At 41.7% G+C, this 109,290-nt stretch overlaps 5 protein-coding genes across 19 annotated transcripts in view; 1 reads left to right on the top strand and 4 right to left on the bottom strand.

Moving 5' to 3' along the window:
- tom1 (target of myb1 membrane trafficking protein) overlaps positions 1-7,790 on the bottom strand; it is a 10,591-nt gene extending 2,801 nt beyond the window's left edge. Inside the window, exons 1-12 of one of the 4 annotated variants that reach the window (XM_082529464.1) lie at positions 7,588-7,790; positions 3,985-4,069; positions 3,814-3,892; positions 3,581-3,730; positions 3,344-3,478; positions 3,094-3,225; positions 2,753-2,869; positions 2,381-2,514; positions 2,223-2,265; positions 1,994-2,126; positions 1,797-1,860; positions 163-232 (exon numbers count right to left, since the gene is read on the bottom strand). In XM_082529464.1, coding sequence (XP_082385590.1) covers positions 163-232; positions 1,797-1,860; positions 1,994-2,126; positions 2,223-2,265; positions 2,381-2,514; positions 2,753-2,869; positions 3,094-3,225; positions 3,344-3,478; positions 3,581-3,730; positions 3,814-3,892; positions 3,985-4,069; positions 7,588-7,639 — 1,194 coding nt within the window. In that variant the 5' untranslated portion in view covers positions 7,640-7,790. The remainder of the gene's footprint in view (positions 1-162; positions 233-1,796; positions 1,861-1,993; positions 2,127-2,222; positions 2,266-2,380; positions 2,515-2,752; positions 2,870-3,093; positions 3,226-3,343; positions 3,479-3,580; positions 3,731-3,813; positions 3,893-3,984; positions 4,070-7,587) is intronic. The other 3 variants (XM_082529465.1, XM_082529466.1, XM_082529467.1) reach the window with 3 other exon arrangements.
- Positions 7,791-18,738: 10,948 nt separating this feature from the next.
- Positions 18,739-34,718, bottom strand: LOC309704252 (bMERB domain-containing protein 1). Of its 10 annotated transcripts, none has more exons than XM_082529303.1 (7): positions 29,798-31,555; positions 28,196-28,536; positions 24,052-24,172; positions 21,241-21,314; positions 20,358-20,472; positions 19,685-19,755; positions 18,739-19,563 (listed from the first exon to the last, which is right to left on the bottom strand). In XM_082529303.1, the coding sequence occupies exons 2-7, from the start codon at positions 28,272-28,274 to the stop codon at positions 19,439-19,441; spliced, it is 585 nt and encodes a 194-aa protein (XP_082385429.1). In that variant the 5' UTR covers positions 28,275-28,536; positions 29,798-31,555; the 3' UTR covers positions 18,739-19,438. The 10 variants fall into 10 exon arrangements, 8 of the variants coding, with proteins under 8 accessions (XP_082385429.1, XP_082385433.1, XP_082385432.1 ...); XM_082529307.1 differs by having other exon boundaries at positions 18,739-19,557; XM_082529306.1 differs by having other exon boundaries at positions 24,052-24,169.
- Positions 34,719-35,193: 475 nt separating this feature from the next.
- pik3r6b (phosphoinositide-3-kinase, regulatory subunit 6b) lies at positions 35,194-43,723 on the bottom strand. The gene is made up of 19 exons (XM_082530886.1): positions 43,271-43,723; positions 43,018-43,113; positions 41,539-41,651; positions 41,317-41,385; positions 41,053-41,188; positions 40,904-40,973; positions 40,628-40,811; positions 39,728-39,875; positions 39,556-39,648; positions 39,105-39,444; positions 38,923-39,019; positions 38,738-38,842; positions 38,550-38,660; positions 36,924-37,026; positions 36,759-36,832; positions 36,593-36,680; positions 36,427-36,479; positions 36,206-36,306; positions 35,194-36,124 (listed from the first exon to the last, which is right to left on the bottom strand). Exons 1-19 carry the CDS (start codon positions 43,284-43,286, stop codon positions 35,980-35,982), a joined length of 2,142 nt encoding a protein of 713 aa, XP_082387012.1. The 5' UTR covers positions 43,287-43,723; the 3' UTR covers positions 35,194-35,979.
- Positions 43,724-43,864: 141 nt separating this feature from the next.
- Positions 43,865-54,202, bottom strand: LOC309705158 (phosphoinositide 3-kinase regulatory subunit 5-like). Of its 3 annotated transcripts, none has more exons than XM_082530778.1 (18): positions 54,069-54,202; positions 51,851-51,968; positions 51,249-51,349; positions 51,085-51,153; positions 50,836-50,974; positions 50,010-50,079; positions 49,689-49,866; positions 49,187-49,358; positions 49,026-49,094; positions 48,130-48,926; positions 47,049-47,174; positions 46,398-46,529; positions 46,199-46,292; positions 46,004-46,080; positions 45,812-45,905; positions 45,641-45,720; positions 45,433-45,551; positions 43,865-44,419 (listed from the first exon to the last, which is right to left on the bottom strand). In XM_082530778.1, the coding sequence occupies exons 2-18, from the start codon at positions 51,957-51,959 to the stop codon at positions 44,272-44,274; spliced, it is 2,574 nt and encodes an 857-aa protein (XP_082386904.1). In that variant the 5' UTR covers positions 51,960-51,968; positions 54,069-54,202; the 3' UTR covers positions 43,865-44,271. The 3 variants fall into 3 exon arrangements, with proteins under 3 accessions (XP_082386904.1, XP_082386906.1, XP_082386905.1); XM_082530780.1 differs by having other exon boundaries at positions 45,433-45,548; XM_082530779.1 differs by having other exon boundaries at positions 51,851-51,965.
- Positions 54,203-57,158: 2,956 nt separating this feature from the next.
- On the top strand, positions 57,159-105,999 carry ntn1b (netrin 1b). The gene is made up of 7 exons (XM_082531246.1): positions 57,159-57,411; positions 57,581-58,628; positions 85,499-85,687; positions 92,725-92,874; positions 93,969-94,022; positions 96,282-96,356; positions 103,326-105,999. The coding sequence occupies exons 2-7, from the start codon at positions 57,614-57,616 to the stop codon at positions 103,643-103,645; spliced, it is 1,803 nt and encodes a 600-aa protein (XP_082387372.1). The 5' UTR covers positions 57,159-57,411; positions 57,581-57,613; the 3' UTR covers positions 103,646-105,999.
- The last annotated feature ends 3,291 nt before the right edge of the window (positions 106,000-109,290 follow it).

Here is a 109,290-nt window from a genome sequence, read left to right as displayed (position 1 = left end):
CCAGGATTTCACGTATGCTTGCTGTTTAAAATAAATTTAACAATATCATAACTGAATTTACTTTTGGTCCTAAAGGTCATGTCACAGCTAAGTAAAAGAAAAAATCAGTTATAGTAGCCGATAAATCGAAACCTTGCAAGCAGTATAGACATCTTTGCTTACAGGTTCAGTGTTTTGTAGTTTGCTGTCCCGAGCTTGAGCAAGACCGTCCACCACAACTCCGCTCCCGTCTCTGAAAGGCAAAAATTACTAATAGGTTAACTGCAACGTAATCTAGTAACCGATATTACTTTTAACAAAGTTAAATGTTGGCTCATGTGTTCAGGAACAAATGAAAAGAAAGACTGGGAACTGTCACCACAAAACAATTCTATTAAATCACCGTAATTTACTTGAATAGTCACAAAAAATTAATTTTAAAACCTATTTTCACATTTATTTGTTCATATAAGGGCAAGGGTGGTTACTTCAAGTTGTAAAAAGCCAAATTGTTCAACCACCTTTAGCTAGCTATTTTAATGTTTATAACTTTTTGTCACAGTTCTGGATCATTTTGAGTTGCTTGTGTTTTGGTATTATTCTGTATTATGGTTTATGTTCTGATTCACTTGTTGTGCTGTTTTGATTATTATTATTATCCCATGTTTTGGTTTAATTCTTGTTAAGAGTTTAGTTCTTAGGTTTAGATTGGGTGCTCCCTCTGTTCGGTGTCTAGTCTGTGTCTCTGTGCCTGTTGTGTGCTTTGTGTTTTATTTTGACAGTCTCTGTTCTGTGTTCAGTCTCCGTCCCCATGTTTTCTCTTTCCCTGTACTGGTCCCACATCTCCTGTCTAGTAATCCTTGCCTCTGTTACCATGTCAGTTATGTTGTAGTGTTAAGCTCATGTCTTTGACTCCGTGTCGTATTCCTGTTTTACTTTGATAGTCTCGTGTGCTTGGTCAGTGTATCTAGTTTTGCCTTCCCTTCTCTCATGTCTGATTTGTCCCAGCTGTGTTTCCTGCTGTTCCCCATCCTCCCGTGATCCTACCTGTGTATCTTACTCCTCAGTTTCCCCCTGCTTGTTGTCGTTAACCTTCATACACCCTCTCTGTGCTGTGTTTCTCCCTTCGTGTTCCCATAAATATTCTACTTTTCAGTCTGGTTTGTTTTTCTCGCATGTGTTTCCTAGTTTCTAGTTTCCACTGTACGGTTTAGTTCTAGTTTTCATGTTTGAGATTTTGGTTTACTTTTGTGAAGTGTATTTCTTATGTGCAGTTTTTCCCAGGAATAAAGCTGCGCCTTAAGTTTAACTTTCAGTTTCTGAGTCCTGCGTTTGGGTCCTTCATCCCGCCTGCCACACAGCACTTGCCGTGACACTTTTAGTGATTTATTTAAACCTTTTGTTGATAGCTAACTATCTGAAATTGTTAACAGATTATGCATTCTTTTAAGCCAAAGGTTTGCTTTTTAGCTAATTATTGCAACCATTTATATAAATTCTTATTTAACTATTTAGGCCAGACTGCGATTTCAGTGAATTATTAGTTAACTGAAATCTGTTTATTTTGAGTTAATTATCAATTTTCAGCTATTTCAGTTGTGTATTTATCAGTTAAGAGAGTTACTTTAAAGTTTAATAAGTGCTTAATAAATAATCTATATTCCTTTAAGATTCCTTTAGACTAATGACTTAATTTTGCCTTAAACAAGACATTTTTGTGAGTGGTGCAGCTCTACAATTTAAAACATCACCCTGCTGTGCAAACATCTGTTTATGTCATAAAGGTTGCACATTTATGATGCAGGTTTTTTCTGTACCTTGGTCTTTGTTGAGTTGACACATTTATTTTCTGTGATAAAGTGTCATCTGATTCACTTGTACCTGGAAGAAGAAACGCAAAAGGAACAAATAAAGAGCAGAATAAGTCTCCACGTTCTGCATGAAATTAGGGATCGCTGCATAATTCCTTTCCCTATGCTTGCCATGATAAAATATATCTAAGTACAGTACTTACTAAGTTTTGCCATCTGACTGGACAAACTGTCAGATTTTGGAAAACTCATTGAGCTGTCATTGGTAACTGAAGCAGCCTCTGATTGGCTGTCAGTCTTCAAGTCTAGCTCTGTTAAGTTGACATAGGTGTGGCCCTGAAAGACACAGAGGGAAACAGCACAATTTAACCAGTTCACGCCGTTATGACTACTGTGTGGAAAGACTCCAAAAATGGCCGCCACGTTCTTTACCTTCTGCTCTGCGTTCTGACCGTTTGTTATTCGTCGTTCAAACCTGCCGACGACAGAATGAAATCATGGTGTGCAGAGAAACTCCATGCTGAAATATTGCCTTTCTCTTTATTTTGCCAATAAACACGATGACGCGATGGAGAGAATGGCGCAGGTACCTGTGGTAGCGATTGAAGGCGGTGTTCATTTCATCGTTAGTTGCTAATAACTCTTCGATCAGCTTCTCCTCGCTGAGTCTGGGGACTATCTTCACTATCCTGTCTTGCATTTCTTTACATACTGTGTATAACTGCTAATGACACAATCAGACAAAGAATGCGTGGGTGGGGTGGGGGGGGCGTTGAAGGGCCAGATGCAACACAGAACGTATAAAGTAGGAGATCAGTTAAGGGTAAGGCACTGTTACTCAGCATTAATGGAAAGGATCACACTCACAGAGAATATTACACATTCATGCAGTAAAACACACGCAGCTTGTTTTTAAATGTGACTTCATTTGTGTGTGTGTGCTTGTGTGTGTGCGTGTTTACCTCCAGCAGCTCCATGTCTGCTTGTTTTACCGTAACTGGATCTAGTTGACTCATCAAATCTGACATCATAGTCAGGTTGCTGCGCACCACTCCTAGCTCTGCCTTTAGCTTCTTCACCTGGAATATCAACAGCACTTACTGAATAAACACAGGTACGGTGACTCGATGAAAAGAAGAAGGCGGCAAATATTGATTTTATAAGGGTTGGAAGCGAAAAAGAATTAAGAAGCACAGCTACAAAAAGGAGTTCTGTGACTCTATTGTAACCAACATAGAAAAGCCAGTTAGCGAGAAGCACAGTGCAATTATAATAAGAGTAAGTCCCTTTCCAGTCCCATCACCTGGCTGTGAGTCAAGGCATTGTTTCCCTCAAGGGCCAGTTTTAGATCAGAGGTCTGAGGTGGGATGAGCGGTTTGGAAGACAGGAGTACAGCAGGCAGAGTAGTAACAGCAGGCCCATTGCCAGGCAAAGTCTGATAAGCAAAGGCGGAGAAATGACCAGACAGGAAAAAAGACCAAAGATGATGATAGGATGATAGGCAACACCCAACTGTTAGCAATAAAACAAAGGTCACCCAGCCCTGTATCCACCTTTTTCGGGGCTTCGGGTGGTGTGTAACCTTCCAGCTGATTGGCGGGGAACTCGAGTCCTTTCCTTCGCAGGTCTTCGTAGACCGATACTACACCCGTCAGGTCGGGTGAGCTGCGGAATGCATCGGCCCACGCCTTGACAAGAGAAAACCACAAATTAGGACTAGACAGTAAACCAATGTGACACTAAAGAATGACAACAACTTTATTCTTTTATTCCCTTGAGCCACACCTCACCTGTATGATGCCAAGCACTCTGTCATGTAGGATTTGTGGAGGGTTGTTCCTCGGGATAATCGACCGCACCAGAAACCCTTCTATGAAATCGCGCGTTGTAACCAGGATGTGAAATCTGTAGCCGCAGTTCTTCATGCAGGTCTCGAGGACCTGAAATCACAGAGTTTCAGAGAAATGCCTTACCAATTACAAACTACACACATCTGATGAGAACATAAAGAGTCAACACTCACAGTCAGCGTTAGCATAACCTCCTTGAAGTTCTTATTCCCCACAATCCTTTTTTTAATGGCTCTGAGTGCATCTTTGGGCCTGTAATTACAACATTTTCAATAGTCAGCCGCATGCAACCTCAAGAGGACAAGCTTGTTCCTGATGCTAACAGATAACGAATGTGCACACACCCTTCCTCTGAGCTGTTGATTATGTCACAGATTTCCATGTTGAGTTCCCAGTCTTCAGATGGCAGGCTGGAGCTGGTCGCACGCTCTGTGCAAAGTAGGTGAAAACATGAAACATGTCTCATTGTTACATTATAATTAGTAGAAATACATGAATTTGTTATTCCTTTATGAGTAATACATGGTAACAACGTAGAGACAAATTCGCCTTTAGTAAACATTATTTTCATTTCCTATGTCAAGGTTGTGATTGTGTGGCGTTCCACAGGGACTGACCTTAGGACTCCCATATTTTTAATAGGAATATAAATAGGTGCCTTTTAATACATAGGGAGCAGACATTATAGACAGTGTTGGGAAGGTTACTTTTAAAATGTATTCCACGACAGATTACAGAATACATGCCCCAAAATGTATTTTGTAATGTATTCCGTTACGTTACTCAATGACAGTAACGTATTCTGAATACTTTGGATTACCTATTACATTATCATGCTTTTTTACAACTACATGAATGTGTGATTTATTACAATTGCTGAAGGCTACTCGCCATACCAACTAGATGTTTAAATCTTAATATAAAATGAGTAACAGTTGGGTGGACATTAGGTAAGGCTGCACTTTTTGCAGCGATCTCGTATAGAAAACTATTCCACGCGTATATAAAACAGGGACCTCTGGCTAATACGTCGGGTTCATGTCGGGCTCGTAGCCGAAAAATAGCTTTACTTTGTTGTGTGGGTCAACTTTGCTAGCGAGAGACAGAGAGAGGTGTTGAAAGGCTGCTCCAATGGAACTTATTGTTTCGGAGAAAAACACGAACAAAGTGTACAGTCGAGTCTTAATAGCTTACTTACAACTGGGCTCATCAGGCACTCTTTTTGGCTGCAGTGGTTATTATTATATTTACATGCTTCCAGCTCCCGTTTCTGCTCGGTGACAGCTCATTTTTCCACTCTCCTTTTTCTCCCTCCCTCGCTCACAGACACATAACGGGTATTGCAGTCCTTTCTCCCTGAAGCACGGGCTACACTGCCCATGAGGCTACATTCTTTAGGCCTATGCCTGTAACACTCTGCCTATTGCCTTCATATTAAATCATTTTTGTGAATAATTTTTAAAAATATTTCTTCACGTCATTATGCAAGTAGGGGTGACATGGGCCGCGACATTGAGACACAGGCTTTAGAGCCTCTTAATGCGTGTTTTGTTTGGAGCGTGGAAACCAAAAATAGAGAGGGCATAGCCGAACATATGGAAAGTAAAATACCACCGTGTAATCCCTTTATTTCAGCAAAGTAACTGTATTCTGAATACAAACTTTTTAAACAGTAACTGTAACGGAATACAGTTACTCATATTTTGTATTTTAAATACGTAACGGCGGTACATGTATTCCATTACTCCCCAACACTGATTATAGAGCCACAGTCAAACTGTAAATTCTGAAATTTATACCGAAATTGTAAAACCTCCTTTAAAAGTGACAAGACTTAAAAGGATGCCAATAATGGTAAATGTCCTGCATTTGTATAGCGTTTTACTAGTCCCTAAGGACCCCATAGCGCTTTACCCTACATTCAGTCATTCACCCATTCACACACTGGTGATGGCAAGCTACATTGTAGCCACAGCCACCCTGGGGCGCACTGACAGAGGCGAGGCTGCCGGACACTGGTGCCACCGGGCCCTCTGACCACCACAAGTAGGCAAAAATGGGGTTAGTATCTTGCCCAAGGATATTTGGCATGTAGCCATGGGATCGAACTACCGACCTTCTGATTAGTGGCTGACCTGCTCTGCCACCCTGAGCTACAGCCACCCTATAATCAAACATACAGACTTGGAATATTTTAAACAGTATACCACGGGGCTGACCTCAGTCTCTGAAAACATTAAGCTGCTTTTTGTTTGTTTTTTGTCTGCTTGAAGTTGTAGTAATTCCAGGACTGTTGTTTTTTCATATTATGCAAACCCAGTTTTGGAAATATTGGGTTTTACATTTTACTATCTTATGAAAAATTACAGTACATTTTAAATTTGATGACAGAAAAAAGAAAAGAAAACAAAGAATCATCATCAATGACTTTTTTTTGTCACTGTCCCAACATTAACCAATTTCATAACCTCCAACAACGACTTGCAAACAGTCAGGCAACATGCCATTTCTCCATGTTTGCCAGAATGTCACTGACTAGCCTATATGCCTTAGTGACCGAGGTGTCTAATGTCTAATTCACCCTATTTAAAATTTTTGTGTGGAAAAAAAAGATTTCATGTTAGAAACATTAAAATTACATGAAAACAATGAAAATCATTAATTTGCTGGCACTTTTAATTGGCAAAAGATAAAAAAGTGGGCACTTTTAATAAGGTTTGTCAGGAGTTACATTTAAACTATATCAAAATGTGCCATGAGAACACGGCACATTTTCCTCACTCATCAAAGTGAGGAAAAGGAAGAAGAAAAAAAGAGGAAGAGGAGAAAATGATCATAATTAAACATAATGCTGAATAACTAATTGTTGCTACACTAGCCTTAACTGTGGGGGACAGACACTTCCACTATCATCACGTTAGTTCTTTTGTTTGCTTTGCCCTTTAACATAAGTGAACCTAGCCTAGCAGAACAGCCAAGTTAGCACAGCCACAGTCAGTGATGGGACACTGGTAAATGACTTGTTAGCATAGCTAGCTGGCTGATATAATGTAGCAGATAGTAATTACAGTAATATTACACTTCGTAACCGGTCAACCTAGTGTTGGACACTGTTGCTAAAATGAACACGCTGCCGTTTGTTGATCAGTGTTTTACCTGTAACTTTAGAGGATCGTTGGTGGTGGTGGCGTTGGATTATTTATAGAATAATGGTGATGAACTGGTTGAAGGGGCCCCTTTGAGAATTTTTGCCCTGGGCCCCCATAGACTCTAGAACAGCATGTGGCTTGTTTGGATTTTTGATCAGTTTACTGTGTGGAGGTTAAACTTTAGACCAGCTTATCAGATGACTGAATTAACTTGACCAAAAAACTGATGGAAATATTAAATTCACTATATTCAAGACTAGGCTATATTTAAGTTTTCTTTAGATTATAATATTATTTAGATTACAAATCGTGTAAAGACTTTTACTGCAGCTTCAACTAAGATCTCCTCATCTACATATCTTAATGAGCATCTCTGGATCTCCACCATTATCACTGACTACAGCCAAACGATCGTCAGATTTGGGTCAGGGGGATGTCGGCCACTCTTTGCGGCCCGCCCAGCTATTTGCAGGTTAAGGCAGAGCCGGGGACAACCAATCAACTGAAGCACCTCAGCGTCTTCCTCCCGCCTCTGCCAAGTCATTGTCTCACAGGGGCGTCAATCAAACCATAAGCCGTTGTTCTTCTGTCAGTCCTAATGAATTTAACTTGATTTCTATTTCTCTAACATAATCGCATTATAACGCATCACCCCGACAAAAGCCTCGACAATAAGAGTCCACAGAGCAGCTCTGCAGGGACGTGACTGCGGGAGATGTAAGGTGTCGGTATAAGACGCCCGAGCCTGACTGGAGAATTTTCTTTTTATGCAGTGTAAAGACTCATAAAGGCGCTCACCGATGCGCTGTCCCACGGGCGTGCTGAACGGATTCCCCATTAAAAACTCCATGATGAGCGCGGTGAGGGGCCCAGCGAAGCACCGACGTCTCCGGGCCGAGCCGTATGCGACAGCAAGCGGCCCCGCTGTCTCTCTCTCTCTCTCTCTCTCTCCTGCAGACTGCTGCGGCTTCACACAACAAAGTGGGGCACCAGTTGAACTGCGTCATGCGTTTTAAAGGGAAAGCAGCCCGCAGTTATCAGATGGTCAGCGTACCAGTGTTAGTACAGCGTAACTGCGCCACACACAGGCATTATTCTTTGCTGCATGCACTGCTGCCACTCTATTAGCAATACTTACCTGCGTGTAAGAAGCACAGTTTTGTCTGAGCACTGAGTAAGGGTCCTCTATTAGAGTCAGATTTCAGCCATAAGCAGCAGGGCACCCCGAGATCACTTGAAATGTCACCTAAGAAAGGTCGATAAATGTTTGTTTTTGTGTGTCATATATCAATAGTTATCATTTAAAAATGAAATATTTTGATAAATAAGTTAACAGAGAGACAATTAACCATTTTCAATGTAAGAGCTGTGGTGACGTTCATGCTGATGTAATTCTGTCCGTTTTTATATTTGCATTTTACACTAGTAAGCCATGAAAATGCACGTGTTGGATGTATAATGCACAAATGATCAAGCATTGACAATACAGAGCAAATGTCAGCCTTGCTGAGGTGGGCTGTTGGTGATGGGTTTAGTAGCGAGCTCAAATCAAATCATGGTATAGTTATAGTTTCATGCGACTTTAATATCTCAGCTGACCAATTTAATGCTTCACATTCAAATATGTCACATGTGCTGTATATGTAGTTTTGCTGCGCTGGGTTTTAGGAATCATCTCAGCTATGGAGGCTGACTGAAAAACAGCAGAGAACAAAACTATTCTAATATCCTCCTCATTTTACCTCTGGGTCCTACGTGGTTATCAACCTGCTCACTGCATCAGAGGAGAAGGGGACAGGATTTGCAGCTTGTGACTGAGACACAACATTGTGTGTGTTTATGAGTGAGATAATTACATTTCAAGCAATAAAATTTTCTGGTTCTGTGAATGCATAATTGTTATTTTGGAACTTAAACACATTTACCCCAATAATCCCTCTTGTTGATCTACACTTATGGATGGCTCTTAAAAAAGAGAGACTGACAATGCTACAAAGCAGCCAGATAACAAAATGTAACTGAGCACCACTGCTGTATGTTTACAAGTAAATGCGATAACTGAAGTATCTGCTTTGTTATTGTTGTTGTTGTTTTTGTGAGGAGCCATTTCTGTGGCCTGAATATTGGACTGCTAGCTGTTGGAATGAGGGAGTTCATCATTGCTGCTGCTATTTGAATGCAGTTTGAATTAAAACACAGGTTGATTCCTCCATCAGCTGATGCAGAGACCATCCAAATAACTGTAGCTGGGATAACGGTTGTGAATAATTAATGGAGAATCTCCCGAACCACTGACATGCAGCTGAATATCTCTGCTATATCTCTCTATCTATCTATGATAGATAGAGAGATATAGCCTAACCTTTTTACATAAAATGAAATACAATGCACACCATCTCTAACTGTAAAAAGAGTTAATTCTCAGTGCAGACAGTTTTGTATGTAAACATCAATCATGTGCTTCTCTGACACCAAAAGGTATATGGTGAATGCAACTAAAATGCAAACAACTTGGTTGTTCTGGAGCTCTCAACTGAATGTGGTCTTCATCAGGTATTACATACCATAGCTGGAGAAAAAAACACTCATCTTAACCGATCGCACCACAGTATCAGTTCCTTGGGTCCTAAAAGCTGAACAGAAAAGTGCATTTATAAGAGTTTGGATAGCTAAGATACAACAGACCTGGACAGGAGAGGCTCTTCATGCTTGTGTAGCTCTCTGCCACACGGGTGTGCTGTTAGACTTTAACTCAAAGTTTGATCCAGTGCATGATCAGCAAACATCACAAGAGCCTGGTTTTAATTTACACCCTGATCCTTCCTGTCCTTCCCTGAAACTGTTTTTTAAATATTTAACGCCACAGTATCATACTTATATTCACATTTTGCATTTTACTCAATTGCTTGGTAAATCACATCCCTAAGAAAACTTTGGGTCAGGTGATATTCTTGACAGAAAAAACTGGAAAAACGACAAACTACACAACTAGTGGGAATACCAAGAGCTTAACAGGAACCCCAAGCAGGTTTTTCCACCTTTGCTTACGGTAAACAAAAACCCCTGAACACATAATAATTTTTTAATATATAACCAACACAACAGAACTTTGCAAACAGAAGGATTGTAAAACAGCAATTCAATATAAGTGACATCTGAAAACAAGTCTGTTCCACGTTTTTAGTTTCACTATGGACGTAAACACAGTATAGTTCAAAGATGACTCAGCTAGTCAGTATAATGAGTTTCAGCATATTATATACTAGGTATTTTGATATACATTCACCAGTCACTTTATTGGGTACATATGTTCAGCTGCTTGATTAATGCAAGTATCTCGTCAGCCAATCACATGGCAGCAACTCAATACATTTAGGTTTGTAGACGTGATCGAGATGACCTGCTGAAGTCCAAACTGAGCACAGAATGTGTGAGAAAGGAGATTTAAGTGACTTTAAACGTGACATGGTTGTTGGTAACAGACGTGTTGGTCTGAGTATTTCAGAAACTGTCAATCTGCTGGGATTTTCCCCACACAAACATTACTAAGGTTTACAGAGAATGGTCTGAAAAAGAGAAAATATCCAGTGAGTGACAGCACTAATGCCCTGTTGATGCCAGAAGTCAGAGGACAATGGTCAGGCTGCTTTGAGCTGATAGGAAGGCAACAATAACTCAAATAACCGCTTGTTACAACCAAGTAATGAGTGGTGCAGAGATGCAGACAAAGTGAGTCTACATTTCACACAGGCTCACTTAAACTAGGAAATGTTGCCTGGTTTGATGAGGCTCTTTCTGCCACAACATTCAGATGGTAGGGTTAGAATCTGGCCCAAACAATGTAAAAGCAAAGATCCACTCTACCTTGTGTCAACAGCCACAGAACAAACCTGGAGTCAGTTAATATTCCCGCATGCAAAACTGGAAAAACTACAAACTGCACAACTTGTGGGAATATCAAGAGTGTAGCAAGCAGGTTTTTCCTGCTTTGCAAACAGTGGACAAAAACCCCAGAACACACAATGTCACACACAAGATCACAGGAACAGAAGGCAGATCAGCTTGCAGTTTTCCAAGAAATAAATGACCGTTTCCACTGAGAAATGTCCCTCAGAGTGACAGCAGGGTAATACATTTGTTATGTTTGACCGTGACCGTGGTGCATGACTCAGACTCGGTGACTCACAGCCTGGCAGAGGTTATAGTTTTACTCTCTTACACCCGCAGATGCCCATTAAAACAAACCACAGACACTATCCGTAATTATTAACATGCTGCATTTTGATCTGTTCTGTGATCACCCACATACTGCTCTTCAAGGCATGTGTGATCATCGCTGTCTAACAAGACAGACGCTTTTTTTTGGTCCTCTGTCAAACAGGGTGAGCCTGTGATTATTGCACTGCAGTTAAACCCATGTCTTTTAAGCACGAGTCTCACAGAGTGAGCGTATCTGTCTGTGCAGTAATGCTGCAATGTAGTAAGCCACTGTTGCTATGCTACCACTGAAGTATGGAGACAAATGCATGTAATTACTAAATACAGTAACATATAACACTGTAGCTACATAAACAATGTAGATATTTGCATTAATAGCAGTTAAAATGATGTGTTGGCACCAAAGCAAGTGGTGTAGATAGTTCTAGGAGTATTATAATCGGGACCATTCCTTTGTGTGTCCTGATACATCAACAGCAGCTAATGCTTTTCTTGAAATGTATTTTAGATATCAGCACTTAGAAAATGTTCCAGAGATCATGTCAGTCAAAACTGAGATTTTAGTAAAAGGTTCAGAGTGTAAGAAGAAAACGCCCACTCCATTAATCTGAATTCTCCAAGTGACATGATCCTTGCTTTTAAATCAGAACTATACTATAAGGGTTTTCTCAAAATATTTGAGAAAGCATGGTGGTTAGCACTGTTGCCGCACAGCAAGAAGGTCCTGAGTTCAATTCCACCATCAGGCCGGGGTCTTTCTGTGTGGAGTTTGCATTTTCTCCCCGTGTTTGCGTGGGTTCCCTCCGGGTACTCCGGCTTCCTCCCACCATCCAAAGACATGCAGCTTGTGGGGATAGGTTAATTGGATAATCCAAATTGCCACTAGGTGTGAATGTGCGAGTGAATGTGAGTGTGAATGGTTGTCTGTCCTTGTGTGTTGGCCCTGCGACAGACTGGCGACCTGTCCAGGGTGTACCCCGCCTTTCGCCCTATGACAGCTGGGATAGGCTCCAGCGCCCCCCCGCGACCCTGAAAAGGATAAGCGGAAGCGAATGGATGGATGGATGGTTTTTAAAAGACTGAATAATAATCATATCTTTTCTTATTAAGTAGATCTTCAGTAATGTGCAATCATGTGCGAACTATCTTAGTCAAGCTCTTTAAGCAGTCTTAAGGAATACTCCAAGTGCTTTCATGGATGTTTGTCCACGTAACCTGCTGAATATGTACGGAGCTCTGTCATCCCACAAATATTAATGAGAACCTATTACTCAAATTCTCACCAAAACACTCTTATTCTATGATTTGTAAAGTGTGTTAGCTTGATTCAGAGTTCAAAGTAATCCTTAGTTATGTTATGCTAGGCCCTGATGTGGCCTATCAGTTCATTCACTGTGTAAAATGTGCTGTTATAGCTGTTTTTTCCTTTAAGGACCTGACTTTAAACTCATTTTCCTTTGACTGTCTTTCCCCTGAAAACAGAGAGTTAGAGCGACAGATACATGGGGCTTTGGTGCCTACAGCTGAAGCTATTTTATTTAATTCAATTTAGTTTGATTTAGCTCCAAATTACAACAACAGTCCTGTCAGGGCACTTTATATTATAAACAATAATAATAATGGATTGGATTTATATAGCGCTTTTCAAGGCACCCAAAGCGCTTTACAATGCCACTATTCATTCACTCTCACATTCACACACTGGTGGAGGCAGCTACAGTTGTAGCCACAGCTGCCCTGGGGCAGACTGACAGAGGCAACTGATATCGCGCCATTGGCCCGTCTGGCCAACACCAGTAGGCGGTAGGGTAAAGTGTCTTGCCCAAGGACACAACGACCAGGACAGAGAGCCCGGGGATTGAACCGGCAACCTTCTGGTTACAGATGCGCTTCCCAACCCCCAGCACCAAGCCAGCACTTGGCCATGGTGGGAAGGATAAACTTCCTTTTGACAAGACTAAACCTCAGAGAGAACCAGGCTCAGGGAGGGGCAGCCCTGTGCTGTGATTGGTTGGGGGTGAGGGGGGGGGGGGGGGGAGGGGAGACATGATTGAGCTAGAGATTAACAATAACTAATGATTAAATGCAGAGTAGTGTGGTGGTGTTTCATCATCAAAGTCAATCAAAGAATCAGCTGAGAACATAAAAAGATTTTAAAAAGTGATCACAGACAATTATATTTCTTCTCCTGTAGAGATCAGGACAGTCCTGCTACGAGACAGAAACAGTGATGGCAGTCACCAGCCCTCAGAGTCACTGTGTGACTGTTTCACCCAAGAAAATTTTTATTTCTTAGAGCTAATTTGGTTCAAAATGTTATATAAAAGTGCCTTTTCCCCTCTGTGTAATCACAGATACGACACAAGGAGCAATTAAAACTCCTTGTTGTAAAAAGTGTGTCTGTGACCAATGTTTTTATAACTTTTCTCTGTTTTCCCTCCCACCACCAGCTCCTTCTCTTGCAGCCAACAGTGTCTGCATCCCACTATAACGCTCTGTTTGGTTCCCTCTCCCAGCGCCTGACATGCCGGCACATAAAGATCTTTCATTTACTTTCCCTGGAGTAAATGTCAGAGATGATTTCCAGAGGGAAAGAATATAAACTGCCTCAGAGCGATGCAGGCCTCTCCAAACGCGTGGGCAGCACCATGAATTGGTGTGCTTCCTCTCCACCGCTGGGGATTATTCAGGGCATTTAGAAGAACATACTGTCAAAGCAGTTAAAAGAAAGGGAAGAAAGAAATAAGAAAGCATAAAGTCTTTAATTGGCAAAGCATGATATTGCCTTTCTTGGGACTCTTTAATGTCTCATCTAGCGCTATGTGTGAGAACAAGCGCTTCCACAAGCATCTAATTAGAGTGGCTTGGCAGTAACTTGTCTACGTTCACACACTATGGAGCCCTGATTAGTCTTCTCAGCCTGCAAATGAAATGCAGTGGAGAGTGTTGCTCATCCGTACATAGGTCTGTTTATCTGAAACGAGCTTTATCAACTGTCATGAAAATGCAGTTGCAAAAGTGACTGCCTGGAGGAGAGGTGCAGATAAAAGCAGGGCAGACAACAGCAACTGAAGTGAAAATTCATATTCAAGCAGGATGGTCCATCAAGAAGCATTTTTTTGGTGACAGTAGTTCTGCTTTTGGACACAATAAATCTCCACTGTATGAGTCATCAGTGGCCGCAGTGTGTATTTCTGTGTGCGTGCGTGTGTAGAGGAGGGCAGCTGAGTTAAGTTATGTGGAACTGAAACCATCTGGTTTCTTCCTCATCACAGAGAACAGAAATACCTCAACTCGTCACCAGACACGCGCAACAGCCTCTCATCCTGTTGTCATGGCAGTAAAGTGCAGGATGGCGAAAAAATATTTCTTTGAGCAGGTCAGATATTTATGTTCATGGCTTCCACCAAACAGCTGGTTTTGTTATCTGGTAATTACACTACGTGTAGTGTGGCAGAAGTGTGGCACACGCACAGTAGCTTTTTAATATGTAATCAACATGACTGAACTGTGCAAACATTATATGGATTATAAAATAACTATTCAATATGAGTGACATCTGATAAGCTTTATACTGAAAACCAACCTAATTGTTAGTTTGACCATGTAAATATACACACATATACACATATACATAACTAAAAATATTTCAGCACATCTTATCCCACTCACCACTGAGCCTCTGATCGGCTGTGTGTTAATGCAAGTATCTGATCAGCCTATCACATGGCAGCAACTCAGTGGATTTAAGCATGTAGACATGGTCTAACTCTAACCTGCTGAAGTTCAAACCGAGCATCAGAATGGGAGACGAAAGGTGATTTAAGTGACTTTGAATGTGGCATGGTTGTTGGTGCGACACAAGCTGCTTTGAGTACTTCAGAAACTGAACATTTCTGTCATGGTTCTTGCTGCTCTGGTTGCTGTGCTCACCTTCTCCTCCAGGGCGGCGTCTGTGCCATCCTGGATTCCACGCCCACGCTCTAATCACCTGCTGCTCATCTCTACTGATTACTCCAGGCAGTACTTAAGGCCTCAGTGGAGTGTTGGTCCTCGTTGGATCGTTGTACTTACTTCACCCTTCCTTTCAGATTGAGTGTTTTCATTATCACAGACTGATTGAAGAGGTGTGTGAGTGAGTTTTTCCCCAAGCCCTGGACCTTCCCTCTGAACCCCAGGAACCCTCTCCCCACATTCACTGTATATATGTACAAATCTCACCTGGTGCTGTAAATAAACCCTTTTGTGCTTGCACATCTCAGAGTCCTGCATTTGAGTCCTGCCCAGCAAATCGTGACAATTTCAGAAACCATCACAGTGAAAGAAAAACTGTCCAAAGAGCATCAGTTCTCTGGGTGAAAATGTGTTATTGATGTCAGATGTCAGAAGAGAATGGCTAGACTGCTTCGAGTTGATAGGAAGGCAACATTATGTTAAATAAGGTATGCAGAAGAGCATCTCTGTATGCAAAACATGTCAAAGCTTGAAGCAGATGTTACACAGCTGCAGAAAACCTCACTGGGTGTCGTTTCCATCAGCTAAGAAACAGAAATTGAGGCTTTAATTTACAAAAGAGAGAGTTTACAAAATCTTACAATAAATGACTGCAAAAACATTGCATGGATCCATGCTGCTGTGTATTGCTGCTGATCATGCTCATCCCTATATGACCACAGTGTTCCTATGTTCTGATGACTGCTTCCAGCAGTCAACACATCATGTCCCAAAGGTCAAATCATCTCAAGCTGGTTTCTTAAACATGACAATGAGTTCACTGTAGTCAAATGCTCTGTTGGAGATCTGGACATCAGGGCCGGCCCGTGGCATAGGCCGTATAGGCAAATGCTAAGGGCGCCGTCCATCAGGGGGCGCCACGCCAGTGCCACGAATGTTGAAAAAAAAAAAAAGTTGGTGCTATTATTAATGGCACATTTTATTATTTACTATTATTTCTAAATACAAAAAATAATCCCACGTTAATTAAAATGCAAAGTAAAGCTTATTTAATAGAAATATTATTTGTTACAACATTACGCCCCCCCCTCCCAGCACGGTGCGCCCCCTCCCTTCCCGTATCATGGTTCCTTTTGGACGTCACCACATCAAAAAATCAACACAAGGTGTCAAAACGGCCAAAACTGTCAGGTGCCCAGGGAAGAAAAAAGAGAAAAGAAGAGGAGGAGAAACGAGAAAAAGACAGAGATAGGTAACGTTAGCCTACATGAAATTATTTGTCTGAATGTGATAGTAACCTAAATTTTTAGCATTAAGCTAATGTTACATGATTAGCTAATTGCTAATCAATAAATAGCTAGTTAACTGTTTTAACGTCAGTTAATATTGTGGAGGGGGCTAAATTGTTATGGAAAATAATAATGTAACGTTAGGTAATTACAGTACTCCCACCTTTCCCACCATTCCTCATTTGTATTCATCTTTTAAGCAGGTGTTTTTTGTTTACATTGTTATTGCCTTCTGGTTAGCTAACGTTTACCCTGCAGGTAATAGTCACTTTTCCACCCCTGTATATATTATAGTTCTAAGCCTAGTTGTTAAAGTGCACATCATTAATGTTAAGCAATATCACATGAGAGGGAATGCTGTTTTTTAATATGAGCACTGCTGTGATTCGGTCAAAGATAATCATAAAATAACATTCTCATATGATATTATACTGTTACTTTGCATTCTGCCATTCAGCATTTCACTGTAATGATGACAATGAATTGAATCTAATCTAATTTGCATATCAGTTATGATCATACATATATCTCTTTGGTTTTTCATTTATATTATATCATTTCATTTTATTCCTGGAATCATATGTTTTTATTATTAGACTTTAATACTCAGTGGTGTCACATACTCCTCTCTTCAGATGCACTGTTGAAGTTTCTAAATCCCACCCCTGGGCCATCTACCACATCTACCGCTGCTGCCTCCACTTCAGCAGCACAACCCACCAGTGATGCAGCATCAGCAGCACAACCCAGCCATGATGCAGCAGCATCAAGCGGTCTTCCTGTTGCCTCCACCTCAGCAGCACAACCCACCAGTTTTGCAGCAGCATCAAGCGGTGCAGTCGCCCTCCATGCAGCTAGATGTGGCTGTCGACTTGCTGAAGAAAACCAAAGATTCCCTCACCAGCTACAGAAACACTGGATTTTCTGATGCACAGACAACGGCAAAGGAGATGTGTGAAGAAATGAATGTGGAGGCTGAACTCAAACAAAAGCGATTGAGAACCACCAAAAGGCACTTCGGTTATGAGTCTCCAGATGAGCCCATACAAGATGCCCTTAAAAAAAATGGAAACCACATTTTTTAATGTGGTAGTGGATACAGCCATCTCTTCACTTGATGAGAGATTTCAGAACCTTGGAGAGGTGAATGACAAGTTTGGAGTACTCCTCAATTTCCACAACTTACAAATAGAAGAGCTGCTACAGCAGTGCCAAACACTGAGTACTACTCTGACCCATGACAGCCAGCCGGACATTAATGGCACAGAGCTTGCAATGGAAATGCAGAATTTCCCACCATTGCCATCAAAGAACATGACAAACATGGAACTCTTGACCTTCCTGCATGAGAAGAAGCTGGCAGAAATTTACCCCAACATGTGGGTTGCTCTGAGAATCTTTGCCACTCTTCCTGTTACAGTGGCTGCTGCTGAAAGAAGCTTCTCTAAGCTCAAACTCATTAAAACCTACCTGAGATCTACTATGATGCAAGAACGTCTCAGTGGACTTTCCATCATAAGCATAAATCATGTGGTCTCAAATCAGTTGTCATATGATGATGTTGTAGATGACTTTGCTGCAAGAAAGACTAGGAGAGTAAGGCTGTAGCAGGTGATGTGAGGTTGATGAGGGGGTGGTGTACAGTAATTTGTAAGTCATTCTAGTTAATGCAGTATTAAAAAGCACAACTAGAGAACTCTGTAGGATCCCCTTTTTTGTAATATAGTTGTTAAAGTCATACTGGTTTATTTAATATCTTGTTTTGTGCAGTGCCTTATTTATATTGTATTTTTAATTTATTTTATCCAACTTGTTGACACGTTTTATTGTGTTTATGTATGTAAAATTTATTGTATTTCATATATTCATTTTTTATTTTTTGTATTCATTTATTTATTCATATATTTTTTTATCTTGTTAATTATTCTGATTGTGAATTTGCTTTCTTTAAGTAAAAAAAAAAAAAGGTCAAAGACAAAGCTATTCGGTTTCTTCTGAGTACATACACTACACTGCCGATGTAGGGGGGCGCCACCTAAAATCTTGCCTAGGGCGCCAGATTGGTTAGGGCCGGGCCTGCTGGACATAGATGTCATTCAGGCAGCTTTGAAGGCAAAAGGTGCTCCTAGCAAGCTGTATCTAATAAACAATGCATATCAATCATTCTTTCTATCTATGTAATATGTACTATTTTAATAATTACATGAAACATTATTCTTATTATTAAAAATTGCTCATGATTTTATAGCTGAGTCTGATGTTGCTGATGTGTTGATGATATCTTTTAAAAATGGGAACTTTAGAGCTGACACTGCTGCTACACACAGCTGGAGTAGTCTCTGGATGGAGTCAGCGAAGGAGTCCATGAACTACGTGGACCACATATTAAACGAAGCACAGGGAAATATCAGCGAGCGATCACCGAACACTTACAGAAGGGAGGAGGCTCCTTTAACCAGTGGATCTAATATTTAGGACAAACACAAAGGAAGAGCACTAAAAATCTTTATTACAACACTCCAAGATGCTACATTAAGAGTTACATGAAACTTACTAAACAGTGGACACAGTTGTTTACTATGAATCAGATCTCACATGTGAAACTCGTCTTTTAAATGTTCTTTTTAAACAAACACTGCATGACTCCTTACTAAAAAACAAGTTATGCCCAGTTACAGTCATAACAATGTAATTACATTAATCAATGCGCCACAGCAAATGCCAAAGTGAGACTGGTAAGAGTTTGCTCTCAGAGAGATATCTGCACTTCCACTTTCTAATATATCTTCAAAGGCTAATGGCACCGTCAGAGCAGCTACAATAACGTCTAAGTACTGTAACCGAGCAGGAATCATTAGCAGATTCATAAGGCGGCAAGCTCTCCTGCTGCAATACACGGTATTTCACAGCAGCACACCAAACAAACTATTTCAGTACATGTCACTCACATTACAGCAGAACACATATAATCTTTCCTGTAAGGACACAGCTGATACAAGAAAGCACTGAGGAAGCCTGTTTATGTGCACACACGCACACACACACTAACAAACGTACATTTGAAGATAGTATCAACTGTTGTCACTTTTCGTCTTAACGTCTGGTCACTTGGGATGTGTGACGAAACATTTCTCCCACTGAAAACTCAACGCCCAGATGAGCAGAACCCACTTTCTGGGCTTTCTGAGTCACATGACGGAGCAGGTGAAGCCGCAGCAGTCTTTCAGCAGCGTGAGGCCGGTTTTCGTGAGAAGCGGCGCTGAGGTCTGCTGGGATTTAAACGCCACCTTTCGATCTTGCGAAGCACCTGAAGCTTAAAGGAGAGGACATGACAGTACAATCACCACAGTGGGTTCACAATCATTAAGATTTACTGGTTACTTAACTGGCTTCAATAGTTAACTGTTAACTGCCAGCTTTCTGGTTAGACTCACCTTTTGCAGCCAAAGCTTTGGGAAATTTGGACTGTAAGAAGGCTGCCATCTCTCTGTCTTCCTCTCTCTCCCTGTGAAAAAGCATATTTCCTTGTTATTCACTGTGAATTACAGGGTTTAAAATTTTTATTACATCTTGTTAAACACCACAAGGCTTGCTTTAAATCCCAGGCTGTGGGCATCACAGCATCCTCACAGTTCAGAATATTTTCGCATTTACTTTAACTAACGAGCGGAGGTGACTGTCACGCTCCTGCTAAGTTTTTACAGGCAGATTTTTCTCCGAAATAACAACCTAGTTATCAGAAGCGACAGCTGATCTGTGAGTGATGGTGGACATGCTATCATTAATTAGGAAAATATACAAAGGGGCTTCGTAGGAGTGGAGCTATATGAAGAATTAAGTAACAAATAACTAATTAAGGCTTTAAAGCTGTATGCGCTTTTGTCAGTGGAAACATCACATGAAGGATCAGATTATTGTCCAGATTCTGTTACACGGCAAAGGTGGTGAACCGAAGTACTCTGACAGAACAGAACCGATAATCAATAATAAACTGTAGAATTAAAAGACAAGTCAGGAGATGCTTTTTATGTCTGACTCATCTCTGTAATCCCCCTGAATACCAGAGTGTGGCACTCAGTCAAAGTTCTTTTCATCCATTAGCCTCACCTCAGCCTTTCAAACTCTACGTCGTCCACAAGGAAGTCTCTGGTCTCCACCAGCTTGTTGATCTGCTGCAGCAGCTTCTCTTCTCTCTCCCGGTCCTCTTTGGACTTGTCTTTGTCTGTTCAGTAGTCACGAGACAAGCCTTCTGTTAGAAATTGTAGTCACTGTGCAGTGTACCAACAGACTTTATAAAAAGAGATGGATGTAGCCACTGTGCCAGCATCTGTCAGTTTCATTGAGAAGCCTTGAGCTTTAATTCAAAGCTGCTTCATCCTCTATTTTACTCCCATCGTGTTGTATTCAGTACGATGAGAAACGAACTTGTTATAAATGTTAGTGAGGTGAGTGAGTAGGGTCATTTTCATCTTGACTTCTTTTTGGGACCACAAGAGTCGACCAAGAATATAGATTCTTATGCCCTTCTGCACTCAGCGGGGGAAATAAGTACTGCGTCCTTCACTGAATTTGTAAGTTTGCTCACTTCCAAACAAATGAACAGTTTGGAATTTTTTATGGTAGTTTTACTACTTTTCTTTTTAGTTGCCAGAGCAACTGTCTTTTCTCTCTGGGTTGCCATCTCAACTTAATGAACAGAGGAATGCGAGTATTCCTTCGACAATAAAGAAATAAAATTTAAGTAGAACACAGAAAAGGCTCCAGAGGCTCATTGTTGCTTTACCTGAAAACCTTTCTTTTAAAAAGTATTTCTCTTTAATTGACAGCAAGCTCGTTCTGAAGATGTGCTTAATTCACTCCAGTCCTCGCTGAACTGCGTTACTGGAGACAGCTCATATCTTTTCAACTATGACAGAGCAAACAAGAACCGCACAGGGCCCGCTCAAAGCACAGGTTAAAGTCGAGAGGCGCAGGCTACTTTTTAATTTACCTGGAATTGAGACAAGCTTCTGCAACTCCTGCTTCAGCCTTGTGATTTCTTTGCAGAGCTGGATGTCGTCCATCCTGAGAGAAAAAAAGACAAATAAAGAAAATATTTCTTCACCAAACTTTAGATATCTGCAGCAAACAAGCTGATATTCAGGTAAAACAACAGTTAAGCTACACTTGTCTTCACATGGGCTTTAGAAAAAATATGTTTTATGTGGTAATTCCCACCTTGTGTGACAATTGTATGGGTATATCAAAGAAACAACCACTGGACTCAGCTTTTGGCCACAGATGACAGTGGTTTATTAGCTGAAGTAACGCCACCACATTGCCCTCTGTGAATGAATCACACCCAACAGTATCACATCTCATTTTGTCCTCTGACTCTGATGGCGATTTCCAAACAACAGGGGCTGGTTGCATGGGTATTATCTGTGTATGTGGCGGCGTGTGCGCATACGTGTGGGCTGCTATAAATAACAGTGGTGTTAAAAAGAGGAAAGTGACTGTAATAGATGTGCTCTGAGCTGCTGCTTTAATTAAATAGGTTTCACTTCAGTGTACTTCAGCTGTATATATGCCAGCGTGACTCATAGGCTCACAGCGACGTGTTTATTCAAAATGCTTGAAAGCAGGAGTTTGTATGAATGTCACAGAGAGCCTAAAGGACGAGGATGTGTTTGCTGCCTATAAGAGGACTTCTGTGGTACAACCCCCCCCCCACCAAAAAAAAAAAAAAAAAACCCCAGGAAAGATACTCAGAGAACATAGAGATCAAAATAAACCCAAACAGTGTTGGATAAATAATAGAACTATGCTTCAAAGGTTGAGTTTGAGATTCACCTACTTAATTTTGTTACTTTTAATCTTTTTAGTTTTTAAGCTTTGCTACCCAGATAAAGGGGAGCCCTGAATGTAAAACGTTTATCTTATTATCTCTTTGCTAATGCTGTTCTCTAATAGTTAGCTAACTATATTAACTGCTTAAAAGGATGTGCTGTTAAACATTAACAACAGAATGGAAAGTCAGCCAAGAAATAACTATATGACCTGCTTAGTTGTTGACATTGGGCAAAAGTAAACTTAAGTTCTTCAAAAGTCTTGAGCAACCCTTCATTTCTTTACATTTTGCTAGGAAAATGGAAAAGTATGTGCAGTGATTAAATGAAATGTGTGCAAACTTACATGGAAACACAGGCAAAAAGAGAATTTCTACAATTGTGGTGAGCTTGAAAGTCAGTATTTGGTACGACCACCGTTATTCTTGAACTCTGTTATGCCTGAACTTTCTTATGCAGACTTCTTGTAGTGTCTTTAAGTAGTGTTCAGGAACAATTCTCTAGACTTCTTGAAGGACATTGAAAGCTTTTCTTTTCATGTTGGCTGCCTTTTGTTCTGTTCTTTGTCAAGATTAACCCTTCACTGCTTAAATAATGCTGAGATCCGGGCTCTGGAGAGACCAATCCATGACTACTTTGTGTTGTGTTAAAACTTTTATGCAGTACTCTACACAGTTCTGTACAATTTTATTTTTAATGTGACAAAGTCTGAAGTTATAACACTATCCACATAGTAGAATAAAAAAGTTATCTATTGGCAGTTATTATTATAAAAGGTCGGGTAAAAGGCTCTCTACACAGGAAACAGCTAAACCTGTTGTTTAAAAGGTCAAAGAAATAAACTATAATAAATATTCTTTGTGTCATCAATTTCATTTCCATGTAAAATTACATGAACAAATAAATCACATGAACAAGTGACGTCTAAAGTTTGACGTCTTACTTAGGAAATGGAACCATATGTTGACCACAATACGTATCAGTGGGAATCTGAAATAGGCTTTGTGTCTATAATTGATCTGACAAGTTGGGTTTCACTTCTCCTGGAATAGGATGAGCGCTAACCCTGATTTAAAAGTAGTCTGGGAACTACTACAAAAGTAATTGCACCAGCTTGGTTTCTGCATGCAGTCAAACGGATGAAACCATACAGATTAAATGAACAGAGTAAATTAACAGATTTTTCACAGGATTCTTATTAGAACTGTTGTTATTTGCACAATTTTTCCTGCTTCATGTATTTAAGCCAAGACTCCCAGCTACATGTTTAGTAAAAAAGTAAAACCATGGCTTTAATAATTGTGAGTGAAAGTAAAAGAGAGATAGGAACATTGAGACTGTGCATCACTTCTCACCCTCTGGTTATGGCTGAACATGAAAAGAGATGATATTTATGACATATTTCATCAAAAGACAAAACAAAACCCAGAACAACAATGATTATTTTCAGTTTTCAAGTTCACCGTATGGCTATATTATGCAGTGCTAGCCTCTCTTTCTTACTCTGCTGCGCCAAAATAATGAGAAAAGACCAGCAGAAACAAAAGCCAGCTTTCAAGATCGAATAAAATAACAAACAAACTGTGGGTGTGTATGTGCTGTTCGTCTGCTAAGGCCTGAAATAGCACGGCTGTTTTCCTCACTTCCATCATCCACATGGCTGCTCCAGTCACTGATGGTTGACAGTTGTGGTGCATCATCTCTGACTCCTGAGGGTATCTTAGCGGTATATTGGTGCATTCAGATCCCTGAACTTTAAAGTTTTGTAGTGTATGTGGCAGCAGGGGACCAAACAGTAAAACATCACATGAGATAACAGAGGAATATTTCATCCTCTTACAAAAGCTCTCCTCCTCCAACAGACAGAGAACCATAAATCCTAAAAAAACAAACTAAACTAATGAGATGTAGTCTGGATTTATGCCCTGAGCATGTTTAAATGTACCTAACACGAAGAGGTCTGGAGATCTTACATGTATCTCAGCTCTGACTCTCTCCGCACGAGAATGTCTCGTATTCGTTCGATTCTGAACAGCTCTCCTTCGATATCCTCGACGGTGATTGTGGAGTCGGCCATGGAAATGACATCATCTGCTGAGAGACAGACAAGATCAGAATACAGCTGTTTGGGTCTGATAATACACCTTGGAGAGTTTACTCATAGTTAGCTCCGAACATGAAGGCATACAGAGGACCCGTTACGCTTTTCCTTATTTTTAAACATGTATGTATAGCTGCAAAGTGTGCACTCGTATTAAACATAGCCAGAGTATTATATGATGATCTCAGTGTATGTAATCCGTGAGTGCCCTAAGTGCTCTGTTTTGCCCATTTTTTCCACCTTGTGGCTCTGAATGAAGTCACTGGGAGCGGTTATCTATAGTAGACCTGAGAGGTCAAAAGCACAAATATAAAATATTGCAAATATCACACAAAACACAACAGAAATTGAATAAAACACAATGGAAAAAGAAAAAACACTGAGAAAAAATATCACAAAAATCTTGTTGCTTTATTGTCTTTTGTGGAGACCATGAAGCAACAAGCTAACAGCAAACATGTATCTACAGTATTAAAACACACATGAGTGGCTTCTTTTTCTCCATCACAATAGAGATGAATCCTCCACTTTTTTTAAGCGTGTCTCAGTCTCCTTCACTTTCACAGCTGTTCTGTCACATTATTGTGTTCCCAAAACCATCTCTGAATGCTATAAGTCAAGAAGGAAGTCACCTAGGATTTTCAAATATTTACCATAGGTGCATCTACTAAGAGGCAGAGGTGTAGCACTGACGGTCATCAGTATTTTTCTATTTGCTGCTGTTTTCTTAAGCTGCAGTGTGTTTGACCACTCAGGGCCACCGTAGATACCCCTGATATGGTCATGTCCGGCGCACCTATATTCAAATCTTATATTTAAGGGGCAGCCAATCAGATGAAACTAGCTTAAAGAAGAGGAGAAAGAGCTAGCACAGTTTGTTTAAGATGGTGGATAAACAGAGGGGCTACAGCCTCCAGACTTGTTAAGATAAATAAGCATTATTTTGAACTGTGACTTGTGCAAAGCTACTCTGGTAGAGTACATGAAAAAAAAAAAAAATCTGAACAAGCATGATATGTCCCTTTTAAGTATCTTTTGTTAACTGAATTACCCTGGAAATCCCAGCATAGCATAGAGTGTGATGAGCAGTCTTCATAAGAACAGCTGATTACTATTACCAGCGTGTGGTTTGCATGTGTAACTTTAATCTATGTATACTTCTAATATTTAAATGTAGCAGCAGGACAGGTGTACAACTGGATTTTTTCAAGAGATCCAGGTGCAGAGCTTTGGTATTGTGGGTGCTGATTCATGCATCACAGGCTAATTATGCAAGCTGTTGCTGTCTGTGCACATTGAAAGCAAAGTCAGTATTGTTGGCTTGTCGAATACTTGCAGTTTTTATTTTAACTTGATTGCAACAATGGATTTTAACATGTAAGCCATGTGTGGCAAATTTCTCCAGGAAAATCAAAATCAAGATAGTCAAACAAGCAATTAAAACCACCTTGGGTCTAAAACAGCTTCCCGCTACGATGTGATCAGAGCTTTGTGGATACTTCCCCCAAGTAACTCTCTGCACGTCCCTGAATAACTGCATTCCCCACCCTGCTCCCGCAGCCTCCTACTCCTCACCAGGAGCGATGAGTCATCCAGCAGAGCTTGGATTGGCTTTTAATTACCCGACCTTGTGTGAAAACATACTACAATCACACTGAACAGCGAGCCAACACAAACACAAACCCTCAAAACTCCCCACATGGCAATCCCGCCGCTGTTCATCTACATATTAATTATCAGCAGGTGTTTTAGTGTTGAAGCAATCTGCATGCGTTCCTTTTCTTGTCATTTTTTTTTTGGCTCCGAGCTTTCTGTCAGAAACTGTTTGAAGCTTTTTATTTCACCCTGTCACTTTAAATTATTCACTTTGTACAGAAGCTTCATGTCAACACGCAAACTGTATCGTTTACTCGTCTCGAGCACCCAATCCAAAAATCTTTGATGTCGTTTCCTTTCAGATTTTTACTGCTGTCAACCGTAACTTTTTTTTTTACCCTTTTGAATGTTGCTGTAGGTCCATAAGTGTGTGACAAAACTGAAGGTGCAAAGACCCACAAGCAAGCAGCAGCTGAAGGTGACTGCAGCAAAGGCCAAGCAGAGCAACACAAGGCAGGAAACACAGCACAGAAGCACGAGTTCTAAATTTTATCCCACTATTAAAAATATCCATCCATCTTCTTCCGCTTATCCGGGGCCGGGTCGCGGGGGCAGCAGCCCAAGCAGAGAAGCCCAGACCTCCCTCTCCCCAGCCACCTTCCCCAGCTTGTCCGGGGGAACACCAAGGCGTTCCAAGGCCAGCCGAGAGATATAATCTCTCCAGCATGTCCTGGATCTGCCCCGGGGCCTCCTCCCGGTGGGGCATGCCTGGAAAACCTCACCCAGGAGGCGCCCAGGGGGCATCCTTGGCAGATGTCTGAACCACCTCAGCTGGCTCCTTTCGATGTGAAGGAGCAGCTGCTCTACTCTGAGCCCCTCCCAGATGGCTGAACTTCTCACCCTATCTCTAAGGGAGAGGCCAGCCACCCTTCGGAGGAAGCTCATTTCCGCCGCTTGTATTCGCGATCTCATTCTTTCGGTCACTACCCACAGCTCGTCACCATGGGTGAGGGTAGGGACGTAGATCGACCGGTCAATTGAGAGCTTCGCTTTTACACTCAGCTCTCTCTTCACCACAACAGACCGGTACAATCTGCACCAATCCGTCTGTCGATCTCCGGCTCCCTTCTCCCATCACTCGTGAACAAGACCCCCAGATACTTAAACTCCTCCACTTGGGGCAGGAACTCGTCCCTGACCCGGAGTGGGCACTCCACCCTTTTTTTCCAGCTGAGGACCATTAAAAACATTAATTACTAATTACGTTTGAGTCTCTGAATGCAGAGAACAAGGCATAAAAATGTTATTCCTAAAACAATTAATGAAAAACTTTGTTGGTCACAATCAGAATACTTTAATGATCCATAAGAAATGATGTAGGTTATAGTTGCTCTAAGACAGTAACAGACTAATTAAATAATACGATATATTACAAAAATTACAAATTTAAGAAACAGCACTAATATATACAAATCGCTCAGTTATAAATATTAAGAATATTACAGGGTGAAATATATATGATTGACACTTAACTCTAACCTCTGTCAGGTCTCTTAACTATAAGCTGAAATTCCACACTTCAATCACAGCTTTTACTTTTTGATTTAAGATTAATTATGATAAAATTACAGAAAAAAGTGTCATTGTCCAAATACTTATAGCCCTAACAGTATACAGATGTTCCCATAAATATATATATATTTTTTACAAATTCAGTAAAATGTTATTTTAAGTAAAATGTTCTAATTTTGGTCGGCATATAAACTACAGCTGTTGGGACTACTGACCGAGGAGACTTTGTTTGGGCTGCAGAGTTCAGACAGCTGCATCATTCTTTAAGTAAAAAAAAAAGTGCACGCCTCAGCAGAATGCACCACTTTTCCTCTTCTTGTGTCACAGAAATGTGAATACGTGGAGATTATCTTCCACTGCGTTTCATTTTTTTTTTTAAGAGAAAAAAAATCTATATGTCAGTTAAAGAGATTGACAGTTTTTGCTCTCATTAAAAAAAAACAAAAAACAAAACAAAATTAAAGGATTACTTTCAGGCACATTGCTGCAGACCAAGCTGCTGGTTGCCTCATTTTGCTTTTATTGCCATTTGTGTATTTATATTTTAAAATTTGAGTATATTAGGGAATGACAAACAATTGTAATAAAAAAGGTTGACATCGTTTAATTAATTGTCCATACGAGATGGGATTAATGTTGATAACTGATCTATTCTAGTAAACTTCTTACACATAGCCCGCCCCCAGCCCGAGGGAGCCCTGGCTACGGCCCTGCTGACATACAACTTTAACATGATGCTCACAGTGGTGATCTTCAAGGATCTAAAAGTCTGCTTCCTTCCTAGATCACTTCTCGCAGCAACAGCACACGCACACAGGCAAACTCAAACACGATGCTCAGAAAGTCACCTGCTTTTTCCGCCGCTTCATCCACCTGCGTGTCTTCCAGGGCGCCGCACACTTGAGAGGATTTTCTCTCTTTTTCCATTTTTCTTAAAAAGAAAAAAAAAGACACTTCTTCTTCTTTGTCTGCAGAGGAAATTCAAAGGAGATTCTCGCACAAGCTTAAAATGAATATTAAAAGGTGTCCCCCAGGTCCATGCAGCATTGCCCAAACGTGTGAGGAAACACAAAGAGAGGACAGCTGCCAGCTGATGCTGAGTCCATCCAGTCCTACAGCCGTGGATCTCTGAGCATGGAAAAAAGAAAGCTGTTGCACCTCATGCGAGCTCCGAGGCTCCACCTACTGACTGGCAGGAGCAAAGCAATGAGTGCAAAGTGGGAGAATGTGGAAAATTATAATTAAATCCATCAAGAGAGAAAAAAAAATGCTCCAAACTAAATTTGTTCTTTCACTCTGAGTCACATTAAGATCTTAAAGGATGTCAGATTAAAGCCATGCCAGGTGATATTTATAGACAGCAGTGCTTGTCATGAATGTACTCTTTCCCAAAGTTGGGGAACGAAATCTCTTTATAAGCAAATTCTGCTTTTTTAAATCCAAAACTGAACCGACTTCCCTTCACTTCACCTTCAGAGGAGCACAAAAGTCTGAATCAGAATTCATGGAGATCAATGAACGGAGACATTTTAGTCAAACTTTCAAATCCTTCCCTCAAAAAGTTCAGGTATACCTCTCATGGTTCCACTCTCAGAGAACCATCATCATCAGCGTCAATGGCAGTCTATCTCAGTGTGGATTACTATGGTGGTCATAAAAAAAAATCTCTACACAGGTTCACTGGATGTTAGGCAAAGGCACAAAGGTATCCTCATTTTAAAACAACAAAAGACAATAAAGGTTAAACAGACTTCTTCCGTTTTAATGGTTTCCTCCACTGTAACCACAACAGTAGCACTCTCCACAGGAGAATCCAGCTGTCTATCATCATGAATTTTTCATCTAGCCTGACTGAGTTCAGCTCTCGACAAAGTGGAGAGAACTCGATTTCACGCAGGCGGGCCCTCGAGGCAGCAGGCCAGATGTTCGGGGAGTGCAGCATGCGTCTGCCCGCACACTAGAGCTGCCACTGTGCCATAGATAGCCATGTCCCACAGCCACGAAGCCAGCCAGACACTTCACACATTTGTTGCCACAAGCCCAGAAGCACATGAAGGAAAATGACTGCCATTCATGTTATATGACAAGGCAAGAACATCTGTAAGCCCGACAGAGTGAACACTGTTTCTAAAACTGGCTCAAAATGTGTCGCACATTCAAGTTTTTACTATCTACTTTGGCTTTCAGGTCATGCAAAGTAAGTAGCAATATAATTATTCAAACCCCCCCAAACACATCACAATCATTTCTTTTATATACCATTAAAAAAAAACAAAAAAACAACAACCCTGTAACTATAATAATCTTATGGAGCCCTTAGATCAATGCTACTTCACTGCATAGAAATTAAATGTTTAGCACTTTTAAGTGAAGACAAAACCGGAGGTAAAATATCAGATTTCACAGTTTTCATTTGGAGACAAAACGTTTTGGGATTTTTTTCCACTTACAGCAGAGGTGTCGAACTCCAGGCCTCGAGAGCCGGTGTCCTGCAGGTTTTAGATACCACCCTGGGTCAACACACCTGAATCAAATGATTAGTTCATTACCAGGCCACTGGAGAACTTCAAGACATGTTGTGGAGGTCATTTTGCCTTTTGAATCAGCTGTGTTGGATCAAGGACACATCTAAACCTGCAGGACACCGGCCCTCGAGGCCTGGAGTTCGACACCTGTGACTTACAGCATTCCCACAGACTGTATACAAAAGATGGACTTAACCAGTGTTACTCCACTGACTGGTTTTTAAAGCTTTTAGTTCAGCAGTTTATGCCATAGCCATCTTGAGCAACGTTGAATCTGACTGAGGACTCTATGAAGTTACACTTGTACTTGTGAAGCCATGTCCTATAGCAGCGGTGGGCAACTCCAGGCCTCGAGAGCCGGTGTCCTGCAAGTTTTAGATCTCACCCTGGGTCAACACACCTGAATCACATGATTAGTTCATTACCAGGCGGCTGGAGAACTTCAAGACATGTAGAGGAGGTAATTTAGCCATTTGAATCAGCTGTGTTGGATCAAGGACACATCTAAAACCTGCAGGACACCGGCCCTCGGGGCCTGTAGTTGCCCACCCCGTCCTATAGTATACTCTCATTTATTGTCTATTAAACTCTAAACTGGACCAAAATTTACAAAATAAGAACACTTGATGCTCAGAATTGAGACCATAAACTCATTGGAAAAGCATTTATGATAAATTGGTTCAGAAATAGGTTCTCTTTCATATAGACTTCTATGTAATTGGAGTCCTTTCTCCAAACGTAGCATTTGCCCCCTGCTGGTCAGTGCAAGAAATGCAGATTTAAGGTTTCACAGTCTAAATCCATCTTTTATGGAGAGAGAACATCTGACATGAGCAGAAATATAAATTAGACAAATAAAAATTTAAACAGGTGTCTTCTGACTGTCGTCGCAGCTCAGGGCTGTACAACTCAAGTCATTTTTGCACAAGACATTCTGAATGTGCTCAAGTTACCCCAGTTCAATACACATAAACAAAGATTTTCATCTTGCTTCATCTATATCTTCAGTTCAGAGTTTAGAGCCCAGAGGGAGACACAAAGCTGATAAGTGAGAGCAGTCAGCTGCGACTCCTCCAGCTGATTAACAGCAGGTTCGGGTGTGGTGGTGCAACAGTTTGGCCTCACCTTTTGCACACGTCTTGTGTTTATACACCATGAGAGAAGCTTCCATGCTTCCATTAACACAATACCTCAGGCTGTTTAAGCTGCCCGGCGGCACTGAGTAATTGATTTGCTCGGCTGTAATCCTGCTGCCTTCTTTGCTTTAGAAAACAATAACCGCTTATGCAAATGTACATTAGTAAAAGCTCAGGAGGCCCAGAGATGAATCCCAAAATCCATCCGTAGAGCTGACACTCACAGACTGATAAAAGAAAATAAAATAAAAAATGGAGGGACAGACTGGATGACGTAACATTTAATTCTGATGGAAAAGTAATGAGAAGGAAAAGTCAACACTTTTGATTGTAATGAATCCTGTCAGGGTGGGAAATTAATCATCCCCATCTGGACTGTGCAACTTGGTGATGAAGAGTGACATATCTTTAAGCAAGGCTGCAGAGCTCGAAGGGAACGATGACTCCCATTTCCATATTAATAGCAAAATCTGATTCATTTATTATGTGACAGTGAATTTATTCTTCTTATTCACAGAATTGCTTTATGCTCCTTTTAATATTTTCACCGTCTGGAGGTTTTAGTGGTTTACCTTCCTTGCACTGTTGTTGTTGCTTTTGTCATTTTCCATTGCTTTATCAAGCCAGTCTCTCTCCTGTTCTGACTCGGAGTCACTGGCCTCGCTTGCGTCCGCTGCCAGCAGGCGGGAATAGTTAATCCTGCGGTGGTGGGGGGCTTTCCACTGGAGCAGGGGCAGGCACACACACCACACCATCAAAACCATCGCCAGTCCTCTGAACATCCATGTGAGCCCGATGCTTTGGGCCACAAACCCTCCAGCCAAACTCCCCAGTGCACTACCCAGATGAATAGAGAGGGACTTGTAGACCCTCCTGACGCTCCTCTCAGCCCCTGGTGTGGCGATGTCCTCACACTGGAGCTTCACGGCCCACCAGAGAGCTCCGCTGCTGAAACAACTCAGCACCTGAGCAGGCAGTGCAGCCCACGCTCCCCAGAGGAAGGAGTAGTAGAAGCACTGCAGGCCGAGACTCGCGGCTCCAACTGCGAGCATCCTCCTAGGGCCGAGCAGCCTGGAGACTCGGCCAGCCATCAGAGGGAAGGCGGCCTGCGAGAGCAGAGCGAGGGCAAGAGATAGTCCCATGTGCAGCTCACTGCTTCCGCGATCCTGCATCTGCCACAGGAGGAAGTTGTCGATGGCCGAGTTCGCCACCCCGACCAGCAGGGTGGTGAAGACGCAGAGCACAGCCTGTGGGGAGCCGCGCACCAGTTGCAGGGCTTTCAGGAGCCCGCTGGTCCTGTTTCGCTTCTTGTTCAGGTAGAGAGGGAGGGACATGGCCAGGGGCAGGACCAGAAATGCCAGGCTGGCATAGCAGTAGAAATGCACCACACTCCTTGAGGTCTGAGCAGCTATGAGGCATGCCAGTCGGCTCACCAGCAGGCCGGTTACCCCAACCCCGCATGCTGCTCCAAGTACACCCCACACCCTGGTGCTGCTGTAGCGGTCCGAGGCATCCGCGAAATCTAAATATTCGTAGAGGCCGTCGTCTACATTCCACTCCAAGGGTGCGGATGCCACCTCCCACACACACATGATGATGAGTATCAAGAAGAAGAGCTGATGCTGAGTGTCCATCACCTTTAGGCTGCCCAGGAAGCCCAAAGAACTCTCATCCTTTTTCTCCCCCGTTTGCTGCTCTGATTTCAGCTCAGACCTCTTGTTTCTGACCGGAGTTGCCAAAGAGCTGCTGGAACTTTCAAGCACCTTTGATTCATTCTTTTGTGGCGCATAAAGAAGAGGAGATTCAGTGGTATGACTGTGATTGTGATGGTGATGATGATGAGGTGAAGTTTCATTTGTAATAACAGGAGCTTTCCTATCAGCATCAGGAAGATGAGTGACAAGCGACTGGGAAACATGAGGTTTTGGATGGGATGTTACAGGTCCAGTGATGTTCACTGACAATACATCAGATGGATTTTGGGGCGGGCCGACATGCGGATCCGAGGCGTTACAAGTCCATGCATGCATATCCGTGTGCGGGATGAGCAGGAGGAGCAGAGCGGCTGCTGCCGAAAACACGACAGAGCCGCAGATCACTGCTCGTCTCTTGTTGTAGTGTTTGGAGAGCAGGCTCGCCGCGGGGCTCCACACCAGCGTAATAAAGTGCTTGGTACCCATGACGATGCCCGTCATGGCAGGAGTCAGGCCAAGCTGTCTGAAGTACAGGGTGAGGAAGGGCAGCAAGCATGCTTTAGCGCAGGAGCACAGGAAGTTAAAGGTTCCAGCCATAGCGAGGGCTCGCTTTATGTCAATCTGCTTGATCCTCTTCATGTTTGAGCAGCTTAGAGTCCGTCCTGCTAGCTGTCACATGGAGCGATTCAAACTGAGAGAGACAGAGAAAATATAAAAATGTTAGTGCAGACATTTCAGTCTTTTGATACTAATACATTCTGAAAAGGCATCAGACATCATCATACAAAGATTTGACCTCTGACCTCTCCTTAAAGAAAGGCAAAATTATCTAAAGGTCAAAGTGGTAATAATGCTATATAAAGCTATTTAAAACTATGTTTCTTCCTGCCATTGTTTATATTGACAGCATATAGATATATAGGGATTCTAAATATTACGTTCCTTTGACCTCTGACCTTTTTTAAGGACAAATAAAGTCAAACTTTCATAATATGTCTTTTATCTTCAGAAGTGTGCTTTAGATTCTGCTGACTTTGTTTGTATTGGCAAAAATCAGGAAATGATACTGGTGTATGAGGACTCTAAATATCACATTACAGTTTGCGTGGAAATATCAGTCGCATTTGACCTCTGACCTCAGTTTTACATTTTCAGATCTGCTTTTTTTTAAGTTGACCCTAGAATGTGTGTTACATATTTAAAGAAAGGATTGTCAAGATGCCAAACTAGATAGAAATACACTTTAGTTTAATATTATATAATAAGCTCAAGTTATTCATGTCCAGTCTTTTAAAAATGAATCCATTACTTGCTCACAGATAACATCTGTGCAGTCAAAGTAAACACCTGTCATGCTATCCTTGTATAGCATTTAAGAAATATTAAATGTGGACATTCATTTTAGTTATGTTTTGCCATTATGTTGGCCATATAGAGTTGTTTAAATAAATAAATTGAAGACTCCAGGCGATTTATTTCTGTTCTCGGGTAATAAAATGATTCCTCGTGCTGTTCCTAATGCGATAGAGGCCCTTAATAAATGAGTTGAGGGCTGGCCCTCGTTTATTTCGCTGTAGCTCCAACAATAATAAAGTATCTGTTTTTATAGTAACTTATCCACACTCACATGCGAAGCAGACAGACTCAAATGATCACCCTACAGCGACTTCATTGTGTTTGAGGAAATAAGCTGACACGAAAAAAACGAGGAAATGACAGACTGTAAGGAAACCACCCGTCAGGCTGGACGCACCTGTGCCTGCAAGATGTGGAGGACTAGTCCACGTCACGCCAACTTTATAAAGGAAGAAAAACAAAGTTTAACATTTACCTTTTAAATTCTGCCCAAGTTCCTTATCCTCTTCTGTCGATCATTTCCCACCCGCGACTCCGACAGCGCACTCCCGGGTTTGAACCTTTGTTGCTCTGAGCTCTGGACACCTGTAGCAGTCGGGTACGCGCTCAGCAGCAGCAGCAGTGCGAGTTCACACCTGTGGGCGCAGATTCCCACGACTATAGCTCCTCCTGTTGGTGTGGATGCCCGTGTGCACTACAGAGAGCATCGTCGCAGCTCGATTAGGCGATAGGCGCAGTTCATCAGAGAGTGATCAGAGAGCTCCAACTCCTCTGTTTTGATGTCCAATTACACGTTATTAAAGCAGGTCATCTGGTTTGAATTTTATATTTGTCTCCTCAGTGCAAAGATAAAAATCTTCAGTAAGAACCACTTCAGTTAGTGTGATTAGTGCTGACTTTAAAATGACCCCCTTTTTGGGGGGATTTGAATCTCCGGACTTCTTTTCTTTTGAGCAATGAAACTTGTGTGTTTGTTTGCCTGGATCATGGCTCAAGTCGCAGAAAGCATCGTACAGCAGTTTGACACAAAGCAGAAAATACCAAACTCCAGCACATGCTGTTTTTTTACACCTCTGCTCTCTAACAGGTGTCACATGGGGTGATTCAACTTGATTCAACCCTAAAAATTCACATACATCAAGAGGTTCAAATCACATATATGTTTCTTTCTTCTTCTTTCTTTTTACCTCCCCAGCATGTGGGACTTTAACCTCGTCTGCTGGATGCCACATGGCATTATTGTAGTATTTCATTGCACTGATTAAGTTGATTTATGACATAAAAAATCCACGACCAGCTTATAAAATATAAAGTTTATTATTGAAAAATGGCCACAGGTAACAAGCACTTGGATACTTGTAGTACTTTGTCTTTGAAGCAAATTAACTGAACAGGTACTTATGTAGAGCTTTAATACAAACACTCAAAGCACATTTTACTGCAAGCCTCATTCAACCAATCACGCCTGTTCATACAAGCACTTTTTTCCTGTTGCATACACACCTCTAACATTCACACATTCAGGGGTAGATCGATGCATTGGGATACTTCGACATGCAGACTTGCTCTGCATTCTTAGTTAGTAGAACCTAACTACTTTTTCTCCTGTAGAGGATCCGTTAACTCTTATCACAGGATTTGTAAGCATTTAGAATTCAGTTAGCGAGAGAGATAATGGAATCCAAATAATCGTGTGTTACTAAATTAAGAGGATCCAAAGGGATTAACATTAATGTTACTAAACACAAGACAGTGTAGATGATTCTACTCTGCAATGTAGAGGTGACCTGCTTCTGCCTCTAGCTCTAGCCCACCACGACCCTGAACTGTATGCGAGGTGAAGAAAATGAACTGATGGGTGAACGGATATGCTTTGCTAATGTAACATTAAGATGACTGTGAAGCAGTCAGCCTGTGTCCCTCACATGCTGACACCAGAGAAGCTGTTGATTGGCAGTGACATGACTTTGTCCAGATACTTGCTGAGTGGCAGCTCTTGCTCGCTGCCGATGCTGTACCTACACCGAATGGTGCAACCCGGGTCCAAGCATGGAGAGATTTCTATTCTGTAAAAGAACAATGCAGCATGTTAGTTTTTCTTAAAGGGTGAGAGTGGACAAGTAAAAACAGAAGAAGCATAAAATTACTTTTGGACATTGGTGTATATCCTGTGAGGGTCTTTGTCCAGACACACGCAGAGTGTTCGTTGCTCCATTGTCCTGATGCTGATGTTTCGAGTTTCGATTTTCTATCATTAACAGATTCAGTTAACGGTTGCCTTCAGATATGGATAAAGCACTTCCACTGCATCATGCATAATGAGATATAACTAGCCAATAATCCAAGGCAGAAGAGAATAACGTCTTACTGTGTTGTATGCGGGGTTCAGAGAGTCAAACCTTGCAGCCAGGTAACTCTCCCCTAAACAAAATGAAAAGGATGACTCAGTTTTTTCTCCACATAATTCTTATTGCACTGAAATAAAGCAATTGATAAAAAAAAAACCAAACAAAAAAAGAAAACCAACAACAAACCTGACGCTGAAGCTGCCGGCTCTGAGGTAAGCACCACACGCCAGGTCATAGATGCTTCTCCTTTAACGTCTCGTTTGCTTAAAGTGGCCTGTTGAGAACATCAGTGAGTGTGAGTCTGTGTGCAAGTGTGACAGTGTTAATGAGTGTAAAAGGATAAGGGGTGCACCTTTGTGTAGTTGACCGACAGAACCACGCCAAAGAGTTCCACCGATGACTTCTTTTGTCGTACAGAAGGTTCCCCTGTCAAAGACGAGCCAGTTTATGTCGCCATCTGTTACCGTGGTTACATCAATATCCACACACACATGCACAGAAAGATTCGCACACATACTCTGCTGCCAGTCTTTAAGGTGTCTGAAATCTGGGATGTCGGCCTCCAGGTGGGACACAAACAGCTCCTCCACTGAGGCCAGATCAGAGTTGGAGAGGGTCATCTAAACACACGGCATATTTAATCAAATCAAAAACCAGCGTGAACAAACGAATGACAGCACCTACCAGACTCTACACTGAAGAAGTAACTGCTAAACTTAGTTTAGTTAAAGCTGTAACATTTGAATTTGTTTGGAAACAGTGAATGAGCTGGAAAGACATTTGGACGCCCATCTGCCACTTTATTAGGCACGCATGTTCATCTGCTATTGATGCAAATATGGAGTCAAACAATCAGCAACTCAGTGCATTCAGGCATGCAGTAAGGATCAAGTCACATATGTTTATAAAGGCATGTAGGTCAAGACGACGTGCTGAAGTTCAAACTGAGCACCATGATCTGAGTATTTTAGAAACTGCTGGTCTGCTGGCCAGACTGTTTTGAGCCAATGGGAATGAAATTATTACTCAAATAGCCACTCTTTACAAACGAAGCATGCAGAAAAGCATCTCTGAACACACAACACATTGAAGCAGATGGGCTGCAGCAGCAGAAGACCACGCCGTTCGCTGCTCTTGTCAGCTAAGAACAGGAAACTAAATCTACAATCAGAGTCACAATACTTTTAGAATTAGAATGGGTTCACCAAAACTGAACATTATCGTGGATCAACACACCAAAATCTCTGAGGAAGGTTTCCAGCATCTTGTTGAATCTTTTTCATAAATAATGAATTCAGCAAACTGTACCTAATAAACTGGCCAGTGCATGTCACCAAAAAGCTTGTGAAGTTATTATGAACTGAGATCAACATTTCTTGTACTCTGATTTGGTCCACCTAGTGGATAAAGTGAAACATTTTCTCTCATCTTAGCTCAGATTTGTTATCCACACACTGTAGGAAAAATATTTTATGCTAAAACTTGAAAAAAAAAACAGTTTCCAAAAATAACACAGCATTTAAATTAGATCAACATGAAATTTGTTACAGTCATAAAAACAACAACAACAACAACAAGAAATTGTTGCATAAGTGAATCCCTGAGAGGGGAAAACCCTCAGATGCAAACACAGGGACTGGTTCACCTTTCTGTGAGTTGAACTATGTGGTTCAGGAGCTTAAGAATACAATTTGAAAATTTGGCTGTTCCCTCATCTATTATTGGAATAATGAACAAGCCAAGTCAGTTTTGGCTGTGAACTTTGATATTACTACATTAGAAACAGAGAAAAAGAACTGAAACTCACTGAAAATGATACAAAGATCCACACACAAATAAAACTAATGTGAGAAATTATGAAACAAAGATATGACACAGGAGGTCTAATACTAAATGTCTAAGTCCCCATATCAGCAGGAAAACATTTCATTGTCCAAACTCTAAAACTCAAATTCAACACGCAGTTACATGATTTGACACAAGTCCAGCTTTAAGTAAGAAAAATAGACATTATTTATTATTATTTTCTTTTTAGCTGAATTCTGCTACGATGTTTGACACATGAAAAGCCAGCCTTGCTCTTTGCCTTCCACATTTAAATGCATGTAAAACACAATATCTACACACGATAGCGCTGCTGTACCTTAACTGAATAGACCGGGAGGTTAACTGGCTGTGTCCCACAGCGAAGGTAGTAACACAGGGTGTCCAACAAGTAAAGGCTCAGCTCTGTCGGTTTCCTGGAAACAGAAGGCTGTGCAAAGGGCGGACAGGATTAGATGGACTGCATATAGTTATTATTAATAAGATGTAATCGCTACAGTTGGTTACCAGCTCAGGTAGCGTCGGGATGGCAGCTCCCAGACTGCTAACGTTGACACTGTACCACGGATCCACTCTCTCCAAACAGGACGCCAAAGACAACCTGCTCTCATCCTGTGAGGAGTATTAAGAGTTACGTAGTCCTCTAACCTCACACCTGTCAGAGCTGCTTTGAATGTGTCAGTGTAACTCACAGGTGAACTCGGTGAAGCCTCTGCATCAGAGACTGGGATGTAGTACAGCTGCAGGTCTAGTTTCTTGGTCAGCATGTTACGTTTGGCCTCTTTCTTGCTGTATGGACATTTTTAGAAAAGTTTATTTAAAAGTGGGCATGCACACACACACATACACACACTCCAGTATTTGGGATCCTCACCGTATGATGTAATAAGCCTTGGTGAGCTTTCCCAGGGTGCTGTCATCCCCCAATACCACAACTCGAGCCGTGTGACTTCGCTCCTCTTTAAGTAAAAGCGAGTTTCCGGTAACATCTTCCTTCATCTTCTCCTCCATCAGAATCAGTTTTTCTGCAGACTTTGAGTTCTTCAAGGCATTTCTCCGTTCCCGCAGTATCTTTTGAGCCGTGTAAGGCAGCTGCTCTGCTTCGTCTGAGTCCTTTAAGTCCTTCACTATCCCGCTGTCTCTTGAGATCCTTTCTTTGTCATCCTTAATGGAGTTGGAGCCAGAAGGTAGGGCAAAGTCTGTCAACAGATTCCCTTAAGGAAAGACAAATTTAACGTCAGTTTCAAGTAAAACTGCAGCCTTCTTGTATGTGTGGTAAGATTATAGATATGAAGCATCAGTTCTTGTTTGTTTGATGGGCTCACATAGCATCTCTTCATCTGTCCACATGAGGAAGTTCATCTCTGGCAAGGGCACTGTAGTGCTGTACACAGGACCTTGTTCATCATGCAATACATCTGAGAGAAGTTGATAAGAAATATTATTATTATTATCTCCACTTAGAATAACTTGTGTTATAACACACTACACTCAGACCTTTTTCAGAGGCAGCCAAGATGTGTTTGTATATCTGCTTCAGCCCCTTCAGATAATCTGCACGACTGCCGGGACCATGCTGTAAACTCTGCTTCACAGTTTCAACCACATCCTGGAAATATTGCCTCACATCATGGTCCTCTAAAACCTGGAAAAAAAAATTAGGGGAACACATCAGATCTTGATGAATAGCTTGATGTGAATAAGGGAACAAAATGACACAGGAACATCCATCCATTCCACTTCTCCGTTTCAGGGTCGCAGGGTCACAGGAGCCTATTCCAGCTGTCATAGGGCGAGAGGCAGGGACACCCTGGACAGGTCGCCAGTCTGTCGCAGGGCTAATGCACAGAGACAGACAGCCTTTCCCACTCACATTCACTCCCATGGGCAATTTAGATTAATCAATTAACCTATCCCCACTAAGTGCATGTCTTTGGATGGTGGGAGGAAGCTGGAGTACCCCGAGAGAACCCACGTAAACACAAACTGGATTTGAACTCAGGACCTTCTTGCTGTGCGGTAACAGTGCTAACCACCGTGTCACCGTGCAGTGGAAAACAAATCCTTTCAGTGCTGGACTCAAACTCACAGCAAAAAAAGTTAATTTTGTTAAGTTTTCCTTGATTTCATTTTATTTTTCTGAGCAGTACATGTTATTTTTTATATTTATAGAAATCAAGGTGGCGTGAACTAAAGTTCTGTTTTTGAAACCTGGAAAATGAAACCTGATTTATACATATACACCATTTGAACTAATGGGTGATTAGTTCATGTAGCTTATGTTTATATTTATATACATAGTAAATAATAAATCTGGGATCATGAAAATGAATGGGATTCATCCTCTGGGGATCACTACTGTTTCTTTGTCCAAAGCACCCTCATGGATGTATTTACCTCAAGAGCTTGAGCTAGTCTGGAGCTTTGGCAGGTCGTCCCTAACCCTGTCTCCAGCACACGGAAAAGCACACTTTTCTCCATAGTACGTGTGTTTGTGAGCCGGCGTGACACTTCCAAGTATGCTTTAACCGTAGCTTCCAGTGAAACAGAAAACACAGCTGGGTCTGCCAGCACAAACACTCTGCAGGACACAAGCAGGAGACAATAATGTTGCGATATACAGTTGAATCATTCTGATACAGGTCTGGAGGTCTTTCAATATGGCCTGCTTACTTTTCCCTGGCAGCAAAATGCTCACTCTTGATATTTTGCTCTGCGATGACTCTCTTCAGGTACAGAGATCCTGTTGAGGAAAGGGTTTGTCTGGTAAGAGTGAGGGCGGATTTTAGTATCGAGGTCACGCGTGTAAGGATATGTGATACCTGGTGCAGTCATTTCCATCTTGATGCTCCTCAGAGTGTGCAGAGCCACAGCGGAGTATGGCGATGGCAGTATCAGCAGTTTCCCCAAACACTCGTACGCTTTGTGATAAAGACCTTTAGGAATTGTGACACCTGACTGGACATTGAAATACAGAAAAGCCTTTCAGCCTGTATTTGTACATTATTTACAGCTTGTTGCTGTTGCTGCAGTGTTTTCATGAACAATATCGTATTTTCAGCTGTGTGTTGCCAAGTGCGTCTTACCTGAATGACTACATAGTAGAGCGTGTGCAGCACTGGGTTGACAGACATGTAGGTTTTTTTCTCATGGAGCTACACCAGCCAAAAAACCCAGACAAACAAGAATTCAGTATCTGAATTCATTTTGTACTTTTTAAGCAGAAGTAAAGAAAAGAAAGTCTTTAAATGCACAGCTTTTGCACAACTGCACAACTTGATTTTGACTAGACTTGATGAAAGACAAACCTTGGAAACTGTTGTTAACGTCTTCTCTAGCTTTTGGACCAGAATTGAGATTATTGAAAGGCTGCAGGAAGGATTGACTTCCACCTTCCTTTGGAGGTTCCATACCAGCATTCCTGCAAATCAGGCAGACAGTAGTTTGCTTGCATTGTCTCAGATAAGTGTGACTATCTATTTTAGCAGCTAAATTATCCCACTGTGTGTGAAGAGGGTGGACGGTTGATACCACTACTATTAGCTAATTAGCTTAAAATAACTAAGCTCTGCAGCCCCTTATTAGGTATCCCTCACTCAAAACTATAAATCACAGCTTTAGGAGTCACATAGTCATGTGTAAATACTTTACACTCACCGGCCACTTTGTTAGGTACACGTGTTCATCTGCTCATTAATAGAAATATCTAATCCACCAATCACGTGGCAGCAGCTCAAAGGATTTAATTATGTGGACAAGGTCAAGATGACCTGCTGAAGTTCAAATCGAGCATCAGAATGATTGTTGGTGCCAGTCAGGTACCATGATCTGAGTATTTCAGAAACTGCTGATCATGGAAACCATCTCAAGAGTTTCCAGAGAATGATCAGAAGACGAGAAAATATCCAGCTAGCGACGGTTCTCTGGGTGAAAATGTCTTGTTGAGTCCAGAATTGAGAGATGAAGGGGCACATTGCTTCAAGTTGATAAAGCCAATGATAACTCAAATAACCACTAGTTACAGCCAAGGTGAAGAGGATCTCTGAATGCAAATATGAACATATTAAACCTTGTAGGCAGACAGGGCCCCACCAACAGACTGACACTCCTGCCACCAAAAATCAGGAAACTGAGGCTACAGTACAGTTTGCACAGGACAACAGAAGATTGAAAAAATGTTGCCTGGTCTGATTAATCTTAATTTTTGCTGCAACATTTGGGTGGTAGGGTCAAAATTTACATGAAACAGCATAAAAGCATGGATCTATTCTGCTTTGTATCAGAGGCTCAGGCCTTCTCACCAGATCTCAGTCAAACAGAGCATCTCTGGGAGAGTCACATCATGGATGTGCAGCCAACAAATCTGCAGCAGCTTAGTGATGTTGTCACGTCAACATACACCTAAAACCTCTGATGAATGTTTCCAGCAGCTTGTTGAATTAATGCAGTTCTGCAGGGAAAAGGAGTCTATCCCAGTATTAGGAGCATGTGCCTAATAAAGTGTCCAGTGACTGTATGTGTAATAGATTGTAAACAAAGGGAAGGAAAACAGGAAGTGATAAGGAAATATATCACAGTTTTAGAATCTATTTATTATAATTAGTAATTAAACAATACTGTTAAAATGATCGCCTGTGTTGATGCAAACTATCTGCTAACGGAAGCGTCTGTTTTACTAGACAAACACGTTTCTCAGCAATGATGACGAGTTTTTAATAATCCATTATGTTGCTCTTTGACTTCAGACTTTGATTTCAGCGCGCTTATATACTTTCAGTAGTGGATACCTTTGCAGGAACAACTCTCGCTCTTCATCTCTTTGAAAAGAGCCTGGACATCATCACACAAGTTGGAGTCCCAAGTGGAGGAGAGGTCCTCTTTAGCTGTTAAAACACACACACACACACACACACACACACACACACACACACACACACACACACACACACACACACACATTTTGTTTGCATTCTCTAGACTCCGAAACTGCAGCTTTTACTGGTGAAACGAGAATGCCCATGAAGAAATGAAAACTCTCACCTGTGGGATCGACCATCCTTTCCACTCTTCAGAGTTTTTGAAGGCTTAATTTTAGCACAGCTGACTCAAACCAGAACAAATCACAAAAAGCCCTCTCCTCTGAGGAGAGAGTTCAGCACTAGTCCCCAACAGCCCAGCAACCGAAACGACAAAAATTGAACTGAGTACAAATACCTGATACCCTGCAGTGAAAGGTAAGTGCACTTCTGCTTTGTTGTCCGATGACTGGCTCAGCTATAAATACATCGCATCGTGCAAAGCATTGTTACTTTCATTCCTGCTCTGTGTGCAGCATTTCTCCAAAGCTTACTACAGAAGCTTCTGTCCGAGCGAGCGTTTTCAAGTAAGTATGAACACAGTTCCCTCCTGAATATTCCCTGCTGCTTCCTGTTACTGACATAATGCCATGATGATCATCACATTGCTATTTTAAGCATGCTCGGCAGGGTGTGATTAACTTATTGGAGGAAATAAAATTCTGAAACAAAACGTCACTATCCAAACAGATGAGTGTAGTCTTTATTTCAGTTGGATGAGCTACAAAAACAAAGTGAAATGCAAATGCTCATGAAGGTTTAAAAAACCAACAACACATGAGAATAAATAACTTAGTTTATTACACAACATTATTGACTTGAAAATGTACACATTAGTACTCAAGTAATCAGTTTTCAAATCACCCACAGCAGATTTTAACCCACCCCTACACAAACAGTGCCGGTAAGACAAGAACCTGTAAAATCCCCCAACACACCGACAAGTACACCCACATTCCTCAGTATGCAGTGAGCGTGCCAGTGTGTCAGAAGAAAAAGATGCGTACACTTCCTTAACAACAAGGCGGCACACCTTAATCTCAATTGTGGCGCACGCATGAAAAAATGTCACTCTTTGTCAGTCTGTTTATTTTTCACCAGCTGTACAGTGTCCCTGTCCTCAAACATCCCAGCATTAGAAAGAATCCCACAGCTTTCTTCTTCTTCAGTGCGGCACCGAGCTGGTCATGGATACGAGGACGAGAAAGAGGTGATGGGGAGGCAGAGCATAGAGCAGTAGGATGGGTGCAGAGGCTGAACTTGGCCCAGCAGCGGTTGGTAGGTCCTCCAGTCCAAACCGCTTCCCGGCTTACAGCACAGAGACACCTCACACCTGCGGGCGAGACAGAGCAACACTGCATTAGACTCGGAGACGCTGAGGTTGTGATTCACATTCGGAGAAAAAGGAGGCACAAGAAAGAAATTTGCCCCCCATCCCCATCATTTTCTCTCAATGCATTTAACAGATTACATAAAACAGAAAATAACAGCATGTGTGGCATATCTGTATGTAGCTGTGCAATGGTGCTGAGTGCAAAGACGTTGGAATAAATTATGGAATAAATCAGGGACAGTGAACTAATTACTATATATACAGCATATACATAAGGACAGCGTATAAATAGTATATAGGCACTGACAACAACAAAAGATAACATATACAGCACACTTTGGTTCAGCTTTGTTCAGTTGATATTTAAATCAAGTATATTAAGTGCTGCTGATTTATTGTGCTTCATAATTGGGGCTGAAACCTTAAAGGTTTTGTTGTTAATGCTACAGTAATGCACAAATACAAAAGTGCAGCAGCTCATCTGGTGTCCTTCTTTCTGAAGAAGAAGAAGCAGGTCTGGAAAATGCTTTTAAAATGAGCCAATTGGTCCTGTTGCTTAAAGTGGGTCTTGGGAATTTTTCGTATTTTGTTAACAGAAAAGAAAGGTCATAAAGAAACTGTAATAAATCCACCAGCTTTGGGCTTTTTATCTAAGGTTTTTGTGGAAGTCTGGATAAAATTACTAAATTTATTTTTTGTTATCAATTTATGCTCCAAGACATTATTAGAAGTTAAAGTATTTTGAAGTTTGGTGAGAGTGTTTTCTTTGTGTAGGGGTCCCAAGAAAGAGGGCAAATGAAAGACTGAGCTGATATCTTTTTCAAGTTATAAATATGAAAGATCAGCAGCTCAACATCTGTCCACATCTTTTGCTTGTAACAGTGTAATTTTAACACGTTGCTTTGATCCTTTCATGTAAGTCACGCATCAGAGTATATTTATTTTCCAAGGCTTTAAAATGCAGGAGGAATTCTTTCTGCCACCAAAGTCAGAGGTGATGCTTCGTTTTATACCTGGTGACACTTTGAATAAACTTCTTTTCATCCTGATCCAAACACACAGCAAACGTCGTCCCGGGATCGCTCCCATTCACCTGCATCTTGTCCACCTTCACTTCTGAGACTGAGATCTGCTGCCGGAGGGAGAAGAAGTGTGAGGAAGGGAAGGGGGGTTGTTTCAAAGGGAGAGTGAGCACGTCATCACATTTAATATCACCCTCACCTGTTTGTAGCCCTTTTTGGACTTGGAGCACTGCCTCTTCAGGACTTCAGTCATTGTGAGCTGCAGGCTCTCTGCTGAATCTGCACAGGCAATATTTGAATAGCTTAACTTACAACAAAGCATAGGCAAGACAAAGAAAAAAACAAAAGAAGAAGTGGGAATCACACGCACCGAGCTGCTGAGGTGTCCTCCACTGTTTGTGAAGATTAATCGATGTGCACATGATTTCTTTATTGATCCACTGGCTCCTCCCACTGATTGCCACCTGTTGCCGAGTCACAGATTAAGGAAATACGCCAGGCTGTGAATTTAAACATCATCTTATTGCTTGTGTTGCAGGAAACGAGTGTGTGGGAACAATACCTTGTTGTATGCAAGGCTTAGTGTTAGAGGGACAGCCTCTCGTTCCTCATCAATGCCAAACCTTTTGCTGGCAGCACCTTCAGAAAGAACACAAGGCAAAATTAGACGCACATGTGCAAAAGTGTGTGTTTGCCTGAATGGTGTCGCTGCTGTCTGATTACAGACATCACAGACTGATTTCAGAGTGTGACTCACCCATGGCCTTCACAGCTCTGGTTCCAGCCGTGTGTCCAAGCTCCAGAGACTGAATAAATACTTCCCTTCTCCTCTCTCCTCCAACCAGGGTGAGCTGTGCAGAGGAAGGAAGTATTCATGGTTATTGTGTCCTGTGCATGCCTGTGTATGTGTCTGTCTGCGTGTGTGTGTGTGTGTGTGCGCATGAATCTGCTCTGACCTCAACCTGGTAAAGCTGCACCAGAACAGGCTGGTCTGCATGTCTGCAGTAATAAAGCACCAAATCAGCCAGCAGGGGCAGCTGCTCCGTACCGCTGTTGCTGTGCGATACGCTGTCATCCTTAGAGGCCGCCTGAGTCATTTAAAAAAACAAAACAAACTATGTTGTTATGTTGGCAGCATGCGCATAAATTAAGTATGCTCATTAAAATAGTTTTGCCCAACTCGCCCCTGGTATAAGGAGAACTGAAAAGGTCGCTATTTTTAGGATGAACTTCTGAAACACTGAAAAGTCCCCACAAAACTGATTCAGCTCATGAGGTGTTTTCAGATCTCCAAAAAGTCCTCCACACATGGAAAAACTGAGAGATTTACTATGATCATCACTATGATCTCCAGCCATTTCATTGCTCCTTTCATATAGCAAGTGCCTCACAAGACCTCAAAGGATGTGTCCAAAATGAGGCCTAGCTTACTTTTAGTGCTAGTTTGCTGTAAGAAAAATTAAAACAAGGACACTGGATTCTTTATTCCCTGTAATTCAACTTCATCACTTAAGGATAGTGATTGGAAAAACATCAGCGACTTTTATAGACTTCTACTGTGTGGCGTATGAAACACTGAGAGGTGATGGTGACTGAGTAAAATATACCTGAGAGAGCACGTCAGAGGACAAGCTGAGCAGACTGAGGACATTTCGCTCATACCAGGGATCCATTATACCCAGCATGTGAGCTATATCTGTCGTCCAGTCGTCCACTGCAAGGCCATTTGAGTCCTGTATGAAAAGTAAGGTTGTCTGTTCAATTATATTAATGACATTTTATTATCCAAACTGTTTGCACAGCCATAAAAACATGGCTGTTATTTTACAGTACTCAGTGCTTAATGCTACCCGGTGTGTTGTGCAGCCGACAAATCTGCAGCAACTGTTTGATGCTATCAAGTCAATATGGACCAAAAATCTCTAAAAGTAGTAGCTGTAAACCCAGTACTAGCAAGGTGCACCTAATAAACTGGCCATTGAGTGTATATATCAGTTTTAAGTTTATAACGAGAAAACTTCAGAAATGGCAGGTTGTTAAAAAAATGTCTACAAAATCAGATTAATGCGAACTCAGCAGCCAGTGCTTTGGGTAATGTTCAGAAATAGTGTCAACCACTCATAAAGGAACAGTCTGATGAAATTGTTCTAATTACCAGCAGGGGGCGACTCCTCTCTTCCAGACTTTTAAGAAATCTATGAGAAAGTGACTTCTCGCCTCCCTTCATTAATGATGTCAAAATATCATTTGTTGAAGTTTTATTTAACGCAACGCAGTATCAATTTTGACATGAATCTATTTAGAGAGAAGCTGATTGTATGATGATTTGAAGTGTTGCTATGAAGTTCTTATCAAGTTGGTTTTGTAAAGTTGAACAAACAGCAAGCAGGCAAAACGCTCAGATAAAGGTATCGAAACAAAACTAAAATAAATTTGCTGGCTACATCCATCTTTAATGTACAGTCTATATATTTGACGTCTAAGTCCTGGAGAGAAAGCGAATTTATTATGAACAATGAAAAGACGTTTTTTTTGGAGCCAGGCACATAAAGTACTCATTCATAGCTGATCAATGAAATTAAAAGTTGTTTTAAGGATTATTCTTTAAAAGTGGTCCCATCCTATCTATGAACATATGGAGATAAAAGACGGGATAAACTGAGATGCAGAGGTGGCAGATGTTCTCACCACAGAGGTAGTGGTTTTGGTTAAACCTACTATCCGCTCCTCAGTTGGTGTGTGCCCTCCTCCCGGACTTCCACTTTGTCGTTTGGTGGGAACAAAGTAAAACTGCAGCTTGCACACCTTGGTGAGCTGGGGACATTTGCTCTCTTTCTGATGCAGGTCGCTGTAGGCTCTGGCCAGCCTTCCAGCCTCTCTGTCACCTCCAAACACCACCACCTTGACGAGGGTAGGTGCTTCTACCAGATCCTCCTCGTTGCAACTCAGGATTGGTCTCCTGCGGACGCACAAATGCTTTTGAGGGGAAAGAGGATCCAAGGGAGCAGGGGACTCATGAAGGGGATGAACTTTGGAGGGTTTGAGGTGTGACTGAGTTCTTTCAAAGTCTTTGTGGTAGGCCATGCTCTGGACACGGCGGCAAACCCTAGGACTGCGAGAGGGCTTGAAAAGCAAAGAGAAGCCTAGGAGGGATCTAGACTTCTTCTTTGGTTTCTTTCTAGGTTTGGGCTGTCTGTCTGGTCTTTCCTCTATGTCCTCCTGTGTTGTCTCCTCGCCCGATTCCACACCCGATGAGCCAGACGGCACAGACCAGCTGGAAGACAGAGAATAGCCGGAGTCCCTGGAGGACGAGGACGCGGTGGAGATGCGATGACTTTGAAACTCAGGATGATCTTTGTTTCCTTCCGGTTCGTCTTCCTCATCAAAGCTGGTGTCGTTATTGTCATCATCGTCAAGTCCAGTTTTAAGGAAACAGTCTGATGAATCCATGTCATTCTGAGCTCCAAGAATGTGTTTCAGAACATCTGCAGTGATGCAAAGAGCAGGATTAGCGTTAGCAGATTATCCTGTAGCTCAGTTAAAGGAAGCTTTAGTCATAAATCTGTTTAAACTGAGCTTGTTACCAAAGTTATCATTTTCCCAGTGGCATTTGTGGCATTTGGGGAAGGGCAGCGTGAAAATGTCAACAGCTCCTGATGAGAAGAGGAAATACTGAGATTAAAGTGAACAGTGCCATTTTCATATATAGTGCTTTCATGTTATTTCATGTTATTCCCTGACCTACCCATGTCTGTGCCTTCATCGGCACGAGCAGGTATAGCAAGGCTTTCTTTGAGCCTCTCCATTCTTTGGAGTATTCCCTCTCTTGCTGATCCAAGATCTGCTGCAGAGGCTGCCATCTCCATGCTTTCTGTCAGTGACTGCAGAATCTGGTCCAGCTCCTCAGGCTGCTTACTCTGAAAGAAACATTAAACATTAAGAAAAAAAACAAACAAAGAAAAAACTTTAAGGGGAAAAAATTGTGAAAAACCTTTAGATATTTACAGCTTGCAACTAGGGATGTAGTTCTCCTGTAATACAGTAAAATTACATATAATATATAATAATATTTACCTACAAATAAAGGTGCGGTATGCTAGAATAAGGGGGAGGCAAGTCAGATTTTCACAGGAAGCAAAGAAATAATTATACCGTAGGCAAATTTAAGTAAGTGATTTTAAGTAATATGCAATTGAAAAGTATAGTCACATTAGAAAGTGTTACCAAAACAGTCAGTGAGGAGTCACCTGCAGGGCTTTGTGGAGCTCCTGTAGGTCATGTTTGGTGCCCAGAGCTGCCTGAAAGCTGTGCAGGATCAGAGTGATGGTGACGTCTCTGCTGCAATGCTGGGAGGCACTCAGCTGCTCGGAGACAGACTGCACCTCTGTAGGAACATCATCATCTGGACTCACCAGCAGTACCGTGCTGCATACATTAACGCCCACAAACACACACGCAAATGTTTAGTGCGCACAGAAATATCAGCAATGTTTAACTCATTTAACAGATCTTTTTTTTTTAATATTTTCACTCACATTCTGTAATCATTACATTTTTCGTGGACTTACATGGTTTTAGAGCCGTGAATCTCATGGGAAATACCCTGCTCCGTCCTTACCAGTCTTTGAAATGAAATACCTACAGCAAACAAATAGGAGAAAGGTCAAATACATGGATCTACAAGTATGAATGCATGAGGTGGTTTTGTCAGGGAGACACTGCCTCCATGTGGTCACATGGTAATTAACCAAACCAGTGTTTTCTATATTTTCATGTGTCAACACCAAATGAACTCTATTAGACCTTCAGTGTTGTTATATTCTCTCTTATAACTTAACTGGTAAAGTAACAATGCCTTTTTGGTTGTTAGTAGCTTACTTTAATAACCATTTTGAGGAAAGGCACATCAATGCGCACATACACCACACTTGGTGTTCTCTACTTTACACAGAAAGTAGTACTACAAAACTATAAACTGATTTTACTAAATACATAACAAGTGTCAACAGCAGTCAGTCACTAAGTGGATTCATATTAGGTGGCACTTAATTCTACTGGTGGAAGTTTCCACATTTACCAGCAGAATTAACCACCATTTGGGATTGTTTGGTCAAGTCTGATTACCTGATTAACCAAGTCTGATTAACATTAAACTGATAAGTAGCTTTGAGTTAACTCTAAACTATCTGTTAGCTGCTTTGTTTTGAACTCAGTTTGCTTCCTCCTTCTCTGATTAAAGGATACAACCTTCTTCTTTTTGTTTCTATTAAACTGGCTTTGCTGCCAATGACGCTCACTATTATTGTATAAACACTTAGCTAGTAGTAACTACTGGTGGTATCTATTGTTATGTCTTTCATATTTTACTGCTGTGCATATTAGTTTCATTGCAACCTGGTGCTCGGAGCTCCTGCTGGATGACATTAAGCAGACGTTTAGCAGCAGAACTGCAGGGCTCGGGCCAGGACAGGAAACCATGGAACAACAGGTTGGCGTCCTGCAGCACGCCACTGTTTGCTGGCAAGTAAGGAGCCTGCAAGAGTGAGTAAGTGTTAATGTAAGTTCCACAAATGTTTTTACTGTGCAGCTGATAATGGGAGGATTCCTTCTCATTTCTGTCCTGATCAGTAAATAATAACTCACTCTCAGGAGGGTGGAAGAGAACAAGAGCGAGAGCGGCACCACCAGCTCATACTGACACTGCTCCAGCACCTGTAGAGGAAGAAAAAACTTGAATTGAAACCACTGCCTTTCCTCCTATAGCAATAAACAGCGCAGAAATTGATGTTGGTGTTTCGGCTTTTCACCTCCTTTGTTTTCCTCAGTATTTGCTGTAGAAGGATGAGGAAGTTGTGGGGATCTCTCTTCACAAGTTCCTCCAAAGACCAGCGATTGATGCACAGTCCGGCTAGTCAGGGCAGAGAGAAATTTTAAAAAACCTGAACTGAGCTGCGTATTTCTCCTTTTAGGTTTCAGTCTGATGGCAACCAGTAAACAGACTGTTCAGGTACTCGGCTTATAGTTAGAAAGATGCTTGAAAACGATGACGCCACTTTCACTTTTGCTGCCTGTTTTTCAATGAAGGGTTTTTAGTTTGAAATTTTAAAAAAGGATCTTGCATAACCGGATACTTGCTCATTCTGTGTGTCACCACTTTCAATTCCCATTTTTCTCTTACAGCTCCCAGTTCATTGAGGGTATAAGTCTTATTACATTATTATTATTTGGAAATAATAAATATTTAATATTTTAAATAATATTTTAAATAATATTATTTTAAATAGTTTTACAGTTTTTCCACCAGTAGTCTTAACATGTCTTCCCCCGCCCCCTCATAGTGGTTTGTTGGGCTGATGATATCATTTTCTGGGGTGTTACCATTAAAAGCAGCTTTGCTTTTGAATCCTACCTTTCCAGAGCTGTGTGTCAGGAGTGTCGACACCCAGGTGACTGAGGCAGCGCTCGAGGACATGCTGGATTCGATCCTCGGTGCATGAGCTCTGATCCAGCGTCTGCATCGTCTTCTACTGAGGCAGACAAATAGAAAAAAGCTAAATTACTCCCTTTGATGCTTTGGTCTCTTTTGGTCTCTGGTCTCTTCAGTCACTCAGACTTCCCACTGATGGTGCTGGCCACACTTTACAATCATTGTTTATCCCTTTCCAGACCAACACTTGCTCTCACAAGCAAACAGCAAGTGTCCAACCAGTGTCCACAGCAGGGTAAAAAAACACAGCAGACTGGCACTTCCTAGTAATGCCAGTGAGTCACAGACTGGGGGAGTGGACCGGAGATGAGCTGGTGGAAAACAGCTCAACAACTTCTACTTTTTCATTCTTAAAATCAGCTGGTGACACCACATTCATGTGACTCACAAGCAAGTTGGAAATGACTTACAAACGGACAACTTCCTATTTGAGCCTCTTTAGTCCTAAATCAAGCAAATGTGTGACTTTGAAGTAAACATGGTCGCACAAGAAAAAAGAATTGCTGGAATTCACTTACATGCACCTGTGGTTTGGGCGTTCACACATTTAGCTGCAATAAAAAGCGCACAGTGAAGTAGGTAGCAGCATGAGCAGATTCCCCTGAGACATGGTTTGCTGCAGTATTTACTTAACTCAGATCACACCCTATGACATGGATGAGAAGGAATATTTCCCCTGGTACTTTTTCTAAGGAAGCTGTAACTGGAAAAATGGGCTAATCTCAACCAATCAAAACGGGAAAAGGCCTCTCTGAGGCACACAGTGTAAATTAAAGGGAACATCTTGTGTCATTTATATATATATTGTCGATGCTCATATTAAGCATGCCTAATGAAATAATGTGAGCAAAACGTTTCAAGGCTTCAGACTGCTCCAAACATGTGTTTTCCAGCACTTTTTTCTTGTCTCAGCTTCATATGATGTCACTGAGATAGGATATCCCTTATACGGTTATCTCAGGCGCAACAGCCCCACCCACCTGCTGTCCAAACTTGTTTACCAGAGGCAGTCAATGAGAAGACAATTAGCTTAAAGGAAGGGGAAGAAGATTAACAACAGCTTGTTTTAGACAGCAGGCCCAGTGTAAAATATGTAGGCATTATTTTGAATAGCAAATTATCCAAAGAGTTCAGCAACAACCAAAAATATGTAGCTTGAAATGTGGATAAAGAGTCCAGTTGAAATTTTAAAAGAAAAATGGAACTACTCTCTTTAGACATGGGTAGACATGCAGAGCGTTCACAGTATTGCAACATAGTGGTGACGCCGAACTTTTATTTTTTTAAGGGGCTTGCTTCCATGGTCAGATGAACTCAGCTAACCTTTCACCAACATCACCAGTCTAATGAGATGTTTCAGCCACATATCCCTTACTTTCAGCTGCCTACGGTATTTCTTATAGGTAATGATTTCAAACTTTGTGTAATGTGTTTGTGTACATGAAGACACACACAAACACAGAGACACACATCCTCTACTTGGGAATGGCCGTAACAGAGGATACAGAAAAACAGGAATTAAAGCGGAACATGAAACAAGTCACTGACACAGACAATGACTTTTAGTCACGCTGTGGCTTCGTAGTCGTAGTTCAAGCTTAAAATCTAAAGCTGCAGGGGATGAAATAACTACATCTGCACATAGCACATGACCAACAAGGATATGCTGGAAGTATTTGTTTGCAGCAGCTACCTGGCATATCCCCTAGCAGCGAGCAAGTCCATCAATTGTCCACTGAGGAAGCAGGTGTTAATCCATTGTATGCTTTCAGGTTATATTGTTCAGGCCTGCCATGTAAACATGACGTGCCACAATGCAAAAAAAAAAAAAAAATACCATTATTTGATGGGAACTTGACACAATAGGATTGCTGCACTTTAAGCCAATCAAATGTATTTTTATGGCGTGACAGCCTGGTTACATCAACATCAGCTTTCAACAAAAGAAGAGGAACAGGAAATCTGCAGAGGTTGAATTAAAGTTTGCCGTTAGGTCTCTTATAAGCTGGGTGATAGATGCTCGTTCTAAAACGAGTTACAGACAGCCTGATATGAGCAGAGATGCACATGCAAGTTGATGCTTAAATGTTTTTAATGCGCATAAAATTAGAGACAACCAGCAAAGCGAGATAAATCTTACCAGTGAGCACTGTAATCTGTGTCCTAGATCATCCCAGATGCACCACAACTGAGAAACGCCAACGAAGGGAAACAATACGGAGACCACATCCTCCTGTGTTGGTGCTTTTCAAAAATAGACCCTCCAACTGCACAGCTAAGAGAGCATGTGCTGCAAAACAGGAACTTGATGAGTCTTTATGCTGAAGTAGTTTACACAAGACATTGTGCTGAAGCAGTAGGAGGAGTCTTTTTTTAAGACAGACCTCATTTGACTAAAGTTGTTCACAACATTGTGCCATAAACGTCTAGACTGTTGTGATCAAATGTGTCAGTCCCCAGAGATAAGGCGATAAAAACTGGGGTTCTTAGTCCTTTACATAGAGAAATCAATCACACAAATTTCATATAAATTTCTGAACACAGACTCCACAGCATGCCAAAGCCTCTTTGGATGGCCTATGTGAGTGTAAGCAGTGCACATACAGCAGTTAGGAAAGCTGTTTTAGGTAGTAAGTGGCAGCGAATGGCCAGTTTGAACAGTCTCTGGTAAATGAAAGGATCAGTCAGTTTTCTGATGACACCAAGAGATGTTAGCTACTCTTTCTGGTAAGAAAACCCTTTAGTAGGAAACATATTTATGCCATTACTGGTAAATGCCTGTTCACATGGTATAATTCAGTGAGTGTCAGAGGGAACTAGATGTGTGCATCTTCTCTGTGCCCTGAGTGCAGGACTCTAGTTCCCTCTAGTGCATTGTGTGAGTAGAATAAAGGGAAGATAAAGTGAGGTAGGATGTCAGTTAAGTAGATTTTGAATCCTTCTAGATGCAAAATTAGCTTTGGCGGTTTCAGGCAAATACAGTAAACCCATTAGATGCTTAAACCAAAGAGAGGCGAGCTGAAGCTGTCGCTGATCTGTTTTTCCTTTTTAAAAACATAAGAAGAAGAAAATAATTATGTGCCTGGTTAATTTCCTGCTATTAAAGTTGATATCGCTTCTGAGATCCATAATAGCCTGTTTAAGTTAACACGTTCATGTTTCAACTCATTGTAGGGTGTCTTCATCTCTTGTGCTCATGTTTAATACAGGTATTACCAACATAGGACAGTCTTGTCAGGGGAGGCACTGGGGGGACAGCAAATTTTAGGTGCTCCCCAAAGAGAAGCGGGATACAGCGGTAGAAGACCATGCTGGGCACCACTCCTAATAGCTAAGAAAATGAAACTGAGGCTACAGTTTGCATGCACTCACCTAAATTAGTCAACTGAAAAAACACTGCCTTGTTTGATGAGTCTCTTACTGCTGTAATATTCAAATAATATGGTCAGAATTTGGAGTAAACAACATAAAAGCATGGATCCATCCAGGTGGTGTAATGGTGGGAGGAATATTTTCTTGGCACACTTTGTGTACCAATGGAGCATCATGTAAAACCACAGCATACCTGAGTATTGTTGCTGACCATATCCACTGTCTTATGACCACATTGTTCATATCTTCTCTGGCTGCTTCCAGCAGGATAAAGAACTTTCTTGGACACGACAGTGAGTTCACGGTGCACAATTTTCCTCCACGGTGCACAATTTTCCTCCACGGTGCACAATTTTCCTCCACAGTCATCAGATCTCAATCCAATATAGCGCCACTGGGATGTGCTTTAACAGATGATGCACATGCAAATCTGCAGCAGTTGCATGATGCTGTCATGTCAATACAGAACAAACCCTTTTAGCAAATATTTCCATGACCTTTATCAGTCTCTGCCGTTAAGAATTAAGGCAGCTCTGAAGACAAAAGGTAGTCCAACGCAATATTAGCACAATGTAAGAAATAAACTGCTGAGTGTAACTTATTGTTGCTTTGTGTATCAGTAGTGATGCTCAATGTGCTACATTTGCTTTTGTTTTGTGATGTTTCCTCTTTTACCTAACATTATCACAGCATACGTAAACACCCAAAAGAGTGTTGCAATTCTGAAACATTTATCAGCTTCCCCTTTCCTATCAACAACCCAGCAATTTCTAAAAACATTAATCAGAGTAAAATTTTATCTACAAGTTACCAAAAATAAACAATGGTTAAAAAAAAGACACACACACACATATATAATACTATATATATTTATAGTCCCTATCCCTAATCCATTTCATCCACTTGTGTGTGACTCCTTCAGTTTCCAACACCAGAGGTTTCCCCAACTGGGGAATGATGGGCCATGAGGTCATTTTCAATATCTAAATTGTCATGGTGCGTACAATTTACAGAGAGATGGGGAATGGCTCCAATCACAGCTTTGTAAGATGGTGAAAGACGTATCCTTAGCCCCCCTCCTTGATTCAAAGATGCTCTTTCCCTTCAAAGGATTTCGTTATACCTGGATGACTGAGCATGTATCAAGACATTCTAAGTACTCGTTCATATTTTCACAACACTTACTTTATCTGACTTTACAACCTTGTTCAAATAAATAAAATAAATGGAATCGAAAAATAACAATCCCAATTAAAACTGAAGACAAGGTTAACAAAAGTTAACCTATGATAAAAAAAAAGATGGCTTTAAGCTGTTTATATGTAATATTTCATTATATATCTCATTGAGACGACAGTTCAGATGATTTTTTTTTAATGTACAGTGTGCCTGTTAGGCAATGTTGCATCACTCCCTTGCTGGCACATTAGACAATAACGACATGAAAAGGAAGGTTGTGTCTTGCTACTTGCAGCTTACTGGGGCTGCAAACGTGCAGCTGATTTCCTGTGCGTGAAGATAAGGATGTGGTTTAAAGACCAGCGATGAAACCACGGTGGTCATTGATGGTATCTTAGACGTGTTTTTTTTTTTATTGTATCTTAGTTAAATAACACATACATACACTGTTGATTAAAGAGAGAGAGGTAGCTGAAAAAATCAAATGACTGCATGACTCTTAAGTTTCATTTCGAGTTTGCTTTTTAAGCTTGTAGTTCACGTAATATGCCGGACGATGTCGCTGCTCCATCTCCGACGTCGAGACATTAAAAAAGAAAAAAGAAAAAAAAAAGCTCCGACTCCTGACTGAATGAGCGGAGCCCCCTTTTTTCTATTATAACAGAGAGGGAATGGGACAGAAGGAGATAGAGGTGGGCAGAGGTGTGACTGAGTGGACAGGCAGAGGCAGAAGGAGGGTCAGAGCCAGCTGGGCATTTGCCATATCTTGGTTTTATTCTGGGTTTTTTAAAGAGGGGGGGAAGTATAACTATAGCAGTAGTTGCGGATTAAATCGGATAGGCTGTTTCTCCAAATTCTTTGGAGTTCTCCTGCACTTTCAGGCTGAGCTGTATATTTGGAGGTAGTGGTCTAGGTGGAGTTTTCTTGGCCCTGTAAGAATATTTTATACACATTTATTTCTTTTCATGCATTTGTTTGCGTCCTAACCCACTCTCTAATTTCCTCGTGAGCGTTATTTATTGTTTAATAGCTGTCTTGTTTTCTTCTTAATACCTGACTGCAGCGCTGCTAACTGATTATCTTGTCCTCGTCGTATTTCAGCGCAAACCCACCCCCTACGACTCACGGATTACAATGCAAAGGATTTTGGAGGTTTGGGTCACCTTGGTGACAGTTTCTGCGCTTACCAAATGTGTCTTTGGGGGATACGGGTTCAGCATGTTTGCTGCACAGTCTTCCCCTCCGGACCCGTGCTATGACGAGAACGGGAATCCTCGGAGATGCATCCCCGACTTTGTCAACTCTGCTTTTGGGAAGGACGTGCGCGTGTCCAGCACCTGCGGCACTCCGGCCGCCCGCTACTGCGTGGTGACCGAAAAAGGAGAGGAGAGGAGTAGGGACTGTCACACGTGCGACTCCGGAGATCCCAAAAAGTCCCATCCACCTGCCTATTTGACAGACCTCAACAACCCTCACAACCTCACCTGCTGGCAGTCTGAAAACTACGTGCAGTATCCGCAGAACGTCACTCTCACCTTGTCCTTGGGTAAAAAGTTTGAGGTCACCTATGTGAGCCTGCAGTTCTGCTCGCCCAGACCCGAGTCCATGGCGATCTACAAGTCCATGGACTATGGCAAATCGTGGGTACCTTTTCAGTTTTATTCCACTCAGTGCAAGAAGATGTACAACCGGCAGAACAGGGCAGCAATTACGAAGCAGAACGAGCAAGAGGCGATCTGCACGGACTCCCACACAGACATGCACCCGCTGACAGGTGGGCTCATAGCCTTCAGCACGCTGGACGGCAGACCGTCGGCACACGACTTTGATAACTCTCCGGTGCTTCAGGACTGGGTGACAGCCACGGACATCAAGGTGATCTTCAGCCGGCTTCACACGTTCGGAGACGAGAACGAGGACGACTCCGAGCTAGCCCGCGATTCCTACTTTTACGCAGTGTCGGACCTGCAGGTCGGAGGACGGTGCAAGTGCAACGGGCACGCTTCAAAGTGCGTCAAGGACAGAGAGGGGAATCTGGTTTGCGAGTGCAAACACAACACGGCGGGACCGGAGTGCGACAGGTGCAAACCTTTCCACTACGACCGACCCTGGCAGCGCGCCACGGTTAGAGAAGCCAACGAATGTGTCGGTAAGGGATCCCCTGTTTTCCAATTCACTCTGGAAATATTTAAGCATTTATCAGTGCCAAAATAATCGTAATGAGTGTTGTTATCAGTGTTTTCTGCTGTACACACACACACACACACACACACACACACACACACACACACACACACACACACACACTTAATTCTAGCCAGGTGATTATTCGTTTGTCTTTACTTTTGTTTTTCTCACTCCAGTCTCTCCAATTTAAAATATCATTTTGCGCCTAAGTCTAAAATGCGTACTTTACGCACAGGGAAATATGGTAAATGGTGCTCCTTAAATTAGAAATAATTAATTTCTTTTTGGCTAAATATATTTTATTGGAGGAAAAGAGGAGGAAAAGGCCTTTATGTCAAAAACAAGCTGAAATCTCAGCACCTGCGCAGTGAAAACCCCTCAAACTAAAACGTCTATATCTTCAAAATACTTTCTTGAAAATTAACCAACTTATTGGTGAATTATTATCATTTATAAGGGTATTTATTATACTTTTTATATCTCTCAAACCAAATAAACTGTTGTTGAAACGACCGCAGGAAAAAAATAGCAAGATCTTTTTTCAGTAGAAATTAGGACTAATTGCTGTTTCAGCAAATTAAAGATTTCGCCAATTTAGTTTGAAAAAAAAAAAATACAAATTACGCTAAAAGAAACACCAATGATTTCTAGGAGGCAGGTGCGCCACCGTGAAATAAAGAAAAAAAAAGTCTTTTTCTGTTGTTTCCCAACTTTCACATCCTCCATATCAGTTCTGCAAAAACGCACTTTGTCAACCTTTGATCTTTATCAACATCCACAATAAATCCATGAATAGCAAAGAAAAGGCAGGAAGTCGTTTCAGTAAACAAAGCGCGCCTGCCCAAATGCGTGACTTCGTTTTGCCCCGCGTGTTTCCGACTGTAGTAGCAGCTCTAATAGGAAAGGAAACATTGCAGCTGCACAGATACACTGCAGGGGCGTGTTGTGTTTCCATAAGCAGGTGCTATTACAGATTGGACGGGCGATTAGGGCGGTTTTATTGACATTTTTGGCACGTAGAGTATAAACTGCCACTTTAGAGGCAGTAAACTATTCAGAGAGGAGGACAAAGCGCTGGGTAATCTGAAGCCAGATCTCCCCTCTTTTTTTTTTTAAATTGTAGGGAGAGTGTATTTGCTGCGATGCTGATTATTTCTGAACAGAGAGCAGGAAAGTTTATATCAACAGCTTAAAGCGAAGCAAACCTGGAAATGTAACAAAGTCTCCGACACTGCCATGGTTTGCTCAACCAAACGGAACAAGTGAACAAGTTGTTCCCCTTGGCCTCCGCCTTTCGCCCTTGCAAAAGCCAGCATGTGAGTGTATTTTACTAAAACAAAGGCTTGTCACTTGTGGCATCCATCTCGCTGTAAAGGGGAGGGAGGGAGGGCCCCCTTTACACCACCAACTCACTTTTTTTTTGTGCGACTGGTGTCATCAGATAATAAAAAAAAAGCCAGACTGATCATGTCTCCCTAAGAGAAAATAATAAGGGTGTCCTGACACCTTTTGCATGAAAGAAGAGGAGCCAGGGGGAGGGGTTGTTTCCACTGAGCGCTCTGGTCCATATGGTCTGGCGGTGGGGATGCAGAGTTGTGGCGCTAATGATGTGTCTGGATTTCTCCTCCCCGCTGGAGGACATCGCGGTGCTGAGGGAAGAGAGAGAGAGAGCGGTTATGGGAGAGTTGGTTTCACTTATTGTTCAGGACAAAGTCAACTTCCCATGACTTTGCATGCAGGGTCGTCATCAAAAAAAAGAAAAGAAAAGAAAAGAAAGAAAGAAACGCATTTACGTTGGCAGCAGCATTCCTATCAGCTGGAGGTGAACGACTGACAAATTTGACCATAAAACAAGAGGGGCACGGGTCCCCCCTCCTGCTCTTTCCCCCTCTCACTCTCACCCCGTGGAATGCGTTTGGCCACCCAGCGTTTCTTCATAACTTCCATATGAAGGGAACGTCAACATTTACAAGGAGACATCGAACGGCTGCAAGAAAACCCCCCAGGACATTCAAAATTACAGTAAAGAGACTGAAAAAAAGATTAGAGCGAGACTCAAACTGTCTCTCTATAGTCACGAGGTTTTTTTGTTTTTGTTTTTTTGCACATATTTTATATTAGAAATAAAAAATGCATCATTTATTTTGGTATTGCATCTCTCGCATAGTTGTTTTTAATCATCTTATTATAAATGGGAATATTTTGCATGTTGGGCAAAAGTATCCACTTCTTTTAAATCTCCGTGCGGCCCTCAGCTATCCGGAGTCATTTAGGTGCCTTTACTATGCGCGACCTTTCAAAACTCTTTGAAACTTTCACCCAATCTAACAGAAAAGGTAAGCAAGTAAAAGAGACGGCCGTGAAAATAAAACCACGCAGGCGCTGCTCTCAAAACTGTGCCGTGGAAAGTAAAATAAATGTGATTTCAAGTCTGAGAAAAGCTCAGCAAATCATTTAAATCCGCAATTCATTTTTTAAAGTGTGTTACACGTTAAAAACTGCAGCATCTATAGTTTTTCTCCAAAACATATTTTTTATTGCGAGCTCTCTGTTTTTTAATTACGTAACAGACACTACTGTCACACACACACACACACACACACACACACACACACACACACACACACACACACACACACACACACACACACAGCTCGGTGCTTGTTTAATTACTCAGTGCGTGATGATATTTGACCGTGAGCCATAAAGGAATGCATAATGTTGGGAAACGCGCACATATGGTGACACATCAGGCTCTCATGTCCCAGGCAGCTGCTTCATATTCTCTTCGTGTTCCGCGTATATGGCGCTCTGACCCCTGACAGTCAGGCCCCTGCTCCTCTCCGGCCTGAGTGACTGATGGGCTGTGAAGGTGGGGGTGGGGGAGGGGGGAGTGTACTGTGGGAAACTTTGGCTTGCCAAGTGGGTTTCGAGACGAGATGAAGATGGTCCCTTCACTCATACGTGTAATTTTGCACTTGTTCGATTTATGCTTTTGCTTTTGCTGTCACCCTGCCGCGTGATGCTCTGTTTTTCTTTCTTTTCTTTCTTTCTTCTTCTTCTTTTTTTTTAGAACCTCCGGACAACTGGAGGTGCAGTCAGTCTCATACAATTTTGAGGTGAATTTTCCTGTAGCTGCTTTTATGTGTCTCTAAGTGTAAGGAAAAAAAGTGTTTGTAGGAGAGATTCCATCGAGCAACCCTGTAGTGTAGAAAACGGCGTCAGGCATTCATTAAACCTACACAGATATCTTTGTGAGGAAGAGCCAACCTATTTGCCACCCACAAGGCAGCTGAATTAGGATGTGATTGTATCAGACGGCTGCTGGCTGACTCTGCCAGTACACTCTGTAATAAAGAATCTAAATGCACGTTCACGTATCTTTAAAGAGCCGCCGGGATTGACGGTAAATATGACAGAAGAATTCAAATCAATGCTACAGCTGCCTTTGAAGTGGCTTCTTCTGGTCACATGTAACCCAACAGTCCTCTTAAAGACACTCAAGTACTGCCAACAGCAGCACTCGTTTTTAAAATGCCTTCATCTGAATTTTAAAATCCGTTAAAAATGGATGTTAATGTGCACTTACTGCCAGCGGAAAAGTGGATATTGTCGCACAATATTTTCATCTGGAAGAAGTGTCCGTGTTCAAGGCCATTTGCATTTGTGCAGCTGGGCTGTGCACTTGGATTCAATCGAATCAGACTTTCAAATCAGTCGGGTTATGAGTACCTTGCATGGCAGCAGTTCAGAGAGAAAGAGAGAGAGAGGGGGGGGGGGGGGGGGGGAGAGAGAGGAGACACTGCTGGAGACAGGAGGGAACCAGAGCCTGGCGATACAAGGACACCGCAACCATGTGAGCCACTCCACATCTAAAGCCCTGCTTTCATGTTCAGTTTACCGCTGAGCCATGATGATTTCAAATATGGCTCAGTGGCACCACTGACACCGTTTCTGCTGACGGTGTCTGTGCCACCCGCTCCCCGCCCCTGGGATGCCAGGTTAGGCCTGCTCACCATCTGGGTCTCATTTCAGCTCCTTAGCAGCAGCCCATGTGACGGGAGAGAAGAATTTCTGCAAAGCAATGATGTCATAGGTTTCCTTGTAATAGAAGCTGCATTCGGGTCCCTTCGCTCTTACCCCCCCCCCCCCCCCCCCCCCCCCTATTCTCTGGCCTGTCGCTGTGTGGTAATGCCAGGGGGCACAGAGTCAGCCCTTTCTGTTGAATTTGGAAGCTGAGACATATTTGTGTGAGTGTGCATGTGTGTGTGTTGCGGGGTAGAGTGAATTTTCTTTCTTTATGTTTTTTTAAGGCCACAATAGCCAGAGGTGACCGCTATTTTTGGGCTTGTTGTTGTTTTGATGGGTTTCATATGTCTTAACAAGCAGGCACAATACACACTGTGTTTGCAGATGATCAGACAGGAAGGTTTTTAGTCCCTCTGATAATAAGTGAAGCGTTCATAAACAACACTGGCGAGGAATCAGGTTGGCTTTAATAGGGATAGTGATAATAAAAAACAAAGTAAATGTTTGAGTGAGCGACATGCTCCTGTTGTGGGCTGTAAATGATCGCAGGAGGAACAGTCTTTCCCCCCTGGGTTTGAAACAACCTTCACTGCGCCGTGCAAACAGTCTAAAGCAGACTCAACAACAGCAAAGCAAAGTGTCTTTAATAAAGGTGGAATAATGAGAAGAAAATAGAAAGAGATGTTCAATAAAAAGCAGTTAATAGGAAACAGGTGTGCTGCAGGTGAGGAAACACTCGGGAACATTTCTGGCACTGCAGCAGCGTGGAAAGTCAGACACCCTTGACAGAGTCCAACCGGGACCGGACCGCCAGGCCGCCGGACTGACGAGTCTCAGTCATGTAGAACTTGTCAGCGCTGCACGGCTGCAGCTCGGAGGCGCACAGGGAGGAAATCTCAAACGGGGTGACCGACGGGAGAGAAAATTGCAGGCAGTAATGAAGCAATTTATTTCAATCAGTAAAATCAAATGTGAAGCAGACCCGCCTGTGCTTTCCTTATGAATATGAAAAAAAAAAAACTATCGGCACAGCTCAAATGACGGACTCCTCTGGGGTCGACCCTAGCAGGAAAACTGGAGACACTCGCTGTGGAAACTGTGACAAGAACCATTATCCATCATTTTCTTTTGTTTTTGGATCCATTTTTTAAAGGCCACTTAATTGCGAGGTTATCTCGAATGATATTTGAACAATTCCAGATTCCTTTGGCATTTGTTGAAGGAAACCCCAAGAACTGAGATGTGACTGCGAAGAGTTAACGCCTACCAGGGCTTTGTTTGCCATATCTCATCATATATGATGTACTTTTTTAAAATCAGTAATTTAACTTGACAATAAAATACCTTAGAAGCGGGATAAAAATTAATCTTCAGTAAAGAGACTTAGTTCTTCTGTTTTTGAGTCTTGGTCTGCTTTAGACTGTTTGCACAGCACTCGTGAAGGTTGGTTCAAACCCAAAGGAAAAGGAGGTTATCCCTGGGATCATTAACAACCCACAACAGGAGCATGCTGCTCACTCCAACATTTACTTTGTTTTCTATTATTATCATAACCATATCATTATGGTTATTCCGCACCAATGCCTTGTTTATGGGCACCTCACTTACTATCAGAGGGGGTTGAACCCCTTGTTAAAGAAAGTCTGTCCTATCTACTTGAGCTAGAACTTTCTCACACTTATCATCATTTAAGTAAAAAGAAAGAAAAAAAATACTTTAATGATCTCAAAGTGACAATAAAATAATAAAACTGCACTGAATTAGTTGGACAAATATAACTGTTAATAACAAAAAGAAAAGTAAACAGTCATTTTAAGTAATTTCATAAATAAAAAGAAAATGTTACATTTTCCAACATACTATAATTAACACTCTAAATTTTACTGTAATTTAGCCCCAGATATATAAACATAATGGACAGTGGATGAAAGCTGGTTGTACCTCTTGGGTTTGACAAATGAAGCAGGAACACCTTAAATCTTCATGTATTCTCACGGCCAGCAGGGGGCGACTCCTCTGGCTGCCAAAAGCAGTCCAGCTCTATAGAGGTTTATGGGAAAAAACCCTCATTTTCTTTATCGTATGAGCTCAGCAAACACTTTCTTGATGAGTTTACTTTTAAAATCTCTAGTTTAAAGTGTTGTTTAATATGGAGTGGTGTTCATTTTGTAATTCACGGCCCCTTTAGAGTCATAAGGGAAGATAAAGCATCTTCTGTATAAGAAGCTTTTAATGAGAGGGCAGTGTCCTTCGGTTTCTCAGTAAAATCCACCCGTTGCTTGTAATGACTGGTTTCCAAAACCAGCATGTTAAATGCTTCAATGCTCAGCTTGAAGATTCACTATACAGTGAGTGATGTCACAGTACTTCCATCCATCTCTTCTATACAGTCAATGATAAAAGCAAAACATATTCCCTCCAAATATTTTGTATACAGTCCTTAGTCCATATTGCACATGCTCTTTGCTAAAGCTATTTGTCCATGACCATAAACTTAAAAGCATGTTGTGTGGTTGATTACAGAGAAATCAGTGAGTGTATTGCACTTCATAGACCTTTCATAGACCTTTCTGCTCAGTAGGACTACAACCTACGTTTTTTTTGTATTTAAGCCTCCATGTTAGGTGATCCTTCATGCTGGAGCTGGATACGTCCAGAAATACATCATTTAGCTCTGTCACGATTACAAGTGGAGAACAATGCTTCTGGTATTGGCCTTCGCTCTGTCGCCTCCAGTCTGTCTTGCAACATAAGCCTATGTGCCTTTGGTAAGAGGTTTCTCTGTATACAACCAAACCATAAAACAAAGAGATGTATTTGGGGGATCTCAAAAAAATCCATGCTCCGCTACAACCCAGTGTCCTCTGGGTAAAGCCTGCATGTTTTGAGGATTTTGTTTTGTTGAGCTCATAATTCAACACAGACACGGCTGTTAGGAGCCAGAAAGGTTTCACTCGGGCTTTTAAGAACATACTGAAAAATCTTGTTCTGCGAAGTTGTGGATGGTGGTTTGGAGAGGTGACTCAGTGTTTCGAGAGGAGTGTGTTCACCCTCGCTTAACGCTCGTATTCTTCACTCAGGAGCTGTTGGACGCCATAACAGCAGTGTCGACTAGCACAGAACACAGAACATGCTGACACCTAGCATACAGATTGCTTTATTATACATTTTAATCCAAAAGTTTTAGCCTCTGTCAGATGACAAGAACCACACGTAGATTTGGACACATGATGGGCTGTGAAAATGGCCCAAAATATATAGTTTCAGACAACAAGTGCAGTTCATCCAGCCGTTCTTTTCCTTTAATGGAATTTATTGCACAGTAGAGAACAAAGTTTGACTCGTGTTGCACAGGTGTCGCCTTCAGCTTGTGTCTCATTGCATGACTGAACTTACAGCCAAGAGTAACCCTGGCTGAATGATTGTCTCTTAAGCTGATGCTTCACAGAAACAGTCAGTCACATGAAACAGTGCAGTGACCACAGCATAAGAGCTACTGTACTTACTGCATTTGAACAAAAACATGTTTAGATAAAGTCCACTTGGTCGGAGATGCACAAAACACACAATTTACACCAAATAAAATATGGAAACCAGACTTGACTCATGCATGTTTGAAATATGATTTCTCATATATAGGTCTCAGCTACCACACAATTCATCCAAAGCATCAAATTGGCAGATATCGTTGGTGGCTTGAAGTCCTGTAAATCAAAGACACACAAACCTCTAAAAACGGCAACAAATTTGTTCAGTGCGAACAACATAATTTTAAATACAAGTGAACCATATTCCACTGTCAGACAGGTGCCTGTTAACAAAAAACTTAAATATTTTCACTTAACTGGAGAGAATTTTGTGTTTTTGTTCTCTCTTTCCGCTGTCAACTCTCATCTTTCAAAATAAAAGCACCCACTTCAAAATAAAACCAGCAAGATGGATTAAAATCAAACTTCAGAAAATTCGCAGCAAAATGGACAAACATGAAAAACAAGACAAGACATCAAGTATGTTAAAACAAATGACATATGTCAAACTAACTTTAATTTTATTATCCTCCCAGGTTGTCAGCTATGACCCTTTAATGGCTTCCTATTTATGATCAGACATATATAAATTTCAGACCTGATCGGTAGGTCACTGTATGACATACTCCTGCTTGGACTCCAATTACACTCACTTTCAGATCCTAAATAATATTATGATTATTATTATTTTAATTCTTCTGTTTATTTGACAACAGACCACAGTGTCAGTGCCACAAGGTGAATGGCGAAGACAGCTCTGAGTGTTTATTTGTCTTCATTCTTGCTCACGTAGCCGAGATGAAATGGATGCACATGTTTGTGCGAATGTGCGGATGCTCGACTCTTTGTGTCCATCGTCTGTCTACACGGAGCTGACTGGGGCTTCCAGGGTGGCATCGAGACCACCTAGTGTGTGCACATCGAGCCCTTTTGAGGCGCTGAAGCAGTGCAGCCTGGGAATGATTAATGGGCCAGCGGAGTGACACGCTCCGCAGCTCAGCTTCAGACCCCCAGCCAGCTCCCCTGCTGTGTCGCCACCCGACACAGCCAGCTCAGTGACAACGCCGCTTGTACGACCACACACAACACGCTTCCTCGGTATCACTTACCCAACTTTCCCCCGGTGCCACCTCCCCCCAACCTCTCCACTAAAAAAAGCATTAAGCAGCTCCACTGTGGAGGAAACGCTAAGCTCCTTTAGCTGGTACCATCCTTCCTGCTGCGCTGTCAACACAGGCGTCTTTTTACTGGAAGACAAAGGCAACAAGTGACAACCGGCTCAGTTATAGATGTCTAACACGTATGGTCATCTGCAAAATGTCTTGAACCCTACTAGAATAGCATTGATAGTAAGTCTTTGCTACAGTTTTATGGGAAACCGTCATTAGTTTAGGCCTCACAGTGTGTGTGCCTGATCTCAATAACATCATGTAAATTAAACGTGACTGCTGTTTAAACCTTCACCACGCATTAGAAATTCCAGCTGCTAACGGCCTCACACCTCTTTTCACTAACAGCAACTTCACTTTTAAACAAAGGATAGACATAATATGCCGGCCTCAAAGAGGAAATAGAGCTTCTGGTCCCGCTTACATATTTATTTTTCCATATAACCTCTGCGGAGGCGTCTCCGAGTGGCCCTGTTGCTCCATAATGGATTTCTACATCCTCCTGTGCTCTGGCCTCATCTCTCACATACCCCAGTGACCAATTCTTCTCTGAAAGAGAATGAGGAACCACTTATTGGATTTGAGGGGATATCCAGCAGGATAGATAGAGAACAGGAAAATTCTCTGGCTACCAGACATCGTTCCCTAAATGACTATAAATATCCTAGGGTTCCACATCTGCTCAAAGGCGGGAAAACCTGGGGATTCATCAGCAGGAACTCTCCCTCTGCTCACTGTGTGTGTGTGTGTGTGTGTGTGACTGACGCAGACTGCTTTAGCAGCCTGGGAGCAAGGAATCATCCACAGGCAGAGGATTAAGCCGCCTTCCAGTCTCCTGTAACCCTTCCAGTCTGAGTGGGCATGTAGACTGTTCCCATCCTCCTCTTATCTCTTGTTCAGGTCGTCACAGCTACCGTGGGGCAGATGGCTCACGATGCCTTAACAGGCTCAAGCCAAACAGTATAAAGTGATTTCCTTCCTCTCCTGATTCGTCTGAGACATATAACAGGCGGTTTCCTTCCATCTCTGCTCACAGGAAAACCTCAGGCGCTGACTGTGCTCAGGCAACGCCGAACAGCCTATAGCCTGCAAACACCTACATGTGTTTATTTACACGGATAGCGAGGCAGTTTCTCATGATAGGGAGTTAGAGATAACGCCTTGTATCTGGTTCCCACTTATACAGGCATTTGGGAAAAATGACCTCAGAACAGAGAAACCAAACAGTATGTTAGATTTGACCGTGACATACAACTGGTGCAGTACCTGGGCTCTGTTACGGCACCATTTTTGTCTTGTGGCACTAACCATAAGACTTTAAAGAAGTCACAGAAGTGACTGCAAGGTTTCTATTTATTTATTTAAAAATGCATAAAAAAAACATAAAAAAGACTTAATGTAGACACTGATGCAACAGTGCTTGCTGAGAAGTTACAGTCTGTTTGATCTCACAGCTCATTGTGCTTGCTCTGATTTTGATCTGAACATTACAGATTTCAAAATTAAAAATGAAACTAAACAAAAAAAAACACAAACTGAGCAGATTCTTAGACTGACCTGAGGTTACCAGACCACTGTGCTCGCTCACTATCTCTACTAGCAGATTGTGCATTAGCCACAAAAAAAGCCCTAACAGAAAAAAATGTTAGCATTCCTATTGCATTGTGGGTAATGTGCATATACAGTGAGGCCGAGATCAGAGAGTAAAATCATAAATATTTAACCCTGTTTTACAGTCATTAGCCTCTGGAGCTAGAAATGAAGCCAGAGCCAAAAACTGTAGTTCCTAGAATGACCACTTGAGGCTGGCTTCTGAAGTGAGTCAATCTTTATAGACTCCAGTATTAAAATGCTCAACTTCTGAGCTGAAATGAAAATGAACTTGTTTAAATTCTTCTAGAAAAAAGGGTCTTGGTCTTTTTAGTGCTATTTTTTTTTAATCGTTAACTTAGTTTCCATGGGTCTTTTCCCGTGTGTTATGAATAAATCTTCTTTTTTGGGTACCCGTACTGTTTTATTATGTTGTATTTATCCGCGACACCTTAAAGGCTGGTCCGTGAAAATATTCTCGGACATAAACCGGTCCGTGGCGCAAAAATTGTTTGGGGACCGCTGGCTTAAAGGTTGGATTATTTGGACCATATCTGATTTGAATGACAGGTGGGTACCAAATCAGCACCTGTAGTCACTTACCATCAGCTAGGCCACATATATTTAAGGTACATAACTGGACCTATTACCCCTTTAAAGCCGGTTGGAGCAGGCACGCTCCATTTTGCGTAACTATTTTTAAATCCCTGTAGAACCGGAACCGCGTAAGCTAGCGCAATAATTTTTTTTGCATATGAAACCGGAGGAGTTGTACTTACATCTTATGCCATCAGCTTGTCCTAGGTCACGGTTTCCTTCCACATATAGCTTTGCAAAAATTGCATAAAAAGCTCTTGCAGGAACAAAAACATAATATTCCAGAAACACGCTTTGCCGATCCGATCAGCTGTTTGTAACACTTCTCACATTGAAACCGACGTCGATCGCATGTCCGCCATTTCCTGCCCGAAACCGGAAGGGACGTTGTTTTCGCGGAAAATATAGTTTTTTATTTGTAGGCCTTAAAAGCCTATACTGGTGTTTTTATAAGTCATGTTTGACTTTATTCTTTTCTGAATAGTTTCTGGGATGCTTAGAACTCGAATTGCACTGCTGGAAATAGTTTATGTTGATGCACATGCTGTTTTCTTTGCAAATTTGCATCATCGTTTTTCCTTCAGTATATAAAAATTGGTGTATCTCAAAAATAAAACTATGAAGACACTCAAATTAAATTTCCTGTTGTTGTAAACTATTTTTGCAACTTTTTTGTATTTAAAGTTTTGAGGGATAAACCTCTTAAATTTCTCCAAGTAGAAATTTATGTAAAAAAAAACCAAAACGATTTTCAATTCTTTTGTAATTTATTGCACTTTTTTGCAATTAATGTAGTTACTATGGACTTAATGCATTCATATTATTAAAATATGGGCTATAACAGTTGTATTGATGTATAGCAACTTTAAATGCTCCCATAAATGGCACTACAGCATGTAAAAATATAATGTAAGCTCTGGCGGACTTGGTTCTATGGTAGGTCTTAAAGGGTTAACCAATGATGTTATCTTTTAATGCAGTTATTTGAAAAAAAACATCAGATGTAATTGCAGTAATTGCACTAACAACTAACAAAAAAGCATGTGCATTGCGTTGTGTTACTAATTAGCAGGTCGGCATAATGTAACTAGAACAGCTATGCAATCTGTGCGTGCACCTTGACGACCCCAAATGTCTCTTTAGTTCTTGTTCAAAACAACAACAATGATAAAAACAAACAACAAAAGACGCTATAATCAAGGATTCAAAAAGAGCCATTTTAAACTAACAGTTGACGTTACTGTGGCCATCTTTCACATACAGTCTTTGGCCTGTGACTCTTGTTATGGCAGGCAACTGATAATGATTTGCAAAAATAAGGGTCACGTCCCTTTAAACAGTAAAATGATATATTAGTAATAAACCAGGCAGGTCTGACTGACAGCTGAGGCCTTTGTACTGCATTTGTTTTACTCATTACTCCAGTAAGGTTCAGGTTCACTGAACATTGCCACTAAGATTTCCTCAGTTAACGTGCCTCAGGAAGACACCAAGCCTTTTCCTCTTCACTCAGTACCATGTCCTGGAAGCCACCTAGCAACCAGGACAAACTTTGGGACGAAATGTACACAGCAGTAACAAAATCCCTGTGACTTCTCAGTGTTTCCATAAAAGCAACCATTAACCATTATTTTCCTAATTTCCCCCCCCTCCTATCTGAAGAAAATCTGATGCTGTTCAAGCTCTAAGAGTTTTCCTAAGTTGGTGTACAGCTTTCCTTCACACCTTTCTTTGACTTGTAAAGAGTTTACACACCACTGTGTGCAAAAACTCCACAAATGTCTCAGTGAATTGAATGAAAACTGAAAAACAATTGCACTTAAGCTTTATCTTTGATAGCTAGGACAGGGGGTTAAATGTGCAATCTAAAATACACAGGAGAGACATTTTTGAGATGGGAATGTGGCCAGTTATAAATAGGCCTTTGGAGAAAAGTGAAGAAAAGCACAATAAACATGCCACAAGAACGATGGATTGTCACCTCAGCATTATGATTTACAGCCTAGTGGCTTCCTGCCTCTTCCTCCCTTATTCCCTCTGCACGGGTGAACACCGTGGAGCTGCCGTGTGCCGGAGTGTTAAAATAACCTCCTTGCTCTGTGGGGGAGATTTGGACCTCAGCCTAACACTGGAGTCCTGCAGCAGGACTGTTTAGGACAGGTTTAGTCTGGAGAATACCTCTTATGACCACAAGCTCAATTACGCTCAATTCATGTAATGCCAGGTTTACTGTAAATACAAGCCGTGAGCTGGAGGAAACTATTCAGGCCGGCCTCAGTTCGGTGATTACAGTTAGGATAAGTGGGTGATTTTCAAATGTCTCCCTATTGTATCAACACTAAACCACAATTCCCATAATCCAAAATTACTCACAAGACACAATGAATAAGAACTATAGGCTGCAGTAATCTAGACAAAGGACAAAATAAGTACAAAGCTTGTGGTGCCACAAAGGCCACACTGCTCCAAAGTCTTATCCTACGTCATGCCCTGTTCCAACCAGCTAGCTTTGTGACTCAACTTCAGTGACAGAGAACTTTTAAGATCTTGGTAATGACATGGAGAAAAAAGGTTTGACAAAGGTATATGGACTTACAGCGATAATTTATGATGTAGGAAATCTGGCAAATGTTAAGAAATTAGTAACATTTTTTTTAAAAATTAAACACTGACTCCTGATCAGATCCCACTGCTTACTTATGCAGGTTAAAAATGCAAAAGTAATTTTAACTCCATATACTCTGGCCTACAGTACCGTGCAAAAGTCTTGAACCACCAGCGTGACCTTAAGAAATTTGAGGAAACTGGGAAACTGGATAAGTGGAGGACAAAAGAAGAAGTGGCAGCTTTAATCTACAGCCGATGAACAGTATCTGAAAATCATGTCATTAAAAAATAGGAAAGAAATCCAACAAAGACCAGAAACAGGACCTGAGAGATGCAGATGAACCTTCAATGGAAGGAAGAGGAAGAAACAGCAAAAAAAGTCTGAGGCATGCATACTAACTCCCAAACTAGAATGAAAATGAGTAGCAACAAGTCTTATGGAGTGAATTTGAATTTGAAATCTTTGGTTCAAATGATCATCAATATGTACAAATGAGAGGGATCAGGCGAGGCGTTACAACAGTGAGTGTCTACAGCCATCTGTGAAACATGGTGGAGGCTCTGTCAATGTTTTTGGCTGCATTTCATTCATTTGTATTTGAGATCTTGTTTAAATTGATGGAAATATGAACACAGGAAAGTAATATCAGATTTTGATCCACTATGCAGAACCATCTGACTGCCAGCAGCTTAATTTTTCATCATTACAATAACACGGTAGAAGCATACCTGGATAGAAAAACACAGTGGAACAGCCTAGACCTCAACATTAAATGGTGTAAAGAGCTACTGAAGTAATGGATGAACAGTTAAGAAAGCTGGGCACAGTGGTGTTATAGCATTTAGATGCAATCCGCATGCAATAACCATATAAGCTTCCTTTAGAGACAGAACGGGGGGAACAGAATTTGCTTATCAAGCTTAATGACCTTAATGACCGAGGACCTTTTCATCACCTCTCCCATAAACTTGAGGAAGGAAAGGAGCAGCACTCCTGTCAGCCTGTTTCCACACCTACACTTTGGAAGCGCTCCAGTTCATAAATGAAAATATACAAGGCATCAAACAAAAACACACAGCTCTATCAGAAGCTAATAAGCTTTTATGAGATTATTACTCAAGAGAATATTTCAGCAACAGTCACAGCGGGCATTTTTAGTCAGTGACGCAGTTGTACACACACACACACACACACACACACACACACACACACACACACACACACACACACACACACACACACACACAAACACAGAGCATAAAAAAGGAAGTATTCTCCAGTGAACGCCCCGCAGTCTTGAAAAGCAGTGACAGCAGGATGTTCCGTCACCAATCCATCAGCTTTGTGCTTTAATTGGTCATTTTAAGTGCAGTTTTGTTTCCTCCAGTGGGCTGCCAGGAAGCAAACCTCAAACGCGATCAAGATTTGGCTCTGCGTTAAATTTAAACACATGACCTCTGATGGTGGGAGGATCAGGTGAAAGAGAGGCCTCGACAACAGGTCTGGACATTTAAAGAAAAACTAAGAAGAAGAAGAAAAAAGAGAGCTAATAGCCAGCATGTAAACACATTCTTTTACACCCACCCACCCCATCCCCATCCCCTCGTGTATCTGTGTCCCATTTCATTCCAAAAGACGAGATGAAAAGTGTGACAGAAAAAACGAGTGACACGCAACAGAGGTTCCAAGTGAGGCTGTTGCAGTTACATGGCGTATGTTCCAGCAAACTGAACTAGTGCTACGCCCACTCCCGCCTCCTCTGGACCGCTCCCAATCCTACAACAAGAGGATAAATGGGCTGAGATACACTGGCCATTATGCGTTATTATTCATAAGAGAGGGTGTGTTATCGTTGGCACCACCTAGCAGCGGCTGTTTAGAAAGGGGAGTGAATAACTCTGGTCATTACTGATTGCACAATTACAAAATGTGGCTGCTACAAAATGTCGGGTCGGTTTTGTTCAGCCCCCCTTGGAAGTAAAACGGGTCATGGCTCGGATCAGTCAGAGCTCACACACTGCAGAGAAACTGGGAAGTGCTTCATTGTGCTGTAGCACATGCAGAACACTGTGAAGGAATGCACTGAATGTTGTTAGAATAAACATTTTTTGCGTGTGTGTTTTAAGCAAGTAAAGCCAGGATAATGTCTACAGATCAACCTGGCTGCATTAAAACCTGCAGGCAACTGCTGCTCTTTTTAAATCACCTCCAACAGGTCATTAATTGACACACAAATTATTACCAGCTAATCTTAAACTACACTGGCTAATGGTAAATTGCAACGAGCTGATGTCACGCTGCATTACCTAATGACATGCACTACACTGAGGAGGAGAGGCCAGGCTGACTTTGGGTGGCTGTTTATGTTGAGGCAGTGCATTCCCCCGTTCGCCAGGCAACCAAACGGTTTACGAGCAGTTACTCACACAAAAGCAAGGGGCGGGCTGATTGCTCAACTAATTGATCTCCACCAGAGATCACAGAGCCGTGCTCATAAAGAGGGAGGGGGAACGCCTCCCATGACATCAGCGCATGCTGCACGGCGAGACGGGACCTGCAACTCAGGGAAAAGACTTCTTCCCACACTGAGAGATGCAGTCGGCAGAGAGTTTACACACATTTTGCAACCAATAATCAGCAGCGGGGTACTCTGCTATTAGACAAAGTGGTTGGTGGTATAATGACAACCTTATTAGAACTCCGAAATATAAAATAATATACACATAAGCTTCATGGGAAACATTTGCCATGCCACCTTCTCTTTCAGTGTTGTGCAAAAAATTTGCTTCCAAAATTTTGATTATGCCTAACACCCACAGGGAAATTCCTGTTAGGTCAGAGGCCAGCTTTAGTTGCTGAAATTCCCTTTTTGTGAGCTGACAGGTGTTCGGTGTCTTTCAGCGAAGCTGATGTGAGCCAAGAGTTTAAGCACAGATTAAAAAATCATTGTTAAATTCCATGTAGTGGAAAAAAAATCTACTTTTCATGTTTTATATAAATATAAGTCATTTAATCTATTCTAGATTTTGGATTGGAGCAGCTATATGTTTTTCTTATTACACAGATATGAGAGAACAACAACTTTCAAGTGTGATAGAACTGCACAAAGACTAAGACCCAATAGCTGGGATTATTTCACATAATCCCATATTTCTTTTCTCTGTCTCTCTTTTAAACACAACCCATCAATTGATATCTGCACCGAGGCCAAAAGCAAACACAGTAATGCCGCACGTTTTCACACAGACGAAGAAACATGCTCGGGCCTGGGCGAAGTGGCAAAGAGGGATGGCTTTAGACAGTCTTTCATTGTGAGGATAATTCAGTTCATTAGCACCACTCATACCTTTCATCTCTTATCTGGTCCCCGGGTACAAAGTGCAACCTTGTGTTGTCTGGCAGCTCATCGGAGGTGAAAGGTGAGCTGAGCGATGGCTCATTGTGTTTCTGTGTCTGCAGTTATGGTAGCGGAGCTGTCGCAACTCCTGCCAGCAAGGAGCAGATGTGTGGCTGCCAAATTAGCCGTGATGGCATCATTAGCCTGATAGCATCTGCCCTCATAAAAGCAGGCAGATGCTGCTAAGCTGTTCTGTTAGCCTTTGGCCTTCATATGGAGTGGACAGAGGTAATGGTTCTTGTCAGCTTTGCTTTTGCTGTCACAGACCATAAAATATGTGATGTAATGTTAGCTCTCTATGAAAGTGTAAAAGATGTGGTTGCAGTTGTTTTCAGCCAAAAATTCAAATAACCCAAGGTGGATAGCTTTGCACTGCCGTCACGAATGCCTAATAGGTAGCACCAAGCCAAGGTTTGCGATGAGCCATACTTAGTGTGTGAGGGACCCTGGTCCCTGAACTAGTCTGATAGTGCCAACAGATTCCTAGCCCCAAATCTTGACTCCTGGTCCTTATCCATATCTTGCGTTGACACTTGATGGCTGAAACCCAATCACCCTGAGCGGGTAGACCACGTGGGTTGGCAACGCGGTGGAGTCGGGGGGACAAAATGAATGTGAAAACAGTCAAGTCAAGAATCCAGCAGACACTCTGTAGCCTCAGTGTGTATTTTAATGTACATCCTGCCTGGCTAGAAATGAAACGAACCAAAAAGAAGACATTTAACTGTTATTTATGTTTCTGCCACAGCATTGTGCTTTCTCCAAGATCATGAATTTAACCTGATTTGTGGAACATCTCCGTGGGCTGGCACTGAAATGAGCTGTGATCATTCAGCCCCAAAGGCCACACAGGCAGTTTAGTAGCTGGGGACCAAAGAGGACATTGTGGCATATCTGAGTTTTGACCGTGCAGCTATTATCTGTCGCCAAAGCCGAAGACTTGAGAGGGAGAGAACGTTAACACGAGCTTGACCTCCTCCTTTATTTAATGTGGATGAACACAGAGGTGTGGATTGAACCACACATAGTGGGAATCTGTGTTTTTTTCCAACAATCTTCTCTCAGATGCTTATTTAGTAAAAGATCACGCACTAAATGTAGCGCTATTGTTTAAAAACTGGTCAAATGATTTCTTGTATTTTAAAAGCTTCACTTTGCTATGATGCGCTCATCACATTGTCAAGATAAATACCCAGTGAGAGGCTTGTAGCTCTGACAGTTTCCACAAATATGTCAAAGAACTGTTTTGTCCACCTTAAACATTACGCCCCACGGCTGCAGTTTGGCTGCGCCCCAACTGGTCACAGAAGATCTCATTTTAAAAGGATTTGTTTTTCTTCCCAGTGCTGCCGAGGTCTTGCTCATAGGGAATTGTAGGATCATAGTGATTTTATTTACCTCACGATATAAAATGGCCTGAGATAAAATGACTGTGACTTGGAGCTCTATAAATAACAATTTGCAGCATCATCGCTGCCACAGAGACACGAGACTGAGACAAAAACTGATTTCACAAAAAAGCTAAGTTGGTGGGGTTTTTTTTATTTCTGTTGCTTTCCCCCAAACTACCATCTACTCACTATTAAAGGAAGTGGATTTTTAAGCAATTGCAAACTTGACTTGCCACTTGGTGATTGTATGATAAACAGTGCAGTAAATCCTGTTTCTAAAATCCTGTAGTTAAGTGCATGTTGCTCTGGTTTCTTGTCCCTGGGAAAATATATGGACTGTAATTGTGAGGATAGTTTTGATCTACAGTACTGCAAAAAAAAGTCTCAAGCCATCCCTCATTTCTTTTTAGCATTTGTGTCCAACAAGCCAGACTTGCTTGTAAATTGTCTTGAACAATAGGCTTTCTGAAGGTTTTGCAAAGTTCTTCTTTGGACATTGACTGCTTTTTGACTCATTTTCAGCCCAGTCCTTCTACCGGACCATTTTCAGTGGATTATTTTTATTTTTATTTTTGAACCAGCGTTGTGTCTACACATAACAAACAACTTAGCAAAGAACCAATTTTGAAGTGTATCTTGTCAAAAACACACATTCTTTGTTCCCCATTTTAAATATAAAAAATATGCCAAAGACACCACAGTTTGACAGACATGAAATACTTTGGCATAAACAAAGTTATTCCCAAAGAGCTTTTAATCAAAAGCTTCTCTCAGCATGGTGTGCAGTGTGTCATTGGAAAATACATAGAATCAGTTCATCCAGTGAAGCCTCGTCAGAAATGGTGTCACTGGAAGAGTGGAAGAAGCCATTATTGAGGAAGGGAAACAGAGAAAAGGCTGAGGTGTGCTGAATTACACAAGAACTGGACTGAACATCAGCAGCAAAAGGTCTGGCGGAGTGATGAATCCACATTTAAAATGTTTGGTTCAAACTTTAAATAATATGTACAGAGGACAGAGGTGTAATAGTGAGTGTCCACAGCCTTCTGTAAAAGACGGTGGAGGATATGTTATGTTTTGGCCCTGCATTTCAGCCAGTGGTGTTAGAGATCTTGTCAAAATGTATGGAATCACGAACACAGAAAAGTACCATCAGATTTTTGATCCACCATGCAGTAACATGTAGAAAGCATTTAATTAGGGACAGCTTCATTTTTCACAGTGATAGTGATCTCAAACACACTGCTAGTGCAGAAAAAAAAACTACCTGAATAGAAAAACAGACAATGGAACAATCAGAGATGGATTGGCCTCAACATTACTGAAACAGAAAGAACAGCCAACATCCAATGAAGAGCTTTGAATATCCTTCAATAAGCCTGGAGAACTATTTCTGGAGACTACTTAAGAAAGCTGCCTAAGAGACATCAGGCTGTGTTGAAGAATAAAGGTGGTCATACCAAATATTGGCCTTCACGCTTTTTAAAACAAAACAAACAGTTTTTGCATTATATATTGTATTTCCATGTGTGTTCTGCACATCTTTCAATAACTAACTGAACCCTTTTCCAATTTTCCTAGCAAAATATAAAGAAAGCTGCTAGAAGGATGCTTGTCACTAGAAAATACAGCATGTACTCTCTATAAGGAAATGGCTCTCTGGCTCTCCTGTGATATTGAATATCTGAACGTGGAGTCTCTCCTTTTCTGTTTAATATAAATAGTATATGAGTGATAAAATGCAGCAAAATGAAGGCCCCTTTCTCATTTTTCAAACATCCTGCTACCTCCAATATGTGCCTCATTAAAACCACATCTCGAATACCAACTCCTCATGTTCCGACTCAGTTGTTTATCTCATTCATGCCATCTCCTTTTTGGCTTGATCAAAGAAAAACGAAATCTTTAAATAATTTTCTTATTCTGATGCTTTGTTTGTTTACATAACACCAAGGTGACGGGGCAGAGGTCGATGCGTAAATCCATATTCTGCGGGAGATTGAAATCTCCCCTTTGCAGATCCATTTGGTTCTCGTTCAGTGTTTAAATTTTTTTCTGAAATCATCAAAAGCGCTCCGGAAACTTGTAAAAGGATTCATCATCTGGAGTCCTTGTTGTTGAAGTCCTTTGTTGTTGTCTTTGCCCTCATCAAAATCGCAGCTGCTGCAGCGTCGTGTGATCGAAACGTTCATTGTTTGGTGTCGTGAGTCTGGTGGAAGCGAGCCTGGAGGCAGCTGCGGGTGGGGGTGGGGGGGTCGTGGATCATTTTTATGCCTTTGCATCACCGAGTAAAACGTGCTTTATTAAAGAAAGTCCAGGAATTCTGTGCGACACAAGCACTGACTTTAATAACGAGTCCATTCTGGGGCCGTGGCAACTGCAACACTGTATTTATGATAAAGATTTAAGGGCTGTTCATCATCAATCATCTGCTTTTCTGCCATCCGTTTTATGCAACATGATGTGATCAACGACTCCGTGGCGTCTTTATGAGCCTTAATAGCAACGACTACTGCCAGAGAATTAAGGATAATCTCTTGGTTGCGTTATTAGAAGTGGATTTCTAGTTTTAAGCATCAGATTAGGGAACCACCTTATCTATTAAAACTACACTGCTACAGCTCTGTACAGTATTTAAAAAAAAAAAAAATATATAGCCTATATATATATATATATATATATACACACACACACACACACACACACACACACACACACACACACACACACACACACACACACACAGGGGACGTGTTTGCCTATACAGCATTAAATAACATTAAAAGAAAAACTTTATGGTCAAAATATGACTCTGCTATACTGTATGTAAAATGTCATTGGCATAAAATTCGCTATGGAAATCCTCCAAAAAGACTACTTTTTATTATAAATATTTTATAATACAGTTTTATAGTTGAGAACAATAAGCTGTAAAGAAGGGTGTAACTGTATAGCCGAAGCCATAAAATAGTTATGCACATGTTTTTTGAAATGATAAAATGTTGGGGGAACTGTAAATGTATTTTTGAGCTCCATCTAGGAATCAAAAGTGTTGGAGAACCTCCTAAAAAAGCTTTACATATAAGTATCGCTTTTCTGTGTGTTACTACTAAATGATACTACACTACTACAGAGACATAGCTGTAGAAATGAGGGAGAAAGCTAACTTATTATAGTGTAAGTCATTTAATACAATTTAAGTGTTACTTTTCTTTTTATAATACACATAAAGTACAGAAGCACTTCATGGATATGAATGAACTCTTGCGACTTTTCTGAAATATCACCCACATATGCGCCATAGGTGTTATGCAAGCATTGTATAAGCTCTGTGCACTGGAATCAAGTACACGTGACGCATTCGCAGTAAGTGCGCGTTTGTGTCTCTGTGTGCCCAGATCAATAAACCCACTGTTGTCGTGAAAATATGGCTCTGTAATCTGCAGCCTAAGTGCTGTCTTTCCCTGAGATCACAGACCGCCATGAGACATGAACCCTGTTTGATTTGGCGCACGCCTCCCGCTCATCATACCAGCGACTGTACAGGATTACACACAGTGAGAGAATAATTGCTCCTGGATAAGCAACAATTGCGCTGGAATTCGTTCCTTCTCCACCTCTGAAGAAGCGGCACATTCTTTTCAGTCGACACACACACACACACACACACACACACACACACACACAGAAAAAATACAACCCTCGCACAACCCTCTCATACATGTTGTATGGTTAGACATCTGACACCTGTTGACAGGGTTGGTAAATTCCTGCTGCCGCCATGGCGCATTTTCAAACCATCCGTAACAAAATTTCATTAGAGATCATCGTGCACAGACATTTGATTGTTTCTGAAGTGTAATCCCCCCCCCCCTTGTAGACGGGACGAAAAACCGCCTCCACCAAGCTGTGGGATGCGTAATTTTCATCCAATATGCACACCCACCGGGAGCGCTTCCTTACTAACCCTGATAGATGGCACTTGAACATAAATAGATTGCAATAGCATAGCTCTAAGTAGGCCCTTGAAACCAAATGAAAGCAGACCCAGAAAAGACACATTGCCACTCTGGATGTCCAATCAAAGCAAGCAGCTGTTTTGCAGTAACCATTCCTTTCTAAACTCATAGAAGATGAAGCTCTGTCCTGCAGTGTGTCTCTCTGATTGCATACAGTATGCTAGACCTAATAAAATAGCTTATTTAACCAAATTAGCTAAATGTTCTTCTTTAATGAGCTGCAGTCACCCGACTGAGAACTTTTGCACCAGTTTTAGTATTAGATGGCAGCAGCATACAGTGGAATTATTGGAGTTACTGGCCGAGATTTACCTGTGGCTGGGCTTTTCACTAACTCAGTTATTTGGCAAATGTGTGACAGATTTTATTGAGAGGCATTTGGAGCCTGCTACTGTGCACATGGCTTATTATCAGCACTCAAGCTATTGTCACTGCAGGAAAACCACTACAGTGGCAGTGTGAGCAGAGTGGGGATGTGTGGATGAGATAACACAGCTCATTAGAAGAGCCTGGGGACAGCTGAGGAGATAGCACTTATTATTTTTCATGATGCTCTCGCAAACATAGAAGTTTTTTTTCCCATGTGAAGTAAATATTAAGGATCATTGACACCAAATTTTTAAAAAAGAATGAAATTAAGATGTATTTCCTGCTTTTTTTGTCAAATGTTGTTGTGTCTGAAAAGTGATTGTGTGTTTTTAAATGATGACTTAAGTGTTACAGTATGTGGAAAGATGAAAAGTGCAATACCAGCATTGGCCTTCTTGGAGAAAGACAACTAAGAGCATTCCGTTACCTATTCATGAAAAGGCCCTGTTGCATTTTCCCTCACACTTCCCTTAAGTGGAGATAACATCTGGGATAAGAAAGAGAGTAAGAGGGAAAGGGAGGAGGGAGCCTGTGTGTGTGTGTGTGTGTGTGTGTGTGTGTGTGTGTGTGTGAGAGAGAGAGAGGTTCTTCAAAGCCTGGCATAGTGCGTGTTGGATCAGTCTTGGGGAGGGAGGTGTGGGAGATAAGCCTGCGACAGCTGCCAAACACCTCTGTGTTTTACTGTGTGTGTGTGTGCGCGCGCTTCTGGGCCTCCCATTCAAAAGCAGTGTTTTTGAATCCCAGCCACCTGCCAGCTCCGGTCTCTTATGGCAGGTGTGAATCCGTTTGTACGTGATTCAGACCACTGATGAACACGGAGCATATGTGACAGTCTTATCGCCTGCATCTCCCTGTAATAACAGCAAGAAGAGCGCACTGATGGAGAGATTACCAAAATGTGAGGTACTGTGGGGGCTGCTCATAAAAATGGTACATGACTGACAGAGGCAAAAAAAATAAAAAAGTAAGAAAAAAGAAATTATATATATATAACACAAAGATATATATATATATATATATATATATATATATATATATATATATATATATATATATATATATATATATATATATATATGACAAAATGGTGGTGGCTAACCAACCGGACATAGTGGTGGTAGACAAACAGAAGAAGACGGCCGTAGTGATCGATGTAGCGGTTCCGAATGACAGCAATATCAGGAAGAAGGAAAACGAGAAGCTGGAGAAATACCAAGGGCTCAGAGAAGAGCTCGAGAGGATGTGGAGGGTGAAGGTAACGGTGGTCCCCGTGGTAATCGGAGCACTAGGTGCGGTGACTCCCAAGCTAGGCGAGTGGCTCCAGCAGATCCCGGGAACAACATCGGAGATCTCTGTCCAGAAGAGCGCAGTCCTGGGAACAGCTAAGATACTGCGCAGGACCCTCAAGCTCCCAGGCCTCTGGTAGAGGACCCGAGCCTGAAGGATAAACCGCCCGCAGGGCCGTGCTGGGTGTTTATATATAAAATAACTTGCAAAATTACTCTGCCACAAAAAACACTAAAGTTCCCCCAAAGCAGTGTCTTGTTTCACTTTTGCTTAAAAGGCAACGCATGCAACAAGACCTGGCAAAAATTATAGAATCAAAACACCTGAAGGACCACTTTGTAGCAAATAGAGCGAGCACAAATATGACACAAAACAAAGTTTGAAATGTGTGACGCATGAATCAAACAAGTTTAATTAAATTAGGTTAATTCATCACATATATTTTCCAAGTAGAAGAAGAATTGTGGAATCACTTTGTGTTCTGCGAGTCTGAAACAAATACCTGCACAAATCTAAATATGTTAAAACAAGCTGTTGTACCTGGCTAATTGAAAGGAAGCGTGGCCCCAGCAAGAGAGCTGTTAGTGGAAACAATGGAAAAGATTATGCAACTCCTTAAAGATGTTATTTGCACCAAAACAAGAAATGAAAAGCAAATGTGCAGAAACATGAGCCAGTGTTTGCGAAGGAACGGTAAGAAATGGGCTGAATGAAAAGGGACGTGCATACAGTAAAGCCAAAGTGAAAAACCAGCACTAACACTGAAACAGAGATTACAGCAATCATGTACTGTCTGCCGACATTATGCTGAAACTTTAGTCTGGTGACGTTTTGGTGAAACAAATAAAGACGACTGCCTTAACCTTCCATGACCCGAACTCTTTCATGGCATGCATTTTTAATTTCCCTTTGCTATTTGTGCTGATTGGGACCTGATGATACTCTACAAGGGCCTGAGATCCACATATGAGGACATTTGTTTAAAATTGCAATAGAACAGTGGCAGTACAATATCCTCGTAAGTAGATATCAGGCCCTCGTGGAGCAGAATTTTGTATTGTGGTCTAGATAACCCAAAATGTGATGTCCACATATGTGGACGCCAGGCCCTCAGAGGTTTAGAAAGAAAACAAGCACATTTGCCTTCATCCTGCTCATTTATCAAATATGGGTTGAATGTCCGGTGAAGGGCGAAGAGAAGATGATTACCTCACCAGGAAAGCCTGACAATGGGTTTCTGATCAATCTGCTCAATCTATCTATCTATCTATCTATCTATCTATCTATCTATCTATCTATCTATCTATCTATCTATCTATCTATCTATCTATCTATCTATCTATCTATCTATCTATCTATCTATCTATCTATCTATCTCGGGATCTCGCAAAACTTTTGCGAGATCCCGAGTTTGTTTTGCGAGATCTCGCAAAAGTCCGTCTTAATTTTTTTTTCTCCCATGTCCCCTGCGGGGCTCCGTATGTATTTAATGGACTATGCTTATAAAGTTTTGACTTGCCATTTTGATTTTTATTTGTTTTTTTATTTTTACTTTGGACAAGGAGGTAGAGCCAGAAAGGTAAACAGTATTAGTTAATGCTAGCTCTAGCACGTTAGCTTAGTTAGGACATAAATACCTCAGTGTTATGACAATTTTCATAGAATTTAATGAAGTATTTATACAAAATCAACACTGTACACTTGTACTAGCCTATGCTTATTTTCCCCATGCTTAATTTTCTGCTCAACATTTGGAAGCAGCCTCAAGTGGCTCTTGGAGGAAACACACTTTGTGTCACTTGTGTGTTTTGAGCCAAGCTCACAGGTCAATATAGCTAGCTTGTTAATTGCTTAAACCAAGTATTACTGTCATTTCAGTGACTTGTACTTGGTTTAATAATACTTGTTCTGATACACTTCTTGTTATAGCTAATAATCTTTTTTTTTTTTTTTTTTTTTTTTTTCCTTTCTTGGAAGTGACATCAGAAACAGCAGCATGTGACATCACGTGATGGCGGAGCTATATATATAGCTAATAATCTAATAGCTAATTGAATTGAACTGTGTGACCAGTGACAAAAGTGTGATAAATTAAACAGATACAATGTCATTTTTATTCACACGAGCTATGATTTCAAAAATGAATTCTTTATTTAATGCATCAGTGCAATATGTATCTTGGGGTCGATATTAACAAGTCTCTCAGATGCGTAGGAGAGCGGAAGAAAGTTTTCCTGCCAGACATCACCAGAGTTCAGAGGTTAAATTCACAAGCAGGTGGCCCAGCAACACAGAGCTTGAACCAGGACGTTTCTTTTAGAGGCTTCATTATTTGCAATCCAGACCACAGCACACCATCTGTTTCAATAACCTCGTCTTACTCTGACGAACCCATACTGGGAGATTGAACTCTGTGATGTTTTTTAAGAAAGTGCATTTTCTCAGACTGAATTTGGCTGCCTCATAATTGCAATTTGGAAAGTCTTTAAACTTGTGTGCTGAGTTCGTCACTGTCAGATAACAAGCTCATATTTCTAAAACGTCACCTTTTCAGGAGCTAAGAAAAACAGCGTTGTTTTCTAGCTTGATGACACCGCATTTGGTTTTGCGTGTCCACGGGTTTAGAGTGTGTCAAACGACAGTGGACTGTGTAACCACGCAACCAAAGTGAAAACATGAAAATCAGAAAAACTGAACGGTTTTCAATGGCATTACCACAAAGGGTTGTTTAAATTCAATAAACGAAGTAATGAACTTATTATGCTTAGCCCAGCTGCAAAATGTCAAGGTAGGAGTTTCTGCATTAGTGATGAAAGTCTCCCTCTCTCTTTCTCTCTCTATGCACTCAGCCTGCCACTGCAATCTGCATGCCCGCCGCTGTCGTTTTAACATGGAGCTGTACAAGCTGTCCGGCCGTAGAAGCGGTGGAGTCTGTCTCAACTGTCGCCACAACACAGCAGGACGCCACTGTCACTACTGCAAGGAGGGTTACTACAGGGACATGACCAAATCCATCTCTCACCGCAGAGCTTGCAAAGGTAACAGGATGGTATGGTGTAATTCTTGGAATATGAATGATCCTCAGTCTTTCTCTAAGACCAACCTTTGGACACATGTTGAAGGTGTCTTCCAAAAGGAAAAAAAATGCTGTGCTTGGTACAATGTATACAAGTAGAAACACAACAGTTTAAAACAGACTTGAGTAAGCGACTTTTGGCTGCTGCCTTATCACGAGGTTTGGCATAGCAGGTAGCTCCATGTGTTTGATTTGGCAGATTTTTACACCGGATACTCTTCCTCACATATCCCCAAAGGGATTTGTATCTCTGCCTGGGATGAAACTGGGGATGTTTCGCTTGTTAGGCAAATGTTTAAAACCACCACACTACAGAGCCGGCGAAACAGATTTGAGTAAGCAACATCTAAAAATCTCATATCTTGTAAGCTGCACAAAAAAAGGCTTAAAGCCAAAAATTGAGGGCTTTCAGGTGTGGTTGCTTGAAAAGAGATGTCCACTAGGTGTCACCTCAACTCACCTGTACCACTGACCTGGACCTCTTGAGCATGTTTTCGGCGTTGGTGTGCTTTGGATTATAAAAGCCCAACATTATCTAAATGTCATTATCTAAGTCAGCGGTCCCCAACCCCCGGGCCTCGGACCGGTACCGGTCCGTGAGTCGTATAGTACCGGGCCGCGAGAGTTGAGGCTCAGTTGTGAAATGTATCGTTTTCAGGGTTTTTATCAGTTTTCAGCGTTATTTTGTTATCATTTTTATCGTTAACTCGGTTTTCCTGGGTCTTTTCACGTGTGTTATGAATAAATCTTCTGTTTTTCAGTACCGGTACTAGTTTTATTTTGTTGTATTTATCCGCGACACCTTAAAGCAGCGGTCCCCAACCTTTTTTGCACCACGGACCGGTTTATGCCCGACATTATTTTCACGGACTGGCCTTTAAGGTGTCGCGGATAAATACAACAAAATAAAACTAGTACCGGTACCGAAAAACAGAAGATTTATTCATAACACACGTGAAAAGACCTAGGAAAACCGAGTTAACGATAAAAATGATAACAAAATAACGCTGAAAACCGATAAAAACCATACATTTCACACCTGAGCCTCAACTCTCGCGGCCCGGTACTATACGACTCACGGACTGGTACCGGTCCGAGGCCCGGGGGTTGGGGACCGCTGCCTTAAAGGCCGGTCCGTGAAAATAATGTCGGGCATAAACCGGTCCATGGCGCAAAAAAGGTTGGGGACCGCTGATCTAAGTTGTCTAAAAAAACCATCCATCGAGTCAGTGTTCAGTATCCCGTTGGCATAAGATGAAAGCAGCTACAAGAAGTCACCAACTGGTTTGTGAAGTCCTGTTTTGAAACGTTGAGGTGGGTGTTTCTGACGTGGTTTTTTGAAGCCAGTGTGTGTCAGATCTCACTGCGAAATTGCAAGTTGTTAGCCAGTGAGGATTCCCCAGATAACCCTCCAAAATAGACTTTTATTAGGTATGACCCAGAATCATATTGTTATTGACTATTGGTATTTCTGGCTCCAAAAAAAGTGTGAAAAAACCACCACATGCCCACACCACCAATGTCTGGGTATGCGACTATCTTTTATATACAGTCTATGTTTGGATCCAGAAATCCCAGCCCTTTAAAAGAGATGCTACCAAAAAAATAAATGAAACTTAAGTTAAGTAATACAAATTTGGCCAAGAAATACTACAAAAAAATGCCTACAAAAATCACAAAAAAAAGGAAAGATGTAGTTTTTATAGAAACTGTAACCTCCAAAACCAGGCTCTTTGTAATAGTTTATACACTCACTCTTCACCATGCTCAGGTATGACAAGAATTCGTTGAAAAGTTTCGAGTAAAGCACACACCTGTCTTGGTGTCGATGAAAGGACCCCTGCAGCTCCCCAGATATTTGAGGTTCTCAGTGAATCCCTGACAAGACAAACATAACAAAGCAAAGGTGCGAGCTGATCCACTGAGTGGAGCGGTGAAAACAGCTCGCTAATCGTCCCTCTCTTCCATTCATACTTCCAATGCACGTACGCATGTGGACGGGGAGAAAGGAAAAACAACACGCGCACACAGGTGTGAGCACATACGTCGAGCTGCAGAGGATTAATGTGCGTGGGGGACAAAAGCTGAGCTCCTTCTGTCTTGCAGCTCCTCTGGGAGTAAAGACTGGCTCAGAGGCCCTGAGCAAACAAACTGCTGTCACTCAGTCACATGCACTAGCAAAATACTCAACAGATGCACAAACAGTCCTGTGTGAGATATGTACAGTAAGAGTGCATGGACCATTGTTCTTTATTTCTGTAATCAGTCGGGCTAAAGTTTGCCTTTTGGATGGAAAGTCTGGATAACAAATAATGTAATTTTTTACTAACTTTACAGCAGTGCCTCAGCATGCTTTGTTTAAACAATATTTCACCCTGCCTCTGTGCATTTAATCTCCAACCTCTTCCCACACACTAATGACAAATGAGAAACTCTGGATAGATGCTCATAGTGTGGTCTTCAGCCACATCCACCGCTGAGCTCTGATTGGCTGGTGACAAAGTCTTGAAATGCCTATCCTCTGGTGCCCCTATCCTTGGTACACCGCTGGCTATCAAAACACCGGAACAGCAACGTGATATTTCCTACTGCATGCCACAACAGCTTCCTGTCCTAATTCACTCAGACTTCTCCAGCTCGCATGAAAGGAAAGCGAATGCACGAGAAGCCGAGCCCACAAATGCGTTTTATAGAGGCGTTTTATATCAGAGACACCCTCAAACAGAGCTTGCTGCATGAGGCGAACTGAAGCCTGATAGATCATCTGCGCAGCATAAACATTTTCTCAGGCTATATTTGGGGAGTTGTTCAGTTCAGGGGGTCAGAGCTAAGAGCAGGTTATTTTAACAGAGGTTCTCACTGCGCCTAATGGTGAAGCAACACCCATACATCTTTCCAAAGTCTTTACAAACAGCTGTACTGTAACCTGAACACTTGAAGCCCTTCTTCCCATCCCCTTCACGTGTGCTGCTCATTGCTCTGGAATCAAACCCAAACAGCCTGATTGCTGCCTTACTCCTCAGGTGACAAAAACACGGTGATGTGACATCAGTTAAAAACCGCTATATTTATTGTTCAATTCAGCCAACCATCCCACTCTGCTGTTGTTGGACAGGAAATACAGCGCAGCGCCAACACAGCCAGGAGGAAGTCTGCTTTCATTCTCCGTTCCTGCGCCCGCCTGCTCCCCCTCCACCCCCCAAAATACTTCACATCTCAACAAAAAACATTCCTCCCAATAATTTGCTTGGAGGTTTAGTGGGAAAAAAAACAGGCTCTTCCTTATACTGTGCCTACTTTTCCAATAGCTACATGGAATGCCTCATGCTTTATTTCCCAGATTAACAACTTCACCCCTCATCAAGCGCAGTGTAAACGTGGCTCATGGAGAACCACAGCGCACGCCGCCCGCCCCTAACAGTTTGTTTTTTCTCGAATTACCTCCTACGGTTGGCAGCCTAGAAGTATTTAACTAGGCACGGTGAGTCCAGAGAGATGGAACTGGTACATGGTTCACTGCATCGTACCCCCCCTTCCCTCCTAAACCATTCAGTAACCATTCATGAAATTAAGTCATGTTTCCGGTATTTAACACCTGTTATGAGGGCAATAGTACTGTAGTTTTCCAGTGGTTAATATACAGTCTAGCCTATCCTTCCGCTTACACAGTTTTAGATCAAATATTGATTTGGAAACCTTAAAGAGTTTCGAGTCAAGTCTACAACTACTTAAATAAATATGATTCAGAAAAATAATATTTAGGAAATATGCTTACTTGCTTTCAGCGTTAGTGTTATTGTTAGCAGGCAGTTTAGGCACATCTATAATGATCACTCTGAATCTTTAGCTGAATTCTTTCTTTGATAGAAGTCTGAAATAATTTTACAAGATTAAGACATTCATATTAGTGGCAGACTTAAAGACCCTCATTAGCAATGAGTAACTGCACTGCTAGCCAGCTTAAGCTAATGAGGCTTACTTCACCTACAACAACAGAGGTAAGCAGCATGATTGACAAATCTGACACCACCGAGCTACAGGAGATGTAAACTAGACTTGGAAGAACCCCAATTTCTACTTTGAACTATTAAAGATGTCATTCGTCACCTCGTGCAGCCATCTTTAAAGGTACTGATGGTAAATTCTTCTGTTTAAATACTGAAATAGCTTAAAACTCTCCAAAACTAACAACAGGCTTTAACGCAAATGGAGGAAACATCAAACTTTTTGTTGTGCTCCTCAAATCATTCCTGAACCATTTTTGGTCCACTATCCTACTGAAAGAGGCCACAGCCACCAGAAAGTACTGTTTCCATGATAGGGTGTACATGGCCTGCAACAATGCTGAAGTCTCAAAGTAACATCCACATGGATGGCAGGACCAATGCTTTCCAGCAGAATATTAAATAAAGTATTGCACTGCCTCTGCTGGCTTACCTTCTTCCCATCGTGCAGGTGTCAGGTGTTTCTACATAGCCAGTCATTTACGTGATGTAAAGAAAATGTGATTCATCAGACCAGGCTACCTTCTTCCATTGTTCAGTGCTGCAGTTCTGATGCTCATATGTCAATTGTTGGTGTGTTCAGTGGTGGGGAGGGGTCAGCGTGGGCACCCTGACCTGTCTGCAGCTATGCAGCCTCATACACAACAAACCGTGATGTATTCTGATGCCTTTCTATGAGAATCACCAATTTGAGCTACAGTTGCTCATCTGTTGGATCAGGCCACACAGGTCAGCCTTTGCTACTCTCATGCTATCAGAGAGCCTTGCCCGCCCATGACCCAGTCACTGGTTCACCACTGTTCCTTCCTTGGACCACTTTCAAAGATACTGACCTCTGCAGACCGAGAACATCCCATAAGAGCTGCAGGTTTGGAGATGATCTAACCTACTCATGTAGCAATCACAGTTTGGTCCTTGCCAAACTCTCTCAAGTTCTTACATTTGCCCAATTTTCCTCCTTCTAACACATAAACTTTGAGTACATAATGTTCGCAGGTGCCAGGATGAAGTGAAAATCAGTGTTATTCACTTCTCCTGGTCATAATGTTGTGTAAGTACCTTTAAAGCATGAGTGTACTCAAATGTGCTAAAGAGAGTTTCCTCTTACAATTAGCAACTCTGTCCTAGTGTGTGGAAGATTCATTAATCCACTTAAACACCATAATAAAATTACAATCTCTCATGAAAAAATTAGGCTTTTTCTCTTTTTTTTACACTGCAGCAAAATAAATTAGAGCCACTTTAATTTTAAAGTCATCATCCAGATACTTGCTTCTATTGCTTGCCCTGGATCTTAAGTTATATCCATAAAATTCACCAAAGCTCTCCTCCAAAGTCATATTTCAATGTCTTTTAGTTGTTGGCTTTACTCTCTGCGCCCTGAAAACGACAACATGCTTGTCTCCATCCTGCTGTTATTAGTATCTGAAGCAAAGCCACAACCTGCTCATGAACTCTTTTGTCAAAGTGACATTTAACTCCCTGTGGTCTGTTGCTCATGGGAAATTTTGTTAATTAACTCCTGCAAAAACCTGAATTATTGAATAAATAACGAAGTTGGATTGTTTGAGTCTTTGATTACAGCCTTTATCCAGACATATGAAGCAAGTCTCACAGCATTTGTTGACAAAAGACCTCTTCCAAGCCTGGATTTTAATCAGTGTTGTCATAAAGTCAATAGGATTTTGAAATGAGGTTTAATTACTTGTGGAGCAGAAACCAGAAGTTACAGTTTAGCTTTGTTCCCATACTAGCTTGAAATTTTATTTGTATGAACTGATATTTTGCAGTATATACATGCAAACATACAGTAGCAGTCAAAAGAAAACTAAGCTGGTTGAAATGTTTCGACTGAAACAAAACATCTCTCCATCGCATTGTTAATTTTTATCGTTAGCTTATGTGATGATCATTTTATTGCAGCTATGGTTTCCGTTAAACGACCATCCCTTGGATTTATGTGAAAAACACACTGGTGTTGATTTCTTGGAGGGGAAAAGAGGTAGATCCCTAAAAATGTCACCATTTGGTTTTATTTCAGCAAACTGGCAGAAGCTTTTATATGATACGAATGAGGCAGAAGAAAAACAAAGACGTTAGGCTTTCTTAAAGAAAGATTTAATAAGCATCCCCTAATGTTCATAAAGCTCCATAAATTCCAAGTAAAAAGCAACGTCTACTGGACCACTTCAAGCAAATTTCGAATGACTCTGCTGGTACACATGCAGGACTAATAGGGAGGTTGGGCTTCAACTTCAAACACTGGCTTTATAGTAAAAGTTTGGCAGTGACACACACACAGAACAAATTTCTCACATTTAACGTGCGATCCTCCCAACTAAAAGCTTAAACACACTTTGAAGTGCGTTCCACTCGTCCATTACTGGGAAACATTATTCAGGCAGTATTTGCAAGGAGCCCTTTTGCCAAAAGGCTTTACATTGGAAACTCAATCTGAAGAGCGCACAGCCTGTCTGATCGCACCGAAGCAGAGGACTCAAAGCCGACTCGCGAGGAGCTCCCTGCCCTCACGCTCAGACACATCCGCGACGCGCACATGCCAAACATTTGGTGTCGTGCTGCGCGGTGAAAGTGAAACACTGTAATTAATCAAGTTATTTACCCTTCTGCGTGCCTTCCAAAGCAGACCTAATGAAGAATCTTATGGTCGTAATGGGCGGAGGGAAGCAGTGTAATTTGATTGAGGTTTTATGCTGGTGCAGGGCCCAGTTCCCCATCTGTGATGGTCTGGAAGCAAAACACAGCCTCCTCTAATGCGAATGATTTCTTACTAGGTTTTAGTGCTAAGATGACTTTTTTATTGTATAGAATATGTAGAGTCAGCAGAGGACAGGCCCGAGACATGCTGTAGTCATTTGTAAGCTGATATCTGTTTTTTACTTTTAACCGCTCGTGTTTCCTTTCTTTTTCTTTTTTAACTTGCAAGTTGTTTACTTGTGTACAGTTTAGCTTGGTGCTCTTCTTCCCTCTTTAGCATGCGATTGCCATCCAGTTGGAGCAGCAGGGAAGACGTGTAATCAGACAACAGGCCAGTGTCCCTGCAAGGACGGCGTGACGGGGATCACCTGCAACCGCTGTGCCAAGGGCTACCAGCAGAGCCGCTCTCCCATAGCCCCCTGTATCAGTAAGGGCTACTTCTACCACTTTCATTTATCAAATATTGTGTTTCTTTTTCATTTTAAATGTTGCTACAAGCACACCTTTAACCAGATCACCTCCTGCACCTCTAATTGGAGGTGGTGACACCCAGGTTGCCTCACAGAGAGGACCTGAAAAGGACAGACCGTGCCTTTTTATCCATGAATCCATTGCTCTCTGTCTCTCATCCCATGTTATTTTTATCCCCTTGTTCCATCACTTTGGATAGATATTTGGCTGTTTAAGCCTGAGTCTGGATAAACAGACGATTACAGCTTGACTAATATGGCCTTGTTTGCCTTCGAGGCCGTTAACTCGCAGTAAATCCCCCGGAATGAATCCAAGGGATTGATGGCTGATATGTTTATTGGCTGTATCTACCCCTGGCAGATTCCAGGCCCTTGGCAGTAAACACCAACGTCTCACAAAAGCAAAGATGGGTCACTAGTAGCTGCTTTAGCTCGGGACATCGTAGGTGGCTGGTATGAACAGATAAGACAACAGCAACGTCCACGGTGGACGTATACACCCTAATGATTGTCCCCTGTGCTAACAGGGTTGACATTTCTGATAAAGCCCATGTGTGGAAGTGGAGCAGTGGTGTTTGTACAGTAAGAGTGTTTGGCCAGAATTCACAGAGATAATTTCAAAGTGCAAACCAGCTGGACCAGGATCTCTTTAATTTTGCTGGGGCAGTTACAAATGTGGTGTAAAAGCTGGAAGAGACTCAGCTAGTAGAGTAGAATGGATTTGGTTTCTTGTAACTTTTTCAGATAATGTCTTTTGGTTTTAATAGTATGATATTAAATTTTTGTTATATATCTAAATCGCTGCCAGCTCCGAGTTTAACGAGACCAGCGGCCTTGGCTCACTGTACCTACAACATACCAGAGTCAGGAGGGAGCAGGACATTAATAGGAAATCTTTTCAGTACATCTGTGTGTCAAAATCAGCTTCGTGTCCGACGGCACTTGGAAATTCCTTCATGTTCTCACAGTTGGAATTATCGTTATTCAATATACAGAACAATATGGCTGCAGAGAAAATTGTCTCTTCACTGTGCTCCTTACTTTGTCACAGAGATCCCAGCTGCATCTCCGACAGCGACTTACAGCAGCTATGAGGAGCCGACAGGTGAGTAACCAAAGAGATTTTGTGTCGTTTTTAAAATAATAATTTTTTTTTACTACATATTCTGTTTTCAAGCTGCTGTTGCCCTTTCATTTATATTAATTCAGCTATGTTAATGTATCACCGTGGGTGGGATTTTTTTTTAACTAAGCCAACTGTTCCTCCATGCGTGAAATCAGAAGTGCATTTTGAGCACACGCACATCTTTCCACGCTCCTCAGCTAAACGCACGTCGGCGAGGTCAGACTGATGCTGATGTAAACTCCAGATATTTTGCCAGTGCTCCCTGTGGCCTTGTTGCCCGTATTCCCAGCCTGCCCAGCAGCCTCCCCGGGGTTTCGGCCCTAATCTGATTACATGCTTCATTTGCACCAGTTTGTATTTCAATCAAGGCTGGCTGTACCAGCAGTGAAGCTCTGCCTGAACCTATTGTTCATGTGCTCTGACAAGAATCTCCATGTCAGGCTGCTGGCATTGGATCATGTGCCACGCTAGTATGTGCAGCAGTTTTTGGGGAAGCTCTGTCCTATTTCAAATTATTCTTAAATAACCAACAGCAGCTTAAATAAATTTCAGCATATTAATGAGTTTTCACCGTGATCCAGGTTTGTTTAAATAGGCTGAGTCACCTCTGATCATCGATCAGCGTCTGACGAGAGTGGCGCCACTGACTTCAGCGTGCTTTGTTGCGAGCCCCACTTCCTGCTATAGTGACTGCCGAGGCTGTGTGGAGTTTGGATTCCTGTCAGAGACTCCAAACAGACACCACCCTCCAAATTAGGAGCAGTGTGGTCCCCGGGGACCCCGCAGAAAGAACGTGGCACTGCTGCAGAGATACACAAAGGGGGCGTTTGTCCTCACAGCAGGAGATTGGACCTTAATGAGTGCCGTGGGTGTAATGGCCCACAGCAGCAATTGCGCTAAGGGGCTAATGGGCAACGTCAGCTATCAAAGAAAGGTATGATGAAGGCCCCCAGGGGCCTGCAGGAGATAAAGAGCCCCACCACCACCACCACTTCATTTACATGGAAATCAGGCACGCTCGATATGGACTCGTCAGATTCATTTACTTTGGGATTTCCTCTTTTCTTATTTTTCCCGCCAACCCAGAAACCAGCCAGGAATTCCAGCAGAAATGCTTTCTCTACATACATGAATTCAATCCTCATCCCACGTACCAAACCGCTCTTTTTTCCTCTCCCTCTCTCTCTCTCCTTTTTTTTTGAGAGGGAGGAGAGGGGTGTTTTTTTCTTTCTCCATCATTACCCAGGCAACCTCATTCACACAGAGTATAATGGGGAAGAAAGGGGAAGACTGGACAGAGGGCTGGAAGAAATAATGAAGTTTGTCCATATTCAGGCAAGCTGAAAGGTTCCCCCTCTCTCTCAATTGCCCCCCTCCTTTCTCTTCAGACTGCCCAGCCCAGCTTTCCCACCCCCCACCCCCCCATCCCCCCAGAGAAAGGAGCACAAGGCTTATTGCTCTGTGAGAGGCAGAGTGGGAAGTGGGAGGGGGCGGCGGGGGTACACTTGGAGATGGTCTGCTTCCAATTTGTGTCAGTCAGTGGAAAGTGGAGGGAACAAATGATTTCAATTTTCAGTTTGGCCTCTGGTCCCACCACCACCTTCCTCATTACAAAAGGTACCTGGCGGGGTGACAGCACACCAGAGTGGCCATCGATAAAGCCCCATGGCGCTCAAACCCACGTTCACATACAGTGAGGTAAAAGTGCAGGGGGGGGGACGCTGCTGAGACATTAATCATAAGTCTGTGAGCTTCTCTGTCACTGCTACTCTCTGGAGGGATCCAGAACATTTAGCCCCGGCCAGCCTTATAGAGTATTCACATTCTCGCCTCATGTGGCTTAGAGTGTGCTAAGGGTCCCCACTAATGTCTGGTAGGTCTCCGGTTAATTCCCCCCCTGCGACCTTCTCTTGTGCACGAGTGACCTCAGCAGCCCTCAGAGCTGACATAAGGGATGCCAGGACAGTGACGAGGGAACGGGCTGGAATGGAAAAACATGGGAGGCGTATAGTAGGAGCGTGTTGACGGACACAGGAGGATCTGTGTAAGCTGTAATCTGCTTCACAGTGGCACTTTGAAAGCATCCTTAAGACCCCAGGGGCACAAGGAGCGTGACGTAAGGGACTAAATGTGAAGGTCATCCATCTGAAGCCCTGTCTGACGATGCTCACATGCTGCGAATGTAAATTTAAAACATTTTCGTAAACTCCTTCCCCTTCTCTGTCTTCTTTTCCTCAGATTGTGAATCTCACTGTAAAGTTTCCAAGGGCAAAATGAAGATCACGTTGAAGAAATACTGTAAAAAAGACTACGGTGAGTGAGCCCAGCACACAGGAACATGCCCCGCCAGATGTCACAAGGTCAAATGTCTCAATTAATCTGATCCGGAGCATAGCCAGTCCACACCATGTAGCTGGTCTTTGTGCTTTACTGCTAGGTTATTTTAAATAGCCTTAGAACACGTCCACTAATATAAAACCATCTCTGCTCTCTCTGAGAGTTTCCATGCACTCAAGTTAACATGTTTGACCCCTGGAAAAAAAAGGTTTATAAAAAAAAAGCACTCTTCTGAAAATTAAGCTTTTCAAGATGTGTGACCGTCAGCCAACATTCTGTCAAGTTGTAATTGCTCATTTATTATGCTGATTCAGCTGATCTGATCGCATCACGCTTGTGACATATTTCTTTTTCTTATCCCTCATGAGTACAATAGAGACTCGTTTGAAGGTGCGTATACATCAGAATTACCATTAGCATGGGTCACCGTGGGTGTTTAACCTTGATTAAGTCACTTATTAAAGTTGCTTGTGCAGTTGCGTGGCTATAGCGATATAAAAATAGTTGGCCAGTCACCACACTCAGCCTGACTTCATACCAGATGTTTGTGTTAAAAGAGTGTGTTTGTTAGGAAATAGAGGATGTTTTGAAAATGTAAATGCGTACAGGATCCATACCTGAACGCAAATGTGGATGGTCAGATGATGCTGCAACTGGCACACTGGTGCGAGTTACTGGTCTTACATGATTAGAACCAGTCATCAAAAAGTGTGAGGTATGAGAAAAGTATGGGACAAAATTAATATGTCAGCAAAAGTATGATATGTTAAAAACGTCATATTGTAACAAAAAAGTATTTAAAGTACGTATACAAACATTTGGAACTATACAGTGGAGAAAGTAATGAAAGGGTCCTTTGCTGAATATGCAAATTTGCTCACTTTCAAAGAAATGCACAGTGTCAAATATTTTATGGTAGTTTCATTTTGATGCAAAGAGACAGAATATCAATCAATAAACCATAAAAAAAAACCCACATTACTTAAAAGTTATACATTTGTTTGCATTTCATTGATTGAAATAAGTATTTGATCCTCAAGCAAAACATCACTTAGTACTTATTCTCCAGGTTTGAACACATCTCAGGTGGGATTTTGGCCCACTGATCTTTACAGAAACTCTAAATCCTTTCGTTTTCTTTGCTGTTGCTTGGAAGCGCACAAATTTTCTACATGATCGTATTGTGCTTCTTCTTTATCCACTCCTTAGTTGGTATGTTTTCTGTCACTATCATGCTGGAAGACCCATCCATTTCAGGATACATTTGCCCTTTAATTTAAGTCATCCTGTACCCTAAGCAGAAAAATGTCCAAAAGCATAATGTTTCCACCTCCGTGCTTGACTGAGAGGATGGTGTTCTTTGGGTCATGCTCACCATTTCGCTGCCTATAAACACAATGGGTCCAGTTGATGCCGTAGAGCTCAATTTCATGAGAAAACGTCTGGTGCACCTGCACATGTGCCATCTTGAGCAGAGGGACATTGTGGGCACTGCAAGATTTTAATCCATTATGGCCTATTAGTATTAGTAGTGAATATTTAGTCAGTAATGTGAAATTTACTTTGATCTGGCCTTTTTTTTGTAGCACCTCTGTTGCTTTTTGCCAAAATAACTGAGTTTTTTTCACAGCCCTACGCAAGCTGTTTCTTTTGACTAAATTAGACAGAAGTCTCACTTTATGTGAGCACACACAAAGCCTAACAAGAGAAAGCTGGGGCTTCGTAAGCCCAACCATCACGGTTGTCTCTTACTGGGGTTTTAGGTTTTGTGGAGCCAGCTAACGTGAAGAAAGTCTGGCTTGAGTTGAACTTGGCTTGCAATAGATTACTTTGGCCGAAAACTGGAAATTTAATAATTTAATCAATCATTATAGTTAAAGGAAGATTGTTATTTCCATGCACGGTAATTTGGATTTGGCAGTGGATCTGTTACCATTTTTGACACAAATACTTTGAAAGCAGGAGGGGGAAGCAGCAAGACAAAACAGGAATCAACAGACCTGATACTGATTAAGTCAGTCACAGCACAAAAGGTGGGGCTGGTGTTCAGGTGGGTTGCAAAGTGGCATGCAAATGCACTGCGATTATGTGCAGGCTACAGCAGCTTAAATAGATATCCAACATGGAATTTGCTGATGCTAGCTGATCTTCTGGGATAGTGACTAAGCTTCACTTTGTGACTTGCCTGAATTTAATTTGATCACTTCATGCACATTATAATTTGTGATTTTTGTTTTCCACAAATTAGCTTTTTTCTTCTTCTTAATAGCCAGCTAAGCTAACTGGCTTTTGGCTCCAGCTAAAAATTTACAATGCAGATGTGAGTCTGATATTGTTCTTGACATCCAAAAAGGGTGATCTAATCACTTTGGTGATTTTAAAAGGCTGAAACACAACATGAGGTTAGTTATTATATCTCACAGAAAGTAATGCTTAGATGTGAAGATTAGGAACTGTTTAGGATGCATTGCTTTCTCACTATTTTGTACTGGGTAAAAGCCATATATATACAACCAGTTGTAAAAGAATCACAGTATGGATGTCTGAACTATGTTAAAATTATAGCAGCTTTGCACCCCTGCAGCAGAGTTTGTAAAAGACAAAGAGATGCACAAACATGCACACTCACATACGCTTTGCCCAGGCTGGTTATTCTGAAGCTTTTTGCAAAACCTACTGCAATTTCAGAGCAAATCACAAACTATAAGGGAGGCCAAAATACACAGAAATCAAATTATGTCGTCAGTGAATGTGCAGGACACGAAGCGGCTGCAACAAACCGTTAACACGGCAGTGCCAGGTGTATATAAATATCACTATCACTGTGTTAAAACTGGCTGCAGGATATTTGATGTTTTGATGATTAATGATGCAGGTCCATTATGAAGCAGAAACCACAACCACACAGTGGTGGGGTGATAAAATAGACAAAATAACATATGCAGTTATTTAATTTCACTCTATCTCTCCCTTCATCTACATGGTAAATGATTCAATGCAGATTTTCAGCAATGCTAATCAGTCACACTGTTATCCATTATCTGTTATCACTGGAACCACATTTGTTAACAACAGAGACAGATACACAAAAAGTTTCAGCACATTATCCGGAAAAGGTAAACCACCCAGTTTTTAGTTAACTCACTAAAACTAACTTCATGTCAATTCATGCAAAAACTGGTTGCTGCAAAAAGTTTGTCCTGATCAGGGCTGCTGAGAGCCGTTCCTTTCCAGTTACGTTGATCTCTGTCAGAGCTGACTAATGCGTCTTTCAATCAAAATCATTGGTGAAACGTCATCAGTTACACTTTAAACAGCATCCAACTGTAAATTGCTCAACTGTATTTGACCCCCCGCCCCTGCCCGTTACAGTTGGGAAGACAATAATTCAGTCCATTTGTGACATTTTGCTACTGAGCCAAATTTAGCTATTATTCATATTTCCCTTGACTTAAGTCTTAGTTACTGGAGCTGAGACAGGCCGTGCAGCTAAAAATCTGCCACGTTCATTAAGAAAAAAGAAAAAAAAAAGCGGAAAAAAACTCTGGAAGCAGATGATTCTGGCGGCGCGGCACTGGGACATTATGGCAGACATCATTGCTTAGCATGCATTTCCTTTGCCGTGGTCTAATTCATTTCTCAGGCCTGTCGCCTCGCTTTTGTGGGGTTTTTGAGTCTCTTTTCTGTTCTTCGGAGAGGGGGGGGCACCCCCATGTGTGAGTGGCGATGCAGGCCCCCCGGGGGTCACGGGAAGGGGCCCTCTGTTTAAACACAGTTGTGCACTCCGCCGGCACAGAGCATTCCTCGGGGCGCAAACAGGTGGTAAATTAACCAGACGGTGACGGATTGCCACCCCGGAGAAAAAGAAATATGTTTTGTTTATTCAATTTTTGTTTTTCATCATTGCCGTAGCTACGGAGACGGAGGACATAAAGGGATTATATTCTCGCCTGACACCCTCCTCTGCACACACATACCCTCCCTTCTCCCTGCCACAGGGAGGACAATGAATCAAAGGGCCGCGTGTTTACCGACGCTCCGGGATGGTGCTCAAAGGCAGGGCCTCCCAGCCTAGCTGGCCACCTCTCTTCGCTCACCCGAGGGTAACAGGTCCCTGATCATTCACTCAGCTGATAACCAGAGGGGACAGGGGCCTCTGCACGGTAATTAAGCGAGCTCTAATTTCATTAGCCCTCGCCTGTTGGTGGCACGCAGTGTCAAGTCGCAGCACACCCAAAGAAGATAAACCCAGTGGGAAGTTTGGCTGTGAGAGGGAGGCTCGGTTGGCAGCCATTGTGCGAGTTGCAGGATCATCTTACACTTCCTCTCACAGTCTGCCTCACCAAACAGTGTGCGCTATTTTGTAATAGATTGCTTGACCCCGTGCTCCCGTTCCCTCTGTGCTGTCTATTTAGCTCAAACCAAGTGGCAGAAGGTGTGTGTGGATTTGTGTGTGTTTGAATACGTCGCAAAGACTGAAAACATACTTGAGAGAGAAAGAGAGAGAGGCAGACCCTGACAGAGAGACTGCGCCTGACAGAGTCTCCTCCAATGAGTCGAGCACAGCAGCTCTGGGGAGGAGAGCGCTATCTCCACTGGATTCTCACGCTGCGAAGTTGGATGGGGCTCTGGGAGCAGAACCCGGACAGCTCATGAGGTCGGAAACACATCCCGATTCTGCTGGAACTTTTTCTGTGGCTGCGAAGACAAATAGTGGCCCCTCCTTTCCTCCCCCTCCTCCTCCTCACACACCCTTTATGTGTCTGGATGAAGGAGAGGGCTGCGATGAATGGCGGGGCTGTGAGAGCTCCCTCTACTCAGCCCAACAAACCTTCTTTCTTCTGAAATTGTGTGCAATTTGCTCACACCATGCATCGACACACATACTTAAACACCCCACTCCTTCAGTTCTCTGCATTCTTGGCAGCGATATAAGACGGGCGATGAACACGGAAAGTGATCGTGTTAAGCCAGAAAGGCGACTATAAGGCCAACCTGCTTTAAAAACAGAGAAAGTAAACCCTATTTTGTTATTATTATAAAACTGCAGAGGTAACGCATTAGCTGACACAGCGTTAAATTGGGTATACAAATGAGCATTATATGGAATCTAATGAAGTCTTGTCCAGATTAGATTGTGTTTAGGTGCTAAAAAGCGTCCTTACTGGCACGGGAGAAGCTTGCACGGACATCGACCAAGAGGACAAGTGTACAAACTTTCCATACATCTCAGTAGCACTCTATAGTTAGTCATTTCTAAATCCAAGCTCCATCAATATGATGACAATTTAGGGATTCCAATTCATGGTTTGCTGTTTTATAATTCAACTGATGTGTGAAAAGCAGAATATAATTGCTTGATGAACCACCCGCGGGCCTCTCTTTGAGAATCTGGAGCTTAGATGATATACTATGCATACCAAGCTAACCCTCCCTCCCAGGAAGAGTCCTTCACTTGAAGGACATATTAGCTCCGGCGTCTTCGCTGTTTAGCTCTTGCTGCTATCTTAGTGATGCAGTAATTACCTGCTTGTTTGATGGAGAATCTACACAAGAAAGCGTCAGCGAGTGGAGCTCGAGTCACATCCTGGTATGAATTCACTTGCAAGTGGTGCACCAATAGTTACCAGGTTTGGCCTGATTTAGCCTGAGGACGTCCATGTTTAGATGTTCAGATCTAACACCTGAAAGACCAGTTGAAAAGCATTTGTTTCAGAAGTTATATTACTAGCAGATGTGGTGTTTTCCTATAAAACTTCTTTTTTGGCCAGTTATGTTTTGAAAAGAGAATTAGAGAACCCTATATCCTATTTCTTCTCTCTTTAACCCAGCTTGGCCACCTAAAAGTAAAATGCCTCCGTGCCCTTTATGCCGATGCGTGCTTTCAGATGTTCTACATCAGAAAGCGTAGTGCAAAGGGAGTCAGGGAGTGCTGTGGAAACTGTTGCTGTAATAGGGAGTGTGCTCAGGGGCACGAAAAGGAAAGGTCCTAGGTCAGAGATGAAGGGAGGGGCCTGTGATATGCTGCAGATTACTGGGTTCAAACAGACATTTTTATTCACCCTTTCATGCAATGATATATAAACGCTGTTGAAATAGAAGGTGCTTGTCAATCATTCCCACTATTTTTCCACTTCACTAATTCATCTCAAGGCAAATGTGGTCATTTAAAATAATTTTGAAGGGCTCTATTTGCTGTAGTGTATACTTATAGAAGTCGATTTGATATATAATTATATAATTATAATTATATTATACAAGTTGACACTGTTACAATATGTTTTTCTGTCACTGGGTTGTTTCCAGGACTTTTAAACTGGGGAGTGACTGAGAATGCACCAGAGGGGCCACAGGAAATCAAACTATTTAGTCAGAAATTTTTAATGTACTTCAACGTGGAAAACATGTATACAAGTCACAATTTTCAAGTTATGCAGCCATGCATCCTATTGCATATTTGTTATCAGGAAAGCAGACCTGCTTAACAATTTGAAAATAGCCTTGTTGATGGATACTTTATTGAAAAGTAGAAAAGAAGTATAAGATACAATCCTTTTTAAGTGCCCCAATAGTTCACTGTATACTAGTATATTGAAATATACTTAAAGTACCTTAAATGTACTCATGTAACATGACACTTTTTACAGTCTTCTTCAGGATATTATTGGGCTGCAATTATTGCGTATACATCTTTAATGTTTAATTGGTGTTGGGGATTATATGTTCAGTTAAATGGTGCACCCCATACCTCGGCTGTAGACACACCCCTGCTGGTTTGCATTGAATTTGGTAAAGAATTTGACATTTACCTGTAATTTTAGCCAGATATTTAGATTTTAACCAGTACAAGGGGTGCTGATATCCACACTATATTACTATATTACTATATGACTTGAATCACTTTTTCTTGTGGGTGACTTAACCTGTGCTTTTCTCTTAAACCAGCTGTTCAAGTGCACGTTCTTAAGGGTGACAAGGCAGGCGAGTGGTGGAAGTTCACGGTCAACATCATTTCTATCTACAAACAAGGTGAGCACCGCATCCGTCGTGGAGACCAGCTGCTGTGGGTGCGCGCCAAGGACGTGGCCTGCAAATGTCCCAAGATTAAGCCCGGAAGGAAGTACCTGCTCCTGGGTACAGACGACGACTCCCCTGGGCAGAGCGGCGTAGTTGCCGACAAGGGAAGCCTCCTCATCCCTTGGAAGGACCTGTGGGGCCGCAGGCTGAGGAAGTTCCAACAGCGCGACAAGAGGGGGAAGTGCTAAAAGTATCTGCAGAGGAGAGGGAAAAAAGAGTCAGAGGCAGAATTAGGCCTCTGATGGGATGAAATCAAGGACGAGGGATAAGGATGGATGAAAAAAAAACTGGAAGAATTAAAAATAGAGAGACAGGTAATACGTAGGAGAAATGTGGAAATGACTGAGTGCTGCTGCTCTGAGCTGGAGCGAAGAGTTTAGTGTTTTCTTCTTTAGGAACAGTTGTGAAGGAGCTCATTCAACAGTCTGTCTTTCAGCGGTTGTTTTGTTGTATTATTGCAGAGTTTGCACCTAGTGTTACAGATATGTCTCACCCTGATCATTTTACCCACAATGCATTTTTATTAAAGCCCCTTGCTCAGTTTTTAAAGAGTGACACATCTTCTCTGTCACCCTGTTTGTGTCTTCAGAGGATCTTTTTCCACTGTGGTGTAAAAATCATTGTCTAGTTCAATGAAGACTTATAGCACGGCCGTAATTTCTCTCCACAACCTGCCAAACGTTAGCAAAAAAGTTTCAGATACAAGTGAAAAAATGGTAATTGTTGTCTTATAGTGCCATTCTTGCTCATAGGCGAGTGTTACCTCAGTAAAACAAGAAAAAAAATGCCATTTTTCTGTACAATGATCTCACTACAAGCAAGCCTTTGCTCAGCGCTTATTGATATATCAACAGTATGTTGTGGTTGTGACCTCTGCAATGTAAAGTAACCATATTTGGATACATAGACATTATTTTTAGTAGACGATGCCGTAGCATCAAGTAGGTGTAGAGTAGATTTGTCAACCATGCACTTATTTTTACTAGTCAGACGTTTAAGAACATATAAAATATGTTCCAACATTTTTAGAGTGCTGTCCAAAAAAGGGAAAAAAACAAGCCTTTACCATTTAATAGAATGTATAGCTAGTAGAAACCCCGCTTGCCTCACTCATGACTCCATAGGCTGATGTTTCTGGTGGACTGTAACAACCCTGTATAAATCACAACTACAGTGGAGTCAGAATGTAGTTTTTTTTTTTTCTTTAATAAAGGACTAATTGTAAGTTGGACTTCCCAAGCATTTCCCAGTGGGAGAACTGATGAAGTGAACTATTTCACCTCATTAAATAAAGGGGAGAGAGAGAGAGATATTGACCTATCAAGCAAACCTCATACCACTGACAAACTGCATGCTCACTATTTACTGTAGCTGACTGGCTAATGATGATTGTGAATTATGTACACATTTACTTTGTACACAATATTCAATGTTGTGGGAAAATAACCTGTGGAGTGATAAAAAAAAAATATCACAGATGTTTATTTAGCACACTGTGTAAAATATTCTTCACCTCAAAACGACTTTCTGAGGACTGAATTTCATCGTTAAGACTTGGTACTGGACAAAAAGGCATGACCGATTGTCTACATGTTATATAGCTGTATAGTATTACTTTTTTGTTGTTGTTAAAACATTAACTAGATCTATCCATGTGAAATTAACCAGAGTTTTTTTTTTTTTTTTTTAAATACTAGAGGCTTAATAAAAGAAAAAGACAAACAAATGAATGTCAGACAAATTTCTCATGTTGTGCACCCAGGGGATCACACATACTCTCTCTCACACACAATCACACACACACACATACACTGAGAGAAACTTGGACTGAATTTACACACACGCGCGCACACAAGCAACACCCAAATACACACATGTACACTTTGACGTAAATACACGGGTACACCTCAGTACTCTGTGCATCATACTGTATGTATTTGTTGATTACAAAGTTTTTACAAAGTCTTCGCTCACTCAGCTGTACCGACATTTTTCAACCTGCAGGCATCTGCAGAAAGGTACGGCCCGCCAGACTTTTGTTCTCCATGGATATTATATCAGAATAATTATCTGCTCATGTTAATACATTGGCTTGTAAATGTTGTTTAGCAGTGTCCATTGCAAATGGTTGTGTAATGTCTTGTAATACTAATATATTATGTTTATCGAAAATGAATATATTTAATGACACATGACAAAAAAATGTGGCTTTTGTGGTGTTTTGCTGTCGATCTTTTATTTTTTACTTTTACATTGGATTTTAGACGGCTGTAATGAAAATGATTGATGCGTGTTTGGCTATTGAACAGCTTAACAGACCTGAAATTTAATTTGAAATAAAGCTGTGCAAAAAAAAAGAAAAGAAAAAGAAAAGAAAGAAAAACAAACAAATGAGGATCTGTTGCTGAAATTGCATGTTTAGCTCCTATTTCCTCTTATGATCAAAAAGCTTCTTTTGCTATCACGACACAACAACACAGTTCCTACTATTTGCTTCAAGTTTCAGCTGCAACTGGAAACCACTTTGTAACATGAATTTTGCATTGCAAGACATAAGAAGAAGAATCTAACACAATAAAATGTTCCTGAAAGTCCTGCCAAATATAAAGTTGTAGATTTTTCCATTCTGGTAACACTCTAGATTACAGCCCCCCAAAAGTATAATTTGGGTATGAGAGCTCATGCAAATACTTATTTGGTAGTTACACGCTAAGTACAGGAAAAGAGTTCAGGAGGAATAAGAATAAGTGGATTTGACACACAGTAAAGTGGTAAACACACAGATTTGCCTTTAATGCAGCAGGTAGTTAAAAAGGGTTACATTTTAAATAATGACAAAATACTGATGTAGACATTGCAGCTGTCAGATCCAATACCAGATGCTCGCATCAATGTTGAGTTTAAAGCTTTTAGATCTTGACATATCGTTGCAATAAAAAAGCTGCACATTTATTGAGATTTATTGCACAATATACAGAATAAAGAGTATAAAAAGCCATCAATTTAACAAATTACACTCATGTGCAAAAGTCTCAACTCACCCCTTTATTCTTTATACTTTGCTTCCAAAGAGCCGGACTTACTTGTAATTTTTTAAAGTGGTCTTGACCAGAAGTTTTCTTGACTTTCTGAAGGTCTTTCAAAGTTTATCTTTACCTAACCATTTGAAGACAAACTGGCCTTTTTTATTTATTTATTATTTTTTGTCGTTAAGCCACTTAACACTGACCTGTGGATCATTGTAGCATAAAAATGATGGGATCTAATTCAAGGAATGAACCAGTGTCGTGTCTGCTGTGTTTTCATCAATGTGTGGAGATATCTCCAAACAAAAAACAAAAAAACACCCATTTCCCATTTTCCTAGCAAAATATAGAGAAATGAAGGGGTGGCTCAAGACTTTTGCACAGTATTGTATAGGAACTGTGCATAAGAGCCATGAAGATGTTTCTTTTTGGTGCCATTACACTTAAACTGTAGGGACAAACGTGTTAGGTTACATATCTTAAATTTATCATTTATATGTTTCAGTCCTATGTCCCCAGGTGTATAAAATTAAGCACCTCTGCTTAAGTTCTATTATTGCAAAGCATAAAGTGTATAAAACATGGACATAGCTTCTGGTTCAGATAAATGAAACCGGCCTGGAAGTGCCAAAAACCAGGCTACCAGATAGCAGCTGTGGTTGCAAAAACTCTTCCAGTCCTATAGCAGTTTTCTGTTTTGTTATAACATGTTTGAAAATGCAGGATTATGTGTGGTATCAAACTGAACGGCAAACGAGTTGGTAATCACAAATACTTTGCTGTTTCATAACCAGACTCACACATCCAGGGTTTTGTTGCAGTTATGTTGGAGGAAACTCTCATGTCGAGGGTTCAAAATGCAACTTAAGAAAACTAGTGGGTGATGTCATAGCAGCTACGTGCATCTTTTATACTGTCTCTGTTGCAAAGCATTTAGGACCCATAGCAACTCAGCCACAAAGTGTCGGACCGTGTAACGTTACAGAAGCATTTAGTGCGTAAAATTACAGAGTTCCACATCTTTAACATCATTAACATCAGTACAAAAACTGTGTGCCAAGAGCTTCATGCATGGATTTCCATGGCTGAGCAGCTCATGTAGGTGTAAAGTGTAGGTGGCAGTACTTTTGTCCATATTGTGTACAAATTACTATCATATTTTCTCTGCTACAAACAACTGAGTGGAGCCAAGGAGCATTTCTATGCTGTACAGAAAAGTAAGCACTTACAAATTATAGTGTCTCGTTTTTGTTGAAGTATATTCCCGTTGTCAAAGATTACATTACATTTACATAATTAAAGTATCTGAAAAACGATCGCGTTGCTACGTTGTTTTAAATCTACAGGATTTGGTTCGTTTTTCCGAAGACGTGACTTCTTTAAACTGAGGTGTCAGTGTGACAGAAAAATGTGAAGCCAATAGTAAAGCATTAGCAGCAAATAAATGAAAACATCGGCCGCTGCCAAAGAACTTGAACCGTGTCCTGCAGCGCAGATCATTTGTGTTGGATCCTGTGCCTCGATAGACTTCACAGACAATAACGACTGGCTGTAAGATTCTGCAGGCAAATTACTAAAAAAGGGTGATATCACCAACGTGTCTAATCCAAACCGCAGATGTTATTGTTGTAGCTGGGAGGTTTTGGATTCGGTGGAAACCCTTAACTTATTCCTACGGGAGCTTTTTTTACACAAAAGCACACTATTCTGAACCTGGTCCAAATGAGAGTCCATCTGTCTTGGCTCATGGAGGGGTATTGATATACTGTTCCTCCAATGCCCAGTGCAAAACACTCCGAAGGGGCCAACCAATTATACAACGAGTGCTGAAAGCTTAAGCTGTGTTCTCCATTAATATAAGGCCACCAGGATCACTAGAAACAGAATCACTCCAATGGCAAAAAGAGGAGAGAAGAGCAAGATATGAGGAGCTCAGTGGATAAATGCATCGTCAAAGTCTATTAGGTTTTGTTGTTAAAGGTATGCTTCGAGCTCCCTGACTGCTCTGTTAGCGAGGTCATAAAGGCCTGAAAACACCAACAATCTCACTCCACCAACAGACTCTTTCGGAGTCCGAGCGTTGCACAAGAGAGAGACCGCTGGACTGTAGTTTTTCTCATGATTTGGGCGGGATGGGAGAGCTGAAAAGAGATCTGGGCGTGTGTGAACTTCCCTCTCAGTATGCACAAAGATGAGGCTGGAACAACAAACACACAGACACAATATGACGATAGTTTTGTGCGTGGAAGTTACCCAAAGTCGACCTAACGGCGGGGTCGGGTTTTTCACAGCAGCAGCAACTTGGAACTTTCCACACAGACGAATCCCTCAGCCATTGTCCTCCTCGGAAAACAAAGCCAAGCAGGGTGTTTCTGATAGCTCAACAGGCTTAGGTTGTAGCTTTGGTGGCAGGGTGGCCCGCTGGCCTTCGGTTATGTGCTGTGCAGGAAATGGAAACAGCAAGTGGCTAAAAAGTCCCATGACGAGCAGTATATCCTATATGTCTGCTGATGACAACAGGATGGAAAAGACCCTGATTTCTTTATCAGACCGAGCCCATAAAAACAACCAGACGGTTTGAATTTATTGCCTTTCCGTATTGTTCCTTGCCCCCTTGTTTTTCCCCGAAAGGTAACCAGCTGCCATTATGAGACCACTGTGGCTGTCTGCAATGTTGAAACAACATCACATCAGGGGCTATGTAACTTCCACATATTTTAAAAGTCTACAGAGACACAGCGTGCTCCAAGGTCCTTAAACCCAACTGGCCTCAAAGTAGTCCAACACTTTGGGGAAAAAATAGTAAA

This window comes from Aulonocara stuartgranti (assembly GCF_965226115.1).
Source record: "Aulonocara stuartgranti genome assembly, chromosome: 4".
NCBI lineage: Eukaryota > Metazoa > Chordata > Actinopteri > Cichliformes > Cichlidae > Aulonocara > Aulonocara stuartgranti.
This window is presented reverse-complemented; position numbering and strand designations above follow the sequence as displayed.

Coding starts and splice junctions, on each gene's coding strand:
- LOC309704252 (XM_082529303.1), bottom strand. CDS start 28,274: ATGGAAAAAGAGAGAAAATCCTCTCAAGTGTGCGGCGCCCTGGAAGAC. Junction 21,315..24,051: donor GAGTCAGAGCTGAGATACAT/GTAAGATCTCCA, acceptor TTTTTCTCTCAG/GATGGACGACATCCAGCTCT. Junction 19,564..19,684: donor CAAAGCTTTGGCTGCAAAAG/GTGAGTCTAACC, acceptor CTCTCCTTTAAG/CTTCAGGTGCTTCGCAAGAT.
- pik3r6b (XM_082530886.1), bottom strand. Junction 41,189..41,316: donor TCTACTATGTAGTCATTCAG/GTAAGACGCACT, acceptor TTCAATGTCCAG/TCAGGTGTCACAATTCCTAA. Junction 36,681..36,758: donor TGTCGGTCAACTACACAAAG/GTGCACCCCTTA, acceptor TGTTCTCAACAG/GCCACTTTAAGCAAACGAGA.
- LOC309705158 (XM_082530778.1), bottom strand. CDS start 51,959: ATGCAGACGCTGGATCAGAGCTCATGCACCGAGGATCGAATCCAGCAT. Junction 48,927..49,025: donor CTGGGAAAATGATAACTTTG/GTAACAAGCTCA, acceptor GCATCACTGCAG/ATGTTCTGAAACACATTCTT. Junction 45,721..45,811: donor GAGGACACCTCAGCAGCTCG/GTGCGTGTGATT, acceptor TTGCCTGTGCAG/ATTCAGCAGAGAGCCTGCAG.
- ntn1b (XM_082531246.1), top strand. CDS start 57,614: ATGCAAAGGATTTTGGAGGTTTGGGTCACCTTGGTGACAGTTTCTGCG. Junction 85,688..92,724: donor TCACCGCAGAGCTTGCAAAG/GTAACAGGATGG, acceptor TTCCCTCTTTAG/CATGCGATTGCCATCCAGTT. Junction 96,357..103,325: donor ATACTGTAAAAAAGACTACG/GTGAGTGAGCCC, acceptor CTCTTAAACCAG/CTGTTCAAGTGCACGTTCTT.